At 37.2% G+C, this 144,179-nt stretch overlaps 7 protein-coding genes and 1 long non-coding RNA gene across 16 annotated transcripts; 5 read left to right on the top strand and 3 right to left on the bottom strand.

Annotated features, from left to right (window-relative positions):
* Positions 1-2,544: 2,544 nt before the first annotated feature.
* Positions 2,545-4,864, bottom strand: RMI1 (RecQ mediated genome instability 1). The gene is made up of 2 exons (XM_070935628.1): positions 4,842-4,864; positions 2,545-4,347 (listed from the first exon to the last, which is right to left on the bottom strand). Exon 2 carries the CDS (start codon positions 4,339-4,341, stop codon positions 2,656-2,658), a length of 1,686 nt encoding a protein of 561 aa, XP_070791729.1. The 5' UTR covers positions 4,342-4,347; positions 4,842-4,864; the 3' UTR covers positions 2,545-2,655.
* Positions 4,865-5,094: 230 nt separating this feature from the next.
* HNRNPK (heterogeneous nuclear ribonucleoprotein K) lies at positions 5,095-19,524 on the top strand. 4 transcript variants are annotated; one of them, XM_070938665.1, is made up of 16 exons: positions 5,095-5,210; positions 7,416-7,472; positions 7,578-7,636; positions 8,056-8,153; positions 8,264-8,320; positions 9,601-9,644; positions 10,504-10,576; positions 11,302-11,415; positions 14,067-14,195; positions 14,504-14,805; positions 15,128-15,182; positions 17,160-17,210; positions 17,710-17,731; positions 17,811-17,893; positions 18,135-18,304; positions 19,005-19,524. In XM_070938665.1, the coding sequence occupies exons 3-16, from the start codon at positions 7,588-7,590 to the stop codon at positions 19,036-19,038; spliced, it is 1,281 nt and encodes a 426-aa protein (XP_070794766.1). In that variant the 5' UTR covers positions 5,095-5,210; positions 7,416-7,472; positions 7,578-7,587; the 3' UTR covers positions 19,039-19,524. The 4 variants fall into 4 exon arrangements, with proteins under 4 accessions (XP_070794766.1, XP_070794768.1, XP_070794767.1 ...); XM_070938666.1 differs by lacking the exon at positions 5,095-5,210 and adding an exon at positions 5,521-5,666; XM_070938667.1 differs by lacking the exon at positions 7,416-7,472.
* A 1,347-nt stretch (positions 19,525-20,871) lies between these two features.
* On the top strand, positions 20,872-30,225 carry QNG1 (Q-nucleotide N-glycosylase 1). 3 transcript variants are annotated; one of them, XM_070938662.1, is made up of 5 exons: positions 20,872-21,010; positions 22,779-23,128; positions 26,039-26,298; positions 27,503-27,698; positions 29,493-30,225. In XM_070938662.1, the coding sequence occupies exons 2-5, from the start codon at positions 22,792-22,794 to the stop codon at positions 29,723-29,725; spliced, it is 1,026 nt and encodes a 341-aa protein (XP_070794763.1). In that variant the 5' UTR covers positions 20,872-21,010; positions 22,779-22,791; the 3' UTR covers positions 29,726-30,225. The 3 variants fall into 3 exon arrangements, with proteins under 3 accessions (XP_070794763.1, XP_070794765.1, XP_070794764.1); XM_070938664.1 differs by having other exon boundaries at positions 22,747-23,128; XM_070938663.1 differs by lacking the exon at positions 20,872-21,010 and adding an exon at positions 21,483-21,588.
* Positions 30,226-32,773: 2,548 nt separating this feature from the next.
* KIF27 (kinesin family member 27) lies at positions 32,774-61,912 on the top strand. 2 transcript variants are annotated; one of them, XM_070938657.1, is made up of 17 exons: positions 32,774-33,071; positions 34,439-34,639; positions 36,143-37,110; positions 41,044-41,187; positions 44,082-44,282; positions 46,194-46,369; positions 47,400-47,533; positions 48,762-48,917; positions 49,335-49,540; positions 51,300-51,497; positions 53,822-53,929; positions 55,690-55,866; positions 56,750-56,965; positions 57,907-58,113; positions 58,651-58,849; positions 60,626-60,781; positions 61,482-61,912. In XM_070938657.1, exons 1-17 carry the CDS (start codon positions 32,774-32,776, stop codon positions 61,910-61,912), a joined length of 4,176 nt encoding a protein of 1,391 aa, XP_070794758.1. The 2 variants fall into 2 exon arrangements, with proteins under 2 accessions (XP_070794758.1, XP_070794757.1); XM_070938656.1 differs by having other exon boundaries at positions 60,626-60,787.
* On the bottom strand, positions 40,909-68,877 carry LOC139313205 (uncharacterized). The gene is made up of 3 exons (XR_011600083.1): positions 68,713-68,877; positions 68,084-68,268; positions 40,909-41,085 (listed from the first exon to the last, which is right to left on the bottom strand). It is a non-coding gene; the product is annotated as an uncharacterized lncRNA (long non-coding RNA).
* On the top strand, positions 68,535-95,076 carry GKAP1 (G kinase anchoring protein 1). 2 transcript variants are annotated; one of them, XM_070938660.1, is made up of 12 exons: positions 68,535-68,743; positions 71,227-71,493; positions 71,636-71,779; positions 72,904-72,981; positions 80,880-81,012; positions 82,496-82,518; positions 85,417-85,566; positions 88,384-88,485; positions 90,723-90,786; positions 91,069-91,139; positions 92,678-92,755; positions 94,711-95,076. In XM_070938660.1, the coding sequence occupies exons 2-12, from the start codon at positions 71,275-71,277 to the stop codon at positions 94,756-94,758; spliced, it is 1,110 nt and encodes a 369-aa protein (XP_070794761.1). In that variant the 5' UTR covers positions 68,535-68,743; positions 71,227-71,274; the 3' UTR covers positions 94,759-95,076. The 2 variants fall into 2 exon arrangements, with proteins under 2 accessions (XP_070794761.1, XP_070794762.1); XM_070938661.1 differs by lacking the exon at positions 85,417-85,566 and having other exon boundaries at positions 68,537-68,743.
* Positions 95,077-97,599: 2,523 nt separating this feature from the next.
* On the top strand, positions 97,600-130,517 carry UBQLN1 (ubiquilin 1). Of its 2 annotated transcripts, XR_011600082.1 has the most exons (13): positions 97,600-97,948; positions 107,322-107,473; positions 111,104-111,219; positions 112,750-113,012; positions 115,547-115,705; positions 117,331-117,574; positions 118,342-118,484; positions 120,282-120,365; positions 121,703-121,818; positions 121,971-122,169; positions 122,896-123,075; positions 125,479-125,642; positions 130,381-130,517. XR_011600082.1 is itself a non-coding variant. In XM_070938659.1 (12 exons), the coding sequence occupies exons 1-11, from the start codon at positions 97,784-97,786 to the stop codon at positions 123,049-123,051; spliced, it is 1,797 nt and encodes a 598-aa protein (XP_070794760.1). In that variant the 5' UTR covers positions 97,600-97,783; the 3' UTR covers positions 123,052-123,075; positions 125,479-126,195. The 2 variants fall into 2 exon arrangements, 1 of the variants encoding a protein (XP_070794760.1); XM_070938659.1 differs by lacking the exon at positions 130,381-130,517 and having other exon boundaries at positions 125,479-126,195.
* A 262-nt stretch (positions 130,518-130,779) lies between these two features.
* IDNK (IDNK gluconokinase) lies at positions 130,780-139,462 on the bottom strand. The gene is made up of 5 exons (XM_070935627.1): positions 139,422-139,462; positions 135,112-135,142; positions 134,344-134,430; positions 131,842-131,885; positions 130,780-131,131 (listed from the first exon to the last, which is right to left on the bottom strand). Exons 1-5 carry the CDS (start codon positions 139,460-139,462, stop codon positions 130,780-130,782), a joined length of 555 nt encoding a protein of 184 aa, XP_070791728.1.
* Positions 139,463-144,179: the final 4,717 nt, after the last annotated feature.

Genomic DNA, 144,179 nt, shown 5'->3' with positions numbered 1-144,179 from the left:
ATCAAGTATTTACATTACTGAAGTCCATTCTTAATACTGTGTGTTTGTATTTGTATAGTGGCGATGATTCTGAATAGTGTATTTTCTTACATTGTTGTTTCTAAATATGTGTTTAAATTACTGCAAATCAAAGACATTCCTTTAGTATTTAATTTGAACTGGGAGGATAAAAGACCTTATTTCTGTTATAATCATTATTTGGTTATTCAAATTTATTGACCACCCAACTCCAGTGTTCCCTGGGTGGAATAAAAAAATATAAATAACATAAAAACTAAAAGCATTAAATCAAACAGACATCCCAGACTAAAACACTTTAATAAATAACAAAATGAACAAAAGAAACTACATCTAATGCTTAAGCATTTATTATGCATGAATGTGCAGCCTCTACAAACTGTGGCGCTTAGTAGGCTAAACAAAATTTAGTAATTATTTTTTTTTCCTTACAGATTAAGATGATGTAGCACCTGAAAAATGTTTAACCAACTACAGGTGTTTATGATAAACAGGTTAGTAAACAAATCTCAAACAGTTTAATGCAGACAGTTGCAAGTGATCAGCTCACTAGTTTCACCATGAATCATCTCAATTCTGCTATCCTGCCTTCTTTAAACTTCAGAGGAAGAATCCTTAAATCTGGACTGGTTTCTAGAATTTTCACCAATTAGTATCCCCTACTATGCAGTATACAATGGTTACTATCCTTTTAAAGTTTAACATAAATACTTGAACATAGTATGCGTGGTTTGACTAATACTGAATATTCTATTCCACTTCAAAATTAACCTGATGAGGGAATAATTTTGTTACTATTGCAGTAAGAAATACCTTATTTTGGACTCCTTAAGCAAGCCATTATTTTTCAGCCTCATTATATAACTTTGGGAAACTAAGATACATTTTAATCTTTTAACATACTTTAACAGATGTCCTTCAGGAGCAAATTATCTAGAATTCTAAGAATTTTTTCAAGAATTCCAGGGACTCTTTTCAAGTGTACCTTCCAATTCTACTTTAAAAAAAAAATCAATAGCCTATTCTCCAATCTCATTTGTTACTGAAGAGTTCTGTTTTGCTTTAGTAATAGCATTAATAGAGAATTTCACCAGCTGGTAACCCCCACTATGTAATTAGATGTCCTTCTAAAATTTGATGACTATACCTGGAATAAAAACATTAATGGAAAATTTCACAATTGGAAACCCAGTTATGCAACCTGTATAGTGCAGCTACTTGTCATTTTTCCTTTCCCATCAGTTTGCTAGATTTAAAACATTTTATCTGAAAAATAATTAAAAAGCATTGGGATTAATATTGAATGACTATAGGCAACAGAAAATTAATTATGCAGCGTTTCCCAATCAGGCATGTTCCGAATGGGTTAAGACTACAACTACCAGAAAGTTGTGGTGCCAATCCATTTCAATGGCATCGGATTATAAAAAATAGATACCATACATAACATAAAACAGTGTTTTCCCTATTCTTGACTAAATATAGATCCAACCCATAGAAAAGATAATATCCTAAACAGGACCTAGACAATGGATACCTGGTCTCTATTTAACCTCATCCCCATTTCTTTATCATAAAACTGCAGTTTTTTCCCATTTAAATTGAAGTCCTATTGTACTGCTACATGAGAACTACCTTGAATAAAAATGAAAAAGAATGCATGACACTGCTGAGGATAGCTTTTATTTTAACTCCCTATTAATGTTCTTAGTCAACATACAACTGCCAAAATACTGTATATTAACTTTAGGAGAAAATAATTTATATCATTAGAAAAAAAAAACTATTGCAAAGAGAAATCAAGTCTACACTTATTTTAAAGTGCAAATAATTTATTGCGGTAGATAGCAAATTGCTAGAAAAACAATTTCCTTTTCATAAAGCTTCCAAAAAGCATAATAGAAGTATTTTATACTAAAGTAGCAAATCAAATCTAAAAACATCCCTTCATTATCTCCGTTTTCTTCCTTAAAAATACTCAACCCGGCTCTCATCATGTCTAATTATTCTCACCCTCTCCACTGACCCTGCAGCTGGCTCATTTATCATATTCTTTGTTAGAGACATCCTGTCAGATAACAGGTTAAAATGGCTTCATAAATTTATTTATTCATAAATCACCTCCATGCTACTTTGAATAAATTTTATTTCGAAAGATTTGTATGAATACCTAAATACAATGTAAATACTATACCCAAGTGACTGAGCTATCAAATTTCCAAACTTGATAAATTGGGGCAATATTTTAATTAACAATTTCAATTACTTCCAAGTTTTTCAAAATGCACTGGATACAAATGTCATGTCAATATTGTAAAAAAATCACGAACAGAAGACTGACTTGTTCATTCCAAATATGTATACTTCATTTTACTCACTGTAAGAGTGCAAAGGATGAAAAACTCTTAGGAATAAGTTCTTAATGTTATTTTTCTCACATTTAAAAAATGTTATTTTGAGGAAATAGTTAAAACACATCAACCATTGCAAAAACAAATACATATTTTGAGTGAATATGTGCTATCATGAAAATATTTCTCCATTCTTCAACTGAACATGAATTCGAACAGTACTACCATAATCAACACCTAGTTTAAGATACAGGTTTTTCTTCAGATTATAACCTGCTGCTAAATGTTAAATATATAAGCGTCTTTTTAAGTGATTCAAATCATTTATATTAATATCTTGCAAAACTATTACTGTTCCTTTTGTCTGGCAAACATTAAATTCAATAGTCATCAAGCAACAGAGGTCTATTAGTTCTGTTTGGCAATTCTGTAATCCCTCCTTAAGCTTTGGGTACAGGACAGGATCTTTCCTCAGTTGCTTCATTTCAGGCACAGAAAAGCCAATTAAGCTTGTAAGAATCTCATCAGCAAATTCAACTTCTAGATAAGCTGTGCCATCAGATATTTTTGCTGTTACACTCCAGAAGCCATTACTGCTTGTGAGATTTCCTGTAAGAGTTACTATAAATGCTTTGATTTTCACAGTAGTATTATCTCTGCGCTTGCTACTTAACAGAACAGATAAATATGTAAAAGGAGCGGTATCCAAATCAACTTTGTGACATTTATTCTTTATTTTTATCATCTCTACCTGCTCAGAACACAATCTGAATTCTGCATTGATGTCTATTACTCCATCATTAGAAATTTTAGAGGATTTCTTATTGCAATCTAAATTCTGGGTGTATTGTCTTTTATGATTTGTAGTAAAAACTGCCATGCTTTCTTCAAATGTATTATACATTGCTCTTTCATTAGATTTTTTTTCTTGAACAGCTTCATTATTTATACTAGATTTAGTGTTCAAAACATGTATCTGTTCTTGCTGAATCTCTTCTACTAAAAGTAAGTCATCATCCATTGAAAATCCATCAAAATCGCCTTCCATATTTTCTAGAACTGAAAGAGTTTGTGGTTCTTCATTTCTTGAAATTAACTCTGCAGATCTCCGTTGTGAGCAGTTCCCATAGCTCTGAGGAAGAGAAGGCACAATAGAATTTAAACTGGTACTTCTTGTACAGTATCCATTTTCAGGAGGATCTTCATTTATCCTTATTTCATCATTTTCCTCAAGAGTTGCCAAAAGCTCTTCATCAGAAAGCCCTAATTCATCATCAGGCCTTGCAATTTCATTTTCGCCAGTATCAGACCTGACAATGTTAGGACTGCAGTCTTCTCCAATTAATCTGGCAAGCACTTTCTCCAAAGCAAATGTCTCTAAAAGGCTATCAACTTCACCGCCCAATAATTTCACATTTTCTGGGTTAAGCAAAAGAACACCTAAACGAAATGCAACTTTCCCTTGTATCATAACTTTGGTACCTGGAGGGAGACCACTATGGAGTTGAGGAATAGGTTGATATTCCATACCTTGAATATGATGTATACCATCAGTCATTTGTAGCAGAAGCATTCGAGTAGGATTTTCCTCCCATGATCTCAAGGTCCTCTGTGTATAAGAAGTTACTTCCTCGTTTACAGTGCTTTTTCCTCTTATTTTTTGCAACTGGGAATAAGCAGGCCGACTCACATCAACAACTGAATCAATTTGCACTGAATAAAAGCCATTCAATTCTCCTTTTGGATCATTTAAAATGAATTCAGGCAGAACAGGGTATTCAAGATCTCGGAGATCTGTAAGAAGCCACTGCTCAAAAACTTTCTTGTTAATAGCAGCCTGAGCCAAATTGCTTCCATGATGTTCTTTTTCAATCCAATCAATACAAGCTTCTAGCCATCGAGTTGGCACTTTCACATGCCAGGTAGATAAAAGCCAAGTTTCCACTCTTAGTGCAACACCTGATGTGGTCATTTTCTTCTAAGATAAAAAAGAAAAAAAGGGATTTTTTTTTAAAAAAAAATGGCATTACATAAATCTTTGGGGAGGGTTATTGGCAGATTTTTTTGCGCATTAGTTTCATAATGCCTTATTCTATTCTCTCATATCGTTGATTCTCTTATTTAAAACCATGAAGCAGATTATTTCTTATGAAGGAAAGCAATATAATGGTGTCCCACTAAGAAACTCATTTATCAGGTGGCTTGTTTTAAATAAAACACGCATAGAAACCCGCAGTAAACACTGCCATCCAAATATATTATCTGAACAGCAATAGGATATCGTCTAAAAACTATACTTGGGACTAAACTGCACAATTATGGTCCAATTAAAAGTATGCAAATCAATACAATTTTAGCTATAGGTAAACAAGATGCTGTTTTCGGGCTTCTTGCAGATTCCCCTCCCTCCCCTCAAGGATGTTCGATTTCAGCGTTGTTGGTGAGAAACCCGAAGACTTTCTCTTCTCTTACCACTTCTGCGAGAAGAACGCGCCCATGTAGCCCTAAGGCCCCAGCCCCACGAGGTGAGGAGCACCTGGCTCTTTTTTGGTCCCCACAGCACCGACGTCCGGCCCTTCCCCCCCCCCCCCCTTCTCCCGCTTCCTTTTGTTTTAAGCGCCAAAGCGGACCGAGAACCAAACTTCCTCAGCTCTCGCGAGAATTCCTCCCCCTGTCCATTATCGACTGTGAGGACGAGGCGGAGTTTTCGCCGACGCCATTTTGTTTTTCCCCTCGCGCGCATTGATTAGGGTCAATTTCGCTCTCCTTGAGGCAGCGGTAACGACTGTAAAGCGGTTGGGATCGATTTTTTTAAACGTTCTTTTTCTCCCCTCCCCCACAGTAAGTACCCACTCTCTAAACAGGGGCGAAAGGAAACAGAGAAGATAGGTAGAAGGAGCGATAGATCTAGATATATATACTGGTACGTTACAGCGTCAGCCGCGCTTTAACAGCCTGAAGCAGAATTAGCTGTAGCGGCGCGCCGACAGTTGCCACGGAGGGCGGGAGTGATAAATCAATAGTGTTCCCAGGTAAAGAACGACACCTGTGACAGCCAATAAGGATTCAGGAGTGCAGCAGGCGAGCGAATAGGAGCGACAGTAGCGCGGGTGAGTGCGCGCGCTCTTGCTTTTTGAGCTCTTATCGTACTTGGGAAGCAGCTTCGGCGGCGTTTAGTCCGCTGCCTGGTGAGGAAACCGGGCGAGCTTACCGGACTGACCGTTAACGCCCTTCCACCTTTTGTAGGTGGGAACTATATATGTAGTGTCCACATACTTAGGCCTACGAAATTAACCGGTACGTGTTTAAAATGGGCAAACGTCTTCTGTTGAGGGGTGGGCCGGTGTTTTTATACCACGGCGAGAGAGGCGGTTTTCGGCCTGCGGCTATCCTTTAACCTTCCACCGTCGATTGCGAGTGCCGCATGGCTGGCAAGGAGGTGACCGGGCTTCAAGCCTGGTAGTCCCCAGTGCCTCCTGGTGCAGGAATCATGGCGGCTGGTTGTAGTTGGGAGGGGCGAGGAGGAGAGAGCGCGAGGCGTTCCCTTTCCTTGGTGGCCCCGTCGATTGGGACGGACCTCGGTAGGCCCCAGCGCCCTCTTCGCCTTCCCTGGGAAAAGGGGAAAAAATGGGCAAGGAGGTTCCAGGCATCTTTTGTGTCTTCTTGAATCCCGTGTTTCTGGAGCTGCCGCGTGGCGGTGCTTCTTCCGCTCGGGACTCCTCCTCAGCAGCTCGTGATCGCCATTACTGCTCAAGCTGGCGTTAAAAGCCGCCATTTTTAGTTGGCATTTCATCCGAGGTAGTCTCGAGATTGCACAATTTCTGGTCGCGACGAGGCTTCACCTTTTGTATCATCGTGGTAGGGAGGAAGTCGTTTAGGATAAGATGGTTAAATCAGGCCTGCCTTGTCAGAGCCAGAAACGAGCCACTGGTTCCTGCTGTCCATCCTGCTCGCAATTCGCGTGATTGAGAGAGAGAACTGGAGATCGGTTTTGAACAGTATTGCTTTATAGCCCAGGCTCCTTTTCTTCGCCTTCAACCAGGGCTTACAGTTAATCATGCTTGACGCGACCTCTCCAATATAGCTGTTGCTCCTGTCGATTACTAAAAGGACTGTAAATAGTATTTTCCCCCCTCAAATATATAACCAAAATCCTTTGTACGCAATGGGCATATATTTTACCAGTTGTAATGAGGTTGTACTAAACGTGAAGAAATATTGTACTTTGTAGCAATACCAGACTCATTGCAATTTTAAAATTATCGGTTGATTTCTCTTATTTCAATGTTACAACATTTTGTGTCCTAATTGTACATTAATTGTAAGTTCATCTAAAATAGTTCAGGTCATCTTAGTTTACAATTCTGGGTTGAACTTGCATTCATTGTTCTTCCAAGATGAGCTAAAGGGCAATTTAATAATATTTAATAAAGAGATTATAACAAACGTATATAAAATTACATATCCTGAAATTTAGTTTGATGACCTATCCAATGTAATAGTTTGCTTGTTAAAAGAATTATACATATATAGAAATAAATTTTAGCTATCAAAGCAGGCAACCTGCACTTCGTAAGAAAAAGAAGTAGCAGGATGTGATTTTTTTTCTTAACAATAGTTGTGCTTTCAGATTGAAATTAAAATGGTTAAAATTAACTTGTGCCAACTAAAATACATGGTCTGTTAATAAAGTTAGTCAAAAGAATAAATGCTGCAGAACAGCAATATATTTGCTAAAATATATTTACTGATTCACTTTTTATGTTAATTCTTGCAGCCTAACTTGTAAATTGAGAGCCAGTTCAGTTTAGTGGTTAAGGTGCTGGACTAGAAGCCAGGAAACCTGAGTTTTGTCCTACTTTAGGGATGGAGGTCAGCAGAGTGAGTTTAGACTAGTCACTTTCCCTCAGCTCTAGGAAAAATGCAGTAACAAATCACTTATGAAAATCCTTGTCCATGTAGTTGCCAGGAGTCAAGACTGACTCGATACACGCACTCCCCTGTAAATTAACAAGATCATCCATTCATGTATGCTGCTTTTCATAGGCTACGTGATTGTTGATCCCGCCCAGAAGATTTACTTGGCAAAGATATATAATACTGGTAAGTGCTGGCAACCCGTTGCTAACCTCTGTCATGTTCTCTAAAAGCTGAGGATTCTGTGTGAGCACTTCGGTATATTTATATTTAATCGGTTTTGTCTTCAAGTTTGAAAACAATGGAGACTGAACAGCAAGAGGAGACCTTTACTAACACAGAGACAAATGGTAAGTTTATAAACGATAAAATAGTAAATTTACAATATTAATTATATAATAGGATTTATTATGAGCCCCATAACTGTTACTGGAACTTGAAACATGCTCCCTGTATTTCAGATGAGGGCTTAGGGATTAGTGTAAATTTGTTTGGCTATCCTGTTTGAGATTTCAGACTATTACATCTTCATTTTTATAATTTTGATTAAAATTGAATTTAAAAGACCCGAAAAAGTTCATTTATTCATTTGAAATATTTATCTTCCCCAATCCTAGAGGGCTTTGTCAATGCTCTTTTGGAAATGATGATAGGATGTATGATAGATAACTAAATTATTGGTGCATGAAATAAAGATACATGTGCTTCCATGCTTCAAGAAGCTATTAAAAAGCATTTTTTGTAAACAGTTTATTCTCTTAAATGTTAGGGAAACGACCAGCTGAGGATATAGAAGAGGAACAGGCCTTCAAAAGGTCAAGGAACACTGATGAGATGGTGGAACTGCGCATTCTGCTTCAGAGTAAAGTATGTTTATTTTCTAACTTACTTTGACCCCCTATCCCCCCCCCCCGGTGTTTATTCTTTATTGAAGCTATTTAGGAAATCTTAAACTACTTCATAATATTTCTTTTTAGAATGCTGGAGCAGTAATTGGCAAAGGTGGCAAAAATATTAAAGCACTTCGTACAGACGTGAGTATTTACAAACTAAACCCTTATTTTGCAAAACATAGCATTAATATATTTCTAGTAATGCATAATTTAAGTAATAGGCTAGTCTAAGCCTTTATAACCATCTTTAAACTCAAGTCTCACAATTCGTTTTTAGAATTAAGACATAAAGTAATATGATGAGATCCCTATCCTTTATTTTACAGTAACTTTACAAAGAGTGGTAGCATATTTAATTTTTTATATTTGAAAATTCGTTAAAAATAGTTTTTAGAAGACATTATAGATTACTATTCTTTACTTAGGTATACAATGCTTTTTGTGCACCAAGCTTATTTCTCTAATAGAGAAAGATTCATCAGAGTATTTTATGTATAGAATCAGCATGGTAGCTATATTCTCATCTGGAAGGAATTTTACGTGAATATAATTTTAAATATATTTACACATTTTTAGTGGGTTGACTCTTGTGAATAGACACGTTTAGCATTATCTAAGCTTTATAGTTTAGCACCAAACTTTGTAAAAAGCAATATCTTTATTGTGCATAATCAATTTTTTCAATATAGTAATACTCGTATTTAATGAATTATTTGGCACTACATTGTTTCACATTGTGTTTGATATTTTCATTATATTGTAAAATAAACTCTTGTAGAATGTTATAACTGTCAACCTTTAGTTACTAGATCTGAGGTATAAGCAAAGACTGGGTAGTAATCACTTGTACATTAACTGACCTTTCTGAAGCTAGTGTACTTAAAATTTCACATACCTAAATCCAGATTTCATACACATAATTCCTGGATTAGTAGTGGCTTTCCCTATTTCCCAGGATTTCAGTAAACTGAATCTCTACAGATCTTGTGTCTACCCTCATGAGCCAGCCTGCTACTGCAACTTTTAACGTTCAAAATAGTTTAGGCCAAGTAACTCATTATTACGGTCCATAACTGTTAAGCCACAGTCAATGTAGCTATCCGTTATTGTGTTAAGTCTTCAGAACAACTTAAGCTTGTAATGAGTATAGTTTGTATTAAATTAAAATTTATTGCTTTTCCCCCTCTTCCCTCTCCTTGTTTTTTTGGCCATATATCTCTCCGTTGCCCATGTACTGGATCGACTTGCCCCTGCGTTGCCCACCATGACGTTGGCCCATCCGCCCCTGAACGCCCATGTGAAAACCCTGGTTGGCTATGCCCAAAAATGTGCTCGTTGCCAAACGGGTGCCTTACTTGACAACTTCTGATTGAATGCCCATGCCCATTGCCAACATCCACGAACGCCAATGACCAATGCAGTACAATGCCAGTGTTTCAGTCCCAGACAGCAGTGGCCCCGAGCGGTATGTCCCAACAGTTTATGCCTCACTGCCTGATTAGAAAGAGAGAAATGTATATTATTACCTGCCTTTTATATAATTAAATAGTATCCCCGTAGACGGTGTATTGTTTTTAAGTTTTCTGTCTTATTTTCCCCATTAAGTCTTTTTGTCACTGAACTTTTACGTGAGTTGCCCACCCAACAAACCACTAATTTTATTTCAATGGAAGGAGCACAGCTTCAATTGTATATTTTCTGCATTGTAAATCAGATTGTTTCAAAATAGTCTCTCGCTCTGCTCTGTCTTTGTGGCCCACCTTGCTCCCTCAGCATTGCCTGTTCATAATTTTTCTGATGAAATGCTAACTCCTGGTTCACTCTCCTTCACTTCTCATTTGTGTTGTCTTTTTGTCTTGCGTTTGTATTTCTTTTCTTGCAGAGCCCATTAGTAATCTAATTTTTAACTGGTCTCATAACCCTATTCCAAATACAGTGTTCACCTCTTGCATATTCACGTTCCTTATGAGAAGGTGTGCCAGTTTAACAATGTAATAGCGAGGGTGTCCTAAATTAATGGTGGCGGGGAACATGAATATTCACTCCTGCTTTCAATTCTTCATCAGTATCTTGTCCACTTAATCTGACTCCTTCCAAGAAACTCATTCGCTATCTCCCAAACCTTATTTTAAACTTATACCATTTATAATATTGGGCATAAACAAAGGTGCATGTTCTGTATCTTCAGTAAACAGAATTAAGTGGGGAATATTAACTGTAGGTTCTGTTCTATGAATTGATTTATAATCTGCATACATATGAATATATAACTTACTTCATTTCCCCCTCCCCTCTTTTTGTAACACATTGATGTGATTTAACAGTATACTGAGTATAAGTGCAGATATTGAAACAATTGGAGAAATTCTGAAGAAAATTATCCCAACATTGGAGGAGGTAGGTATTCATCTATTTCACATTACATAACCGAATCTTTACATCTGGATGCATTTGTTTTGATAGTGAATTTCACCAATTAACACGAGAAAGCATGTCTAAAGGTGGTGGCATATATAGAAGAATTGTATATTGGAATTACAGGAACTAGGAAACTCTCTTCTGCCAACTAAGATCATAATCGTACCTAATTCAGTATTCTTGAACTGATTGACAGCCATTTTCCAAGACCTCATAGTAGGCATTTTCTATCCACCCCCATTAGCAAAAGCATATAATATTTTAACATTTCAGGCACTATAAAGGTCATTGTCTAATCACATACTAATAAGTAAGGGTTATTTGGTCTTCCAATATATATGACTATTTGATGTAAAAAAAATAAAAACAGCTCGGTGGAAAATCTATTAATGTAAAGCCCTTAGCAGGATTATTTGCTTTAAGCATCAAACTCCCAAAGTATCACAATAGTTTGAAATATAATTTTATTTGAATACGTTAACTGCAAATAACTAGAATGGGTTTCTTCAAATCACAACATATTTTAATTAAAAAAACTAAATCTAGACCTGGTAGATGGGGAGTTATAGAAATTAGAACAGAGGAAAACAGCATGTAGCAGCTCTGTTTTAATTCAACATACCTATATAACTCTATTTTTAAAAAATACTAATTTAATTAATGTTCATATCATTGTTTTGTTAATTTCTTACATTCTATAACAGTACCAGCATTACAAAGGAAGTGACTTTGACTGTGAATTGAGACTATTGATTCACCAGAGTTTGGCTGGAGGAATTATTGGTGTCAAGGGTGCTAAAATCAAAGAACTTCGAGAGGTAAACAAACTTGTCATTTGAAAGCCTTAAAAATACTATATTCTCAGCATAGATGTAGCCAGCTTTCTTTCTTGCGTATTTATTTCCAGTGTATCTATACCAGCCCAGTTACATATCTGCAGACTTTTTATAAATTGGATCATAAGAATTTTCCAAAAATACTGCAATAGTTAAATTGCAGAGGAGAGGGCTCGCAACTTGGGCGTCCTCCTGGACGCACGGCTGTCCTTGGAAGATCATTTGACGGCCGTGGCCAGGGGGGCTTTTTATCAGGTTCGCCTGATACGCCAGTTGCGTCCCTTTCTAGATCGGGACTCCCTACGCACAGTCACTCAGGCACTCGTCACCTCCCGCCTGGACTACTGCAACGCTCTCTACATGGGGCTCCCCCTGGGGTGCACCCGGAGGCTCCAGCTGGTCCAGAACGCGGCCGCGCGGGGGATCATGGGGGCGACGAGGCGCTCCCACGTGACACCTCTCCTGCGCGAGCTGCACTGGCTTCCGGTGGTCTTCCGGGTGCGCTTCAAGGTGTTGGTGACCACCTTTAAAGCGCTCCATGGCTTAGGGCCGGGGTACTTACGAGACCGCCTTCTGCCACCAATAGCCTCCCACCGGCCAGTACGCTCACACAGAGTGGGCCTCCTCAGGGTGCCGTCCGTCAGGCAATGTCGGCTGGCGACCCCCAGGGGGAGAGCCTTCTCTGTGGTGGCGCCTACCCTCTGGAACACCCTCCCCCCAGAATTACGCATAATAACAGACCTCCGGATTTTTCGTCGGGCCCTAAAAACCTATTTATTCCAACAAGCTGGGCTGGCTTGACCAAATTTTTTAATTTTTAAATTGATTTTAAATTGGAAATGGTTTTAATTCGGCCAAAACATTTAATTATTTTAAATAGTTTTTTAGATTCACCATGTTTGTATATATGTCTTGTTTTTACCTTGGCTGTGCACCGCCCTGAGTCCTATTTTGGAGAAGGGCGGTATAAAAATTTAATTAAATAAATAAATAAATAAATAAATAAATAAATAAATAAGAACTCAAATTAAGTCTCCAAAGACCTGGGGAAAAATTATTTTCTGAAAGGTAATATTGGTGGAGATAGTATTCCAGAGAGTAAGAACAGCAATAGAGAATCATTACTTTCAGAATCCCACTTTCTGAATTAAGTAAATTCCAAGCAGAATGAATAGGTCATTCAGCTTGGAGGAGGCTGTCCCGCAGTTATTTGATGTTTATCTTGTAAGGATATAAAGTTTAAAACTTAATTCTACTCCTAACACCTTTTGGAACAAATGCAGTATCCAAAAAGTAGCTATTCTGTTGCTGAACTGGCTTGTACCATCAATGTGTAGGCTGCTGCATCTTGCATCTTGCAGTTTTTGGATAATTGTCAGAAATGACTCCGTAAGTGCCAGAAATACAATAGTCCGCTGTGTGATGTGAAATTACGAGAATAAAGCCTCAAAGCTAACATTGTAAACACAGGTGATATTTAGTGTCAACTATGCTTGTAGAATCTCAACCTCAAAAAGCCTAAATATTTTATAATATATAGAAAGTCTTTTACCTTTCAGTGAAAAAAAAGGAGAAAATTCTTTATTTTAACCGAGTACTAAAATTACCATACTGTGTTTCCCCGAAAATAAGACCCTGTCTTGTATTTTTTTGAACCCTGAAATAAGCGCTTGGCCTTACTGCCATGCGCTCAAAAGCCCAATTGGGCTTATTATCAGGGGATGTCTTATTTTGGGAGAAACAGGGTAATCTTTCAGAGTGCTGAATAGCACTATACTTAAACCTATTTTTAATTTTGCAAATGAAATTTATATTGCTTAAAAGTTTTTAAATGTTTTCTAGTGTTGCTTATACACTAGCAAGTGGAAACAACTCATAGTAATGGTAGTAGTTTATGTACCCATTATTCTTGGTAATCTAAAGGATCACTGAATATTATGCCAATTATTCAGTGGAACACAAAGGTCATGTTTAAGTATTATGTCAAGTGGCCCAACTGAATAAATTTTGCAAAAGTATTAATGATACTGTATTGTACATAATGAACCTTTGGCACTAAAGAGACTAGGGTACAGATAATTCATTTCCATTACCTAAAATGGTGGCTGAGCAACACAATGAAAACTGCATTATAACATGTAGTTCTGGAGATATGACTTTGCTTTTTTTATTTTCATGAAGGGAATATGTTAACAATAGAATTTCTTGAACATTCATGTTCTGATTATCTTTCTGAATTGATCAATTCAGTAGGTGAATTGTTCTGCCAGCTCATTCTTTTCCATGCTAGCATATGAGATTCTATACATTGCATTACTTTCCATTCCATGCTGTTATAGCATCTGCAAAAGATGCTGTCTAGAATTATGACTAGTAGTAAAGATTTGATTGAAGGTGACTGAAATGAAATCCATTACAAGCAAAATTGATTTTTCAGTTCAGATGTAGTGAAAAAGTCAATTCTAGAGTGGGTTTAATGAAGGGCAGAGTTTTAACAGCAGTATTAAACATTACGGGAATACACTAGGAAAAAGTGGATATGTTTATTGCTTTGAGTTATTTGTAAAAACAGTAAAGGTGGAATATAAATAAATAAAATTACTGGCTTAAAAGTTTCTTCATTTTCTTGACAGAACACTCAAACCACTATTAAGCTTTTCCAAGAATGTTGCCCTCATTCTTCTGACAGAGTGGTACTAATTGGTGGAAAACCTGATAGAGTTGTGGAATGCATTAAAATAATATTGGATCTTATATCAGAGGTAACTTAATTTAGAACACATTTACATGCTTATCTCCCTCTATGTATAAAGTCTATTTAGAATCGAATAAGTAGGCATATAGTAATGTATAGAAAGGCAAAACACTTTATCTGATACAGGATTAGATTTTAATTAGACATTTCTAAAATAGATATTATCTGGTCAGTACTTTATTGCTGTTTTATTGTTTCTTTGTAATAGTACAATCAGAATAGCATATTAATAAGCAAATGCAATGGAAAGTTTACAAAGGTTTAAAATGAGATGACTGAATATATTGAATTATTTGTTTCTCTTTTTTATATTAGTCACCAATAAAAGGACGTGCGCAGCCTTATGACCCCAATTTTTATGATGAAACTTATGACTATGGTGGATTTACAATGATGTTTGATGACAGAAGAGGGCGTCCTGTGGGGTTTCCAATGCGGGGCAGAGGGGGCTTTGATCGAATGCCTCCTGGCCGTGGTCGCCCCATGCCTCCACGAAGAGATTATGATGATATGAGCCCTCGCAGAGGACCACCTCCACCTCCTCCAGGTCGTGGTGGTAGAGGTGGCAGCAGAGCTCGCAATCTTCCTCTTCCTCCCCCTCCTCCTCCTAGAGGCGGGTAAGTTTACTTTCTTAAAACTCATTAAGGATGATCTCTGTTGGGTATGTGTTCAGCAGAACTAGGGATGGAGATAAAGAGATTACAAGTCAGTCAAAATAGCAGTTTGTGCAAGTTTTAGTAAGAATGGAGCAGGAATAAGTGCAACTTTGATGGCCGGATATTCTTCTAAATTAAAAGCAGATGTGCCTCATTCTCATCACCAATTGAATTTGCTATTTATTTGGAGGCCCTGTATTTTGAAATGTGAGATAGTGGAGAAAAGTAGAATTGCAATATGATGCAGGTAAATATTACAAGTTATTTATTTTATATTCCTAAGGGACCTTATGTCTTATGATCGAAGAGGCAGACCTGGGGATCGTTATGATGGAATGGTAAGTTTGGTTTAATAGAATAAATCTGACCATGTGAACATACTGTATCATTTTTCTAAAGAAATATCAGAGATGATAGAATATTCTTTTTTATTTCAAACTAACTTTAAATTTAGCAAGATTTTCAAAATACAGATATTTGAATGTTACTTCAAATGCGATTCCCTGTTTACAGAATGGGGGTGTTCTCCCAAATTTTCTTAGCAAGAGAATGAAATGAGGAAGTTAAGATGTTGAAAAGACGTTGGATTGTTAGCAGTTGCCAATTTTTAGAGCAACTAATTCTGTACTTTGGAATGATTATTGCAGAAAAAAAGTGTGTTAAGCAACAATTTAAGTGGCTATTGGTACAACTGTTTTATGCAAAGAAAGGCTTAACTCCACAGTTTTTTTCTTTGTGTTGCAATATTACTTGACCAAAACTCAAGTGAGATTTGTTTCGTTTTTTTGGTGGAATGGTGAGGAAGAATTTAATTGTCCCTGTTCCAAATGCCACAAAGTTTCCACTACTCCTGAAAAGGGGGGAGGGGGGCATCCTGAGGAAGGAGAGGTAATGATAATAGCCTTTTTTCCTCTTCTGTCAGTGAGATTCCTTTTATTAAATCAGTGATTTTCAGAAGCCCTTCTATTAGGGACCAACTTTTACTTTATGAAATTGAAAAATAAATAAGAGAAATTTTGCGGGGGGGAGACTTGCTCTGTCTATATATAGAGAGAGAGTACACACATTTTTGATTTAATTTATAAGTTAATGCAATTTAAACCATTTGTATGTATTATATGACCATATGCATGCATAACATAATTGCCTTGATGTTCGATGTTCAGGATTTTTTCCCTTGAGTATGTAATAGTAATATACCTGAGACATCTGAATATTGTGAGAATGTTTCACCTTGTTAGTGCTGTTTACAGCAATACAATAGTATATGTGACTGAGCAGTTTGTTAAAAAAAGTTCTTGCTTTTCCTTGTTGCTTTTTATCATGATTCAGAGTGTTTTGCTATTGCTTTTTAAGTAAGACAAATTGTGATTAAGGATTCATCAGTTCTGTATTTGTTTATAATGGAATAAGTCCCACTGATTTAGTAAAACTTGCTTCCCAACTGTATGATTGTACCTTTAAATCTTAAATGTTTAATCTGTACAATGTACTAATTTACATAAAGCAGAATATGCATGTTTCTGGAACTATTCTGTCTGCATAAAATTACAGTAGAATTGTTCCACCAAGAAAATATGATGATGATTGAGGTGTTGAAATTAATACTTTGCTTTTTGAATGAACATGTTTTAAAATCATAAATTGGAAATTAAACAAATTTAACTCCAGAGAATGAAGTATATTGATCCCTTTATCTCTAGCTAGGAGATGTATATTTCTATTCATTGTACAACAAATTGTAACAGCATTTTGACCAGAAGTGCTTGATTCTGCATTATGGCAGTCAGTTAATACACATAGGAAGTAAATATTTTGGATCTAGAAATTCACCCAGTAGTTTTTCATTGGCATTAGAAGAAGGAATGAGGTGATTCCTCTTTGATTTCCTCTGCAGCCCTGAATTGCTATCGTCCTTCTAAGGCTGCAGATGACCCTCACTTGAGTGGGAAGCTCTATTGGATCCAAAATTCTTCACTGAAGATTCTTTGTATTTATTGTATAACTGGAGCAAGTCTGGATTAATGAACATTGTCATAGTGTATTTCAGTCTGTAACTCAGCAATAAATAACATTTTGTGTATGAGTATGCTTAAATTGCCAGTATTTCGAGAGTGTCTTTGTTTTTCTTACTCTCTTATACTCTCAAGTCCTATGATAACTCAATATTCATCTGACATAATTAATATTAAAACTATAGCTTTCATACACTTGTAAAGATACTATAATTTAGAACTTGGCTTACAATTTTGCTTGAAGTTCCTCACTGATTTCCTCCCCTCCCCCTTTCTTTGTGCTGTGTTCTGCTTGGCAAGATGATGCAGTGTCATGTCAGTGCTTGTGATGACATAGAAACACCAGAAATGGTAGGTACATTTTCTGTCTCCCTTGTAGAGTTAGGTGATTTGCTGCAGTTTGTGAAAAGGGAGGAAAAATGTCTTTTAAACATACTCTTGATACAAGAGCAGATTAATCAGGAGCTAATTTTACTAATAGCTTGCCCTAGGGAAAAGCTGCTAAATTTCATTACATTTTGGTAATGAAGTAAAATCCGAAATCCTCTTCCCTGAAAATAATTACCATTGAATTTGATGGGATGTATTTCTAAATAGGCAGATATAATGCTTTCTTTAATCACGGTTTGCAACATTTCTCCCTGCTATTTCATCTTGAGATTATATCTGAAATAAAGTCTAAATACTTCTTAAACCAAAGTTCTCATGCCAGCTTGGGTCTAAAGATACATAACATAAGATTCTTTCAGCAATTGTAGTTTTTATTTTGTGAAATATTTTTGTAACAATTATATAGCTTAAAATTTCTTATATGAAAACTTAGACTTTGTTTTTCTCCCTTTTTTGTTAGTTCGAGGGTGGATCGGGTTATGGTAAGCTTTCATGCATATGTATTGAACAAAATTTATTGTTTAGTCGTTTAAAGGGCAAGATGCATACGTTTTAAATTAGACTATTCTTATGCAGGGGGTCGTGGTTCTTACGGAGATCTTGGTGGACCCATCATTACAACACAAGTAACAATACCCAAAGACGTAAGTATAAAATTTACTTCCTTTTTACTTTTCCTAACAAAAAAAGCAATTTTCTAGGAGAGTTTGTTATATTTACTCAAGTTCCAGTACCAAATTTATACTCTGCTCAGAATATGAAGAGAATAAGTGAAAATACGTTTGATTTTTCATTTGCATGAACCAGTCATTATTTATCTTATTTTTTTCAAGCGAATTATGGATTAGAAGTTACTATTTCAGTAAAATATACTCTTATTTTCAGCTGGCTGGTTCTATTATTGGAAAAGGCGGTCAGAGGATTAAACAGATACGCCACGAGTCAGGAGCTTCAATCAAAATCGACGAACCCTTAGAGGGCTCAGAAGATCGAATAATAACTATTACGGGGACACAGGATCAGATTCAAAATGCACAGTATTTACTGCAAAACAGGCAAGTTGCCTTTTAAGTTGTTACTAATTTCATGTAGATATATTGCTTGTGTGTATGTTTTTATAAAGAGAGCATTTAGAGAAAAAAATTAGTCATACTATATACTAACTTCTCAATTTAGTAGTATGCCTTTCTCTTCTATTTTCCATTCTGATTCATTGAAGAAGCACTCAAAACTAATCTTTCAGGAAGTGTCCTTAACCAAAGCAGCTCTCATTTCTTTGGTGAAAACTGCTGCAAAAAACCTACTTTAATCTTATATAGAGCCTGTAGAAAATATAGAAGATTTCAGTTGGACGTTGGTCTAGTTCTGTGTGGAAGACTAGTGATTTTGTTGTTTTTAGATTACTAAAGTGACAACAAATCGCAGTCTACCATATGGCACAGTCCATGCCTCTACAGGACAAGTTGAAAGCTTTTGTTGCTGTTAATGCAGCATTTCACACCGCTTCCTTTTCTGCCATGTATAACAGCTTTAGATTTTACATGCTTTATTTTCTTTAACATCAACTATTTAGTGAGCATCTTGTAATGTATAACTTTAATTTTGCCTGTAGATTAGCTAATTATAAATTGATAAATGTTGCATATTATATAATTTTATATAATTTTATATTTGTAAATGTATTTGTAAATATTGATTCAAGTTGTTTGTTCAACCATTCTAATACATGCCTTTTTTTTTTCTTTTTCCTTATAGTGTGAAGCAGTATGCAGATGTTGAAGGATTCTAATGCAAGATATTTTTTCTTTTTTATAGTGTGAAGCAGTATTCTGGAAAGTTTTTCTAAGACTAGTGAAGAACTGAAGGAGTCCTGCATCTTTTTTTTTTCTTAAATCTGCTTCTGTTTAAAAAGCCAACATTCCTCTGCTTCATAGGTGTTCTGCATTTGAGGTGTAGTGAAATTTTTGCTGTCACCAGATGTAATGTTTTAGTTCTTTACATATAGGTGGGTGAGGCTGGGACGGCCTGCAAAACTAACCTTGGTATTTTGAAACAGCAGCAGAGATGGTAGATTTTATTTTTATTTTTTCTATGTTGGTTGTAAACTGTAATGTTTTCTGTCATTTGTGAACCCATCTGCTTTATACTTTTTTTTGTTTTTGAAATGGGGTAGTAGCTGATAGCTTACCCCAACATCCATTCAATGCAGTGTGCGAAATGTAAGCACTCTTTTGTAAAATGTTCTATGATTTTAAAAATAAATTTAGTGAAACAATTCTTGCAGTTCTTTCTTTGAGTATTTTCCATACTTAAAATACACACTCTACAGTCTACATTTATTGTGCTTGGCTTTTTTTCCCTTCTCTATACCGGAGAAACAGAGTACCAATTCAAATATGTTGGTAAATGGGAAGTATTGATTGCACTGATTTAAACTTTGCTATGTGTAAAGAAATTAACATACGTCAAATTGTTTTCTTTCTGTTGCTCAAGTTGTATTTCCCTAATTGTTGTATTGCGTTACATTGGTTTGAATAAAATCTTATAAAACCTGTTTTGTCAATTAATAGCAAGCAATTATAGAAAATACTAAAAGCTTGATAATAGCCTTGGCAAGTTTGCCCATTTTCAACTGTAATTTGTTTAATATGTTTCCATTGTACAAAGATTTTAATGAAATAATTGTATCTTTCATATTGACTGGCATAGGAAATGTGTGCTAAATCAATCTGAATGTTTTCATGTAAAATCCTGGCCATTTGTACTGATAGTTTCCAAGGTTATTTCTTTTATTGAATAAAATAAAAATTGTAATAATACTGAGGTGGATGTGGATGTGACAGAACCTGTTTTTTAATTGTTTTTTGTTGTGTTTTAACTTCATGCTAAACAAAACCATTCCTTTCCTGTTTGCAATTAGGTATGAGATTTCAAGACCATGCAAAAACTTTCAACCTTGTAAAACAGTTTACATATTTACATTACCTTGTCAAGAAGTAAGCCTTGTTGAATTCAATGGGATTTCCATGAATGAATATTTCCTTAAAAAAAGTTCTTAGTTTTTGAATGAACAGTATTTTCAAGTGTTTCCTGTGCAGGGAGAAAATCCTGATATAAAAGGGACCCTGTAGGATGGTGTGGGATGATTTTTAAAAAACTAATAGGAAACGTTAAAACCAGTAAGACCCAGATGGTGTAAGGAGGATTGAATTACCTACTGCAGATTGCTGAACTGAAGATTCTGAAGAGTTTCACATTTCAAGACTGCATGAACGAAGATTGATTCGCCCACATACACACTTCTAAGTCTGGTTAAGTGGAGGGCTATGTGCTCTAATTCTGCCTTAGCTACAAAAAGCCAGGAGTGAAAGTGGGCCAGGTAACCACCCCTACAACCCGTAAGGCGGCCGCATTTGAACAGCTTTTAAAGTGCGTGGACCGAAAAGTAGCTGCCAGGAGTCAAGCGTAATAATGCAAAAAAGAAAAACTTAACCAACCCGCTAAGGATTCATTCCACAAGATGCAGTAAAACATGGGTGTAGCTCCTCGCGAGATAAGAGCATGTTGCAGCTGGCGCCGATATCCGGTAACCTTTTTGAGTTCCGCACTAATTTATGCAAATATAGTCCATTCTGATTGGAGGGTGAAGCAAGGACGATTAGAAAAAGGTTGAAAAGAAGAAACGCAGTTTTGTATCCACGGAGATCACTCGTGGGTTTACTGAGCAAAGCATACCCAAATCGAGTACGGTATCTTTAAAGGTAAGATGGATTTGTTCTCTTGGCAAGACGTGACATTTTGCTAGAAGTCTGCACACTTCCGGGTGTTTTACGTAGGCCTAAGATCCGCAGGCAGTCCTTGTTTGGCCATGTGAGTAGAGAACGAGGAAAAGACACATTTTTGTTCTCTTCCTGCCTGTCATGAAAACCGTAGAATCAGCCAAGAATCAAATACCAATCTGAATGCGACTTGACGCCTGCCGGTCAGAAAATACTCCAGGAAATAGGATCGGATTGGCAGACGAGCGCTGCTCCTGTTAGTAATCCGCTTCTGGCCGCGTCGCCTTTGTGTTTCGATGACTGGCGCTGCACTAGATCAACATTTCAAAATTCTGATGTGGAGAAAAAGCGCAGACCTAAAGTGTTACTTTGTCGCTGTTATTTTGTAGCAAGATTTCCTAAAGCGATCGGCGAAAGTACGAATCGTGGCGGGTATGGGGGACGGAGGATGGGGTGGAACTTTTTTCACGTCTATTGTTCGAGTGAACCCTTGTTAGGTTGGCTGAGAATAGAAGCGCTTTCTATCACTTCATCTCTGCCGTTCGTGCATTCATTAAAAGGTGAATCTCCCTCTGATAAAAAGACATCGCTTTGACCATTTTGTTAGGCAATATTGGTTTTTAACTGAGGTGGTTGGGGGAAAAGTTTTCTAAAAAATCAAAATACTGTATTGGTCACCGACAGAATCTCTGCATTCAGTGGGCGGAGCTAAAGCCTTCAGGGCAATCGCAACTAGTTTTATTTCTATAGGAAATCGTGGCTTTCTACGAAAATAGGACTTATCCCTTAGAATGGTTACAGAAGGATATTAACTCTTAACTCTTTGCTACCATCTAATGGTCCTCCAATTTTTTTGCAGCCCAAAGAGGCGCAAAGAAAGAGGTGAGACTTAAGTGAAAGAAAAAGAAACAAAAGTTGGAGAAAGACAATGGCATAGACTTTGTCCATGAGGTCCTCAAGAATCGGATTCAACATTTTATTATCCCATTGCAATTTTTGCTTTCTGAGACACATCAGATAACCTTGCATGACCAATCTACTTATCTCTTGTACCTTTGAAGAAAGCTTAAATGGTGCTGTGGTTGAGGAAAGGGACTTTGAAAAGGAAAAAAAAATCAGAAATATGTCAGAAATATTGGAAGCACAAACTTCATTTTTCACCCATTTCTTGAATATCTAAGTGCTAATGTTCACATATGCCCTTCTAATAACGCCTAAAATCCTTGGCACTTTTGGAAAAAATTCTGTTTGCAATGCCACAAATTTGCTGTTTTCAATATATGGTCTGCAAGGATGGTTTGATCATTAAAAAAAGTTGCAAAGTGCTTCAGTTAAACAATAAATATGTATCCATCCGCATGGCTTTTGTGTAATTCTCCCATTCTCTTCAATTTTGGGTAGGCTCAATAAGATGTTTTGTTATTTTAATATATATGCAATTAGCTAGGTAAAGGCTTTGCTTCAGTAGAGAATAACAAACATTATTGCCAAAATTGGTGGTGCTGCTTTAAGAACAGAAAAGTTTTACATTTTTGAATTGTCAAGGCTACAGTGGTATACAAACTTGAGAATAAGCACTGTTAAACTGATAGAATTTACTGCTGCATAACCTGTACAGGGATTGCTTACAATTTGGAAAGACCTGGGAAGATAAATGGATTGTCAACAGAATAAATGTTATGTATCTTTCTTGAATTCTATCAACTCTGTATTTATAGGTCAAAGACTAACATTTATCACATTTATTCAGAAACAAGGAAAATATGGAAGCAATTTTAAATCCTAAAGAATCTGCCAAGTTTATAGCAGAAAACAGCAAAGATGTATACATTGAAGACGGTGGTGTGCAAAAGGTTGCAGAGATGTTGTTTGATAAAGTCACAGAGAAGGAATTCAGTGTGGCTGGCTGGAAATCATCTCATGAGTTAAACCCTCAAGAAGCAAGTGAAGATGCAGTGAACTGGGTATTTGTTGCTGATGTGCTCAATTTTTCCTTTTGGTCTGAACATGAAGACCATAAATGCTTGGTGAAATACAAAGGCAAGACTTACAGTGGCTATTGGTCTCTTTGTGCTGCCATCAACAGAGCACTTGATGAAGGTTAGTTTTCTGAATTACATTGATTAGACTGAAGGGTGTTTGGACTTTACACTACAGATATATGAATAGCAATAGAATAAACAAGACTCTTTCATGAAGTAGAATAAAGTCAAGTAGAAATTACAGGTCGTCCTTGAGCCCAACGTTTCCATTGCTAAGCAAGACAGTGGTTAACTGTGTTTTGCAACATTTTTCAATCTTTCTGCCACAGTTGTTAAATGAATCATTCTGTCATTCAGCAAATCTGACTTCCCCCATTGACTTTGTTTGCGGGAAGCTGGCTGGGAAAGTTACAAATAGTGATCACATGATCCCAGGACAGCGCAACTGTTCTAAATACATGCCAGTTACCAAGCCTCCAAATTTTGATCACATGACCGTTGGAGATGCTGCAATGTTCCTAAGTATGAAAACCGGTCATGTCACTTTTTTTTCAGTGCCATTGTAACTTTGGTCGCTATGGTTGTAAGTCAAGGACTACTTGCAGGTGATTATGAATGTAATTTCATATAGTGCCATCAAACTATCTTGTTGTAATATAGCATTGAATAGCTTCAGTGGTCAAGCAACCTGTTACACTGAATGAGCAGCATAAAAATGTTTACTCCCATTCCAAAGTATCAAGACACAGATTAGTCGTACTTTTTTTTTTCCTCTCCAGAATCTGCCCATCAGATCAGGAATTGGACAAAATAAAATAAAGGCAATCCCTCCCCCCCAAAAAAATCTGCCCATCAGACCAGGAATTAGACAAAATAAAATAAAGGCATTCCCATTGGAGGGATTTCCCCTCTTTTAATTTTCTCTGCCAGAAGGAAGAATGTGGAGAAACTTGGCTGCAATAACAGAAGGACGGATTAATTCTCAGATGCGTTCGCCCTACAAATCTGACTGGGACTAATCTGGATTAGGGTTTGGGACTTGCTTTCAATAATAATAAAATAAAGATTAGGAAACTTCACATGACATGCCTTATTATAAAGCATTAGGTGAAAAAGGATCAGAACATGATTATAAAGAATAATCTATATGTTTCTTACCTTGTCTCTGCTATGGAGACTTGGCCCACAAACAGATGCTGTCATGGTATTAGACAAGCCTTGAGGGCAGTGTAGTGGAAGGCAGCTGGCCCAGACTGGAAAGCTGCCTCTTCAAATTTCACTTTAATTTCTCTTGCAGTCTTCTCCCAATAAACAGGGAAGTATATCAACAGAATTAGGCTGTGGTGAGTAAGATGCATGCCTTTGTGAAATTTACAAGTGGAGCATTATCAGGAAAAGTCAACATCTTCCTCTTGTTTATCTTAAACATCTGGTATTCACATGCATTATTTAATTTTCACAACTGATAGTTTTTAATAGAAAAAGTAGGTAGACATTTTATTGATTCATATCGGTCAAGATATATGTCAGTTAGAAGAAGGTTAGAACAGTTATCTATATCTATAGAATAGATATAGGTCAGTTAGAACAGGGCTGTCAAACTCACGGCCCTCATGTGCTGGATGCGTCACGCGCTGGCCCTGCCCACGCCTGGTTTAGTGAAAGGGGAAAAAATCCTGATATATCACATGATGCCGCTGTGATGACGCGAGTTTGACACTCATGCATTAGAATGTTAAGTTTGGAAGAGAACACTAAGGAAAGAATTTAAAAATAATTTAATAAGACTGGAGAGATACAACCACCACTACCCCTTTTGGAGATTTCAATTGTTTATGTAAACAACCCTAAATAAAATATAAAACAATTCCTTGTTTGGCAGTTATGAAATGCTCACAAGGACTTACTCTGGCCATTTACTCCACTCTTTCCTGCTTATTGGCACCCATGTAATTGAGTCCAGTTCAAATAAAGATCTTTAAATTGCTTAAAATTGTAAGAACCACAGCTTGTTTTGCAAGATCTCTATCCATTGGAGCATTCAGCATAATCTTGGACAAAAAGAAGCTAAGCAGGATTAGGCTACTAGAGGTTGACCAATTGTGTAAATTGCTTCTATGCTGTTACGCAGAGAACTTGCATGAACAGGTCTTTGAAGTCACCAGCAGTCAAATTCAACTCAAAGAAAACATTAACATATTCTCCTCCCTTTCTCCTCAATGATCATCTTTAACTACTGAGTTGTCTTCACTAATGTCAATCTAAGGAAAAAAGTATTTTTAAAAATTATCAATATTTTCATTTTTTAAAAAATAATTTGAATAGAAAAGTATATTAAATTGTCATTCCAATAGCAGGTCCAGTAGAGCATATTTAGAGGTAAATTAACTGAGAAATAAATTGTTTAGTTGATCCAGGGGTGAAATGTAAAATTTGTTACTACCGGTTCTGTGGGCGTGACTGGGTGGGCATAGCCAACTTTTTTTTTTTTAACTTTTCAAAGCATTTTTTCTAATGCTTTGAAAAGCCTCTGCCGATCAGGCAACTCAGCTGAGATCGTCAGGCTTTTCAAAGCATTTTTTTTACCACCTCTTGGCCAAGAGGTTGCAGAAAAAAATGCTTTGAAAAGCCTCTGACGATCCCAGCTGAGCCGCGCGATTATCAGAGGCTTTTTTTTCTTTTACTTTTAAAAGCATTTTTTTGTTGGAAGAGGTTGTAGAAAAAATGCTTTTAAAAGTAAAAAAAAAAAAAAGCCTCTGATGATCATGCAGCCCAGTTGGGCATGGTGGGGAGAAGGCACAGGGATTTTTGCTATCGGTTCTCCGAGCCACCCGCCACCATCGCTTACAGGATCAGGCGATCCGGTCCGAACCGGGAGCGTTTCACCCCTGAGTTAATCCAATAATCAGCCTAAATAAATTCTGTATGTTTCCTAATTGGAACATTTTTAAAATATCTTCATCTTTTATTTTACTAATTATCTCAAATGTAATTAATGATTCTTTTTTATTTGTTGCCCTCTCTGAAGGAACACCCATTACTAGTGCTTCTTATTATGCCACTATGACCTTAGATCAGGTGAAGCATGCATTTCGTTCTGATACAGAGGTGCCTATGCCTTTAATTGAGAAGAGACATCGTGTACTAAATGAAGCTGGAACAATTCTGCTGGAGAAATTTGGAGGCTCCTATCTCACATGTGTTAAAGAAAGTGGGAAAAGTGCCCAAAAATTATTACAGATAATAGTGGAAAATTTCCCATCTTTCAGAGATGAAGCTACGTTTCAGGTAAATCTCTTACAGTCTGCATTTTCAGCTAACCTCTTGGTTTCTTTCTTTCTTTTTGATGAGAAAAATGGACAAGGAACTGCTGCCTACCATAGTGTCTCATTTTGTGCTGTGGCAGGGTGGAAAATACCACAACACACATCTCCTGTGATCTTATTATCTAATATAGATAGTGAGGCCAATAATGATATTACCAATATTCCCAAACTGCTACAGAATTGAAACCACAGATATTTGTATTAAGAATTATTCCAGTGTGTATAAATTAAATATATAGCAATTTACCAAGATATATGATGACAATGGCAAGAATCCAGAGGGCACAATTTTGGAAAAGACAACCTTTGCTGATAATATAAGATTGAGAGCAATGGAAAAATAGGCTATATCCAATATTCAGAACAAAAGTCTGACCAAATTAAGTCAGGAATGGTTCCCTTACATAAAAAATATTTGTTAGCAAGGCAAGATATATTATGGCTTTTAGAGAAAAGACAGATTGATTAAAACAACTGAAAAAAAAATGACTCAAGCACATAACCGTAGAAGTTTAAAGCAGGTTATAATTAAATACTGTAGCAGGTAATAGTTGGGAGAAAATGAAAGAGGGGAGGTGTTACTGGATACTTCTTTTTATAGTGTTTTGCTCTTACATCATATCTTATTGCATCTGTTTTTGATTTTTTGCAATGATTAGGCAATAATGAAACTAATGCAAAAATAGTGTAGAGTACATAGTGTTCTTTCCTCCAATAGAGCAAGAACCTTATGGAGTAGGTTTGTGTTGAGATATAGTGACTGGCTCAGAGTCCTCCGGGACAGGAGTCTCCAACCTTGGCAACTTTAAGACTTGTGGACTTCAACTCCCAGAATTCCTCAGCCAGCTTTGCTTTAGTGGCTGAGGAATTCTGGGAGTTGAAGTCCACAAGACTTAAAGTTGCCAAGGTTGGGGACCCCTGCTCCAGGAGATTTCTTCCATGTAGTGGGCTTAACCCTGTATCTTCCCACTCCTGGGAAGTCTGGCACTTTAACCTCCTCGTGTATGAGCTGTCATATTTCATATAATTCTCATCATATTTAGCTTCTTTTGAAATGAAAGGTGGTAAGAATAACATGTTGAAATTAACAATTGAAATTTGTAAATGTGACTACATTCCAATCATTCTAATTACTTTGTTGTTGTTTTTTCTCCTTTTCCTACCAGGGTAGAAAGGTAGTTTTTTACAAACGGGCGCAGATTCTTGTGGCTGACACCTGGAGTGTATTGGAGGGGAAAGGAGATGGCTGCTTCAGTGATATTTCCAAAATCTCTATATTTGCTGATTACAGGATACCACAAGTTCTTGTTCATTTAGGAGCAATGAGATATTCAGAAGAATTAATGAACAAACTTAAAAAAGGTATTAAATTCTTCATGATCATGAAGAATTTCTATTTCACCTGCCACTTTATATCAGTAGTCTTTGATGTTCAGCAGCAGAAATAAACATAAGAGAAATTGAGTTATCTATCCCCAGAAAACACAATCTACAATTGCCTTCATTCGTGACAATCTACAATCCTACATAGATACTTTGGAGTAAGCCCCAATTACTTACTTTTGAGTATAAATGTAAAAGACAGTGCTAACTAAGTACTTTACCTTTTTCACTTTTTATTATGCAGAAAGAAAAAAATAAAAGGGAAAAGTAAGATTATTTTCCAAATTTTTTGTTCTGGTATTTCAGATATAGAATGTCATTTCTTGTCTGGGAAAGAAGACATTTCATTTTAAAATTATTTGTCGGTGATGAACATGAGGAATTTGATTGCTAAAACATGTATACCCAGTTTTTTTTCCTGGTACTTCAATCCATGTGTACTTTTGTTTGCCAAATCTTATTTTCCTTCCATCCATCTATGTTCCTCTCTAACAGTATCGAGGAATCAAAAGTCAAGTTGGCAATTGTCACCACATAAACCCTTTGTACAAAAGTGTCAGTGTCACTTGCATATACAAAGCGGCAGATGTTGAATCAGAAGGTTGCAACTACCATCTTAACCAACTAGGCTAAACTAATATCTAGATTGCAATCCATTTTTATTATTTTTTATTGTACCTTGTCGGCTGTTGACATTGTGAGCCAACCAGGGTCGCTATTTCAAATAAATGTTTAAATGTAACTAAATAAAATTAAAAATCTAGAGGGGCTATTTCAAAATGCCAGAGCCATAACAGAATGCACTCTCCTGACCTCTCCTCATGTCACAAAAGCAGGGAAAAACTAACAACTTCTTCAAGAATATGTGTATTAAGGTTTTGTCAATCCATTTGAAAAAGGAACTTTTGTAAGGGTTGATGATTTGTATTCAAGAGTAATTAAATACTTGATTGCCCATGTTGCAAGTCCATGATTGGGATTTTTTTTTTACCAAGAAATTTAATAACTGCAGATAGTTGCATGTTTAGCTTTATCAGGGAGTCATGTTGGCTTGTTTACAATTCTGTTTAACTGTTGCTAAATATAGTTTATATTGACACTGATAATGTTGTACTTATTTGTCTATTCTAAAATAAGTTCTAATATAATTCAACAACCTTTACTTTCTATTAATGTATATCAGAAGCACTAGGAATCTCTCATTTATGGATTTAATCTTGAATGTGGAAATTAGCTATTAGATCACTTTTCTTGATTTCTACTACATTTCTTAAACTTCCTGCATCTTTGTTCCTCTTGCCATTCAAAAATCTATGGCTGTTATCCAATCAGTGTATGCTGAGCTGAGACGAACCATTTTCTTTCTGAGATTCCACTAATTTGTTTCATGTTTCCATTTGCAAGAAGATTGCCTTTTTCTGTGCAATACAATGCAGGAAACAATAATTCCTGGCCTACCTCTAATGTGAAGGCCTTCTGATAGGATACAGGCAGTCTCTTGAGTAACAGCCTACTCAAACAGAACTATCAAAGATCCTTCTGAAGGGCACATTTGTACCTAGTTAGGAAAAGTATTAGGAATGTTATGAAGGGCAAAGAAAATATGGGGAATGAGACATAAATAAGCAATTCAAAACTACTGCAACCCTTTCAATTTGAATGAACCCGGTTAATGTAAAAAAAAAAGTTAGTATACATTGATTAAAATATTTCCTCATATATTCCCATTTTCTTTATTCATGTTACTTTCTTTGATCCTTCCGTACCTTGCAGGGCATATGTTCCAGTTTGGAGACAATCAGGAAGTAGAGATTCGAGGTTGTAGTATTTGGTGTTGTGAGCTCATCTGCAGTGCTTTGCTTGAACTTTATAAAAAGAAAGGTGACAACATGAGTGAGACGATCAATGCGGTTCTCCTTGATTATTATCTATGGGACTATGCTCGGGATCATCGAGAAGATATGAAAGGAATACCTTTTCACTGTGTACGTTCCATATACTATTAATGCCATTTATAAATGATAATGACATAAAGCATCAAAGTCTTCAAAATTTCTGTATATAATTTGGATTTTTTTTAAAAAAAATTGTATGGCTGCCCATGTATTAAGATTTGGATCTTTAATCTCCATTTTATCAGAAGAAAGGCATTTTCTTGAATATTGACATTCCAATTCTGTAAGCAATATATTTTTAATGGGTTTGATTAAAATGTATGAAACTATAAAAAATCTGGATTACATATAAAATCAAAAAATATCTTACAAATTAATATTATTGTAATCAAATTACCTACTTGTGTGCATGTATCTGAACATGCATTTGAGTAAAGACAATTTCAGTTTACATTTGATGTACCTTCTGAAGTTGTGTGCTGCTCAGCAGGAATTATTTTGTTCAAAACATTGTAATGTCATTCAGCAACATTGATTCAAAGTTTATACACAAGACTTTTTAAAAAAATTCTGAAATTACAACTAAAGAATAAAACCAACAACAAAATCAATCAGTAATATTTCAATTATTTAATTGAAGTTAAAAATGTGAAGGTCAAGCTAACAAAGGGATTATTAACTGATTCTTTAGAAAAAAACCAACTTGATCCTTGTTTATTAAAATATAACATCTAGTTGACTTGGTTGATACAAAAGACTAAGCAGTAATTGGATGAGAGACTACCAGGAAATCTTTGGATTGTAAGATAAAATGGGAAATATATATGTTTAAATATTAGGTTTTTTTTAAAAAAACCACGGCTTTGTACAAACAATCACCTGGAGTTGATCTCAATGCAAAGAATTATTTTTTATCCTTTGATTCTTCTGCATACAGATAACAGGTATTGAAATAGGTCCTTTCTATACAGATAGTCCTCAACTTACAACCGGTTTAGTGACCGGTTACAACGGCACTGAAAAAGTGACTTATGACTGTTTTTCACACTTATGACTGTTGCAGCATCCACTAGTCATGTGATCAAAATTCAGATGCTTGGCAACTGGTTCATATTTATGACAGCTGCAGCGTCCTGGGTCATGTGATCACCTTTTGTGACCTTCTGATAAGCAAAGTCAATGGGGAAGCCAGATTCACATAACAACCGTGGTACTAATTTAACAGCTGCAGTGAATTATTTAATAACTGGCAAGAAAGGTCCTAAAATGGGGCAAAACTCACTTAACAGCTCTCTCACTTAGCAACAGAAGTTTTGGGCTCAATTGTGGTCGTAAGTCAAGGACCTGTAGTAAAATCATGGACTCTTGCAGCTTATACAGTATCATGTAGAGAAGATAAAGCATTCCTGAGCTTGATTGTAGGGGGTGATTTGTCCAATCAGCTTTCAATTAGGGAAGGAGGGTGAGATGCCTGCACCCCCTGCATCAACAAGGACAGTTGGGAATAACACCTGAGGATACCATGCAGTGATGAAATCCATATTTTTTTACTACCGGTTCTGTGGGTGTGACTTGGTGGGCATGGTGTGGCAGGGGAAGGATATTGCAAAATCTCCATTTCCATCCTACTCTGGGGCCAGCCAGAGGTGGTATTTGCCGGTTCTCCGAACTACTCAAAATTTCCACTACCGGTTCTCCAGAACCTGTCAGAACCTGCTGGATTTCACCCCGGATACCATGTCGAGGAGTTAGATGTTTCATTGCCATCTAGGATGTTTTTCCCCCCATACACATGCCACTAGGCTTGTAATCCAGTAGCAATGGAATCAAGCCAAGCACTTCAGTGTAAATGAAGTTCATTTTCATGGTCCCTTTGCTTAAGACAGGGGTGTCAATTATAAGACCTGTGGTCTTCCATGGGAATCGTAGGAGTTAAAGTCGACAGGTGATAAAAAGTTGCCAAGGCTGGACACCCCTGCCTGAAAGCATAAACAAACAGGCGCGTCACCCCCGCCCTCAGCTTTCGGGAACGCTTGCCAGACCGAGGGAATGGAAACGCCGGCACCAATGCGCCTGCGCCGAGAGCGCGCTACGCTCGGCGGCCTATCAGAGGAGGCGAGGGCGGCGACGGCGGTCTCGGGGAAGACGCTAGTTCTGTCAGCGGCGGGAGCGTTTCGTAGTTGCCTGGTGAACCAATGTAAACAAAAGGCGGAAACAGGTGGGGGTGTTCCGGCTTGTGCTACCGCTGTTGTTGAGGGGCAGCCTGGAAGTTTTAAGGTCCGCCGCAAGCTCGGCAAGGCAGGTGCTGCCTGACAAGCCGGTGCCGCCGCGAGCGAGTCCGTTTGGACCTTAACCCGAAGTCTAACGCGAACAGCGCAAGCTACGCGGACGCGGAGGCGCTCGGGAGGGAGGGAGGGAAGGAGCGCTAGGGTGAGTTTGAGCGTGTCGGGAGAGATCGGGGATGGGGGTGAGGTCGAATAAAAAACCGGTTTAAAACAATCCTCTCATGTAGCAGTCACGCCTATTATAATTTGTAGTTGCATACTTGAATATAGCGGTTTTTAATGGTAATTTTTAAAAAAGAAAAAAAAACACTCCTGCACACAGGGAAAATATATAGTACAGAATGGCATCACAGGAGTTTCCACTATTTTAGTGATTAGTTTTAAGTAACGAAATGCCTGGCTTTGGAAAGTACAAGTCGCAGTTAAAATCTGAATACGTGAAATAGCAACTGACAGCAGCACAATGTAAATCATAAAATGAGATTAAGAATTGTGGGCATCTATATCTGACCAACTATGTTAAGAGAAACCCTCATTTCAGATGAGGCACATTGAGTTTTAAGCTATTTTGGACATCCAGAGTACTTCCACAGTTTAATTAATCATTCTTCTTGAACAAGAATCTTGTATTATCCTTTCAGCAGTTACTATATGCACAAAGCTAATTCAATAGAAAGCTTTGGTTAGGAAAAAATGTTCCTAGATTTAGCATTCTTTATTTCAAGGAAAATAATCTCTAAAATGTTATTTCTTGCTTCCTATAGAATAAAAGAATATCTTTTATTGTCAAATGTAGAAGACTGAGAATAGTATGAAGAAAGAATTAAAGAAAAGTTGTGAATATTAAAATTAACAAATGCACATATAAGCTGCAATGGAAGAAATTCCTGTTAAAGTGGCAGTAAGAATAAGACCTTTACTCTCAAAAGAAATACTTCACAATCATCAAGTATGTGTGAGATTAATCTCAAATACTCAGCAAATTATCATCGGAAAGGACCGCGTCTTCACTTTTGACTTTGTTTTTGGCAAGCATTCAACCCAAGATGAAGTCTATACAACATGTATTAAGCCCTTGGTAGCATCTTTGATAGAAGGATATAATGCTACAGTTTTTGCCTATGGACAGACAGGCTCTGGAAAGACTTATACTATTGGAGGTGGTCACATTGGTATGTTCTGAAAAGTTTGTTATTATTTAAGTATATGGTCAAAAAAAGGAATAATTAAAGTAATAATAAAGGTAAAAGGAATAATAAGAGCAATCTTTTCACAAACTGAATATTTATAATTGCTGTCCCTGATGCTTCATTTCAGAACAAGTTGGAACTAAAGGTTAGGTAATTCTATTTAATTATTCTATTCTATATGCAGCATGAAGATTACAGTAGTCTACCTAACACTTCCATACTAATTATTGGTCTAAAATATTTTAGTTTAAATGGACAAAACCCACAGTATTGCAGATAATGTGGCATATTTTATTCTTATTTCTGTCACATGTTTTGTAGATACTATCAGAACATTATACTGGGTACTTTGAGAGTAATCGTTTATAAAAGGCATTTCTATCAAATGCCATTTTTTTTCTAAGATACTAATTTTGGAATAGCTATTACATTAAAAAAAAGTCTCCAGTGTTGTCTTTTGGCCAGTTTATAGGTTCCATACAAATTTGTGAGAAGGGGAGCAAATTTAGACTAGATGTCCATTATGTGGCCATATCAGGAAAATCGACTCCAAAGAAAGGATAAAACTATTTGAACTGGGATTGGTTATAATAAAAGAATCTTGAAATTTTTCTATACTTTCTCCTCCTCCTCATGAGCCAGTTCTAAATATTATTTTTTTGTTCTGGACTTAAAAAATGCTTCAGTCCCTTTTGCCCAGCTAACAGTTCCTGCATATCTTTGTCAATATCGTCTTCCTAACACTACATGTTCTTCTTACCTATTTTTACCTATTGCAGATAAAGTGGTAGATAAAGGAATTGCAGTGTTATTTTAAAATTATACTGGTAACATTTTCCTTGTGAATAAAACTTTACACACGACCAGAACATTAGGGTATTAATCAGCATCACACTGGAATTATGAAGTACTTTTCTACCCCTCATTGTCAGGGACTGAGGGAGAAGGGGAGAATTCTCCCAAATGAGAGATATCCTCTCCTTCAACCCACTATACCAAAAATAAGCCATAGTCCACAGCTCCTCATCACAACTTTCTGAAATGTTTGTGGTGTTCTGGGAATTATCAGGAGAAAGGAAAGTAGGTTTCTCTCAACTTTTCCCCCCAATCTGACACTGAGTATTTTCCTAGTTTTGTTTGGTTTTTGCTTAGTCGTTTTTCCTCTGTATTTTTAACTCTGATGGCATGACTGATTTATATGACCCTGACAACTGAATGTGATATACATACAGCATATTGAGTTGAAAGTCATTCAGATTCCTTTTACTTAATTTTCAGTATTGCTATGATATTTTGGAGTCTGTATATTTCAGCTCTCTGTTTGGATTAAGATCTTTTTCTCATTTTAGCATCGGTTGCAGAAGAAGAGAGAGGTATTATTCCACGGGCAATTCAAGAAATATTTCAGATTATTTCTGAAAACCATAATACTGATTTTGCAGTTAAAGTTTCGTACATAGAAGTCTATAAAGAAGAACTCAGAGATCTCCTGGAACTAGAGACATCTATGAAAGATTTGCATATTAGAGAAGATGAAAAGGGCAATACAGGTAGAAATATACATTTCAACTAAGTTTTTATTTGCTAATAATTTTGAAACGTTTTTAAAACGCATGTTCATATTTTCTATAGATGGACCTCTAAAATAATATTAAGTTCATTTTATTAAAGTTGAATTATTCAGAGGAAATGTAACTTTCATTTTTATGCAAAGTAATTTGTACTTTAAATGTAATGCTTTAATAGTCTATTAATGTGTAATAATCGCTGTGATTCATAACTAAAATAGTATCTTTCAGCAAAGTTAATCTTTCCCCATTCTGCTTTAAAAATATATCAAAAATCAGGAAAGCCTTTAGATAAGTGCTACTGTTTAGCTGAATATTTCTAGAATAACAATGCATACATGTCTATGGAGATTCTCAGTCATCCAGGTCATGGTTGTCCCAAAGGTGTTTTTTCAAGAGGCAACTGGACTTTCTGGTTTTTCTTTGAAGACGTTTTGCCTCTCATCCAAGAAGCTTCTTCAGCTCTAACTGGGTGGTGGGGATTGGAAGGATTTATACTCCTTGCAAATAGCTGGTCATTTGCATTCTTTTAGCGGGTCATTAAGGTCACCTGGAGGTTTATCTGTGTCATCAGGGTCACCTGAGCGGTGCAAATTGGTGTGGAGCCTTCTTGGAACCGTTGAATGCCTTCCAAGGTGGCTGCACACCAATTTGCAACACTCAGGTGACCCTGATGATACAGATAAACCCCAGGTGACCTTAACAACCCGCTAAAAGAATGCAAATAACCAGCTGTGCAAGGAGTATAAATCCTTCCATTCCCCACCATCCAGTCAGAGTTGAAGAAGCTTCTCGGATGAGAAGCAAAACATTTTCAAAGAAAAAACAAAAGTCCAGTTGCCTCTTGAAAAAAGCACCTTTGGGTCAACAATGCATACATTTTCTTCAAATGTCCATTGTAGTGCTATGAGTATTTTTTCTCCATTTAAAGCTTTTTTTCAATTAGTTATCTCACTTAGAGGCACAGTGGAGCATCATAAAATTTTCATACAGCTACATGCAGTACATGTACTGGCACATCCAAGAATTTCCCTACTTTACCTTCTATTGATTCTGCAACAATTTTTTATGCAGTTGAATATAGTTAAAAATATTGTAAGAATACTAGGTTAGATCATCAATTTGTCCAGCTTATTAGGGGTTACACTGACAGTGACAGGATTTCTGACATATTTCTTTCCAGTTCTACCTAAGCTAGCAGACATTGTACTACCATTCAACTATTGGTTTGTAATCTACAACTGTATGTATGTTATACTACAAATATACAAATATTAGTTCTTAAATACAAGTATGCAAGAGACAAAGCATCTTTGTGGTATCACACCATACATTTTGAGAAAGCTTCATTTGCTGCTTATTTTATAATATTATATCTTATATGAATTCTTTCATGCTTGAAAAATAACTGGATTGCCTATATTTGTTTAAAATGTAATCTGATTTTTTCTGAAAATGTTATATTTATAACCTTTATTGTTTTAGTAATCGTTGGTGCCAAAGACTGCCAAGTGGAAAGTACAGAAGAAGTGATGAGCCTGTTGGAAACAGGGACTGCTGCTAGACATACAGGGACAACCCAAATGAATGAGCATTCCAGCCGATCCCATGCTGTTTTTACCATCAGTGTCTGTCAACAACAGCAGCCTTTGCAGGACAAAGAGGGTGCACAAAATTCACCTAAAAATTCTGGACAGCAGATCGCTTCTAAGTTCCACTTCGTAGATCTTGCCGGATCAGAAAGAGTTACAAAAACTGGCAACACTGGTGAAAGATTCAAAGAATCCATTCAGATCAACAGTGGTTTACTAGCTTTGGGAAATGTGATAAGTGCACTTGGAGACCCAAAGAGAAAAAACGTACACATTCCATACAGGGATGCTAAAATCACACGTATCCTTAAAGACTCTTTAGGAGGCAATGCAAAGACTGTCATGATAACATGTATTAGTCCATCTTCTTCTGATTTTGATGAATCATTAAATTCCATCAAGTATGCAAACAGAGCAAAAAATATTAGGAACAAACCTATTGTCAACTATAACCCAGACTGGGATCGTATAGATGAAATGGAGCTTGCCATTAAATTGCTTCGGGAAGCCTTGCAAAACCAACAAACTAATGGACAGTCTTCTGGTAGCCAAGGGTCACAGGATTTATGCCAAGACAAAAACAGAATTCGTTGTCTTGAACAGCAGCTTGCTCAGTTTCAAATTGAAAGTTTTAATTTGCGAAATTGCATTGAAGAAGCTTATTTATTTCTTGTTGATTTAAAAAACATTGCTAACCTATCAAAAAATCAACTTGAAAAACTGCAAGAATGGATTCATGTAGCACAGGGAATTAGGAGAGAGGCATCTATTCCCCAGGTAAACGGTGGAACAGTAGCCGACCAAGAAGGACCGTATCATATCACAATTCTTCAGCTTAAAAGGGAGCTGAAGAAATATCAGGTACTTACTGTACATTTAATATAAGGGCTTAATAAAAGATTGTATACAGAAGTGTTGTCTGCACATTAAGGCAGAGTTTTGTTCAAATGAATTTACCTTCCCTCCCATTCCAGCATGTCAGCTTGATCAGTCCTACAAGATAATTTGAGAGGCATCTTAAAACAACAAGCAGGAGAACAATACCTCAATTTAGTACAACTTAATACTAAACACGGGTTCTTTATTTGTAAATGGTTCAATATGCAATCATTAATACAGCATAAGAGATCTTCTCTCAGGAAATTATGGATTTCTTTCAAAGGTCAGAGCTTTGGCAGGTCATCCCCAGCCAAGAAGTCTTTCAGCTTATCTTTTGGAACTTGTCTAGCTGCTTTTTCTACGGTAACATAGATCATTTGTAATTTTTTACTATTTTTTAAGCTCATAAACAGTGAAGCAATCTTTTAAAACTTGAGTGGTTCTATTATCTTTCTCTTGGCTAATATTTCATTTTCATTTCAGCATGAACTGTTTCTTCAAAGAGTTCCTTTGTTTGCATCTCTTCCTGTCTTTCTCCCTAGTCTAAAATGCTTACATTACAAGAATGTAGCTAGTAACAGAAATGATAACTGAATATTGTCATTATAAAAGATGAAAATCAATATGAATTATAAGTTATTCATCAGTCTATCCCAACTCACCTGGGGAACACCAGACTGGGGAGGCTTTTGTATATAAAATTAGTTCTGTTAGGGATCTTTTATAAATTATATGTATATTGGTTGAATCATAAAGATGATAAGTCCAACATCCAAAGGCATTATTTTTTTTCTCATACATCAACTATAAACAAACAATGTCCCTTGGGTATTAAAAATGGCTCTTATATTTCCATTACCTGCCCATCAGAGCTACTTTAAGTAATGTTCTGCACTTTAATTAAATTATTGGGTAGGCCTAGTGGGACATAAGCTTGAAATAATTATGGGTGAATCTTAAATTAGCAGAAGAAAATGTTATACAATAAGCCTTTTTTTCTTAGAATTCTGAAATGTCATTATGCATAATCAGAGGAACCTGCTGAACATTATGAACTTTGTTTTAAAAGTTTCTTGCAAAAGTAAGGAGTTAGTAAGTTAGTAAGTTAGTTAGTAAGGATTTTCCTAGTTCAGTACTTTTGCCTTCCATTTTTACCACACTGAATTTAATACACTCTTGTATGAAATTCTTACCTACAGACATGTAATACTACTTATAGATAACAGTAAATGTACTTCTTGATCACTAGAAATTGCTTCTAATAAGTAAAATTTGTTAAAGCTGCTTTGTCTTTTCCCTTTTTAGTACAAATTTGAGAGTGTATGAGAAAACTGCATATGTAGCTTTTATTTATTTAGAAAATTTATATTGCCATCTTGCCCATGGTGACTCATGGCGGCTTACAAGGACATAAAAACACCATATAAAAGAAATAAAAATAATAAAGAGAAAAATAGTAAAATAATAACTCTCCACTCTGGCAACACCATACATTCATACTAGCCATTTAATGGGCTCCTTCCCGCTCTGGGTTCCCCAGGCCCACTGACAGAACCATGTCTTCAGGGCCTTCCAAAAGAATGTTAAAGTGGGAGCCAGTCTAATGTCTGGTGGGATGATGTTCCAGAGAGAGGGAGCCACCACAGAGAAGGCCGTTTTTCTGGGTCCCGCCAATGTATCTCTTTAGGGGATGGGACTCGCAGGATTCCTTGCCTCCCTGCTCTAATGGGTCGAGTAAATGTAACTGGCAAGAGACGGTCCCTCAGATAACCTGGTCCCAAGCCATGGAGGGCTTTAAAGGTGACAACTAGCACCTTGAATTGCACCCAGAATCAAATTGGCAACCAGCGCAGTTCCCGCAGGAGGTGATACATGTGCACACCTAGGTCTGCACAAAACCATGCAGGCCGCTGCATTTTGCACCAATTGGATCTTCCAGATGCATTTCAGGGGCAGCCCCATGTAGAGCACATTGTAATCGTCAAGACAGGAGGTGTCTAGAGCATGAGTGACTCTGAATAGGGATTGTTGGTCCAGGAAAGATCATAACTGACACATAATCTGCAGTTGGGCTAAGGCTCTACTGGCCACCTGCTCTTTAAGCAGGAGTCATGAGCCAGGAGAACCCCCCCAGATTACGCATAGGGTCTGTTTGGAGCACTGCCACCCCATCCAAGATTAGCTTTAGAATGGGATGTGTTATAACCTGCCAGATAGTCTGTGAATCAGATTCTAGTTTGCACAGAACAACATGAGCGTACTTGAGTTTTACTGGTTGCACTTGTGGCTTGCTGGCCAAAATGTGCCAAGGCTGATTGGTACTGTCTTTATCATTAGCATATAATACTACATCTAGCAAGGATATGACTAAGGATGGTAATACTGGCATGGCAAACTCACAGACATATATTTCATCAGGAACTCATATGTTCAACCAAAACTCTAGTGATGTTAATAAACATAATGGATTCCCTGGAATGGTAGGGTTTAAATATTCATATGATACATTCTACGTTTTATCTGGCTCCTGGGAATTCTATAACAGTGTAATAATCTTACTTTAATGTGATACACACCCTGCCTGACTATTTGGCTTTTGCAGAGTAAAAACCAGCCTGAAAACCAACCCCCCATTTTCTGGTTCAAACATCTGTTTCCTACCTGACATGTACAGATAATTCTAGGCTTGTGTCCATTTGTTTAGTGATAATTCAAAGTTATGGTGACCCTGAAAAAATAGATGTTCTCCAGGTTTGTGTCCTCACAACATCCCCACAGTCATAGAAATCCCAGTTTGTAGGTACATGACTTGCAATTACTCACAAAGAAATGCAGTTATATGTTCACCATTTGTGACCTTCCCTGCTGGCTTCACAAGCCAAGTCAATGGGGAAGCTGGCAGAGAAGGTCACAAATTGATCCTTCTTTTGTCCCATCTGCAGCACTCATTCCTGCTTGCACGTGGCCTGCACCAGACCATGCTAATCTTCCCCCAGCTCACACACAGCCTACACCAGCCCTTCCCTTGTTTCTCCTGTGGCATCCCCAAACTCTTTATCTGAGACAGCCCCCCACCCCCTGCATCTTGGAGTTATGACAGCAAACAGGAATGAATACCAGTTCTATTTGTCATAATAACTCTATTGATATAAACTAGATTTAATAAATTAGATTTAGTTGCAGCACCTCTTAATAGCCAAGTGGACTGTAATTACGGAAAGTAATTAAATTAGTTAAAAGGTTAATTGTTCTTTAGGTTATTTATTTACTTTTATTCCATTTTTCCTTGTATTTGCCAGTTTCCAGATGGCAGATGTACTGTTCAGTACCAAGCACTGTAGTGACACAAGAAAATAGAGTTTAATTCTCCTCATTTCTGCTGCTACAAGGAAACATGTTTAGGAAGATTACTATGTAAGATGAAAGAGAACTTTTCCATTAGTAACTTTCTGAACAACTGTTATTAATACTACACCATTCACAATTAGAATTCAATTTCCTTTCCAGTCATGGTAATTCTCTTTTTAGCTATCCCATCTCAAATCGTACATGAAATATGAGGAATGTTTTTTAAAGTAATGTTATTATTTGCAGGAATGATCTTAAGGAAACAACAGGGTGCTATTAGTACACACCATTTTCCCTATAAGATCAAAATGTAAAAAGTGGCAAAGGTTTTTTTACTAACGTCTTTGTTGGTTTAAATTAAATACACTTAATTGTTTAAGACAATATGTGTTCATAATTTTTGCATACTATACTTGGGTTATATACAATAAAATATATACAGTTAATGCAAAACAGTACTTACAGCAGAATTACTGTATTTACAGCAAATATCACAATGCATTTCCATTTGTGGACTTTCCATTTCATATGTTCAGTCATTTATTTTATTCTCTATTTATTATCTAGCAGGCTCTTGCAACAGATGCAGAAGTCTTCAGTGAAAAAGAACTGGAAATAAAAATATTGCAAGATCAGATACAAAAGCTGATACAAGAAAATCGTGAATATTTGGAATCACTAAAGGAGGCACAAGATACAAATAGGTTACAGGTAATTTAAGTTTTCTGCAAGTTGTTTAGGAAATCATAGATAATAGCTTAATAATAATAAATATTACAATCATAAATAGTTAGAGAACATTATAATTAGGGTTATCATCAAGATTTATTCCCTTGTAAGTGCATATAATGTTGATTGTGTACCTGTCTCCCAGCTGCATATCAATAGCCCTGCCCGGGCTGCTCGACGCCTTCTCGGGGCTGGTGGTGGAATTTCCCAGACTTATTGTTCTGGGGGACTTCAATCTGCCGTCCCTGGGTGTGGCGTCGGGTGTGGCTCGGGAGTTCATGGCTTCCATGGCAGCTATGGACCTGACCCAGATTATCCAGGGCCCGACTCATGGGAGGGGGGCACACACCTGATCTGGTTTTTGTCTCGGAGCAGTGGCGAGATGAGTTCGGTGGGGGATCTCCTACTATTTATCCCCTGTCATGGACCGACCATTATCTCCTTCGGCTAGGCTTCCATTATGCCGCCCCTCCTCGCTGGGAGGCGGAACCGACCATCTGGTTCCGCCCCAGGTGCCTGATGGAACCTGAGAGGTTCCAGAAGGAGTTTGGGATGATCCCTCTCTCTCTCTCCCACGCCCCGGTCACGACCCTGGTAGAGGCCTGGGAAGAGGCTGCTACCGGGGCTCTGGACCGGGTTGTTCCTTTGCGGCCTCTGACTCGTCACAGATCCCGGCCGGCTCCCTGGTTTACCGAGGAGCTCCGGGAGATGAAGCAGCATAGACGAGGCCTAGAGAGCTGTTGGAGAGCAGGCCGTCCCAAATCCGACTGATTTCAATTAAGGTTGGCCACACGGGCCTACCTGGTGGAGTTGGCGGCAGCAAAGCGCCGCTACTTCACTGAAGTCATCGCGTCCGCAGAGAATCGCCCGGCTGCCCTGTTCAGGGTGTCCTGCTCCCTCTTAAATCAGAGGGTGAGGGAAGATCCTTTACAGGGACGAGCCAAGGAGTTTGGTCAGCACCTGTCGGACAAAATCGCTCGGATTCGGGACGGCTTGGACTCTGACTGGACAGAGTCAGTCGGGGGTGAGACAGCGGGTCCTGTGTTTTGGGAAGAGTTCGATTCTGTTACCCCAGAGGAAGTGGACAGGATCATGGGGAAGCTGAGTGTGACTACCTGTGTGTTGGACCCGTGTCCCTCCTGGCTGGTTTATTCGGCCCGGGAGGTGACACGAGGCTGGATCCAGGCGGTGATAGCGGCTTCTTTGAGGGAAGGAAACTTCCTGACCGCCTTGAAGGAGGCGGTGGTGAGGCCCCTCCTCAAGAAGCCAGCCTTGGACCCAGCTGTATTAAATCATTTTCATCCAGTCTCCAACCTTCGCTAAAAAAAGGTTGTTGAGAATGTGGTTGCACGTCAGCTCCTGCTGGTCCTGGATGAAGCGGATTACCTCGCCAATTGGGTTTCAGGCCCGGGTACAGCACGGAGATGGCATTGATCGCACTGGTGGATGATCTCTGGAGGCCCGGGACAGAGGTCTTTCCTCTGTTCTGGTCCTTCTGGATCTTTCGGCGGCATTTGATACCGTCGACCACGGTATCTTGCTGCGTCGCCTCGAGAGGTTGGGAGTGGGAGGCACTGTTTTACGGTGGTTCTCCTCCTACCTCTCGGGTCGAACGCAAGCGGTGTTGGCGGGGGGGCAGAGATCGACCTTGAGGCCCCTCACCTGTGGGGTGCCTCAGGGGTCGGTTCTCTCGCCTCTCCTGTTCAACATCTATATGAAACCGCTAGGAGACATCATCCGTGGTTTTGGGGTGAGGTATCATCAGTACGCTGATGATACTCAGCTTTATATTTCCACCCCGAACCAACCCAGTGATGCCCTCGATGTGATGGCCCGGTGCCTGGAAGCGGTGCAGGTCTGGATGGGCAGAAACAAACTGCAACTCAACCCGGCCAAGACCGAGTGGCTGTGGGTACCGGCATCTCGGTTCAGGGGAGAGGTTCCATCGCTGACTATAGGGGGTGAAGTTTTGCCCCCTGTAGACAGGGTGCGCAATTTGGGCGTCCTTCTGGATTCAGGATTGAGCTTAGAAGACCAGATAACGACCGTGACCAGGGGGGCATTCGCCCAGATACGTCTGGTGCGCCAGTTGCATCCCTACTTGGACCGAGATGCCCTACGCACAGTTACTCATGCGCTGGTCACCTCACGGATTGACTACTGCAACGCTCTCTACATGGGGCTGCCCTTGAGGACCACTCGGGAGGCTTCAGCTGGTGCAAAATGCAGCCACGTGGATTGTGATGGGAGAATCCCGATACTCCCATGTTACACCCCTCCTGCGCGGTTTGCATTGGCTACCGGTTGCCCTCCGGGTGAGATTCAAGGTGCTGGTGTTGACCTATAAAGCCCTACATGGCTTAGGACCAGGATATCTGGCGGACCACCTACAGCCAGCAACAACATCCCATCGCCCAGTTCGCGCCCATAGAGGGCTTACTCAGGGTGCCATCGGCTAGACAGTGGAGGCTGACGGCCCCCAGGAGTACAGCCTTCTCGGTTGGGGCGTCCACCCTCTGGAATCAACTCCCCTTGGAGCTCTGACTAGTGCCTGACCTTCACACCTTCCGCCGGGAATTAAAAACCTGGCTTTTCAAATCTCTTGACCTGGTCTGATGATGGGGTTTTAAGGGTTTTAATGGGTTAATTTTAAATTTTTTAGATTTTAGTCTTTATTTTTATTGTGGCTTGTGTTTTATTGTTGTGAGCCACCCTGAGTCCATTGTGAGATAAGGCGGCATATAAGCCGAATAAAATAAAAAATAAATAAATAAAATATAAGAATGCAATTTTAAATTTAAGTTGAATCCAAATTTCAGTGGTTTTAATTTCTGCAATTCTGTAGTTTAATAAATGCAATTTTGTTTCATTTCAAGAATGAAAAAATGGTAGAGCAGCGACTTATAATTAACCAGCTAAACGACAAATTGGAGAAAATGGCGAAAGTATCTGCCTCTAATGGTGCTTCTGGAGATGGACCAGCTGCAGTAATATCAGCTAAAAGGCCCTATAGTGTTCCATTAACTAAAAGTTTGATGCAGATGAATAACATACCATTAAGATTGGATTCTCGAAAGGTATATATGAAAAAAAATCTTTTTATTTAATTAACTTTATTATTTGCAACTTATTAATCAAAGTTGAAGGGAACTGGTAACATGAGCATCTGTAGGTTGATTAATTGATGAAAGAAACTAATGAATAATTTCTCCCATCCCATTTAAAGATGGCAAATATAGTGCATTTATTTCCTCCATTTCTTCCATTTCTATCTGGTGGTTTTGATATTCCCCATATTTGTTCCACCTTTGACACTAGATCTAGGTTCTTTGTTCTGTTCCAATATTTTAAAAGGTTGCCCATTCCTGATATGTCTGCATTGGACAGCTGTGGAACATAGCAGAGTTAGTGTTGGGAACTGGCCTGAATAGTCTCTGAATGTCACGAAAAAAGAATATCATGTAGTTTGGATATTGTAAAATAAAGACAGAGGCTGATAAGAGGTATAACTCAACCCGAGGCAGATCATGAATCTCCAACATGATTCTCCTTGATCTCTTGGCAGTTTTTGATACCATTAATTGGGTTACCCTTCTGAATTGGAGTGGAGGATGCTGTGCTATGTTTTTTTTTCTATGCAAATAATTCTAGATGTTGGCAGGAACAAAGGTGCTGTAGCCTATGGCTACTCACTTGGAGATGCTTCAGGGCTCAATATTTTCACCCCTTCTGTTTAACATCTGTAAGTTACTGAGCAAAGTCATTTGTCAGTGGTTGATGTTTTCCAATTGTACATTTCAATACTGGGTGCCCAAGTGAGGCTGTCAGAGACTGAAGGCCGAGAATATGGATGGAGAAAATACATTCAGTCTCAATCACAGCAAGACTGAGGGACTGTGGGTATTTAGAGTCCCAAATCCTGGAAATTTTCCATGTTTAGTCCTGGATGGAGGAACACTTACAGCTGGTCCAGAATGCAGTGAGGTGGGTAATAATCGACATTTTTGGCATTCTTACATAACACCAGAGGTGGGTTTCAGCAGGTTCTAACCAGTTCTGGAGAACCGGTAGCGGAAATTTTGAGTAGTTCGGAGAAGTAAAAATTCTGACTGGCCCTGCCCCCATCTATTCTCTGCCTCCCAAGTCCCAACTGATCGGGAGGAGATGGGGATTTTGCAGTAACCTTCCCCTGGATTGGGGAGGGAATGGAGATTTTACAGTATCCTTCCCCTGGAGTGGGGTGAGAATGGAGATTTTACAGTATCCTTCCCTTGCCATGCCCAAGCCACATCCACCAAGCCACACCCACAGAACCAGTAGTAAAAAAAAATGAAACCCACCACTGCATAACACTAATGCTCCGTGAGCTCAACATGTTGCCATTTCGCTTCTAGATGCAATTCAAGATGCTGGTTTCCACCCATAAAGCCCTCCTACAATAGTATCTGTCTGTCTTATACAATTGGACAATGCAGACCTCTTCCAGGTTCCAGTGTTCAAATAGTTTCATTAAACAGGCCTTGGACTTTTTACCTTCTCTGTTATGCCTGCTCTATGTAACAGCATATCCCTTGGAATTTCATATCCCGCCCCCACTTCATTTAAAAAATCCCTGGAAACATTGCTTTCCCCCAGAGCTGGATTAGATGGTTGGTAATTATCTTATGTATTTTTACTTAGTTAGTCTAAAAGTTTTCTCTTCTGGGTGTACATTGCTTTTTGTTTTATTGTTCTTACAAATTTTAATGTTGTACACATTCTTTATGGAGGTGGGCAAATACCTGATTTGACAAATAAATAAAAATAGCAACTAATATAGTTCTGATTATCAGAATAAGCAAAGATGTAAACACAATAACTCATCCTAACCTTCTCCCCCAAAATGGGGATTTGAATCATATAAAATTACTTGCACTACATTATCCACTGAGTACTTTTTAAACAGAACCTGAATAAAAATATTTAATTTTTTAAAACTTATTTAAAAGGTACACACAAGCCCTCCGATGTATTCCTTAAGTAAAGTTATAGCTGGATTTCAAACTCGTAATCAGATCATGATGGATCACATAGAAGAGCAAGATGAAGTCCTTCATTATTGCTTTTCTGATCACAGTGATGATGATGAAAACAATGCCAAGACTGGAAGGAGATTCAGATTTAGGTATGTTTTTGATCACATATGACCTATATGATAATTAGAGCTTGTGATATTTAATGTGCATATCTGTTAGTTCACTCTATGAAAATAAATTTAAATTTGAAACAATTTTATAGTAGACAGAAACTGAACCAACAGTCAACAATGTTTTCTGTAACTTCTGATGGGGGACCTTCAAAGGGCCCTCTTCTACTGATCTGAGTAAGAGGAGGTTAATGGAGATGGTCCCTCAGTTTGTCTAGTTCTAAGCTAGTTACAGTTTTAAAGATAAACCATAGCACTTTAAATTTTGCTTAGTAGCCAACTAGCAACCACTGCAGATCCTTCAGTACAACATATTTATGATTTATGTCCCCTGTATCATTTAGTAACCTAGATATGACATTATACCCCAATAATTGCAATTTTTGGATATTTACAAAGCTAACCCATCTAAACGACATTGCAGTTTAATTCCAAAATAGCTAATAGAAAGTTGTATTTCTGTAAGATGCGATAGTCCTTATAAAGCTGTCTTTGAATTCATCAATAAACAAGATAACAAATGCGCCAAAAGAAAATAGCAATCACATTTTTATTTAGCAGCAATACTCACAGCACTGTTTTGTTCATAAAACATTATTTCATTGTAAAAATGCTTACAATTACAGGAAGTTCTCGACTTATGATCGTAAGTAAGCCCAGAATTTCTGTTGTTAAGCAAGAGAGTTAAGTGAGTTTTGCCCCATTGTATTAACTTTCTCATCACAGTTGTTAAGTAAATAAATTAGTAACACGGTTGTTAAGTGAATCTGGCTTCCTCATTGACTTTGTCAGTTGCCAAGCATCTGAATTTTGATCTCACAATCATGGGATGTTACAATGGTTGTAAGTGTGAAAAATAGTCATAAGTAACTTTTTTTAATGCTCTTGTAACTTGGAAGGGTCACTAAACAAATGGTTGCAAGTCAAGGACTACCTGTAATAATTTGTCATCTCAAGCTGTATTTGTATGTTTTACTTAAAAAAAATGCCTGCTTTAATTTTTACTTAGACGTTCCTTAAACCGTACATGGACACAGAAGCAGGCTCCTCCTAGCTATATAACTGAAGGAAAAGACGTACATCAAAATGCCAGTTCAGAAATCGGAAATCTTTCATCAACAGAAGCTGTTACAGATAAAGAAGGTAAATTGATATACCATTATTATTGTGTTTTACGTAGTCCAAAGAATAAAATGGGAACGGGATTCTGAAAATATGGATTTGTATTCAAAGTAATGCATAATTAATAAATGAGGATGACATCTGTACTATAATATTAACTTATATTAAATTTCATAAAATATACATATTTGCTCTTTAATATTTTAAATATTTATTGAAATGCCTTTCAATAAAAATACTTTTAAGCAAACAAGCTCTTAAAAAACTAACAGTACATTCAAATATGTAATGAATAATATAACATGTCAGTAAAACTTTAAAAAATCTTAAAATATATTTTATTACACAAAGACTTAAACATGTAGCATTTTAAGTTGTAATCAATAAATATGAAAAATCATTATGAGTGCCATTAAATGAGAATTAATATATTACAGGTGACATTTTGATATTATACACATCTCCATATTACTGCATGCTATTTTTTAACACTGTATTAACAAGTTTAATTAAGCTTATCTGCATTGACCAATGTACACACAATTAATTTTCAAACTACACTTGGAAGCTTAAGTAACTCACTATGCTATATATGAAATCCTCATTTGTATATTAGATACATATACGGATAGTCCTCGACTTATGACCACAATTGAGTCTAAAATTTCTGTTAAGTGAATCAGTTGTTAAGTGAATTTTGCCCCATTTTAGGACCTTTCTTGTCACAATTGTTAAGTGAATCACTGCAGTAGTTAAGTTAGTAATACAGTTGTTAAGTGAATTCGGCTTCGTCATTGACTTGGCTTATGAGAAGGTTGCAAAAGGATATGACCCCTCGGACATTGCAACTGTCATAAATAGGAGTCAGTTGCCAACCATCTGAATTTTGATCATGTGATCATGGCGATGTTGAAACAGTCATTAAGTGTGAAAAATGTTTATAAGTCACTTTTTTCAGTTCCTTGTAATTTCAAATGGTCACTAAACAAACTGCTGTTAAGTTGAGAGCTACCTGTCGTTTCTTTCATATATAATCAGTTGTATTCATAAATTTTCTGTACTTAACAATATATACTAAAAATAGATTTCAACCTTTTTAAAAAAAGTCTCTTCTACAGAAATACAGTTCATTTTATAATATACTTAGCCTAGTTTTGTTCTGTTAGTCCCAAAACTGCTTACACCTAAGTTTTTAGGCGTCTCTAAGAATTATGTTATATGTTTTTAAAACAGTATACTTTCTTTAAAGGTGCAGATATTGAATTTATCAAGAAAAGTCAGATAATAAATGTGCAAAAGTTAAAGAATTCAGAGCTAAAACTTATTGCTGCCAAGCAAAAAATGAATGAACTTACCCTTAATATCAGAATGAAAGAAGAACTCATTAAAGAATTGGTGAAAACAGGTAAATGTATTTTGTGACTTATACTTTGAATATCAATACATTAAAAAAAAAGAACCAAGGTTTATATGAGATAATTATTGCTGCACAGTGCAAAAACAATTGTTTTTTAAAGGGAGCGTAAAGTCAACGTACAGCATTTGTTAAGATTGGAGCAATTTCCAGTTTGTGAATTTTTATCTAAAAAGTTACGTTAAATGATGTTGAACCATTTATTTTAATTTCGTTGCCTAATCCACCTCCTGGTTATTTTGAGAATAAAATATGTTTACGAGGAGCCATCTTTAGTATCAATTGGATCAGTTTTTGAATTTTTTTTTGTAATAAATATGTTAACGTTTTTTAAAATGATAACAATAGCTGCTACAATGCCAAAAGTCACAAATGAGATCTCCTTTTTTTTAATTTAATATTTTTAAGGTAATGATGCTCGATCTGTAAGCCAGCAATATTCTCTGAAAATAACACAGCTGGAGCATGAAGCAGAGCAGGCTAAAATTGATTTAGCAGACACACAAAAGCAACTGCAAGAACTAGAGAACAAGGAACTAAGGGACATTGCTGAAAAAGCCAGATTACAGAAAGAATTCAGAAAAAAGATGGACACAGCAAAACGGAAAGTTCAGGTATTTACCATCGGGAAATTCATAAAAATGTGTGCATAATCTGTAAAAAGTACAAAATAATATTTCATCTAGTCTCTCAACTAGAGAATAGATACTTGATATTATAATTCATGAATCTTGCTGGGTTGGTGTGATATAGTAGAATAGATTTAATAGCCATGGCAACAAAGGGATTTAGACCATAAACTGGAGATCAGAAAGCTACTCAATGGGTGTTACTACACTGCTTTGTTATCTGGCTACCTATATCTCTCTCCCAAATATAGTATGAATCTTTTCTCCAGAAATGTAGTTTTTTGCTCATTTGCCCTATGCTTCAATTCTTGCCCAAATAATTTTGTATATCATATGTAACCTAGATATTAGGTTAATTATTAATTATGGAGCATTTCCAATAATAGTTTTGTTTTCTGAAAGTAACGTTCTCCACCTGTAAAAATCCTTGATAATTTAATTGATGATGAACTCAATATTGTGCCAAGTACCAAGACATTAATATGATTTTCATTTTATTTATATTTTGTGTCATATATATATACGCGGGAGAAAACCCGAATAACCAAAGACCTACATATATATATATATATATATATATATATATATATATATATATATATATATATGTATAGATGTAGGTCTTTGGTTATTCGGGTTTTCTCCCACGTAAAATTAGAGGTTTCTTGGCAACGTTTCGACAAAGTCTCATTCGTCATCTTCAGGCTGGTGTCTTCGGCTTCGTGCTTCTAGGAGCAATGTGTGTGATCGCAGCTGTTTCTTCCTTTTAACTGCCAGTGGGGGAGGTGAACTGATTGGGTGGGAGTTTGGCTGTGTTCTGATTGGTTGGGGGTTTGGCTGTGCTCTGATTGGATGGGGGGTTGGCTGTGCTCTGATTGGATGGGTGTGTGTTCTGTTTAGGTGGGGGCTTGGTTGTGCTCGGGTTAGTCTGAGTAGCAGGAGGATTTGAGCTGGTGAGCTGTGTTGCTGTTGTTTGGCTTCGTGTTCGTGGCCGTGCTACCTCTTCATGGTGGGTGTCAGTCTGCTTCATGTATGGATTGGAGGGGTTTAAAGGGGCTAATGATGCAGCTGTGGTCTGGCTTCTGGTCTGCGGTCGTGCCTCATCATCAGTGTAGGTTTGAGTCTGCTTTCTGCGTGGATGTGTGGTGGTTACATCCTGTGTGGCTCTCGTGAGTGTGGGTCTGGTGTCATTCTTTGTGTTAGGGACTCGTTTGTCAATAAGGGCAGGTTTCCAAATGGCTGGTAGGCGGGAGGTATCATCTCGTTTATTCATGCTGTGTGGACGTTTTTCTATCTCGATGGCTTCTCTGATTATTCTGTTGTTAAAGTGTTCAGTTTTGGCCAATCAGAGCACAGCCAACCCCCCATCCAATCAGAGCACAGCCAACCCCCCAACCAATCAGAACACACCTCCACCCAATCAGAACACAGCCAAGCTCCCACCCAATCAGTTCACACCCCCACTGGCAGTTAAAAGGAAGAAACAGCTGCGATCACACACATTGCTCCTAGAAGCACGAAGCCGAAGACATCAGCCTGAAGATGACGAATGAGACTTCGTTGAAACGTTGCCAAGAAACCTCCAATTTTACGCAGGAGAAAACCCGAATAACCAAAGACCTACATACAAACACCCGCGAAAACCTCAGAAAACAAATATATATATATATGCAAGTCTTGGCGTATCTGGGTCTCACGTATGATAACAGTAACTGATGAAATAAAATGTACTATGTGACTTCAGGTCATACAGAAAAAACAACAGGAAACTAAGAATCTAGCATCATTATCTACCCAGAATGAGAAACGTATATCAGAACTAGAACAGAATATTAATCACATGAAAAATCAACAAGCCCAATTACAGAAAAAATTGCGGGAAGAGAATGAAAAAAAGAAAATACTGGAAACAGGAATTCAGCATGGTCAATCGAAAATCAAGGTAAAATATTTTATTTCATATGTAAATTATTATGTTTAATGACAGTAGTTTCATTTCACTTGATTGTAATGCACAACTTCTAAAATGCTTCTTCAGTGAATGTAACATGCAGTTAATGTGTAATTTTATGTGTAAACAGTTCCACAAAACTATACATTAACTGCATGTCATTATTTACCAAAGAAGGGTTTCAGAAATTGCATATTACAGTCAAGTCCCAAAAAGGTTCCTAATTCAAATCATTTCAATTCTGAATTTACTTGAGACACCATGTATTTTACTTCAATTCCAGGCTTTCAACATTATTGTAGTAAATCGATATCAACTGTTGAGACTTGTAAAGATTACTGGTGTGTGTGTGCGTGTGTATGCATGCATGTGTACCTTTGAGTCAGTCTTGACTCCTGGTGACTAGATGGCAAATCCTTTCAGTCTTCTTGGCAATATTTTTTGTAAGTGGTTTTCCATTAGACTGCCCCAGAGTCACCGAGCTAGGTTTGTGCCTACAGCTCATGATTTCCTGGTTTTTAGCATGGTGTCTTTAACCATTATACCAAACTGGATCTCAGATTATGTATTGAAAATCTTAATCAAAGTGATACATAAATATTAAATGTAAAGGAAGGCTATGACTGTATATGATAATTTATTGTCTTCTGACAAGGATTATAATACTTTGTGCCTCTAAAATTTATGTTTCAAAATGAGAACTGAAATACTCGATATTCTAGTAATATGTACACTGGGGCAAAAAAGTTTAGTCAGCCACCAATTGTGGAAGTTCTCCCACTTAAAAAGATGAGAGAGGCCTGTAATTGTCATCATAGGTAGACCTCAACTATGAGAGGCAAAATGAGAAAACAAATCCAGACAATCACATTGTCTGATCTGGAAAGAATTTATTTGCAAATTATGGTGGAAAATAAGTATTTGGTCACCTACAAACAAGCAAGATTTCTGGCTCTCACAGACCTGTAACTTCTTTAAGAGGCTCCTCTGTCCTCCACTCATTACCTGTATTAATGGTACCTGTTTGAACTTGTTATCAGTATAAAAGACACCTGTCCACAACCTCAAACAGTCACACTCCAAACTCCACTATGGTGAAGACCAAAGAGCTGTCGAAGGACACCAGAAACAAAATTGTAGACTTGCACCAGGTTGGGAAGACTGAATCTGCAATAGGCAAGCAGCTTGGTGTGAAGAAATCAATTGTGGGAGCAATAATTAGAAAATGGAAGTCATACAAGACCACTGATAATCTCCCTCGATCTGGGGCTCTACGCAAGATCTCACCCCATGGGGTCAAATGATCACAAGATCATTTGTGAACGGTGAGCAAAAATCCCAGAACCAAAAGGGGGGACCTAGTGAATGACCTGCAGAGAGCTGGGACCTATATAACAAAGGCTACCATCAGTAACACACTACGCCGCCAGGGACTCAGATCCTGCAGTGCCAGACGTTTCCCCCTGTTTAAGCCAGTACATGTCCGGGCCCGTCTGAAGTTTGCTAGAGAGCATTTGGATGATCCAGAAGAGGATTGGGAGAATGTCATATGGTCAGATGAAACCAAAGTAGAACTGTTTGGTAGAAACACAACTCATCGTGTTTGGAGGAGAGAGAATGCTGAGTTGCATCCAAAGAACACCATACCTACTATGAAGCATGGAGGTGGCAAGATCATGCTTTGGGGCTGTTTCTCTCAACTCGATTTAAATCAAATCCACCCTGGTGCAAACCTCCTTCCATCAGCAAGGACATTGAAGATGAAACGTGGCTGGGTCTTTCAGCATGACAATGATCCCAAACACACCGCCCGGGCAACGAAGGAGTGGCTTCGTAAGAAGCATTTCAAGGTCCTGGAGTGGCCTAGCCAGTTTCCAGATCTCAACCTCATAGAAAACCTTTGGAGGGGGTTGAAAGTCCGTGTTGCCCAGCGACAGCCCCAAAACATCACTGCTCTAAAGGAGATCTGCATGGAGGAATGGGCCAACATACCAGCAACAGTGTGTGCCAACTTTGTGACGACTTACAGAAAACGTTTGACCTCTGTCATAGCCAACAAAGGATATATAACAAAGTATTGAGATGAACTTTTGATATTGACCAAATACTTATTTTCCACCATAATTTGCAAATAAATTCTTTCCAAATTAGACAATGTGATTGTCTGGATTTGTTTTCTCATTTTGTCTCTCATAGTTGAGGTCTACCTATGATGACAATTACAGGCCTCTCTCATCTTTTTAAGTGGGAGAACTTCCACAATTGGTGGCTGACTACTTTTTTGCCCCACTGAATATATATATATTTACTTACAGGAACTTCAACAAAAGACAGAACAGCAGGAGAAGATTCTAAAGCTAAAGGATGAAGAGATTGCTGCATTTAAGAAAAGAAACTCAACTGGGGCTCCCCAACAACTGCAGGCAATTGAAGTTTTGTAATGCTGGTCTGCTGAAATGCTTTTGATAGCCTTGCTCTACTCTATCCATAACATGGGACTACTAAAAATGCTTCACTGATTAAGAAAATTATGAATTGGGGGTGGGGGTGGGGGCAAACAAGACCTTATTACCAGTCATAAGAGGTTGTGTGAATCATGAAATCAACCTTGCCTCATTTATAGGATTACAGATAATCTTGTTTTCTATTTTAGCCTCTGCCCTGTATGATTTCCTAGAACTCTGTTATCTTATGGGGAAATTTTTATTTTTAACTAAGAACATAGAGCAGTTCAAAAGTTTATTATGATTACTGATACTATGAATTGCCTTTTTAGAAGCATATGATGTATTCTTTTTGGGAGATGGCGCAGACCTCAAACAAAGAAGTAGTTTTGTCTTTATAGAGGAAGATTTCTAATACAAAAATAGCATTTATTTTCTGACACAACTTAAGAATCTATCTTGTGTAATATCAATTGTCAAATGCCTGAATTTTGATCGCGTGACCAGGAGGATGTTATAACAGTCGTAACTGAAAACCAGTCATAAGTCACTTTTTTCAGCATTGTTGTAAATTCTGAATGCTGGTTCTGGTCCCTCAACTGGAGAACAAGCTATGCAACCTCCGTTCCCTCTCTTCAGCACACACCAATGCAACATTGGCTCTTATTCCTTTTCTGCTCCCCCCTCCAATGTTAAAAATGGGCAGCCTATAAATTTTATAAATAAATAAATAAATTTTGCATCCCCCAAATTTTTGCCTGCTTGGTGAAATATCCTTATTGCGATTATACCATGGGTATATAAATTTGCTGAGGTAACTGTCAACCATCCGTCAATAACCCTAATGGCAGGCCTGAAGAGCCAATGAAAAAGATGGGAGTGTTACTTGGAACCCTGACACTTAATCTATTTGACAGCAAAACAAGTGCAAGTCAGCTGAAATAAGCAGACATAATCATTCGATGTACAGAACTCAGAGGTGGGCAAAACTACAGAGCCAAAGTACATTCTATTCTCCCAGTGCATCCTGATTCAGAAGACTTTTTGTTTTGTATTTGAGGCGTGAACCAGATAATTCAGCTGCCTAATAGTCCCAAAGGGAAAAGGAAGGGATTTTGCAGGTTGCAGAAGGCTCTTCCACAAACAATTTGTTTTTATTTTTCTTAAACAAAGAGTGATAAAGCATGGAAAATAAAAAACCAGCATCAAGGACGACCCCCACTTCCCCAGTAAAATCTACATCTATAGGAGTCATTATTTTAAAAAGCATAGAGCTTGGAAATGTATGTTGATACATTTGTAATCTTTAAAAATATATACATATAATTTTTTAAAAATCTCTGTTCATATTTCTATTTGTAAAAACACTGTGATGGGATTCTTAATGTGCACACTATTTTGCAAATTACAAGATGTATTGATTTATCTTGTATCTGTCAGATTTGATGTTATAACTTAAGACTGTGTTTTTTTAGTACACGGACAAATTATAGTTTTATGAGGTATGCCATTTGACCTGACTAAATTAAATAGTCCTCTACTATTAATCTTAGAGTATGTCCCATTGAGTTGAATGTGACTTACTTTTGGGTTGATGTGCATAAAATTACACTATACATGCCAGTTGGAACTTTAAACCCATTGAAAAATAAGCATTGATTAAATTATTTTTAATATTATAGTATTAAAGTTAGTATAATTGAAAAGCTAAATTTGTGCATCATTTCTGCTCAATGTAGAAATTGGAAGAGAAAAAGAAGTGCTTAGATGAAGAACTAGAAAAGATTTTGCACCAGCATCAAGAGTTAGCTGCTCTGGAGGAAGATTTAAAAAGAAGAGAAGCAATTATTCTAAAGAAGGAAACACTGATGCAGGAGAAAAGCCATTTGGAAATTAAAAAACTGAGATCCAGCCAGGTACTTTTTAATACTGTGGTATGCTAGGAATTGAAATTAGAAATTAGCACTCTGCACTTGAACTCAGCTTCCTATGTCCTCAGTATAAAAATGTTTTAGCAATTTCAAATTAACTGATTTTTTAATGAGAAATATTGGATACATCTACTACTGAATGTTTTGTAATCATTTTTTTTTGCTCTTTCTCCCTTAATAGCCAATACAGTACATGTTAAACCAATATAGAAAATGTATTTTGTTAGCAAAACACATGATATAGTTTTGGTACAAGTAGCACTTGTGCCATTCTTAGATTGGCTTTGCATTTGCATGCCTACAGTTTTTCTGTTGGGCAAAACAGCAAATTAACTTCTTGCTGTGCTGTGCTGTGATGCAAATGCAATTGCTATGAAAATGTTTTTGCAAGATGATTGCTGACATGGGGTCCCATTGACAGGAACGCTTAATTTGTTCCATCTCCTTAGTTCTGCGCGTTCCCCCATGTCTGTAATGTTAAACTGCTAAGACATATGCTTCCCTTTCACTTATCTTTTAATATGAGCAAAAGCTCAGGCACAACATGGTAGATGCTCTTACCAGATGACCAGTTAAATTTGAAATCACAAAAGAAGCTAAAGAAGTTGTGGTGAAACCATTAGTCATGATTTCAGAGAAACAAAATCTGGCCAAAGCCTATTTGCATCTAGCCTATATTATATTCATTGTAGATACTATTAGTTCAGCCATGGAGGGATGAAGATATCCTAAATTTCTAAAACGTTTCCAGTAGAATATATTTTATGAAGATTTATGCCATATTAAACTGGATAATCTTTAAAGTGCCATATCTCTCTTCAAAATTATTGTTCTTAAAGGGGTGATATTTTCATTTGTGATTTCATAGGCTCTCAATGAAGATAGTTTGAAATTATCTACCCGTCTAAGTATGTTAGATCAAGAACTTTGTGACAAAAATAAGCAGCTTCAAAGGAGTGCCACTGATGAACAAGGGAGGATTTTTGAAGAGGTTCAGGCTTTGCAAAAAGAAAAGGATCAACTGTTAAAAAGAAGAAACAGTGTGGATGAGAAATTAAAAAATGGCAGAGTGTTATCAGCAGAAGTAAGTCATTATCTATTTGATATCTATTAGCTGCTGTTAAATAGAAAAATCCAAATGCAATCAAATTAGGCAAATTGGTAATATATAGAGCTGGTAGTTTTTTTTAAAAAAAGAATCAAGGTATTTTGTTAAAACCTTTCAAAAGAAATTGAACAGTAAAAAGTACCTCCAAGGAAAGATGCCCTCTTCTCCCATTTTCTGTGTTTATGTATTTTCTTCTCTGCTTCTAAAAAGCAGCAGCCCCTATATGTTAAGGGATGTATTTTTGCTAAACTAAGGAATGCAGTTTCATTAAACAAAGAGATAAGGGAAAGTTGTGAAAGATCATATGATTATAGAACTATGGAGTGCCAAATAGGACTAAAGAATTAAGGATATTGAGAAAGAGGAAAAAACCTCATCTTTGTTTTTTATTTTCCTTTTCTGGATTATAATTTAAAAAAGAGAAATATCTACTACTAAAAAAGTAGCAACAATCACAAAAAGCCACAGATGGAGAATTGGGGAACAATATTTTAAAATAATGGAATAAATACAAGAAATATCTCTCCTTTTGAACTATTTGTTTGTATACTTACTTCCATTATAGACAGAAGAGACTTTATTCAAGCACAATAGACGAGAAATTTGAGAATTGGTCCCTTTTCTATAGATGTTTATATACTGTTTCTGCTTTCCCTAAGAAGCATATGATAGGCTTCTGAAGAACCTATGAGTTCTTCAAAATAGTTTGAAAATTACTATAATAACTCAATGCCATAATTAGTTTTTTAACATTTCCTGCAACACATAATTGTATATATATTTATAGTATATATAAATATAACCATAAAATTGTATTACAGTATGTTCATAATCACAGGAATTGTGAGATTAATTATTATTAATAACCTTCAGATTTATTGTAATACATTGGACATTTCTGCTTTCTTTCTTCCTAGGAAGAACATGTTTTATTCCAGCTCGAGGAAGGAATTGAAACCTTGGAAGCGGCCATTGCTTATAAAAATGAAAGCATACAAAACCATCAAAACTCAATCAGAGTCTCATCACAGATCCTTACACAAAGTGAAGCCAGTGTGATGGGAAAGTTGATATCATTGTCTGCTTCTGAGCTGCGTGCAATTCTTTTAAAGTATTTTAACAAGGTTTGACAAAATAGTATTCAGCAATGAAGAATTGGCCTGTTCTTTTTATTGGTACAAAATAGCTATCTGATGTACTTCTGATAATTTATGAACATAAGGAGTTGTATAAAAATAAAATTTGTATGAAAATACACATATACAATACAAATACAATACACACAATACAAATACTGATTACAGTATTTGTTTTTGGATTCTTACACTAGACACAGAGAGGATTTCCCCCCCGACATTTACATTCTATTATTCTCTGAATTTAAATTATAACACATACTTAAAAAGTAGCCATTCTATCTGAGTGCATGTTTCATAAATCATCTAAAAATATTTTGTTTCTGGTAAGTATGTGTTATAACTCTGAGAGCAGTGAAACCACTGATGTTTTATAAACATGTGTTTCATAGCACATTTGAATTAGATGATTTTATTAACAATCCCTGTTCAAACTTACAAATTGATTTTTTAAAAATTATCCTAACAATGCATTAAATTTATATTCAAACATACTTTTACAAAAAGACTACTACTTATTTTTAGGTTGTTCGACTCCGTGAAAGTGAACATAAATTGCAAGTGCAGTCTGAAGAACTGAGAATGAGGGCAATGGAACAAGAAAATATAATAAGAGAACTTGAATTGGCACTTGAACATCTCATGCTGCAATGTGACAGGCGCCTCACCCTTCAACAAAAAGAACACGAACAAAAGATTCAGTTGATACTACTTCACTGTAAAGGTATTGGATCTTGCCTCTGGTTAGACACAGTGGGAAATAGTTCTTATCCAACAAGACAAGACCTTTATTAGAACTACTCAAAGAGAATGAAAATTTGAGAGGTCCTAATTGGTCTTATGAATCTGATTTTTTCTGTATGTATCACAGAGCTATGTTTGCTCCTTATATTTGAAATAGCAAAATTAATTTTAAATATATACTTACCATTTTCATATTCCCATCTAATGCGGGATATTCATTAGAGTCAATATATAAAATTAAATATTTGAACATTAATGTAAAATATAAAATCTTAAAAATATTGTTACTGCCACAGTTTACCTACAAATTACAATTCATAGTACTAGAGACAAAGAGTTATGAGACACTTATTATATTAGCTCTTGCTTTAAAATGTCAGTTGTAATAAACTCAGATAAACATGCTTTGATTATTCATATTCTTTTAACATATTCCATACATAACTAGATACAAGAAGTCAAGATTTGACTTCTTTCTTTTTCTATGAACAGAAATTCATTCATTGAATGTTAGAACTGATGAAAAGGGGAGATAATTGTTTCAAAGCTCCATTTCTCCCAGTCTCATGTCAGTTATTCAGTAGCAGGGTTAGAATTAAGACCATAGCGGGAAAGGGAAAAATTTTAAAGACCTCCTTTACCAGGGGAATAGAATCTTGGTATCTACAATTTATAGAGGAAAATATCAGTAGTCTTTGACTTATAACCACAGTTGAGACTGGATGCGGTCATCATGTGATTGGACTAAATTTTATGACCATTTTTACCTCAGTCATTAAATGAATCACATGATTAAGTGAAGCATGCAGTTGTTAAGCAAATCTGGATTTTCCTATTGACTTTGCTTTTTGAAATGCAGACGAATCAGAATCAGAATAGAGCTGGAAGGGTTGGGAAGGAAACAAATTGTGACCATAAGGCATTGCATCTGTTGTAAATGTAAGCCAGTTTGTTATGTGCTTAAATTGTGATCAGTAACCATGGGGGAGATGCAATCGTCATAACTTTGAGAACGGGTTGTAAGTCACTTTTTTAGCACCATAGTAACTTTGAACCATCATTCAACTATCTGTACCTGGGTACAATATCCTCAGGTTCATCAAGATGTGCCTCTTCCAAGTTAATCTCATTATTGCTTAAAGAAGTAATTTTCAAACTTATTAATGGCTGTCTTTCTGTCAGTAAATTATTACTTTATGATAGGTGCAATCATAAATAGGGCCTGGTGGCTCAGCAGACTGATAGCACTGTGATTAATACCAGCTGTCTGCAATTACTGTAAATTCAAATCTCACCAGGCTCAAGGTTGACTCAGCCTTCCATCCTTTCTAAGGTAGGTAAATTGAGGACCCAGTTTGTGGGGGCAATAAGCTGACTTTGTATAAATATACAAAAGTATGAAGGCTATTGCTTAACGCATTGTATGCCGCCCTGAGTCTCCGGAAAAGGGCGGCATATAAATCAAATTTAAAAAAAAAAATCTGCTTTTTTAAAACATTAATGACCCCATGTTTTTCTAATCTCACAAATTCAATTAACTACTTTTTGTTAGGTGCTTTAATTTTGTTTTTTTATCCATGGTTATTCATTTTTCTATAACTTTAAAATCATAGGAGTTCTTTTAAATATTTAAATGTATTATTTTTCACAAAGTTGGAGACAAATGCTAGCAAGATGCAAAATAAACGTAGCTTTGTTCATCAAGTTGTAATATATGTAATGGAACATAGTAAAACAAATTTCTGTCTTTTTTTAGACCAAGAAGGTGAAAATATTGCAGAAACTATTAAAGTCTATGAAGCTAAAGTTCAGCAGTTGGAACGAGATTTGTTTTTTTATAAGAAAACCAGCCGAGAGTTAAAGAAGAAATTAAAGGATATTGTTGGAGAAGCAACATATCAGTCTAAACAAAGTAAAAGTACGAATATTAGAGCTAAAATCCTAATATAGCTAAAACTTAGTAACCCACATTAAGAGAAAAGTTCCCATAAAGATCTCTCTATCCCTCTATTATCTACCTGCTATCTACTGATCCATCTATCTATTAAATTTAAGTACCACCTATCTCATTCTGAGTGGGATTGGACTGCAATGTTATATTTGTAGATTACAGACAGTATGGATTTTTTAACATTTCTTTTATTTATAATAGTTTTTAAATATACTTTATATTTCCTTTCAAGGCAAAAGTTAAATTTTAATTTTCAGATAACAAACCAAGATTTCAGATAAGAGATTTTTAATTTTAGCAAATGCAGTCTCTGGTTTTGATTTTAAATTCCCACTAATAAATGTCCTTTGGAAAGATATTGAGGTATTGGCAGCATAACAAGGACAATATCTGAAAATTGAATGTCATCTGACTCCTTCTGACCCACACATACAAATGAACACATTTCCACTAATGAAAGCTTCAGGTTTAGAGTCATTTCCATAAATGAAAGGGTAATGTAAGATCCAAATGCCAATGTTCTTCTTTATTAACTTTTAATTGCACAATCAGGTCATTTTACAATAACAGTGTTGAATCAACTAAAATCTGTAACAGTAAAAACTGTAATATTTACCTTTAAGCATTTAAGTTAATTGTTGCTTTGAATATTCCATTTTAGGTTATGCTTCTAATGATGGGATGCTAAATCAAGAAGAAACAAGTATTTCTTTAGAAGAACACGGACAGAGACCCCAAACTGTAGGGAAATTGAAAGAAATAAACTGCACTGTAGGCGATATAGGAACACAGCAGACTTCACCAGAAACACTTGAAGAGGAAGTTGCAGAAGCAGTACTCTCTACCTCTAATAATCGTGAGGAGCCAACAGGGAAAGTACAACATTTCACGAAATCTCATTCACAAGCATTTACTCATTCACAGACAGGCAACCCAGTGACCCAATTTCAAGGAATAACTCCAGTAAAATTTTCCCGTAAAGAATTACGCCATATCCCAGTTTCTGAGCTTTTATCAAGACGAGCTATTATAAATTCTATTGCTGCAGATTCCATTGAAATGCCTAGAAAATCTCATGACCATACTATGTAATTCAGATGAAAATTCAGAAAGTAATTTTGCAGTTTCTTACTTTTCCACAATATTTCAGGAAGTTACAATATTTGTATAAATTATCGTTAGCAGTTATTCTTCACCTTGGTCTTTCATTTTGCTTTTAAGAAATCTAATTCCTTTTTGGCACTGTCATGGTAGTATACAAAGGGGAACAATTTTGTCTTTAAAGAATTTTTTACTTACATTTTTATTAATATGGGTTTTTATTCTTTCGGTGCTGTGCAGCATTATACTATGCAGCATAATATAGAAAACTAGTGCACATAATCCTGGTAGCATACTGGTGAGAACAAAGAAATGTAAATAATGAAGTACTCAATACCTTTCATGTTTGTGAAAAAACACCATAGTGAAGAAAGTGCTATCATTTTATTTGTAATTGATAATTTTTAGATAAATCAATTTCCCTGACAGCCATATAGATATGGACAGCATACAATGAAGTAGAAATGTCCTTCAAAAACTATTTTTCTAAGATACTTAACAAAAGAAAAAAATTGAAAATCCCTCATTTAAGATAAACACACATTTACATCTCAAATACAAACCTTATCCCTAACTTACTTGGCTATAAAAATCATATTTGAACTAGGCCTGGAACTGTTATTAGTATAATTTTGACAAATTTTAAAGTAAGTATTTTTTTAAAATTTTTATTTCTATAATCAACATTAAATCTATTTCAGTGATTGTTTATACAGATGGGGATGAACTCATTCAATTGAAGTGTGTAAAAAGTATTTTGCTATGCCAGAGAATATCTGTACATCCCAGTGTTTAACCCAAGATGAAGTTAAATCTACTAATTAAAATAAAGCCAGAGACTCTTTCGAATTCTTTTAAAATATTTGAATCCTGAGACACTGTTTTAGGAACAGAAGTTACTCCTAGCCAATAGTTACCCTACTCTGCTGGTGAAAGGGGCAGAGATAAATGTTGATTTCCTTTTACTTCTGGAGAGAGTACCAAATTTTCAGAAATCTTTCTACCAAGAAACATATTTGTTTGTGTATGGTACATTTGTAAGTAGTTTCACAACCAGAAATATGGATTATCTCTGAAATGCAATTTTAGAAGCATTAAATATTATTTTAAAGCTAAAATCATCTGAAAAATGTAGTTGCTTGACATACTGGTTCAATTCAGAGCATGTGAGAACGAAGTTTTGGTAATGCTTGGAGACTGCCTATCCCTATTTGGCTTCTCCTATCAGCAATAGTGCTTAAGTTTGGGAATTTTTATCTAGGCTATTATTTTATCCAAACTGATAGCCTTCAGAAGCCAGAATTGTAAGCCAGACTTATTAAGAGAGGAACACCCTAAGATATTTCTTTGGACAAAAAGTTAAGAAATGATGGATAGCAGTTCTGTGTTTTAGCTATTTCCATGAAAGAAGAAACAAAGTAAAAATGTTAAGAGTACAATTGATCAGCAAATTTCCTCAAACAAGATCACTGTATTTATTAGAACTGACTGAGCCTTGAAATAACTAAATAGTGGTGATATTTTTAGTTGTGTTTTTCCTATTTATTTTTGTTGATTGTTTTTGACTATGATCTGAAATCAAAATCTTTCAAAGTTAGTGATACATTTTATATTTAGAAACTTGTAAACCAGAATACTTCACTAAATGTGAGGTTATAATGTTTCCTTTCTTCAACAACACTGGAATAAGTAATGACTGAAATGAGAAATACCTTGTGTTCAGAATTTTATGAGAAAGGCTATGTCTAGCCACTATTTTCATTGTTTTTCTTGATATACACAAACACACACCATGCTTTGGTCATTACCAATGGGAAACTAGCCAATAAATCTTGGCCTGGATCAATATAATTGTTGAGGGTTTTAAGTAATATAAAGGTAATAATTTCCAGGCATCTGTTTTGTTTACTAAAAGTAGTATGTACATTGGGACTTAGAAACTGGCAGCAGTATTGTTTTAGTGATCTGTCTGCCAATGGATCTCATCCATGTTTATCGGACAAGCTCACTGAACTCAATGGTGATTCCCAAGTAAAAATAAACATGATTTCAAATTTAATTTTTTTTTTATTAAAAAGTGAAAAAAAATAGGTTTACCTTAGCAATAGGAATTATTTTGTGGACAGATAAACTCACTTTTCATTAGATTCATTTGATAATGATTGGAATTTTTATCATATTGTCATAGTGTCTGCTGTGTAAAAATATAAACATGAGAACACTCATATAAAAAAGTAATTCACATATACAATACCGTTCTTTTTTTTTTCCCCATTCATTCATTCAACTTACATGGCTGCCCAACTCATAATTGCAACTCTGGACAGTTAACGTGAGATTAAAACACTAATATAAAACAAGGCCAAATAAGGGGCCTGGTAGCTCAGCAGACTAAAAGCATTGTGATTAACACCAGCTGTCTGTAATTACTGTAAGTTCGAATCTCACCAGGCTCAAGGTTGACTCAGCCTTCCATCCTTTCTAAGGTAGGTTAAATGAGGACCCAGTTTGTGGGGGCAATAAGCTGACTTTGTATAAATATACAAAAGTATGAAGGCTATTGCTTAACGCATTGTAAGCCCTGAGTCTCCGGAAAAGGGCGGCATATAAATCGAACCAATAAAACAATAAATAAATAAATACTGTAACTACCGTGTTTCCCCGAAAATAAGGCAGGGTCTTGTTTTCTTTTGACCCCCAAAATATGGCCTTGGCTTTATTATCGGGGGTCTTATTATTTTTGAGGTGCATGTTTAGGAGGCCCCTAAACCTTGGCCCATGGCAGGGGGACTGGTGCCGGAGCACCAACCAGCTGTTTTGCCGGTGCCGCTCAGGCCACTGCCTACAGCAATCGTGGCAGCTTTTTCATTGCTTCCTGTGCAAATAGCATGAGGTGAGGCGGAGGGGCGAAGGGGGGAACCCCACATGCACCTGCCATCCATGCGCAACGGCCTCATGGAGGCTGCTCCCACAAACCCTAGCTCACGCGCCCCTTCTCTTAGTGGCGGCTGCAAAAAAACTCTTGCCAGCCTTAGCCCTGTTGACCTGGGACTAGGGGAGGACTGGCACCGGAGCTACGAGCAGTGGCCAGTGCGGGCTGTCTGCGCAGCCATGAAGCAGGATCAGCGTGGCCGGTTCTTGCCCACAGCATTGCAGGCGAGGATTGGGTCAGAGCCACTGCCGCCCGAGATCAGCAGGCCAGATTCGGTGAGCCGGATGCACCGCTGCCACTCGAGAGAAGAAGCGAAAGAGTCCATTTCTCACATTCTTTTCCCAAGCAGTGGCAGCACGTTCAGCTCCCTGAATCTGGCTTGCCGATCTCGGCCGGTGAGGAGGGGTGGGGCGGCGGAGAAGCAAGACGCATGGAGTGAGATGGGGCTCCCCTTGCCGTCTCTTCCCACCCCTCACCCCCCTTGCTGGGCATGGCAGGAGCTGGAAGTCAGGTAAGACCCGGTCGAGAAGCGAGACACGTGTCTTACCTGACTTCCAACTCCTGCCATGCCCAGCAGCATGTTGAATTAGACCTGCAGCTCATGAAAAAGTGGTGTTACATGCATTGGTTGTGTAAATATAGCTACCCACAGTGCTGCGTTCTGAATCAATTGTTGTTACTGGCAGCCCCACTAGTGCACTGCCAAGGGGACCCCCGAAGCATCACTTCAGTCTAGCTTTTTGTGTGTTGTAACAGAAATCCATAAAACGTAAGCTTGAGGAACACTACGACCAGCACCGCCATTGAGTTGATTGAGTAAGGACACTGCTACCCAGATTTCATAGTGGTAATTCCATCTATTCCCTAGTGCCCAATCCAATTGGTAGATCCTACATCTGAATACATGCAGGGTAGTGCCATTAAAGCCACAAGATACTCTGTGATGATAAAATATCTTAAAAGGAAATTCAAAAATTGCTAAAAGATAGACCAAAAGTTATAAAGTGTATTCCTATAATAAAGAGGAATAAAAGATAAAGATGAAAAATATATAAAGTGTATAAAACAGGGGTGTCCACTCTTGGCAATGTTAAAGACCTGTGGACTTCAACTCTCATAATTTTGGGAGCTGAGGTCTACAAATCTTAAAATTGCCAAGGTTGGACACTCCTGCCTTAAGGTATATCAGATTCATGCCCTGATCTCTTTTCATGTTCTGCCATCGCTGAGCTGGCAGGAGAGGTCATATGTCAGTTTGGAATCTGATATCATCAGTACGCCACTGATACTAATTCATATTTCAATTCTGGACTGTGCAGGTGAAGCTATCAATGTGCTTACTTAATGTGTAGAGGTTGTTCAGGTCCAGATGGGGCAGAACAGATTTCAGCTCAGGTACTGACCAGACTGAATGGATGTAGCTGTTTGCCTGATCTCCAAACCTGATTATATTTCTATAGTTGGCTTTGGATGGGGTAGCAGTTCTCTATTCTAGACTGGTGAACAACTTGGGGGTCCTTCTGTACTCATAGTTACTTCTCAAAAAACAAGTGGCAGTTGTGGTGAGCAGGGTCTGTCCACAGGTTCATCTTCTGCAGTTTTTTCTCTAACCGGGAGGCTGTTCAGATACTCATGCCCTGAACACCTATGACTTGATTATTGTAATGCATTCTAAATTAAAATGCCCTTGAATACCATGCAAAAATTACACCTGGTATAAAATTTATTTATTATCAAACAAATATATATAACTACTCAACTCTCAGAGTGACTCTAGGTGGTGTACAATATTTAAAGTTCATAGTTTAAACATTCATAATTTAACTCCCCAACCCCCACCCATTCTGCAATGCAGTTGCATGCACAGTATATTGAGTGCCTCATAGCACACCCATATGCAACCACTAATGCAGGAGCTGTATTGGTTGGCAATTGGCTTCCAGGTGCAATTCAAAGTGCTAGTCGTTACCTATAAAGAATTTTACGGTATAGATCCTGGTTATCTGACGGACCACCTGCCTCCAACTGTTGTTGCCCACCAGATACAGGTAGTCCTTGACTTACAATAGTTTGCTTAGTGACCGCTCAAAGTTACAACGGCATTGAAAAAAGTGACTTATTACCATTTTTCAGTTACATTTCCAGCATCCCATCATCATGTGATCAAAATTCAGATGCTTGGCAACTGGTTCATATTTATGACTGTTGCTGTGTCCCAGGATCACTTAACAACCAGGTTACTAACTTATCAACTACAGTGATTCACTTAACAAGTGAGGCAATGTTGTAAAACGGGGTAAAAATCACTTAACAAATGTCTCAAGAACAGAAATTTTGGGCTCAATTTGGCCGTAAATTGTACATTAGGGCACAGTGAGTGTCCACAAGACCCTCTCAACTAAATATTACTATTTGGCAGGATCGAGAAAGCCTGTCTTCTCTGTCTCGGCTCCTGCCCTCTGGCACAGCTTACCTCAGAGATATGGATGGTGCCCTCCTGGACTTCTGACCTGGTTTTGGTTTCAGATCTGGGGTTGATGTGTTTGTGGTTTGCTTTATTTGAATCTAGGTTGCTTGCGAGATGGTATGTTTTTAACTGCTTTCATTGTTTTGTATGCTGCCCAGAGTCTATGGGAGTGGGCAGCTCCAATAAATTCCCTAAACTGATGCTATGCTACAAACAAGAGGGATATTAAGTCAGCTTGCAGGAGGTTTCTATGGAAAAGTATTATTATTATTGTTGTCTTTTATTTATTAAACATGAAACTCAGTCAACTGAACATTTAAAAATGTATCACAAATATCCTTGACTGGCACTGATAGTTGATACAGGTTGCTGCCAGCATCCTAATTATCAACCAAGTATCTTCTTAAAACGTTTGATGTTCTGAGTAGCAGTTTTTTACAGTTCTGTTGGTGTTATTGCAGGAAACTGCAATTTCTTGATGCGTTTTGTAAAATTCTTGGACATGGTACCAAGTGCCCAGATGACAATGGGTATTATTATTATTATTATTAATTATTATTATTATTATTATTATTTTAAGTCAATGGTATTAGTGATGCGTTTTTGAATGTTCAGTTGACCGAGTTTCATGTTTAATGAATAAAGTAAATAATAATTTTCAGCGATGCATTTTATGTGAAGCTACGAAATAAAAAAGCGATACATTAGAACGGCGCTACACGTTTCCCAGCAGCAAACTTCTCAATAGCTTGAAGTCATTTACCTCCAGTGCTGCTGCCATCTCCTCCCACCAGTATACAGCGCCACTGGCATCGCAGGACAATTAGGCACATCGAGCAACCCGGCCGGCAAGGTGAGCAGCGCAAGACTTCAGCTGCCAGGCTTGACCATCCGATGAACTTGGAAGTATTTCGATCCTTTAGTTTTCTCAACTTCGTTTGTTATCTCCTAGATGTGGATTTGGGAACCAAGCAAGCCTTTCTTCGCCCTTCTTTCTTACTCGCCCCGCCAGCCACCCATCCATCGCCTCACCCCGAGCTCCCGCCAGCCGCCGCAAACCCAGCCGCGGGGGTCTCCTCGTGGTCTCGCTACGTCACAAACGCACTTGGTTTGCGCATGCGTCAGCTGCCCCTTTCTGGTGTACTGTATAACCAGCCGGCCCGACTCGAGACGTAAACAAACTCTGCGAGCGAGCGCCCGAGCGAGGCACGTCCGCGCGCTCCCGCCGGCAAAGCGCTGTCGCTTGTCCGCGCGCCCCCTTCGCCCGTTCCTGCCGCCGCCGCCCGCCATCTCCGCGAGCTCTCTGGCGCCCACAACGTCCGAGCCGTTTTCTAGACGCCGGCAACTGCCCGCTTAGCCTGCAGGGAAGCCACCGTTGCCCCGTCTGCTTACCCGAGAGCGGCTTTTGGGCTCAGAAAGGCGGGTGAGGGCTCTTACTAATCTCCTTTACCGCTTCTGTGTGGAGTCCCCCTCGGAAAGAGCCGAAAGAGCAAGAAATGCCTGCGCCGCCCCCCCCCCATCCTTTCGGGGAAAGGGGAACGCAAGAGGTTGGGCTGGGGGGAGGGGTGGCGAAGAGAGGGGAGGCGAGGACGCCCGAGGCTCGCTGGTATGGCTGTAGGTCGGCCTGGCCGTGTTTATTGGAAGTGACCCGGTCCTGGAGCAAAAGAACCCCGTTAATTTTTATTTTCAGAAGGAAAAGCGGCGCCTTTTACTTTCACGACCAAGACTGAAACTGAGCCGAAAGCTCTCGCGGAAGGCAAGCAATACAAGGAGCCACAATTGATTCGTAGCAAAACTCCCGGGGTTAAAGCTTGGTGATAGCCAGGCCATCATCTTTCCTGAGGAGAAAAAGGGCCTAATTTGTTGATTTGAACAAACAGAGCTTTCGGAAACTATTACTTGGGAGTGAAATGCTGAGGACATTCTCTCTAACGGTCAAGTTTGGAGCTCTTCACCTTAATTTTTTCATGGAAGGGAAAAAAGGATGTTCTGGTCCCCACTTTGCATCAAAGTGTTGCCTTTAGCTTTTATTTATCTCATTCGCAGCCTAGGGGTGAAATGGGTTTAAATCAGCTATGATATCAGTGGTTAGAGCACCCATATTAGGAAACCGTCTACTTGCAGGACAGTAGCTAGGATTATAAAATTCGTTTTTGTTACCTATTGCCTGGAAGGAAGAAAGACTCGAGGAGAGGCGTCACCAATGGGGCATCCAATTTCATGGTGGTATAATTTTCTGCTGACCAAGAATGGGCTGATAGCTCTTGGCACTTATTCTCCTACAGCACAACTTCAAGTGTTATTTTGGACTAGATTGTCTATGTCCTCCTGTCTATAAACAGTAAATATCTCCTCCAAGGCTTTTGGTGAAGACAGTGTTTTCTTTCAAATGAAGTAACAAAAGGATTATTTTAATTGGATACTTCCTACTAATTAAATAACATACACTGTTTTAACAGATTTTTAAAAAGGATTTCAGCTTTCATGAGCTTTTTGAATAATAAAATAAATTCCCATTACTTCATTTTGCGAAATTTTTGGAAGAATTTTTCCAATTCAGTCCATGCAGGGTGTTAAAATATGCAGATATGTATGTTTCATGTTCATTTTATGTTATGTAAATTGTTTGACTTAGTATTTCTTGACAAGAAATATAAATACCATAGATGAAGTTTTTTCTTTTAAGAATAGTATTAAACGAATAATTTTTACAAAAGAAATTGGAAGCAAAAATAGTAAAATTTTTGTGGAGACAAAAAATTAACACCCGCTTTGAGGCATAAATATAAACTTATTAAATGGCAGCATCTGAAATACAGTATCTGAAATAATAGGGGAATATCATCCTGGCTATAGCATTTATTCTCAGTTGAAGATCAAGGATACAGAAATAATCTGTTACTTGTTTTCACCAGAAAGTAGAGAAAGCATCTATGTCTTATTTATATTTTTATAAAACAATATGGAGCTCCTCTCAGATTCAGATACTGCAAAATTTAGTATAAGGCATATTTTTATTACAGATATTTCTGTGTTTGCTATATAAAGATAATTATATATCTTTCTAATTGAATAATTAAAGCATCCACATATTTCAGATAACTCTCAAATTAAAATCATTCTATATTTTTATGCAAGTCACTGGAAATAATCCATGAAGACTCTTATAGTTCTCACTAAGAATAAAGTGACAACAGCTACAGTAATTGTTCATCATCTAAATGAGTGGCAGGTTTGGAGAAGCAGCGTTGCTATGTTTGCATTAGGGCTTAGTATTTTAAGAGAGTGTTGTATATGCTGTCTTGAGTTCCCAAGGCAGGGTAAAAAAAAATCTAACAAATAAATGTCAGGAAATAAGCATCACTTCATGAGTCTTTGCTTTATATTTACCAATAATTATTTTGAGGTTTCATTTTCCTTTGTAAGTATTTTTATTTCAATTTTATGTATTTTTTTCTGTGAAAAATTCCTATCATTTTGCAAGCTTCCTAGAATTGTTTTTGGGGAAAAATACTTCTGGTCATATTAATTATAAAATATTTGCACTTGTCTTAGCAAAAGAAGTTTTTTTCAAACTTAACTGTAAAATATGTGGACTTCAACTCCCAGAATTCCTCAGTCAGCTTTCTGAAAATTTTAGGAGTTGAAGTTTCCATATCTTACATTTGCCAAGTTTGAAAAACACTGATTTAGAACCTTCCAGGATACAATTGTACTAGGTAATACAATTTACTGAAAAATTATTAATTGTTTTCCTGTACCTTACACAAGTTAAGTTTGAAATGTACTTTTAGGGTTTTGATCATGCTAAATTTCTATGCCTGGTCAAAATAGCTATGATTGTCATTTTATTTATGCTGAACCATAAGGAGTCTATAATTTACTATTACATTCTTCTTGTTCCAGGAAATATCGTGATTTGGAGATCTGTTTTCAGACATTTGCAGCACTAAAATGGCTTCTGCTGTAATTAGTTCAGTCCCTACAACTGCATCTAGATTTGCTCTTTTGCAAGTTGATAGTGGCAGTGGCTCTGATTCAGAATCTGGAAAGGGAAGAAGTAATCAAAGTGATGGAAAGACTCAAACTGCAGGCAACAAGTCAACTATAAATGAAAAGAAAAAGGAAAAGAGGAGGAAAAAGAAGGAGCAGCAGCAGAGTGAAGCAAATGAGGTTAAGTGTGGGTCAAATTGGAAAAAAAACCTAAATTATTAATAAGAGAAATAAATCACCATACAACTAAACTGTGAAAATACTTTCAATGAGTCATTCTTTCATATGTGAAAAAAGTTCATTCTTCTCCTTTTGTTTTTAGCTCAGAAATCTTGCTTTTAAAAAAATTCCTCCCAAAGCCTCCCATGGAGCCGGCTTCTCTTTGCAAGAACAAGCTTTCAACCACACAGGGAGGAAAGACTCCCAGGAAGAGGATTGGCAACAGTGGAGGCAAAGAGATGAGCAGGTACTTCAGTATTTTACTTTTCAATTACTGCAAAATTTTAGCACTCCTTCCTTATTTTGCCATAGCTACAACTTTAAGCAGGTTGGCATCAAAAGAGAGAGTGACTGTCCCAAAGTCACCTTGTGTGGTTCTGTGACTGAACATAGACTTGAACTCATGGCTCTCTAATGCCAACCTAGCATCATAACCACTATATCACATTGGCTCTTACTTGTGCTATGCTTGGATTTTCTGGCAAAAAAGTAGATATAAAACTGCAGCCTAAGGTTTGCATATACCTGAAAGTAAGTCCTATGAATATAATTCTGGGTAGGCATGCATAGAATTTGTATGCAATTGACTGCAGTCTTGAGCAAATTTATTTAGAGTAGGGATCCCCAAACCTTTCAGCTCATCAACCTCTTTATTAATTTTAAGGTGGTTTATCAATCCCCAAACATAAATTATATGAAAAAATTACTTTATGAATAACAATAGCAATTACAGTATAATAAATAATAATCTTTTTTAAAAATAAGTAATATTTGAAATACAGAATTTAACATATCTTTTTAAACTTGTAACTTGATATCATTAATGGGAAGGATACATCTGTTGACCGTCAAAATGGACACTGATATTTGGTTGGAGATTGGTGAATTTTAGTCATAAATCACCACACTCATCCAAGTTCAATCTGTTCCTATTGTTCCCCATTTATTGACCTCTTTTTGACATTTAGCTAGACTACTTTAGAGAACCCTGAGTTACAGCAAAATCTTCCTTAATTCAGAATTTATGTTACTATATTTTTGAATTTGGAACGGTTCAACATAAGTAGCTGTAACACAGTTGCTTTTACTATTCTGTACAAAATCTTACTAAAGACTTCAATGATGAGAAAAATGTTTTGTAGATCCAGCATACATGGTATTTATACCCATGCTGCTACGTACATTTAATTCACAGGAGTAAGATTTTACTATTTTTATCCTGGTCTTCTTAATTTCACTTAAGGAATACAGTAAAGGACAGTGAAAAATAGTCCGAGTCCACTTCATCAAAGAATAGTTTTAAATTAAAGGGTATGTATATTTAAATAAATGTTTTGTCACAACATCTGCTTTCCTGCCTTGTTTTTTCAGCTGACTTCTGAAATGTTTGAAGCAGACCTTGAAAAAGCTTTACTTTTAAGCAAACTGGAATATGAAGAACACAGAAAGGTATTTCTTACTTTCATTAAGATTAAAGCATAATAAATATCAATTCCAGATCCTGGATCTACCGTAATATCAATTATTTTCTTAATGTAGAAAAGTCTTGAGAAGCTTAACAATATTTAAATATTGTCAGGAAAGAAAGCCTCAGTTCATTGTATCATCATATTTAAAATGTGTTTTCAAATCTTGTCTGAACAACAAAAAAATAAGAAAAAAGACTTTGTTTTTCTTGCACTAAAAAGGAAACATTTTTAAATTTCTTTCTATATATAGGTAGTCCTTGAGTTACGACCACTCATTCACTGACCATTTAGAGTTATAAGGGTGTTGAACATGGGTGGACTTTCAATTTTTCTTGAAGTTGCAGCCTTCACAGGGTCCCTGCAGTCATGTGGCTGCAATACAGACAACTGTCTTGTATTTAAAAACAGTTTCAGGTTTCTGTGGTCATATCATTGCCATGTATGACCTTCTGTGCTGGCTTCCCTCAAAATCAATGGGGAAACTGGCAGGAGGGTCACAAGTCACTCCCATTCTTTCTTGCCTCTTGTTCGCTGCCTACTTGTATTCTGTAGGTTCTACCCGCTCACATTTCATAGTGCCTGCCCACAACTCCTGGCTGCCTGTGGCACTCACACACCCATAGCTCTCACCTGCCAGCTTCCTTGCCGACACCCATCTCTTCTCATGTCATGGTCAAGTGAGTTCCTTGTTTAACAAGTCATACAGTCCTGGGGTTACGACAGCAATCAGCACTGCCTGGATTGCCACCACTAAGCAATGTGATGTGATGTTCAGAACCACATCGTGTAACAGTGGAATTTCCAGTCCCAATTGCCAGCAAGTCCAGTCCTAAAGACTACCTGTATATACATGTACACGTTTTATATGATTCAACATGAGTTGATTAAAAACACTGGCTTACCAATCTAACCTCAATGTTGTTTTGAAGCATCCTTGACAAAAATTATGTGTGAGAATATAAAAACATCAGAAGAGAAGGAATCATTAATCTTTTGTCATAGCTTATATTAAAATATAGTGTTATCAAATTGAAAACTAATTATAAAATGCCTGAATCAATTGATAAAATATTAATCTAAATTATATAATTTCAATTTAAACAAAGTGTATACTAAGCAGATTTATCAGTAAACTATAGGCATTTATCATTTCATCTGAAAAATACTAATCAAATCATAGAACCATAAATTAGAACTAACATATTAGTCAGCTGTGCATTTGTACACCTACATTCTTCTCATTTTGGTTTTGTTCTAATTATTAGAATTAAGAAATGAAGAAATTATAGCTTTCTGTTACATCTGGGATTCTGCTTGGTTGTCCAAAAAAATCAGGATCTATAAACAACAACAAACACTGCCTTCTGGTTTAATTTGTCTGGGAACAACAAACTACAATTTTTGTTTAGGGCAGGGGAAAGATGAATAAAATATATACAACAGTGTGAAACTTGTTCCTGAAAACTGGTGATACTGCCTTTCTATTACAAATGTATTGAGCCCTTTCTGATTTATTCCATATAGCAGTGGATTCTTCAGGTGCTTGAAGAAAATACAATTATCTATCAGTTTCTAATGTCCCATGTAGAAGAAAGTAATCTATAAAAGAATTGTTTTCCAGTATGGTATTGGAATTAGAGTAACAAAATGTAATTAGATCTTCTCTAATTTTAGATCACAGTTCAAAATAAGGGTGGCAGGGGTTCCATTGCTAATTATATAACTGATTGTAAAAATAAATTATAAGAGTCTGTAATAATATTGTAATAAGGTTGACTTCTGTTTTAGTAGGAAAAGTATTCCCAGCATAATAGAAATACTCAAATATCTATCTATCTATCTATCTATCTATCTATCTATCTATCTATCTATCTATCTATCTACCTACCTACCTACCTACCTACCTACCTACCTACCTACCTACCTTTAAAAAGAATCTTAATTTTTAAAAAATGTACCTATAAACATTTCCTAAGTATATCATTTTCTCTCTTTAAAATACCTTTTTGCTAAGAAGAATTCAGTGTAAGCTATGAGGGATGAATTGGGGCTTGAATTTACAATAGTATAATAGACCTTCCAAGGAGGAAATCAAAACATGTACTTCTCCTGCATGTATTTTAGGAATGCAAACAGGAATTTCCAATCACAGGGTAGGGTTGGAGATAAGTCCAAAGTCAGGACAAGGAAAAAGGAAGCAAAACCTATGTGCTTTGATTGTTCATTCAATAAAGTGTCACTGCTGTTGGCTGTGATGAAGAAGAAGGTCCGGATGGCAAAGTGACCAGTTACTGTGGCTCTGCTGAGTTAGTGATAAATGTACTTAGTCGGGATACTGATAAACATATTCAGAATACTAATACTAACTGGATTGTATTTGGAAATAGATAGAAAGAGAGGATTTGTTTGGGAAACATTTTTGAGCAGCGGCTCTGCCCTTTTTCATTTGAGATAAGGGATTCTTCCACTCAGGGCCATAAGACTGGATAAACCACCTACCATGAAGGAACTGATAAGGTTAGAAGATTAAAAACCCTAGCTGATCACAATTCAACTTGCAGATACAAAGAGGCTCTAACAGCAAAATTGCTGCATAACTGATCCAGTAGTTTAGTTAGCCCAACAATGTCTCTCTTTTTTTTTTTTTTGTCTCTTGTTTGGGGTTCCTTTTGATTTGCTCCCCAAATTCTCTTATATTTCCAATAGATAAGAGAGTGAAAATTCTAAATGCTTTCTGATGAGGCGATTCCAGACATGATGGTTTTTCTTTCGGAAGATGTAGAGTCATCTGAGATGCAATTTCAGCTTCCAATAAAATTTTGTTTCCCAGAAAAGAATTCTCTACAAGAATTTCCAGCATTCAATAACTATTTATACATTATCTGAATGATGAAAAGACACTATAAGGGGCAGTTGGAGAAGCACAGTTCTTCAGAAATCAATTCCTTAGGTCCTTATCTTCCTTATAGACAGTAGAGTAAGCCTCTCTTGATCAAATTATCCTCTACCAATCTAAGAAACCCCATAGGTATCCACCTAATAACTGTAGATTGTGATCAATTTTCTAGTAGCTGTGATGGGTTCGGGTACCATGGGTTTCAAGGATAAAAATGAGGCCATAAGGAATTCTGATGACAGGAAGCTTTTGTCCTCAAATCCTGTAAACTTCAGACTTAGTCATTAAGTCAACAATTGTAATACATTTTTCTTTTCAGAGAAGGAACTGCTTTCTTGCAGCCGAGGAGACATTCATGACTGGGTTTTCTTCCTAGAAGGCAGTGCCAGACTTTTAGATTGAGTTTCCTATGTGGTGATATCATATAAGCTGCTGCAAAAGCTATGAGAACTAATGATGTGGCAGAATTTCTTACTAAAGAACTACCAAATTATTCTCCCTGATGGGGCATAGTGTCTTTGGAGCTTCTTCATGACATGCATGTTGAAATATAAGATAAAGAGAGTATAAGAAGACCCAAGAAATGACTAGAATTATTTTTGCTCCATTTCACCTCAGCCAAGAAGGAGAAATAGTGAACATGGTAGAGAATTTTACCCTTTCACTTAAGGTTAGATAATTTTTATGCTCATAATCACCCAATAATTATTTTCCTTTCTTATGAACATGTAATGAAAAATATAAAAACTACTGGGTTAAACAATATAATAAAATTAAGATAAAATGAGCAGCAAGAATAAAACCCAACCCCAAACCCTGCTTCCTCAAGATACTACAATAAATGATAGAACGTAGCATGACACCCTACACTTAGTAGTAGGAAAGATTCTAGTAGTTTGTAGTCTCCTGTGAAGTGTTTATGTTGGATCACTGAGCCTATGCACTGTCAAGGAGGATTGTGCTTTTGAACTGTTTTCAAAAATTCAAAATGTTTTTCCTGTCTTTAAAATTTTAAAAGGAATAAAAGTGCCATTCATCTGATAAGCAGCACTTCCTTCAAACAACAGGATCTCAGGCATATATTCAATTTTTGTTTTAGTCCCAAGAAAATGGACTGGAAGAGTCATATTAGATTCTAAAGGCCTCAAGAAGCATGTAAAGTCACATCAGTTTGTATGGAGATGTTCAGATCATTCAAATGTGCTGTATTGAAAGGAGACTTTATCACTTTGGTGATCTCATAGAGGCCTAACTACATAGTTCCACCCTTTGAAGACATTGCAAGTTTCTCTGGTTTATATATCAAATACATTTCAGTGCACATCCTCACCCTTTTGAGTTCTCCTCAGCTTCCAAGATAGTTACAAAACTCCTGTCCATCTTAAATTCACACCTTGGACATTGGGAATCTCATGGTGTTTCAATAAAATATAGCAGATTCCACAGTTTCCTTGAAGAAGATAGCTCTGCAATTAGAGCAGTTCTCACATCCTGTATTTTATACCTCGTTTTCCTGCCCTCATTGGCAGGGAATCAAGACCAAAGCATCATCACCTAAATGGAGCATTGCCTTTCAGTGCTACAAGTGCTACTCATCAGAGCCTTGTCTAAGTGAAAACATCTCTGACATGATGGACATCAACAGTTTTTGAGAAGAACAATTCCCTTAAGGGGAAGAAATAACAGAGTAAAAGAAATATTAGTATCAAAAGCTGAGGAATATATATTGGGAGGGCTTACTGGCACAAAACAGGGCACCTACCTCAGATTCCCATAGTGTAAAGTGATAAGAACTACTGGCTTTCCTGTTTGGGCTGAGGGGCAAGCATATGCTGATATTGGTGACAATGTAACTGCAAAGACTCATATCAACAGGAATGAAGCAGCTGCCAGTTGCAAGATATTTGGCCAAGGTCCTTTCTTCCATCTGGATTCAGAATGGCTGAACCTTCATGACTGAAGATTGAACAGCACATATTTAAGGCACAAGTAGGTGAGACGAGTTTTACAGACGTCTAAAGCACCTAGATGGAAACACATTAAACAGCTATGAAATCACTAGACCTTTTTGTTTTTTTGTCATAAGAGAAAAGGTAAAAATTATCAGATGTCATATTTCTTCTGTTTTCTGAATGATGCTATTAGGGAAGGGTTACAGCTTACTATTGCAAAGAGGTGATTACAGCTAAGATTTTGGAGTTTGTCCATCATGTTGAACCAGGAGAGAAGGCATACTCTGGATGTATGTAAAGCTCTCAAAGTCTCTCAGAAACATTCAGGACATTCAGATGTGTAGATAACATTTTTCTTTATAATCCTCTTTTCTTGTAAGAACCAAAATAAATCTGGGCATGTATAATTGACATGTTTTTGTTCTTTCCCCAAGAAAAACCTCAATGCTTCTACTCTGGCAACATTGATATTCTCACTGGATATATCTGTGAGCAGCCATTTGGCTGTTAGTGTCCGTGTTTATTAAGATGCTACCTACTGGACACCTTTGCTTCTTTTCTAACTTTTTTAAGTGATGTGTATTAAAGCATAGAATTGAAAGAGTTAAAAGAGCTGTTTGAGCTGTGTAAGGCAAACAATTATTATATGCAAAAATTAAAGTATCCTTAATTGGTAGCTATCCATACCCTGCTTGAATTAGATAAAGACACAAAGCTCTCTACCTCACTGAACATTCATTACTGAATTGTCCTTAAACGAGTTCTTTTCCTGATGTTCAGTTAAAATCTGGAGTTACAGAAAATAGATTGACTTTTTGAGTGACAGGTTTCAGGTACTTGATGCTTTCATATTTTTGTTCAGCCTTTCTCTTGTCAAAGACAACTGATTCTTTTTTTATTTAAAGAGATTTTTATTTATAGATTTTTAAAATTTCCTAGCCATTTTTGTTGAACTTCCCTGTACATATTGCAAGTTATCTGGATTCTTCTTTAAAAAAAATCAGAAAATACAAAATCAAAAATGATCATAAAAAATATGAGAAATTGAAGTTCTAAATTTGCAGATTGTAGCTCCCAGTTGAATTTTCCTAGATTTGCAAGCTAAGCACAATTGTAACTGGTTACTACTTCATTGGCACATCACCAAGCAATCCCAGATTTGTAAACTAGATTCTTGTGGAGAAATACAGACTTCCATGCTCAGTTCTTTGTTGTTATCAGTTTTTCACCCATAGCAATTTCTCATGCTTCTAAATGCCACTGCTCTAATGAAAGATGTTGAATAGCTTTCAGTGTCTTGCTGTAACAAATTTTTCAACAATAAAAACAATCAGTTTCTTATGTTGCCTCAATTTATATGCCAGAAGAAATATGGACAATAAGCCAACAGCAGGATTCATTGTAAGAGACACTTGGGTGTTTTTCATATTTTCTTCAAATATTTTGACCAGAAGTAAAACTAATTGTGCATTATAAGAGAAGACAACATGTACCTTTTCTGTTTATATCTTCCCCAATGTAGTCCAGAAAGGTTGTGTTTTATATAGAATAATTCTATTTGACAGCATTTATAAATTGCTCCAATAAAAAGAATAAATAAAAAATTAGAAGAATGATTCTTAAACATTGTGGTATTGTGACCCCTATGATGAGTGATGTGTAAGCCCCCTTCATATGGCCCATTAATATGACTAATGATTATACAGGTTTTATGTTTCTACAATCAATATTTAAACAGACCACTTTTTATAAGTAAATTATTAAATTTTTAGTAATACATTATAGTATATCAGTTGCGAATAACAAGACTCAATTAGAGTTTTAAAAGGAGTTCAATTGTTTTATTGCTCAAGCCTATTAGAATTACACAGACTTCTCAGGAATCTTCTCATAGTTTGCATCTGGGTGAGACTAGATAAAGTTCAATGGCATTCAAAGGGTGGGGTCAGACTTCGGTCTCTTGGGCCATGTAGGGAATCTAGGTTAATTCTCAATTTGACTCCTTCCCCTGGCTTGGACAGTCTCTCTCCGACACAACGTTTCTCAAACTTTGAAGCACACTGTGTATTTGTCCAGGAAAAATGAAGCACAAAGTCTGGTAGAAGTTTTGACCGTGGTTTCATTTTGCCTATAGCTGCCTGATCATTTTTATTATTATTATGAACCCTCATAGTTCCTTAGAACCCAATAATATACAATGAAGCTAAACTATTGGATCCACAAATAATTTAATTTCACATTTCTTCTTTATAGTCTACAAATTTTGGTTAATCTATGGAATTCAACAATACAAAAAATACAATTTAGGCAATTTATTAGAGAAACTAATGGATGTTAAAACTATTATTGGCTACTCATGTTGACGCTTACATCCTGCTTTTATTTCTTGAGTGGGATCTAGCTGGATACTATGGCAACAGAATGCTAGACTAATTGATATATAGTATTTAAGATATATAAGATAAATTTGAATTGTTCAGCCCTGTGAGTAAGATCATTTCTATTCACTGAAGAAATACATTCATGACAGTAAAACTGTAGAATCATATTTTAAGTTATTCATTTATTAGATTCTTATCCCACTTTTATTACTTTGTAAGTAATTCAAGGCAGCGAACATTCCTAATACTCCTTCCTCCTCCTATTTTCCCCACAACAACAATCCTGTGAGGTGGGTTGGGCTGAGAGAGAGAATGACTGGTCCAAAGTCACCCAATTGGCTTTCATGCCTAAGGCAGGACTAGAGCTACTTCATATGAAGGATAAAAGCATTTGGGACAATTAAGTGAATAGCAAATTAAGAAAATAATGTTTATACTAATGTTATATAATGTTATACAGTTCATTGTATAATGCTAAATAGAGTTCACCTATTTGGAGAAATATCCAAAAATAATAAATTGTATCAATCAAAATGTTAGATGTTTTATTCCCTTTTTATGCTTAATTTTGTTTTGATACAAGTGTACTATATACATTTTGAAATAATTAGAAATATATATATATATGTATATATTTATTCTGTTATAGGAATATGAACATGTTGAAAATACATCTCTTCCATCAAAGGCTATACATAAAAAAGAAAAACGAAAATTTCATCAAGGAAAAGACAAACCTCTCACAGTGTCTTTAAAAGATTTTCAGTCTGATTCTAACATAGGTATGTTTTTATTTTAAATTGTGAACCAGAATAGATGCTCAGAACAGTCCTTAAAATTAGAACTTTTGCCAGGTTGGGGAAACTGATTTATAAGGCAATTAAAAAGAATTGCATTCAGGAAGTTAATGGGAAATACTAAAATTACTGAAAATGCTGTTAGTTGTAAAATATTACATGTTTCACATATTGTATTCATGTAATCAATCATGGCATGTACGTCCCACTTTTTTCCCACTAAGAAACTTTTAACAACTAATAGATTAAGTATAAAAAATGCTGAAACAGTGATAATTGGTGATCATAACACATATGAATTACACACACTGTCTTCTAATTAAGGCCACTTAATTGAATGTAATAAAGAGAGGAAAATGCACTTTGACCCATCCTCCTTGAATGCCCTTCTCCACCTTCTACTGAAAAGCATATAAGAGCATTCCCAAGCTAATTCTGCTGGCATCCCTTTAAAATTCAAGGCAGTAACTCAGTCCTAATCTGAAAGCACCCAGAGAAGCTTGTGGAAAGTACTGTAATATGATATGAACACAGATTCCATGTCGGGGATTATGAACAGGGATTCCATGCCTTGCAGCTTCTAGTTATTCTTCAAAGGCAGCCATATACTACATTGCATATATTACTTGGAGTTGGGAAGATTATGGACAACTGAGGAGACAGTTATTATCATTATTACTTTATGGATCATCATTTAAAGTTTAGAGCAATTGAACCTGAGTGAACCTTCTGTCATCCAGGAGTTCAGAAGTCAGTGCAGAATGTAATCCTTGACCTAGAAAAATGGTTTAGGAAGATATAACAGTTTATGCTTTTGAAAGGTGCCGAGAATTCCTGGCAAATCATCAGGTTGATGATTTCTTTCCATCTAAGGTCATTCCTCAAGATAAAGGCAGTTTATGTTTTAAAAAATTCAGAAACAAAACCTTTTTTTAGCAAATGTCTTTTGGTTTGTGTTGATTGGTAGGGGTAGATGTTGAAGGACATTTAACTTTTAAGAGCTAAGAAAATTAACAGAGATCTTGATGGGAGGGAAGAATCAAATTGATTAATGGATTAGAATTTAAATAAAAACACAAGGATGCTGGAAATTTAGTTGAATTGGAAACATCTTCAGTAGAGGAGGCCAAAATTCTATTTTCTTGAATTCTGGAGTTTTTAACCTCTTGCCCGATGCCCACTCATATTTTCAGTGAAAGTAAGAAAAAGAGATTGGAGACCAAGGTTCAAAACGTCTTTATTTCCTCTACAGTTAGTGTGCAAAAATACTACTCCGGGTACTCTCTAGTATTCCTATTTGTATGGTTAATGTTTAGACTCAAGAAACTGCTAAATCAAGAAACAAGAAATTTAAATTCAGGGTATCTTGTTTTATAATTTTTGTAAATATATGGTATTGATATCTGATTTTGAGGGGGACCTTCAGATTTATTTAAAAATTTTACCTGTGATATTTCTCATGTTTCAGATCATTTACCCAAAAGGCAAGAGGTAAGTTCTTGAGTTTAACATGACATTAATTATTCTAAATGTCTAAGTGACATGCTTTTAATTTTTTGATTGCTATTTTGTATAACTTTTTCAATTATGTATGGCAAGTTACTGCTGAATACTTTCTTTTATATAACAGTCCTGTTCTCAATAGCCCAGAGAAATACTTTATTTCAGCCCAACAAGATGGACTAAACCAGTGGCCCCACAAACTTTTTGGACACCAGGGACCAGTTCCATGGAGAAAGGTTTTTCCGTGGACCAGAGTGGGCATGGTTTCGTGTGCTGCCTGCATCCCGTGTATGGAGCTTTTCTTGTTGGCGCAGCCCTGTTTCTGGCATGCTGCAGCCTGTGCCAGTCCATTGATCAGGAGTTGGGGACCCCTGGACTAGACTAATAAATGAACACTTTATAGGTCCAGATTAATTTTATTGTAACAGCTATGGTAACAGAATCTTGCAAATTTGAATATTCTTCCCCTCTTTCACTTTATCCTCATGTGAACTAGGGAAGGGCTTGTCTGAGATGTTTTCTCACATTATTTTCTTGGCCCAGTCTCAAGCCTTTCTTACCTGACCACTGCCTTGATAGCAGTTCTTCCTCCTGTTGTTCAGGGCCATTCCCTGTACCTCTACAGTTTGATATACAGATAGTCCTCAATTTATGACTACAATTGGGACTGGAATCTCAGTCATTAAGAAGACATCCATTTGATTGCTATGCTCAATGACTGCAATCCAGGTTGTCCCTGCTATCATGTGGGTTGTTGAGCCTTGGGAATAAAGCCTCCCCCCCCCAATCTTGGTCCACTTACGGTATTTTTGCCTTTTTTCCGCAGCTTTAGGCATGCCCAGTCGATGTGGAGCATGGTCTTCCATCAAGGCCACCTCGTACAATCCCACAAGTGGGTTCCATTCTTGTGATCTTTGGAAGGTTGCTTCATCAACTAATGTAATTTGGAGAAGGGACCTTCTGAGCGATCATGAGAAATAATAATTGCCATGTAGTTTCCTAGGGGAGGAAGGCTAGAAAGCTAGTGAATGCTACCATTCTAAAGGCCTGAAATCAGTACGCTGCAGGAATGCACCTCTGAGGCCTAAAACCAAGAATATGTAGTTATTCTTCCTAGTTAAGTTTTTTATGTTTCCACCATAGACAGAGTCTTGCCAGACTAAGTATTTGAATATCTGCATCTATCATATACTCTGTGAACTCTTCACCACTTGTGAACTCTGAACTTTTAGGGAGCAGCTTTCTCTAACACAAAATAACAGGACTGAGCTGTCTCTTATTTATCTGGAATACACCTCCTCTTTCCTGGGAATCCAGCAAACTACATTCCATTATGACCTCAAATATTCCAAACCACATTTTTGTTCAGAGAATGTAGATAACTGAGAATCCAGAAAGATAGGAATTATTTTTTTAAAATGTTCACGGTAAATTAAATGAATAGCAATACAAATTGTTTAGTTCTGTTTCTTATACATTCTTTAGTTTGACTAATGACTGATTAAATATTTTTCTGAATAAATTTGTAATAAAAAATAGGGTTTCTTAAGGTCCAAAATAATAATCCCAAACTCCAGTTAGTTGTTTATCCATTATGCTTGCTCATGCCTTACCTTTCTATTGATTCACCACTACTTTTTTCTTCCTTATTTGAGGGCTGTTTCTTAATAATTATATATGTCTTGTTTACTGGAGGCCACATGCCAAATATTACATAAGCAAACCTTGCTCCATTTGGATTAGGAGTTTTACATCAATATAGCTTGTGAGCAATTCAAGACCTATTTTCAATTCAGTTTTAGAAGACAAACTATGATTGAATTTAATGAGACCTTAAACAAGTCATAGAGGCTTAAAATCATTGGTTAGTTCACTGGTTCATTTCAACAAATTAGAGTTAATGTTAGCTACAGGTAATCCTTGACTAACAACCATTCATTTAATGACATTTCCAAGTTACAGTGGCACTGAAAAAATTACTTATGACCGGTCCTCACACTTACAACCATTGCAGTATCCCCTTGGTCAGACAGTCAAAATTTGAATGCTTGGCAACTAGCATGTATTTATAACAGTTGCAGCATCCCAGGGTCATGTGATCACCATTTGCAGTCTCAACCAGCTTCTGATAAGCAAAGTAATGGGGAACTCTGGATTCACTTAATAGCTGAAGTTATTTGCTTAACAACTGTGGCAAACACGGTCATAAAATTGGGCATGATTCACTTAACCACCACCTTTCCTAGCAATTTAAATTCTGGTCCCAATTGTGGTCATAAGTCAAGGACCACCTGTACTTTTTAGGATATTGGTTCTCAAACAAATCATTACTCCCCCAAAGGAGATCATGAGCAGCTTGGGAGCAGGTGCAAAATTTCTGTTTTGGTTTGAAAGCTGATCAGGCTTAGTATCGTAGCAGCAAAGCAGAAGTGCTGTCAAAATTCACTCTTGTTTTGCCCTGATAAGCCTATAACAAAGCGCAGGGTGAATTTTAAGAGCGGTTCTACCTTGCTTCCACAAATTCATTTTTTCTTTTAGGGGGTCACAGTATAATTTGAGAACTCTTGTTTTAGGTAGCTTATCTAAAATAGATGGAAAGCTATAAAACAACAGAGGACACATACGTGGCTTTAAGGCTTATTACATAGTTCAGCATTACATTCAAATGCAGTTGGACACATTTATCGTATCCTATTATCTAATAGCGTGGGGAATTATTACAACTTGATCAACAGTGACAGTTTATATTTAAATCTATCCATGAGCATAGGATTTCTTGATAAGAATTTATAACTTCTGTTTTGAAATTGATCCATGAGCCTTAAAACAATTATTGTCTAGCTGCTGGGTGGTTTTTGTTAGAAGTTAATTATAGTTTCTTTACAGGAATTGAACTCGCCACATACTCTCTTGAATGATGGCGAATTCTTCAATAGACTGGAAGATGATATGCATAAAATTCTAAATAAAGAAAAAAGAAGGGAGCCTATCACAGATTATGGAATAGATAACAGTACATTTTGTGACCGCACACAGGTATATTTAAGAGGAATTAAATACATATAATATCAGCAGTTTAAGGAGTATAGATGAATTAGAGGAGTCAAAATTGATTATACTAAACAACTCAAAGGAGAAACAGAAGCAGCATAAGACTTGCCAAAAAAATCAGTAAATTTCTTGATATTGGAAAGTATCTGACAAGCAATTACGTCACCTTAAGAATGGGCCATGGTTTTGCTTGTTCTCCTTCTCTTTTCTTCATCTTTGTTTTTATTGTGTCAAATATATAGACAGAATACTGTATCTATTAATCTTACTTAAATTACTCTGGAGCTTTTATATTTCAAGAGCATGATAAAAATATTTTAAATAAATACAAAACAAATTAATAGCTTGTTTGTCATGTTACAGAAAAGTCCACAAATAAAATAGAATTGTTATTTTCATATATCTGGCAATGACAACAAAAGATATTTTAGATGCTCAGGAAAGCTAATGTTAATATTGGTTAGGATATTCTTACTGCCTGGCCAAGTCTGACAGAAGATCAATTTTGAACCTGTCTTAAATTGAACCTGCATATTTGTTCCTTCAAAAACACCTGTCAATAATCTTTCTATATACTAGAAATTTTTGTTCTGTAATCTCTAAGTGAACGAAACAGTATATGATACTGTTTTTTGTTGCAGAAATTTTTCAATCAAGGTACCTCAAATTGGGTAACTTACAGAATGCACCCAAAATCCAGGACCCCTGACTCTAGTGGAATTGATATTTGACAAATTTATTTTGTGAAACATTTGATGACATAAAATTATCATAAAACAAGTTTATGATATAATGCAAAATGTAGTTAAACATTTCTGTGCTGATGTTTGACTGTGCTATATAGTTCAACATGGGCTATTTTCAAGGCAGCTACATCTCTGAATGTGATCCCAACTTTAGTAGTGAGGATAATGCATTAGAAGTTCAGCAATTATTGAAAGCATTGAGGAATATGGTAAGGAAATAATCTCTGAAAAGACGACCCAACAGGTCTCAGGTGGTCCAGTGTGTTACTAAAATTCTGCTGTCTATTGTAACATTCTATGGACAGAAGGCTGCATCTTAGGGCAACAATTTGTGACTCAAGGTACAGGTAGTCCTCAACTTACATATGGTCACTTAGCAACTGCTTGATGTTCCAATGGATCCTGAAAATGGGACTTGACAACCCAGATTCTGTTCTGGAAATTTTTTTTCTGGTTTTGGGCACTTGACAGCTGGACTGCATTTATGGCTATTTGCAACATCCCACAATCACATTATCTAATTTTTTTCTGGTTTTTGCTGATTTCCAGTATTTACTTCTAGTTTCCAGCAAAGACCATCCAATAGCAAACAATGTGTTTGCTTAGTGATCATGATATTTGCTTAAGAACTACCACATTCACTTTACAGTTGCATTTGCTTTACAGCCACTATGTTTGCTTAAGGACCTAGCAAAAAAAGGTAAGCTCGGCTCTGACCCACTTTATGATCGTCATGAATTATGATCAAGATTGTGGGCTCATGTTGAGAACTATCTGTACCTCAAATGAGATAACTTAAAAAGAATGCATCCAAAGTCCAGAATCCATTACTGCATTACATTCAATCCCATTGGATTAAAATTTGGAGGATCTTCAGACCAGTTCTGTTGGCAAAATTGTGGCCATTGCAGCACCTCTGCAGTCATTTCGGTCATATTTTTCGATGCTCCCTACCAACTTTCCCCAAGCGAAGTCAATGGAGAAGCCAGCAGGAAATTGGAAGTTGTTCTCATTGCAACTGCTGTTTTTGTCCACCCTTGGTGATTCTGATTTATCTGGTTAGGTAAGGAAATATCTCTGAAATGATGACCCAGTGAGTTATGGGTTGTCAAGTATACTATTAAAAGTCTCCTGTTTGTCAATTTATAATCTTTAACTAGAGAAAGCAGAGCATCGTAGGGTAACAATTTTTGAATCAATTTACCTCAAATGGCTGAACTTAAAGAATGCATCCAAAATCTGGGATCCATGATTCCTGTGGAATTGAAGTTTGACAAATGTTATAAAACATTTGATGAAATAATAGAAACTTGTCATAAAATATTTCTCTGTCAACTCCTGATGTTTAACTATGCTATACATTTCAACATGGGTTATTTTCAAGATAGATATTTTCCTGAATATTTTCCAGAATTTTTAATAACTTTTCCAGTAAAGCTAGTACATTAGAAGCTCTGTCATTGTCATTGAGGAATCTGGTGAATATCTCTGAAACAATGATTTAAACATTCACAGATTGTCTAGTTACCTCTAAAATTTCCATATAATGGTTAAATTAATACAGAATAATTATCTAGGATTCTGCAAAGTCACAATTTATGGATAACATGTACTAACACAAGCAATCTATTCTTTCCTGTTCTATATCTGTCTGCTAGCATTTCTTGCAAACAAACAAAAATATATTGATTTATTTTTCAACCCTGGATTATTTGATTCTTTGTAAACTAGATTCACAAACTAAGCTTCCTCTTAATTTCAGAATCTCTGTTTAAACAGAGTGAGAAAAGGTATCCTTTCCATGAGCAAAAAGTCAATGCGAGGGCAGGCTACAATCACATAAGTACTGTAAACATGTTACAATAAGACAGAATTTTGCTAATCTGATCAATTCTATTGATATAAGATGTTCTGTTATGATTCTGACATAATAAATGAGGATGTATAGCATCGCTGAGCATATTTCAGCATTTGAAAATGCATTAATTACTAATATTTTATATTTCTCTAACTGATATAAGCCTTAAGTTTATATTCTTTAATTCTTGATTTATAGGGTATTTTTCTAAAAGATGGAAGACTAGAGAGATCAAAATTGGAACTTGAAAAGAAAGATGCAGAAATCCAGCAATTAAAGAGTGTAATCAGTCAATGGGAGGTATGTATTTTCCTGAGAAGCATAATTTATTAACTGTAATTAAAACTTCAGTTGAAAACATGGTGGTTTTTAGTGCTTTTAACATATGTGTCTAAAACTATTGATTAAGTAGGTTACGGTTATTCTAAACATTTTTACTTCTTTAGCAATGAATATATTGTTTTCTCGGGAGTAAATATAACTGGAATATACTGGAATATACTGCTTTGTAAGTGTAAAATTGAATACAGGTAGTCTTTGACTTATGACCAGTATTTTAATGACCATTCACAGTAGGCTTTGGAATGGGTGTTTTACACCCCATAAAACACCTCTGGCCATCATAAAATGTCATGCCAGGCCCCTCCCAGTCACATGGCCACATTTTAGGCACTTGGCAACCAGTTTGCATTTATGACTGGTTGTCAAGTGTCCTGCGATCATATGATAATCATTGCAATCTTCTCTACTGGTTTCCCCCAGAAAGGTAACTTTGAGCCAGTCACTCTCTTTCCGTGCAACTCACAATCACAGTATCATTGTGGGGAAAATAGGAAGAAGGAATATTAGATGTGTTCACTGCCTTAAGTTGTTTATAAAAATAATAAAGGTGGGCAATAAATAAGTAAATCTTGCAGGGAAGGTTGCAAACAGGGGGACATTGGATTTGACATTCGTTTCCTCAGCACTTTGAGGGATTTCCCTCTTCTCCATGCAGTGAGATAAATCCTCTTTCATACTGGAGGAACAAACCTCAAATCCTGTAGGAACACTAGCAGACATCAGCATTCTGAGTCTTTTGGATCATTGGAGTTCAGTATTGTTTTCTCTTCTGTTCCAGATCCTTTCTGAGCCTTCCAGAGAGGAGAGTAAAATGAAAATGCCAGTGGTCTGAAAGGCTCAGAATGCTGGTGTTCAGTAGAGCGCTTTCGCCTAATTTGAGATCCGTTCCTCCTGGATGGAAGAATTTATCTAGAGGGAAAGTCCCTTGGTGGTCTGGAGAAACAGACCTCAAATCTATATCTGAGAGGACCCAGGCCTCTCAGATATAGTGGGAGACCTAGCTGCTTTCCTGCCCTACCACATTCAGGACATCTGGGTCCTCTCCCTGCCTCACTACTCCCTGGAGGTTCGGGACCTCGCCCAGATGACTTGCCAGTGATTGCAACTGCAAGAGCCAGTATGTGGTTGTTAAGCATAGTGATTATGTGGCATCTCACAAACAAGATTCTGGACCCAATTATGGTCATAACTGGAGGACTACCTGTATAGCCCAAATATTCCTTTTTAATACTTGTTTCGAGATTTGTGAATCTACCCAGTCATTTCTCAATCTGTTTTTTTGTTTTCTCAAATATTTTAGTTAAATATTTTAGCATTGCAATGGTAGGAATGTTAATCATTTAAAGAAAAGCAGATAGAAATAATTTATTAAAGGTTTCAATTATATAAGTGTACTATTGGATACAGATAGTCCTCAATTTACAACCTTAATTTGAACCCAGAAGTACGGTCATATTGTTGGGGTCAACTTGACCACGCCCAATTTTACCAGTTTTGCAGTGGTTATTAAGTGAATCTGTGTTTCTTGCCAGAAACCAGAAGTACATGCTGAAAACCAGCAAAAGCCAAAAATTGTCACATAACTGCGGAATGCTACAAATGGCCATATAGGTGAACCAGTTGCTAAGTGCCCAAATGTGAAAAATGTGATTGTATGACTGTGGGTGGATGTGCTGCTCTGAACTTTGAAATCGTAGTGCAAGTATCTTATGGGGAGTCCATCGTATGATTGCTAAGCAACCAGTCGTTAAGCAAGAACTACCTGTATCTTGCAGTGAAAGCTACCTTGAAAATATTCCAGCTCTTCCCTGGATAACCTACAGCCTAATGTGAAGAAGAGGAAACATGCTGAATTTCTAGATTATTCTTATGATTAACAGATTTTCTGTGTCATACATGTTACATTGCAATCAAGGGTCAGCATTTCAAGGCAATAATAGATATATGTCTTTCTCCTTGTCCTTTGTTTCATTACTAGATCCTATCTTTGGACTTTTTTCCTAAATTGAACTTTTTAAATGTGCAATTATATTTATTTTCTGAAACTCATAGATTGCAGAATGAATTTACAATTTCAAAGTTATAATCCTCAATGCATTTAACAGAAGTGAACTAACAGCTAATACTCTTATGTTGAAACAAACTTGGTGAAATATATCACTTGTATTAACTATTTTTTTAAAAAAAATATTCAGGCAAAATACAAGGAAGTAAAAGCACGAAATGCACAGCTACTGAAAATGCTTCAAGAAGGTGAAAGTAAGTACTGCTATATGTTTTCAAATTTTTCATTTTTTTAAAAGAACTGGTACAATCACTCAACTATCTGGAAACAGTTTAGGAAAATACTGAGAAAAATAGTTCTATTCTACCGATATGTATTCTATTATCTTAGAGCAGATCTATGCAATCTTATGATCTCTTAAACTTAGTGCAGGCCACCATCTTTCTTTTTTAGCTTGCCAGGGATGGCATACCATTCTACTCCATTTTTGAAGATGTGGAAAATAGATTTAACATTTTCTCTGTTTGACTTTATAGTGAAAGATAAAGCTGAAATCCTCCTTCAGGTTGATGAATCTCAGAGTATTAAGAATGAGTTAACTTTACAGGTAAATATTTCAGTGGCTTTCTTGATATATTGTTGTAAATTATCAAGTCAGAATAATTGTTGGAAGAATTCTGAGGAAGTTCTATTCATAGAATAGGACCTTCCCACTTAAACTGCAATCAAGCAAACACTATTCTTGAGGGCCAGGAAGTGTAAGATCCTTAAAAACAACATGTTCTTTTGTGAAGACAGCATCTGTTCAGTTCACGAGGCCTGCCCTGGGCCTCTCCTACCCCTTGAGGTACCTCATGTCCACTTTCCACCCCACTGGGTACCACTCCCTTGGGCCTTCTGTCCCCTGTCATAGAATCAGCATATTCTATTACAGAAACTGAACCAATGCATCATATTCTAGAAATCAGGAAAGTATATGTCCTGCCTTAGGCATGAAAAGGTGACTTTAGGCCAGTCACACACACTCAGGACAACCCACTTTGCAAAGTTGTTGTTGTGGGAAAAATAGGAGACCGGAGATTAGATATGTTCACTACCTTAAATTATCTATATGAGATTTCGTTTCTCTGACTTTTTCTGAAGATAGCCTTTGGGAAGAAGAACCGGCTGATCTGCCACATGGTCTTTCTATACAGAGGTCGCATGGTGCTGTCCCAAGAACAGGTGCCATTTTGAGAGTGGCAGAGACTGCTTTGTGTCATTGTGACTGCTCCTAAATAGCGCCCACTTCTAGGATAGTACCACACGGCCTCTGTTTATGAAGACCATGGGGAAGATCAGCTAGTCAGTGAAGCGAAGCCTCATATAGGTAATATAAGGTAATGAAAATATGTAATATCCAGCAATATTTTCCCCACAGCAACAATTGCAAGGTACCGTAGGTTGGCCTGGGAGAGAGTGAGTCACCTAATCAACTTTCATGCTTAAGAGAGGACTTACATTTTCCGAGTATGAGGTGGTAGAAACTGCTTCAGTTCCTGTAATAGAATATGTCTATTGAATCCTTGTAGAAAAATACTGACATAAAAATAATTTGCAATTATAATTCCAGGGAATTTTCAAAATTCTGTTTCAATTGCTATCATAGATGGTTTAAATTGTGAAATCATTTTCTTGAACAGTTACCAACAAGGAATTAGATCTAATGTTTAACAACACAAAATATTATTTTCCCCTAGTGTTTGTCCCATTTGATTACAAAATTTTGCACTGTTTTGCACTGTTCTTATTTACTCCACACTGCAAAACAATCAATGCTAATTGTCACAAGAGGTTTTACATTTCAGCCAGTTTGTTGCACAGCCTAACTCTGGTATAGGATTAAGAAGGAGTGACTGGCCCAAGGTCACCAAGCTGGTTTCTGTGCCTAAGAAAAGACTAAAACCTGTCTTCCCATTCCTAATGCACTGCCTGAACCACCAAAGCATACCACTCTCTAAGCTCAATTTGTAAAATAATAAAAGCAAATTATATTTTTCACTCTAATAGAATATATGTCATCCTGTTTAAAATATAACTTTAATTAAAAATGTAAAATTTGTTTTAATAAATCTGTTTTAGAGTAACTATTTGACTTTCTTTAAGGTTGCCAGTCTTCATGCTGCATTGGAACAAGAAAGATCTAAAGTGAAAATACTGCAAGCCGAATTAACAAGATACCAGGTAATATTTAACTACATAATAAAACTAAATAATAGTACAAGCTGTTAAAAACCAATTTTTTTATTCCTTTTTTCAGTTGCAATTTCTTACTCTACTGAAATGCTTCTCTGATGGATTGGAAATTGCTGAACTACAGGGAATAGAAAGAATATAAGAATTATTATAGAATAGATTATTCTAAACATGGATAAGCATCCCAGTCCAAGCTATTTCTGGCTTTCGACTTCTGAGGCTCAATAAGATAAAGGGCGTCTTCTCTTCAATTACCCCATACATGCCTATTTCCCCCTGCCATCTCTGCCCTTTTGTCCACCTTGCAGCCTCTGCTGGCCTAGCCGCCCTCCACTCCACTCCACTCCACTCCACTCCACTCCACTAGCCCTATCATTCTGCTGATCTTGCCATCCTGTGCACCGCTCACTGTGCTACCTTCCTGGGTTTGCCACAGTGGTGAAATCCGAACCGGTTTGCTACTGGTTCGCTGGCCGCGCATGCGCACCAAATGTGTGCTGTGCGCACACATGTGCATGCGCAGTATGTGCCAAAAGGAGGCTTGGGAAAGTAAGTAGAAGCAGGGGGGATCAGCTGTGGCGCGCAATTTAGCTTCTCTAGAAAGCAGGATTTCCTGCTTTCTGGCAAAGCTAAACCCCGCTACACAGCTGATCATCGGAAATACCGGTTCAGAAGAACTGGTAACTCTTTTTAACTACCAGTTCAACCAAACCAGTAGATTATTTTTTACTACCGGTTTGCCCGAACCGGTAGTTTTTATCACTACCGGTTTGCGCGAACCAGTAGCATTTCACCTCTGGTTTGCCACCATGTACTCTGCTGGTCATTCCAGGCTGCCAGTCTTGTCTGCCCTGTGCTCACCAGCCTTGCCATCCTGTGCTCAGCCCACGCACTTTAGAGAATGGCAGCCATACCTTTCTCTTGAGGATTTAGAAGGCCTCAGAAGTCTGTCAAAACTTTGGGAATACAGTGCACAATATTTTAAAAATAGGAAAAGAGACCTCAGGAAGAAGGCCCGGCTGCTGTTTTTCATAGGACTAGGCCAGGTGCCCCTCATCAATAGTAGGTGGAACAGTAGGTGGAAGGAAACAGAGCTAGGAAGTATTGGCCAATGAGTACAGCGTGAATGCAGGAGCAGCGGAGCACAAAGCAGCACACAGAGCCATTGGAACACAGAGCAGCATGACCAGCAGGATATGGGAGTATCTGGGGCTGTGAAGCTAGATAGTTAACTGTAGCACAGGACTTGAGATGGCAATCCTTGGCAATGGTGGGGTTGAAGTAGAGAGGTCAGTAGCTGCCACCTGAAACTGCTAAACTAGGGCAGGGCTGTCAAAACACGTGGCTTGAGGGCCAAATGTGTGACATGCTGGCCACGCCCATGCCCGGTTTAGCGAAGGGGGAAAAAAGTTGCAATACATCACTCGTGATGACACGAGTTTGATATCCCTGGCCTAGGGCTTCTACTTCAACCCCATGCTACTGCCATCAAGGAATGCTATTGTGCACAGTGGTCCAAAGAGCAGAGATAGATGGGTGACAATAGTTGAATAGATCCTGCAGTTGTCAATGCAGGTGAGCTGTTAAGTGCTTGAATTTTGATCAAATGTTTACAGCGGGCACTGCAACAGCTATAACTTTGGGAGACGGCTGTAAGCACCATTCGTTCAATGCTACCATAACTTTGAACAGTCACTGAACAAATTGTCTTAATTTGAGGACTATCTGTATCTTGAACTTCACTTGATTGAATTTTTATTACAAAGGTCAGCAGCTGAGAAGAGGGTTTTTTAAGAGAGAATTTCCTTTTTTAGTATGCTTTTGTGAGAATAGCAGTACCTGTTGGTGCTGTACAGACGTTTTAAAAAACACATTGTATTTTCTTCTCCTTCTCCTCTCCCTCCCATTATTAATTCAATATCCCTTCATTTCTGTTTTTTCAGGGTGGAAGAAAAGGGAAGAGAAACTCAGAATCTGACCAGGGCAGATGATTTCCTTTATACTAAATTCAGAGCCAAAAAGAGGAATATTGATCTTCAGGGTTTTGCAGAAATGTATATTTATACTACTGCTTAACTATGCAGGTTTTGGGGGGCGGGGAGGGGGAGATGAGGGGTAGTGATTAAAGTTTAATTAACTAACAGTTAATTCAATATACTGCTATTCTGGTTTAAAGTTGGAAATGAATTACATTAATGCTCTGTGTTCTAATGCTGCAGATCTAGTTTTTCATCAATCAAAAAATTGTCATTTTTATTATTCTAGTATGTATAATTTCATTGAAAAATAAATAATAGTTAATAGCTCTTCTTTCAAGGTTGTTTTTACCTTTTAATATTTTCATTATTTTTATCGTGCGTGTGTGTGTTTTACTGATGGGCAGTTACAAATAATATTTGGGTTGTCTTAGAGGGAAGAAGTAAGACAGAAAAGAATGGTAATACTGTGAAACAGCTCAAAACATGGGGTTTGTAAAAAGAATTCAATCAGCTATAAAAGCAAAATGCTAAACACTTTTAATACAACACATATATTTTGGGGGTATAAACAAGATTCTATATAATATAATTTTATTTATCTTTTCACCATCAGCTGTCACCCAATAGTTGAGCTTTGATTGGTGCAGACAAACATCTCTATTAAAAATTCTTCAACATTTTTTTAAAATGCTATTTTAGATAACGTACACATTTAACTTTCTATTTTTTTAGCTTTAACATGTTCTTTATAAACACATTCAAATACATTTGTTTATATAGTTGTTCCTAAAATAAGGAAACAAGTTTTCATCCTACACTAGATGTCTATTGTTTACCATTATATCAGGTAATAAAGAGTACATTTTGCTAAATAGGCTGTCTGCTCTTTAGGCATAGTTCATGAAAGAATTAGATAGACAATGATAATTCGGTTTTAGTTCTCATAATCTCATACGAAGCAAAGTGGAATTCTTCCGTTACCAGAGAAATGTCAATGGGGAGTCTGTCATCCAGGTCATCGTTGTCTAAGGTGTTCTTGGATTATAAACAAAACACTTTTAAGGCAAAATACCAAGAAAGTCCAGTTGCCTTTTAGAAAAGCACTTTTAGGTTTACCAGTGGAAAAAACAGTTTTTACAATGTAAAGGTGATTTTGATCTTGGCTATGTTATGCTACCTTTAAGACTGATTCTCAAGTGTATTAAATGAGTACTAGCTAAATGCATGGTAATAGGTAATAGGTATTTTAATCATGCGTTATTCTGTCCAGTTTTTTGGATTCTAAACTGAACTACACAGGCTGGGTTCATACAATAGCTTGATCTGTCTTAATGTGGTTCTTTGCTTTAAGTGCCTCTTAGAGTTGAAGGTGTTCCATCTTCATGCAGTTTCAATAGGTCTGATCTGTCAGTCAGCTTCAACAGATGTGGTTTTATATCCACATCTGTTGTATCCAGAACCCACTTTGACAAGTGAAACATCATAATTGCTCTATCAGTTAGAAGAGGCTATCACAGCATTTCATAGAAATGTTGTGACATAAAATTGGCCATCAATCTTTGTTCAAATGAAGTGCTGCTTTGAAGATTTGCACAACTTACTCAGTATGTGTAATTGTGGTTTTCTATCTTGCTAACAGCTGAGAAGTATGTAGTCCATGAGATTTCTGTGGCCCCAACTTGCCTTTTTTTTAAACTACCCCTCAGTACTTTCAAGTTGAATTGCCAAAATTCAATAGTACTAGATGTTTTCTGCCACTGTGGGATGTAAACTGCAAGCATTATACGCTTTGAAATGAATCAACACTTCAGGTAGAATAAACATGCCAGTCACAATAATAATAAATAATCATATTTATTGATATCGCTGTACCAGGAGACGCCAGAGTCGAAGAAAAAGTAGAAAAAATAACAAAATATTGCGACCTGGCCATCGAAACTACGTGATTATGGATGAAACATGACAGTGATACCCATTGTCATTGGGGCACTTGGCACCATGTCCAATAATTTTACAAAATACATCAAGAAATTACAGCTTCCTGCAATAACACCAGCGGAACTGCAAAAAACTGCTACTCAGAACATGATACATTTTAGGAAGATACTTGGTTGATACAGCAGCCTGGATCAACCATCAGTGCCAGTCAATAATATTTGTGATACATCTTTAAATGTTCAGTTGACTGAGTTTCATGTTTAATGAAGTATATTATTATTATTATTCTCCCCAGACCCTTCTGCATTCTATTTGATCCTAGCTAGATTTGGCCACCGTACAAGCGAGTAGAAAAGTAGAATCCCTGTATTTGGAGCGTCAATTTCTCGTTGGTTTTATAATTCATTGTGGATTCCGATTTCAGCAAATTGCGCCTTCAGACGTCTTCCTGAGCCGATATATATTCAATCAAATAAAAGTTTCAAGGGCGCTCTTAAATAATTATGAATAATGATTTTAGAAACTTTAATAGTTCCTCCCCCAGAACCACTTGGGGAGAGTATTAAAGAAACACTCCCTTAGTTTTTAAAATGCAAAGCTTTCCACGAAGCAAACAGCAGCCTAAAAACTGCGCCACAACCATCCATGAGTCGTCAAAAAATACGTCAGCAAGCGGCGCAAGTACTTCCCGACAACGTCAAAGTAGCTGCTCACCTAACAATACCAACTTAGGCCTTTCGGTTCAACTGCGTTTGCGCAGTAAAAAATAAAGGCCCAATGCGCACGCGCTCTCACCACCTTAGTCTCATTCTACGCATGCGCGTAGCCCTCTATTAGATTTCTCATGCGCCGGCCAAGTCAGTTCCTCTTTTCTAGTAACTTCCCCGATCTATGACGTCATCAGTAGGCGCCGCAATTGAGCCGGGCTGTTTCCGTTGAACTCTCCGAGAGTGGGAGAGCTTTATAGTGGTGGGGTGCGCGCGCGCGCGAGGCGGTGAGGAGAGAGGAGAGGGTCGACCTTACCCAGCATTCGCTGCGCGGCTTGGCTAACGAGCACAGGAGGCCGCCCCGCCGTTCGTCCACCCGCCCCGCGCGCGCCATGTCTGAGAGCGGCGAGAACCCTCCTGGGCCCCAGAGCCCCACCGATTCCCCCGTCCCGGCCGCGTCTGCCTCAGCATCTGAGCCGCGGATCATTAAAGTCACCGTGAAAACCCCGAAAGAGAAGGAGGAGTTCGCGGTGCCAGAAACAAGCAGCATCCGGCAGGTGAGGCGGGGAGCCAGACCTAGGCAGGGGGAGGGGCGTGGCCGGTACCACCGCTCGGCGGCGAGGGAAGCACCGACCACCCGGCTCCTACCGGCGGCGCCTAGGCCGCCCAAAGGCCGGGAGAGCGCGCGGCGCTTCTGCACAGTCACTGGCCCAGCTGTTGGCGCGGGCCTGGAACAGGGATTGGACGCGGACTAGGCTCCAGAGTGGAAGTTGGAGCGGTTTTTTTTCCCAGGTGGGTTTGCGGAGAGAAGTGTGGCTCAAGCGGCTTTCACTTCCCAGTCAGCGTGTCCTGGATAGATCCCAGCCCTTGAGAGAAGGGGAGGCTGACCCATTGGATCTAGTTCTTGGAGGCCGGAGATGCTGAGGAAGGACCTCGGTTTTGCCTAGAAAGGACCAAAAAAACAAAGGGGTGCGTGCGTGCGTGTGTGAAATCTGCACTTCTGTTTTGAGCACAGTCCTCACCTGCTAGCAGGCCTTGGGGTTTAGCATGGGAAACCAATGGAAGGCATCGAGTCGTTTCAAACACAGGCTGGTTTTCTACTTCTTCACATGAGCCCCGTGTCTTCTATTGAAATGGCTGCTGGTGATGGTTTAGGCCTCTGTGGACATATGAGTGGGAGAGTGCTTGTAGCTGTAGGAAGGAAATGGTGGACTTAAAAGGCCTTTGATCTGATTCAGCCCCTATGCTCTACAATACATTAACAAGTAGATGGTTATACAGTCTGTTGGTTTGGAACATGGGTTTTGTTTTCTTTACATATTTACACGTTGAAGGATTGCAGTAATTGATATGTAGTTTCTTTTGTAGAAGAATGTTTTCTGGAAGAGATGCGTGATATAGAAGTAACTCACAATACATATTGTAGATACAGAATGATACGTGGTGCATTATCTGTACTGGTCTTCTTGATGTATGGTCTACCACTTGTATACAAGTAGTCCTTGACTTACAACATTTCATTTAGTGACCGTTCAAACTTACGGCGGCACTGAAAAAAATCACAATCATTTTTCACACAAGTGTTGCAGCATCCCTGTGGTCGCGTAATTAAAATTCAGACGCTTGTCAGCTGACTCATATTTAGGATGATTGCAGTGTCCCGGGGTTCACGTGATTAACTTTTGTGACCTGATAAGTCATCAGGGAAGCCAGATTCACTTAACAACCATGTTACTAACTTAACAACTGCAGTGATCCACTTAACTATATCAAGAAATGTCATAAAATGAGGCAAAACTCACTTAACAAATGTTTCACTTAGCAACATAAACTTTCGCCTCAATTGTGGTTGTAAATCGAGGACTACCTGTATTTCAAAATCCATGTATTGCAGATATTTAAACTTCTATACGTGTGACATTATGTCTTAAGCATACTATCTGCCAACCTGTTAACACAACTATCTTTATGCTCTGGCCTGTAGAAAAAATCAATACGGTATTGTAATTTGAATTAGGCCTAATTTCAATTTTGAGATGGAAACCAGTGAGCTAAACATCACTGTAATATAAAGACAAATTTAGAAATTATTGGCAAAATCTAAAATTTCTGTAAACACAAAATTTAACAAGTATTCAACAGAGTAAAAATTTACCAAACAAGGGAAATTTATTCATGCTAAATAAACTGAATACCATTTACTGATACTGGTACTGGTACCATTTACTGGTACTGGTACCATTGTACCAGTAAATTTGAGGTGTTTTTTTTATTTTATCATTCTAGTTTTATTATTTCTAAGAATAGATTGGTTAGCATTCTGGTGTCTTAACCTTTTGGCTTGCCTGGGCCACATTGAGTGAAGAGAAATTGTCTTGGGACACATGTAAAATATATAATGTATATAAATCACATAATATTAAAAGTTTACTATCTTGTGGGGCTGCATTACTAGCTATGGGCTATGGGTTGGAGTTAAAGTTTTGGTTCATACTGTGCTTTGAAAGAGAAGTTAAGACTTTCACTTTTATCTCAACATTAAACTCTTTATAACAGACCCAAAATTGCCTTATTATTTGACTTTTAGAGGAATCATTATTTTTAAAGGAAATTTACAATCTGCTCACAAATATTAGTTTTTAAAAGTATTTTTAATTTGAAATATTTGGGATGTATGAGTTTGTAAACAGCATATTTAATTAAAGTGAAACTAAGTTTAGTCTGAAAACTGAAGACTTTGGCCATAAGCATATTACATCCAATGTAATAATTTTACTATTTTTTTTAATGATAAATTTTACAGATGTTAGAAACCAATTTGTATAGATTATTTTTCTCTGGCATACTGGCATTGAAGCATCCAATTTCATGATTTATTTAAATGACTTGCTTCCTTGTATATATTTTGCTGTATGGCTACAATATACAGTTACTGTCATATCTGTGGGACAAAAACTCATCTGCAGAATACAATAAGAAGTTACAGCAAGAAAAGAATCAAATGTGGGATCAGAATGCCTGTGAGAAATCTTTAATAAATTATCTTGTTAGATAAGTTTGGAGAAATGTTTCAAAAGCAGAATTTGTTCTTTTACATTCTTGTATACTTAGGTGCCAATACCTTTTAAATTATAACTTCTGCATAATATTTCAATCATATCATTTACATATGGCTGAAAAATATTTTAAGACATTTAAGATATTAATAAATGATGCTTCAGAAAACTGCATGTCAATGTCTAAGGGTGTTTTAAAATTATTTTTAAGATTTTATGCCGTTTATGAAGAGATAAGCACATTTTTAATCTGTTCTACAGATGAGTTTTTATTACATTCTGTCAACTGGAATAAGAAGTATTCATAGTGTTTGACTACTTTATCAAAAAGACCTTAAGCTGTCATAGGAATGGAAAATTCTCTTTTACCAATATTAAATAGACAGTAGATTATGGCTCTGAATAAAATAGGACTTTCTATAATATCTTACTGTTTGGTTCAGGGAGGAATAAGCTTCTGGATGTTGTCAACCATACCTATTATCAGAATTCTGAATCATGTTTTTTGTACAATCTTTCTGATTCTAGGAAGATTAAATTTAGTTATTAAACTAAGAAATATATTTATCGTATCTAATTATGCTTCCACATTTGAGAACTAATGTAACTTTTCAAACCTAGTTAGGCAAAGTTTTAAAAAGGAACAACTAATGTGCCACCTCACTGAATCATCCCATATTAGCAGAATGCTTGGGTTACAAGCTGACATACTGAACATCTAAACATTGGATGATTAATTTATTATAAATTTATAAATTTGATTTAACCTAAAAAAGCTAAAATATTTTTTCTTTCCTAGTGTCTGAAACTTTCGTGTTAGATTGCATTGAAGATTATGGATAGTCAAGTGTTATAATACTTCATGGAATTTGAATATAATTATTGTTTGTGTACAGAATGTATTTTAAAATTTGAATAATAGAAATGGAAATTTGTGCATCTGAATATTGTTAAGTAAATAGTTACTAGATTAAATACTATATTCATAAAAAAGAATCAAAATTCTGCTAACCCTATAATAATTTGCAGTGAAGGATTTCATCTTGCGTTCCCCAAATAGAGGGAGACACTATCAAAAGGGAAGCTGCTTGCAGCAGGTGGAGGCAAATATCTGAACTTTAAGCATGCATAAGTTTATTTTGTGTGTTCAATACAGGTACAACTTAAATCTTTCTACAGTTAATCTCCTTTTGCCTCAATTTTGCCTTGTTTTTCTTTCTTCTCTTCCCATTGTTTTCCCCTCTTTCTTTTGTTTTCTTTGTATCTTTCAATTTCTCTCAGTTCTGCTGAAGAGGAGGATTTTTATAAAGGTATACTTGTGTTTAAGAGAATATGTTTGTAAAAATACATTTAGTTTTACAAAATGAGTTTCTTCATTTAGAGTATTAATCAGTTATTAACTTAATGAATAGTTTTTTTTGACCTGACACGGGTTTGTTTGGGTTTTTTTTGACATATACCCAATGCACATATACACACATTGCATAGATGTGCTCTTTAGAAATACATCATTTACTGTGAGGAAAAAATCCAAGATTGATTTCAGCTGGAGTTGCCAATTAGCTGGTAGCAAACAACTTCGTCAATGTCTTAAATATTGATACAAATTTCTGTATTTTGGATTCAGTCTTTGAACAAGATCTTAAATATTCACTTTTTTATTATATACTATGTTAACCTGAAGCTTCTCTACTTCCGATTTTCTTAGGTCACATGCTGTAGATCATTATTGGGATAAGCATGGGTTGGAGTATCTGCACTTGCTTTGATGTTTTCCACACGGTACAGGATTGGTGTATGTGGTTAAAGCTGAGTCATGGTATAGTTCTTTGGTACAAAATCTACTCACTCACTGTGTGCATGGCATTGATTCCCAGCCAATGTGGGGTGTAGGAGTTCACATCCTTTGTCAACTCATCTTCTAGTTTCTTTTCATGGAATAAATTTTGCAAGTGTTTAATCTTTTATCTGTTGATTTCCAAGCCAACTGCTCTATTTACCAAGCAGCAGCTAAATTCAATTAGCTGCTGCTTGCCTCTTGGACATTGTGGCTAATGATTATAGTATCATCAGCTAAAACTGCAGGTAGGTGAGCTTCTTGCCTTTATCTGCCCAGTTGAGCCATCTGAAAATTCCAGCAAGAGCCATTGTGAAAAGATTCAGAGAGATTGTGTCACTTGTTGGATAACTTGATGTAATAGGATGTTGATGGACAGTAAAAGAAAGTGATGTCAGTTGAGCCACCTTCTGTTAGCTGGGTGTAGTTCTTATTGATATCTTGATTTCACAAGTACATTTCTGATTGCATACATTTATATACTGTCAAATGCTTTTTGACAGTCAGCAAATACAAAGTATAAGGACACAGATTTTTCCTGTTTGTTCCATTAACTGGTTAATTGTGAGGGGGGTCGTTCATGGTTGAGTATCCTTTGTGAAAATTGGTTTCTTTTCATAACTAGGGTTAACTTTTTCATATTTTGATCATTATAACTTGAATAAACTTAAGAGTTTATGAGAAGCTATGTTGGATGATAATTAGCAAACTTTGGAGTTTATATATAAGAACTGTCTTTGAAGATTTCCATTGGTCAGAGATGCCACCTGTGTCTAGGTAGTCATTAAAGAATGTGGTCAGTTGCTTTATTAGCTTTATAAACTTCAAAGGTAATGTGTGGCCCTCGGGCCTTACCTGATTTTGTCTGTCAAATTGTATGAAAAGCCTCATCTAGCTTGATTTTTGATACTTTGAATTTTTACATAAATGTTAGTGTTTGGACGTGGCTATTTTTGAGGTAAAGATCATAATATGAAAATGCTTGCATTTTTCAAATATTCATTGATCAGTTGTGCTGGTATCATCCTTCTTGAAGGCCCCTCTTTCTGTTACATTTCCTTCTGGCATTTTTAAATGGTGCTTCTCACCTCTTCCTTGTTTTCACAAGTTGTAATTCAGTCATTTTCATAGTCTTCTTTTAGCTTCACTTTGCATTTCTGCTTATAGAATTTAATCCTGTTGAGTGTATTTTCTCCTTTGACCTTCTTCCTCTTCTCTAAGAGCTCTCTAGCTCTGTTGCTAATGCAAGAGTTTCTTTCAACTATTGTCTGAATTTTTGCTGCCACTAGGCAGTTTTTGTGTTTCCTGATGAGATAGTCATATTGTTGGGATAGCACTAAAGTTATGATTCCCATTTTTTTCCAAATCTTTTTGTATCTATTGTCATACTATCAATGTTGAGTCAGTGTACTATTTTAACATTTGTGATAATTTCATATAATTGCCCAATAGCAATAGCACTTAGACTTACAGACCGCTTCACAGTGCTTTACAGCCGTCTCTAAGTGGTTTACAGAGTCAGCATATTGCCCCCAACAATCTGGGTCCTCATTTTACTGACCTCGGAAGGATGGAAGGCTGCGTCAACCGTGAGCTGCTCAGAATTGAACTGCCGAACTGCTGGCAGCCAGCAGAAGTAGCCTACAGTATGCATTCTAACCACTGCACCACCATGGCTCTTAATACGTAGTAGTTCTGTTTTATTTTAAAACATAGCCACCTGTCTTTCAGCCAACTCTGGGTGGCTCCCAGCTTTGGTTTCTTTGTTAGGAAAATGCCAAGTCCAGCATTTCTTTGCTGATTTTTCAAATTAGGTATTCATCACCTACATTATTTGTAGCTTAGAGAAGGTTGCTAGTTGTTCATCATTTTCATTTGGTTCACACAAGAATTTCCCTATGAAGCTTTTACTCACTTGGCTTGCGTTACTCAAGCATTTATATTTCCTATGATTTTCTTTTTATGGACTGGTTGGGTTAACTGCTTTGGAGAAGCATTTGGTTTCATCTTTGTCATTGCTATTGTGGGGAAATTGGCATTGACTAATGAATGGTAGATGTCATGCCCCCATTGGAGCCTGAATCTGCAGAGGAGGACAGATCGAGGGGGTGGCTTCATTGGCTTCGGAAGAATATGGGGAGGAGCAGGCCGAGGCAGCCCAAGGCCCCTCAGGATTGGGACAGCTTGTTAGAGAGGAACGGGGGCAGGATGACCTAGAGAGGGCAAACAGTAGACATGAGGAGCGACGGAGCTCAGGCGATGAGCAAGGACCGCTCCTCCTGATCCCCAAGCACAGAGAGTGGAGAGAAGGCGGGAACAGTGCAGGCCGACCCAATGACTCGGAAGAAGAGCTCCCCGCCCCTCTTCACAAGGCGCACCTGGGGACTGAGGACATGCTGTGGGAGGGGCATTTGTCAGGAACAAATGTTGAATTGGTAGGGTTTGGTGTGCTGGTACAGACATTTGGAGTTTGCAGGACTGCTTGCTTTTTCCTTACTTCATGGACTCAGTACCTTGTGGACTCATTGGTTGTTTCTTGGTTCATGGATTCATTGTTTGTTCCTTGGTTCGTGGACTCATTTCTCTGTTCCTTTGTTTTGCTGGACTAGGCGCAGCCAGAGGCTGTGTGTGTGCGTGCGTGCGCGCGTATGTGGGAGTTTGAGCTCTCGGCTGGCTGTATTTATTTTATTTATTTTATTTCCAATTTATATACCGCCCTTCTCCCTGAGGACTCAGGATGGTATATAGCCAGAATTAAGAACATGAAATACAAATATTAAAAACAATTAAAATATATATAAATTTGGCCCAAAAATTAAAAATCACAAACCAATTAAAACATTTACAAATTTCTTCTTAAGCCAGCCCGGCCTTCATGCCTTGTCCCAGGTCATCACAGTAGGTCTTTTGGGATTTTTATCTTTATTTTGAGGGATGCAAGATACGGAAAATAAGATAATGATCCTTTTGTGTATGTTGGTTGGCAGCAGTTTAGATCAACCAATGCGTTGTGAGCATGCACTTATATATGTTTCATTACCATTATTGTGCCAGTTTTGTTTTTTAATTGATAGTCTTGTTTTGTTCAGGCCAATCTTTAATGAATAATTTAATGAATAGACTTTAATGAATAAGATTTTAGTAATATTTCTATAGGGAATATGCATGAACTCTTGAATATTATAATTGCTGCAGTTATTCAAAGCATATCCTCTCCAATCTTCTGCTTAGCGTGTCAGAGGACTATATTTTCAGTATTTGACATAGCCGTTTCAATGACCACCAAATATTATCAGAGCACGCATACTTGGAAAACACTTAAGCATGATTGCTGCTGATTATAATCTTGGCTGCACATGCATATTCACATGCAATGGCAAGTATCTGAATTTTCAATGGTAATTTTTATTTTAGATTTTAAATCCTGGTTTTATACTTGTTATAAATAACTCAAGCCAATGAACATACTTAATACTCCTTCTTCCTCCTATTTCCCCCACAACAATACCCCTGTAAGATGAGTCTGGTAGTAAGAGAATGACTGGCCCAAAATCACCCAGCTGGCTTACATGCCTAAGGCAGGACTAGCACTACGTTTCCTGGTTTCTAGTCTGGGATCTTAACTCATTATACCAAACTGGCTCTAAATTCCTAACTTTTGAAGAGGACACATACTTTCAACATTTTGGTTAATCATGTTTAAAGTTGAAGAACAATTTGGCATTTTGAAGGGCTGCTTAAATTGAGACAACACATTTATATGGTATGTTTTCTCATTTAGATTGGCAACTTTTGTATGGGCAGAACATTTGGCAATTTCTGAATTTTTTGTATAATTGGAAGGACTTTGCAAGATGTTGGGAAAGAAGAGATGTCCATGCTTTTGTATTCTCAGTTGACTTGTGACTTTCCTTGTACCCTAACTCATTTTCCTAGTAAACTAATGGCTGATAAATTATATGTTAGCTTTTTTTGAATAATAAGGTGAACTATAATTAAATGAAGGTGAAATTTCAAACCAATAAATAGTTACATTTAAAATTTTCTGTCTTGACCACAGTGTTATCCATAGCTCAATTTATGTACCACATGAATCAAACCAAATCACACTTCAGTGTGATATGTAGACCTGACTATTTTTAAGTCTGCAGAATGAAGCTCTAACACATGAGTATCCAGCCTTTTGGCTTGCCTGCGCCACATCGAATGAAGAATTGTCTTAGGCTGCAAATAAAATATACAGTATAGTTAATTTTTTTTTAATTTATTAAATGTATTGGTCACCCATCTTACCATAGGGCAACTTTTGGCAGTTTAAAATAGTAAAAGGATAAAACTATAAAACCTATACACAAAATTCTATAATAATACACATATTTAACCCTAACTAAAAGATGAAGTCGGATGAGCAGCGGGGGGAGGTGGGATTTGTTATTAATCTGAAATTTCCCCATTGGATCCCCAAGCCAGCTGGCAGAGCCAAGTCTTTAAGCTCTTGTGGAAGGTCAAAAGAGTTGGAACCAACCTCACTCTGGGGGCAAAATGTTCAAAAAGGCAGGAGTAAAGGCAGAGAAGGCTTCTCTTCTGGATCCCTCCAGCCTGAATACCCTGGCCAATGGGTCTTGCAGCATGCTTCCTTTGCTGGCATGGATGGGATGGGCCAATCCCATTGGGATGAGATAAATCACATAATGTTAAAAGTTTATTAGAGGCCACATTACTAGCTGTCCAGGGCCACATGTGGCCCATGGGCCATGGGTTGGACATGCCTTCTCTAAGTACTCAGATATCCTTCCATATCTCCAGTGTATCTTTTCTACAAATATGGTTTATGTGGTTTTCATAATGTTGTATTAATTGTAGGTACCGGTATACGGTTTCTATATATATATCTTATAAAATATTTGGCATCTGAATGGGCCAAATTTCTGCAATTGATATAATTGTATGGTAATGTTTTACTAAAAATGGCACCAATTCACAAGTTAATTGAGCAAATTAATGCATAATCTAAACTATATTTCCCCTTTTCTTTAGTTTAAGGAAGAAATCTCCAAGCGCTTCAAGGCTCACTCTGACCAACTTGTGTTGATATTTGCTGGAAAAATCTTAAAAGATCAAGATACATTGACCCAACATGGAATTCATGATGGACTTACTGTTCACCTTGTTATTAAGACACAAAACAGGTAGGCTTGTTTGTGTAAACCTCTGATTAATAGTTTTATTTCAGCTTAATGACTCTTATATTATTTCAGATGCTTTTTAAAAATAATTAATAAAAACCAAATAGAAAGAAGTGTGCTGAATTCTGTCAGTTCTGAAGTACACTTGCTTTCTATAATAAGCCCCAGGAGCAAAAATCCTTCTGGAATATGTTTCTGAACAAGCTGAACAATTATAGCAATTTGTTCATTATCTTGCATCATGTTGTGGCAGTTCTAGTATTTCATATCCTTTTTCATCAAACAATAGCTACTAATTAGGTTTGTATCCTTTCTGTTTGATTATTTGAATAGATATTGTAACAGCATTAATGTTTTAAGTATGAGGGGTCCTTGGTGCTCTCTGAGTGTGGTTGTTTTCTTGCAGACATTTAATTACCCAAAGTAGGTAACATCATCAGTGCTAGTGATTTAAGGATATTTTAAGTAAGTTACAGATAACTAATTAATTTAGAATGAGAAGAGAGAAAAATTAACAAAGAGAATACTAATGTTACACTGATTTGTGATCAGTAATATGTTTGTTGGAAAAGTATGCAAACCCATCAAATTGATCTGAATTCCTTATAACAACATAGATGTGATATATATCCATTTTAAACATCCTTTGAACAAAAAATAGGTTATGATGTCATGTCTTTTGTTGTATTTTAATTGATATGCTAAATACTTTGGCAACATAGTATTGAAGGAAGTGAAATTTTCTGTATAATTTTGAGCAGAACATTTTTTTTTGCAGGCAATTTATGAAACCGATTATATATCTCTGATAAATATTAATCATCTTCTCATCAGCTTCTTTAACTTTAATAGCAGTTGACCCAGTCTTAGTGCTCTTGCTTTCATTTCCCCCCTTTTTTGTCAGTGTATTATGCTGAAGGTATGGCACTCTAAATACTGCACAACTACAATTCAAAACATTATTCTCACAATTTGCAGTGCTTTCTAGGAATGCTAAAAAGTGCTGCTCAGCATTATATGGATCATCTTAAGTTGACTATCCTGCTGTAGGCATACAGTGCATTCAGAAAGTATTCAGGCCCCCTTCACTTTTGTCAATTTTGTTATGCTGCAGCCTGATTCTACAGTTGTTGAAATTCATTTTTTTTCTCATTAATCTACACTTTGTAACCCATAATGACACAGTGAAAATAGAATTGTAGAAAAGTCTGTAAATTTATTTTTTAAAAAATGAAATACCATATTGGCATAAGTATTCAGACCCTTCCCTCAGTACTAGGTTGAAGCACTTTTGGTAGCAATTACAGCCTCGAGTCTTTTTGGATATGACGCGACAAGCTTTGCATACTTGGATTGGGTTTCTGCCATTCTTCCTTACAAATCGTCTCAAGCTTAGCCAGGTTGGATGATGACCGTTGGTGGACAGCCATTTTCAGGTCCATCCAGAGATGTTCAATAGGGTTCAAGTCAGGGTTCTGGCTGGGCTACTCTAGGAAATTCACAGAGTTGTCCCTAAGCCACTCCTCTGTTGTCTTGGCTGTGTGCTTAGGATCGTTGTCATGTTGGGACGTGAGTCTTCAGCCCAGTCTGAGGTCCTGAGTGCTGTGGAACAGGTTTTCATTGACAGCTTTCCCTCAAGCCTGACCAATCTCTCAGTCCTGGCTGCTGAAAAACACCCCCACAGCATGATGCTGCCACCACCATGCTTCACTGTTGGGATAGTGTTGGGTAGGTGATGAGCTGTGCTTGGTTTCCTCCAGATATAACATTTAGAATTGAGACCAAACAGTTCAATCTTAGTTTCATCAGACCAGAGAATCTTGCTCATCACCGTCTGAGAGTCCTTCAGATGCTTTTTTGCAAACTCCAAGTGGGCTTTCATGTGTTTTGCACTGAGGAGAGGCTTCTATCCAGTCACTCTGCCAGAAAGCCCAGATCATGGATGGCTGCAGTGATGGTTGTCCTTTTGGAACTCTGTCCCATCTTCACACAGAATCTCTGGAGCTCAGTCAGAGTGACCATCAGACTCTTGGTCACTTCTCTTACTAAGGCCTTCTCCCCCAGTTGCTCAGTTTGACTGGGCAACCAGCTCTTGGAAGAGTCCTGGTTGTGCCAAACTTCTTCCATTTGAGAATTATGGAGGCCACTGTGCTCTTAGGAACCTTTAGTGCAGCAGAAATTTTATTGTAGCCTTCCCCAGATGTGTGCCTTACAATAATCCTGTCTCTGAGCTCTGCAGGTGGTTCCTTTGACCTCATGGCTTTTGCTCTGCTACGGTATGCATTGTCAACTGTGAGGCCTTCAATTGAGAGTTGTACGTCTTTCTAAATTATGTCCAGTCAATTTAATTTATTACAGATAGACTTCAATCAAGGGGTAGAAACATGTCAGCAATGATCAAGATAAATGGGAGACATAGAGCTAAATTTCACATTGTTGCAAAGGATCTGAAAACTTATGCCAATGTGATATTTCAGGTTTTTAAAATAAATTTATAGACATTTCTAAAATTCTGTTTTCACTTTGCCATTATGGGGTATTAAGTGTAAATAAATGAGAAAAAAAATCAATTTCAACAACTTAGAATCAGGCTGTAGCATAACAAAATTGACAAAAGTGAAGGGAGTCTGAATACTTTCTGAATGCATTGTAATCGTTTCAGATCATAGTTATGGTCATTTGTCCTGCATGCACAATGGTACTGATCAAATAAGACTAATTTGATGAATATGTCTTTTATAGTTTTTTCATATTTCCTTGCACAAAATTATCCCATTCAAAACTATAAAAATATAGTAGTGTACGGGTAGTCCTTGACTTATGATCACATATGAGATCTAAATTTCCATTAAGCAAGATGGTTAGGTCACACAAAATTTTACAACCTTTATGCCATGGTTGTTAAACAAATCTCTGCAGTTAAATGAATTACATGATCATTAAAAGAATCTAGGTTCCCCCATAGACTTTGCTTATCAGAATTCAGCTGGGAAGGTCACAAATGATGATCACCTGACCCCGGGATGGTGCAACATTCATAAATACATGCCGGTTGCCAAGAGTTTGTATTTTCATATATCCTGAGACCGTGGAACTGCTGCCACAGTTGTAAGTGTGCAGATCAATTATAAGTCACTTTTTTTCAACTTTTTGTGACAGTTCATAAACGTAATTTTGAATGGTCCCAAACAAATAGTTGCAAGTTAAGGACTACCTGAACACTATTACAAAATAGTTACGTGATGTTCATCAATTTACTCAATTTACAATAGATTTAAACTTGATTGAAAATAGCAAAGTCCATTCTCAGTGCATATGGTGCACTCAGTGCAAATTTCCCTTTTTCTCTCTTCACTTTCCTCCTTTTCTTAGAAAAAAAAAGTAAATTGTAATGCACCCTATTTGCATTGGAATGTCTGGATTCTACTGACTCATCAGTTGAGAACTGGCATGATGTTACAAGAGTCTTTAAATCCAACCATTATTACTTTGAATAAGAGAAAGTTAATCAGATATTTTTACCATGTTTAGCATGATAAATAAAAACTGAACTGCTGCTTTCAAACACCTTTCTGTTCCTCATTTTTGACTAAATTTGTTCATTGCAGAAATGTTTTTTTTTATGTTTTATAGATCACATGATAATTCAGCAGCTCAGCAAACAAGTACTTCAGGGAGTACTGCTACCACAACAGCATCAACCAATAGTACCTCTACAAATCCAACAAATACCAGCCCATTTGGTTTGGGTAAGGCACTTACTAAGAAGGGATAATCTCTAAATAAGACCTAATTTGGTATGATTTGTATTGTCCATTGCCAGATATATCTTGTTGACTTTACATATTTATAATAAATGAACACTCATGAGTATAGGAGTGTGTGTGTGTGTATTCCTATATTTATGAGTGTTCATTTATATATACCATATTTTTCGGAGTATAAGATGCACCTACCTTTTTTGGTGAGGAAAAGAACAAAAGGAAATCTCCCTCTGCCTCTGAGCAATTTTGCCTAGTTACAGCAAACAGCCTGCTTTACTTTCATTAGCATAAGGAAAAAAAAATGCTCCAGCAATTTACCTCTTTTCAGCGAGTAGCAGAGCCCTGCGCAAATCAGCTGAGAGTCGGGAAGCCGATCCAATCAACTTGTGCTAATTAGGCTGTGCTGAAGCTGAAAGAAGCTGTTTTTTTCTTGCTGTTTGCTTGCAAGGAGATAACTGCTGGGAGGCAGATGCCAGAGGGTGGGGGCCAGTAGGTGGGCGGGGCTACATTCAGTATATAAGACTCACCTAAATTTTCACCCCCTTTTAGGCGGGAAAAAGGTGCATCTTATACTCCGATACGATGTGTGTGTGTGTATTAATATAATATAATATAAATGGTAACTGATCTTACAAGTGTATGTGCACTGGGAATTCTTGTGAAATTTGGAAATACTGGTCCAAAGTGTCTCATTACACAGGTTGTACACACAGGGGTACTGTATGGATGTAAAACTGAATTTAAATAAATTAGGGCCAAGAATTATTCACTGACCATTCAAAGTAACAATAGCGCTGAACAAGGGGAACTTACAAGAGGTCCTCATTGTGGCAGTTGCAGCATCAATGCAGTCACATGATTGTCATTCAGGCACTTGGTAACCAGATTGCAATTACGATGTTGCAATGTCACACGGTCATGTGATCACCATTTGGAACCTTCACTGTTGGTTTCCAACAAGCACAGTTATTGGGAATCTGGCATTTTTATGAGATGGCTCATTATATAAATCATTAAATAAAAAAACGTAAATGTTCTCCATTCTACCAGGTTTCTCTTACTTGTGCAAACAAGAATATAATTTGGCTTTTCTAACTTTTAAAGTAAATCATTATTTTTTGTTAAGAGAAGAAGAAACAATTCCTTAAGGAATATGTTACCTTTTTGTTATGAGCAAAAGAGGGAGAACCATATAGGCACAAACTGGTTTTCAGCCTAAAAGACAACTACTTTTAACAATGTCAGCAATCTTGCTGAACCACATACTATCATCAGACTTTTCCTTTACATGCTTCAGTACAAATGACAGTGACAGTATTCCTAAAGTATTGGACACAATTATCTCAAAAAATGGCACAAAAGAAAATTGGACAGCTAACAAAGCATACTAACCAAAGTATGAGAAGAAATTTTATAACATGAAACTTCCTTTAATTAAACAAACACCTTATTAATAAAAAGTGATACAGAAATAAATCCTGAAACAATAATTAATATTTTCGTTGTTTCTTGAAGGTGGTCTTGGAGGACTTGCAAGTCTGAGTAGCCTAGGTCTAAGTACCTCAAACTTTTCAGAATTACAAAGTCAAATGCAGCGACAGCTCATGTCCAATCCAGAAATGATGGTTCAGATTATGGAGAATCCCTTCGTTCAAAGCATGCTTTCAAATCCAGACCTAATGCGACAATTAATTATGGCCAATCCTCAAATGCAGCAACTGATACAGAGAAATCCAGAAATCAGTCATATGCTCAATAACCCTGATATTATGCGACAGGTAAGTTAACAGTTTGATCATATAATAGGTATTAGATCATGACTTTGTCACCATATACAGTAAATTAATATCTTATAATTAACACATAAAATATAAGTGAGAGTATGGTTCATTTATTAATCATGAATTAGATAGTTATATATAGTCATTTTGTTGTTGCTTTATATTTATACAGATGAACTCAAAGTTGGTTTATAATGATTCATACCTTTGGTCAATCTAATTTAATATTGCCAATCATCTGCATTTACACCAAACATTCAAAGTTGTTTCAAGTTCTTCCATTGGAGAAGATTTGATGGGAGGTTATGTGGATAACCTGGAATCTCAAAATACAGTCTTAATTACAGAATGTTTATATTTTAAGCATGTTCAGATTGAGCACATTTTAGTCACTTATCATACCTAATCAAAGACTATTTGGTTAACCCTTGATATTGTGAATAGCCATTGCATTTTTACTATACATCTTTTACATATTTAAAGATATAGTCTATTTATCAAATTCATACAGCACTCATCTCAATTAAGTGACCCTAGGCCAGTGATGGTTAACCTTTTTGATGCCGAGTGCCCAAAGCATGCGCACAAGCGTCCAAATACACACATGCGTGCCCAAACCCCCAAAATGCAATGCGAGCATCCCTGTGCATGCACACACGTCCCCCACATATTCACATGTGTCCCCGTGCATGCCCAGCAGAGACCTGGCGGGAGGTGCGCACGCATGTGTGGTGGAGCTGGGCTGGAGCGATGGCTGGCGTGCCTGTAGAAAGGGCTCTGCGTGCCACCTGTGGCAAACGTGCCATAGATTCACCATCACGGTCCTAGGCAATTTACAAATACAAGCCATGAAGGCATAGAAAAGAGACATAGGTAAAAATAAAGTTAAATTTTTAAAAACGCAGAAGGAGCGCCCTCAAATCACCCACAATCCCTCAAATTTGCATGCCATTCTTAGATCCCAGTGCCGGTTGGCAGAGCCAGAACTTGATGATTTCCAGAAGGTCAGAAGAGTGGGGGCTTGCCTCATTTCTAGAGGCAAAATATTCCATAGGGCAGGGGCAATGGCAGAGATGGTTGTCTTCCTAGACCCCACCAATCAAAATTCCTTAATCAACAGGATTCCTTCTCTGCCTGAGTGGGTCAGATGAGTTGATGTAATTTGAACGAGACGTTTCTCAGGTAGCCTGGTCATGCCACGGTGGGCTTTAAAGGTAATAACCAACCCCTTTAATTGGACCTGGAAGCAAACTGGTACCTGGTTCAGCTTACATAGCAGAGTTCTGCACCAGCTGCAGTTCTCAGATATTTTCAAGTGTAGGCCCATGTAGAGGACAGTCCATGTTTGTGCTGCAACTCCAGAGGATCCTGGATGAGATAGATTGTCTAGATTTTCCTTCCCCAAAAAGGGAAGTTGGGAGAGTGGGCAAAAATTATTCATAATGGTTATTAACAATGGCTTCTTGAGAAGAGGGTTCAGTAGCACCTTTTTAAATGGTGCCAAGAACATCCCTGCTTTCAAGGCTAAATTACCCATGCTGTTATTACCTGCATCCAGAGATAAGAACACAAGAAGAGCTGCTCTGTATTAGCATCTTTTGTAACATTAAAGCTAACCAGGTAGTTCAGGAAACGCACAAATGTGGATAGGACAGCAATAGCAATTTTGAGTGTTGTTTGTAGAAGTAGGCATTTACAGTGTGTTGTGATTGGGAAAGTAATTTACAGCTATTTATAACCCTAATTCCATAGGCCTTATTTATCAGCTACAGTTGTAATTGGCAACTTGGTCATTAAGTGAAGTGATTGCTAAGTGAAAATCACATGACCACAACTGTGCTTTACTTCAGCTTTCCTTTGCTTTACAGCAGGGCTGTCAAACTCGCAGGCTGCGGGCCGGCTGCGTCATGCACTGGCCATGCCCATACCTGGTTTAGCGAAGGGAAAAAGTTGCGAGACGTCACATGATGCCTCAGTGACAACTAGAGTTGACACCCCTGCTTTACAGCATTAGAAAGATATGACCTGAAACAAATGGGTGAGCCCAAATGGCAGGAAAAGTTTTCCAAAATGCAACTTATAAGGAAGCTGAATAAAAGAGCAAATCTTATAGTCCTTTTCCCTATTCCTTTGCTCTTTGGAATGCTCACCCTGTGATTGGGATAATTAGCAAGAAGAGAATTAATGTTTGTATTTACATCTATTGGAGAGGAAAGAATTATTGAGAATAAGCAGACACACAATATATATGAAAAGGAATGTTTTCCATTTTCCTTATTTTTTGCAATTCAGATTGAGATGCCATTTATGAGATCAACTGTCAAAAATTTCCTTCCCTGTCAGATGTTTCTTTCTAGACTTCTCCTTATTCTTTCTTAACCTCTCCAGCAGTCTCTCACAATTAATCTTAATTACAAAGCTATTCTATTTTTGTAGGGTTTAAGTAAGCATGATAATGGTCTTTGGCTCCTGATATATGTGTCTGTTGGTAGAATTGTTCTTTTCTAATAGAGCTTACTTAACTTTTTTAGACTTTGGAACTTGCTAGAAATCCTGCAATGATGCAAGAAATGATGAGAAATCAGGATCGTGCCTTGAGTAATCTTGAAAGTATACCTGGTGGCTACAATGCTTTGAGAAGAATGTACACAGATATACAGGAGCCAATGCTTAATGCAGCACAGGAGCAGGTGAGTAATCCTAGAACTTTAATTAAGCTGAAATTAACTGTCTAACTTAATCCTTCATTTTCATTTTATTTGATGGGTTGAAAACTGAGCTCTTTTGTCTTGCCTTCTAGAATTTTAGTATGCATATCCTGCTAAGCTATAGAATAAGGAAATAGAAAGGCTATTTCAAAGGCTATGGTGTCATTAGATACATAATTACCATATTTTTCAGACTATAAAATGCTCCGAACTATAATATGCACATAGCTTTTGGTGAGGAAAACAAGAAACAAAAAAAATCTGCCTCTGCCTCCTAGCAATTTGCCTCTTTGCAGCGTCAGCACAGCCTGATTTAGCACAAACAGCTGATTGGCAGTTGGATCAGCCTCCCAGAATACCGCCTATCAGCTGTTCCAGGCTGCGGGGATTGCTGCCGGTGCCACCTATCCCCACCGCCTGGAACGGGCCGAAAATGGGGCGTGTGAAGACTGAAAATGGAGCACGCGGAAGTGGCGATAGGTGGCATGGGCAGTGGCGATCCCTGCAGCCTGGAACAGTTGATAGGTAGTATTCCGGTAGGCAGATCTAACTGCCAATCAGGCTAAATTAGGCTGTGCTGAAGCTGACTAGGCTGTTTGCTGCAAGGAGGCAAATTGCTGGGCGGTAAAGGCCGAAGGGTGGGCGGGGCTTCAGCAACACTCACTCTAAGATGCACCGACATTTCCACCCACTTTTGGGGGAGGGGGTGTCTTATACACTGAAAAATGCGGTACCTAGCATGTGATGCTTTAGTTGTTGAGAAACTTTTTTTGCAGAAACCCCTGTAATGGTACTTAAGATAAGAAATGTTTAGCGATGAATATCTAGCTTGTATTTTACTTTTTTCCCTTGATGCTATGATGAATTGGTGAACGTAATATGCTGCTTAATTAAAAAATCAAAACCCTTATCTTAAATTCTTTCAAACAATTTATAAGGTTATTTCATACTATTGCTCTAAAACATTTTGTTCAGATATTCTACTTAACGTAGAAACTTTTGGAGACAGTATTGTGCAATTGTGCAAAATAGTGGCAACAATCGAAAAGTAAGATTGAAAGTAAATATTTAAAAATTGCAGCTATATTGTGAGTTTTCAAGAAACTCAGGATTTCATGTAATGATAAAAACATCAAAAGTATATGTAATGCAATGTTATTGTCTTGATTGAGATGAGAACAATGACATCCCATGAGATTTGATCTTGTAATATAGTGACCATTTTTAATTAAACAATAAAGTTGATTTAAACTTCAGGGTCCTGTGGACATCACCTTGGGTGGGGAATCATAGACATGTTGGCACCTCATGGGCATAACTTTGCTACCTCTCTGGCTTGGAGGCTTTCTGTAGACTCCTGTTTGCTTTCATATATAAGCCAAACATTCCCAGAAGATCTCTAACAAGCAGAAAACCTTCAACTCTCATCTGATGAGTCTTAATTGAAAATCGTAGATGACAGTTTTGAATAGGTTGTTTTGGGTGAAGCCATCCGTGGAACAATTGGGTTACTGTGGTTCTGCAAGTTTAGTGGACCATTCTGTTTCCAGAGGAATTGGGTATTTTCCCTGCTGGGTAAATCTGTTTCTTTCTTAATTTTTTTATAGTTTGGGGGCAATCCGTTTGCTTCATTAGTAAGCAATTCATCAGGTGGGGACAGCCAGCCATCTCGCACAGAAAACCGAGACCCTTTACCAAATCCTTGGGCTCCTCAAACTACCACACAGAGCTCCCCAAACAGCAGCAGTAGCAACAGTGGAGATACTGGAGGAGGCAGTAGTGTTGGAAGCAGCAGCACTGGAAGCACAGGACAAAGTTCAGCAGTGCCAAATTTGGGGCCTGGGCTAGGAGGTATGTTCGTCATATAGCAACTTACTTGATTTTCTTGATAGCACTTAGCACTTAGACTTATATACCCCTTCACAGTGCTTTACAGCCGTTTCCAAGTGGTTTACAGAGTCAGCATATTGTCCCCAACAATCTGGGTCCTCATTCTACCGACCTCGGAAAGATGGAAGACTGAGTCAACTTTAACCCAGTGAGAATCGTACTGCCAAACTGCAAGCAGTCGGCAGAATTAGCCCTCAATATTGCATTCTAACCACTGTGGCACTAGGTCATTGCTCAAATAACAAATTACCTATCCAGAAAGGCATGCATGTTAGTCCTGTTCTAAATTCAGTTGAGCGTTAAATGAATTTGGATTGCAAATTAAATACTGGTTATTGATTATTATTAAAGAACATGATATGTCTTATCCAAAGGTGCTTTTTCAAGAGGCAACGGGACTTTCTGGTTTTTCTTTGAAGACGTTTCACTTCTCATCCAAGAAGCTCCTTCAAAGCTGAAGAAGCTTCTTGGATGAGAAGCAAAATGTTTTCAATGAAAAACCAGAAAGTCCAGTTGCCTCTTGAAAAAGCACCTTTGGGACAACCATGACCTGGATGACTGAAAATCTGTATATACATGATATTTCTTAGTTTATTTTGACTGTTGGATTACATGTTTGTTTGGTCCTGAGTGATGAAAATAATTGCATTGAATAGATGCAGAGAGTCAGAGAGAGAGAGATGATGCCATGGCACTGTGTTGTTGAAACTTTGTTTTCCCCTTTCAAGCTGGTATGTTCAACACACCTGGCATGCAGAGCTTGTTGCAGCAAATTACAGAAAATCCGCAGTTGATGCAGAACATGTTGTCTGCGCCTTACATGAGAAGCATGATGCAGTCACTGAGCCAGAATCCCGATCTTGCAGCCCAGGTAAATCCTTGACAAAAATCCATGCTGAATTAGAATTCACCTGTGGTCTTTCCCACAACTAGTAAAATGTAGACATCTATTAATCTATTATATTACATTTCATTTAGATATAAATGGCAAAAAAAATTAGCACTGTTGCAAAGTTGCCACTTTGTTCCTTATCCTCTGCTCCAGGTCATAGTAATTAAAATACCCAATATTTTCTTCTGACTTCTACAAAAGTTGTAATGACCATTTTGACTTCATTGTTTCCAGCCACAATCACTTCTGACGTGCTTTTAAATTGTTTTTATTTTTGTTTGATCTTTCAAAGACCTTTCAAGACATCCAGTGAAATTCAAATGTACCTTTGCTTCTATCACCTCCAGTGCCAAGTGCTTCCTTTTAGCTGTACTTGTAGTTCTGTAAATACTGCTTTACTAAATATTATAACATGCTAATACAATTTTGAACTGCCTGAATTAAATCTCTGAGAAGTCAGAGGAGGCCTAATGATTGGTGCTGGTTCTTCTGTGACTTTTGTAGGCCCTTTATAGGATGTGTTTTCAAGAACTAAGGAATAAGACACATGGGGGTGGGGGCTATGCTAGGAATCCCCTTTTTCTTAGGCAGGGTATATTTTATCAATTTGCCTTGTACACACTTACTAGTAATGGACTATACAGACTTTTACCATTGGGGTAAAAACAAGCTTTTCCTAGCACATTTATCAATAGGATAAAAACTTAAAATTTGAAGGGATGATATCAAAGTAGGCTTAAACAAAATGACTGGCAAAAGGATGTTCAAGTGGAAAAATCAGATGGAGATGTATAAACATTTGTGCTCAGTGAAGAGGATAAAAAGAAATTGAACTAATTAATAGGTTAAGGGACACAATGGTGAATGATGAAAGGAGGTGTGGTAGTTTGAAAGATGAGACAGTAAGTAGGCATAATAACCTGTGGAATGGAGTGGATAGGGATGAATTAAGTAAGAGTATAGAAGCTTTATTCCTGCCAGTTGTTTGAATCTTTCATTCTGTTGAGTTGTGATTTATTTTAATTATTGTTTGAAAAACAGGTTCATATAAAATACTGACCAATTAACCATAGTTTACAAGCTACAAACTGGATTTATACATTGCAAATCATATTACCATGATAAACTCAGCTATTGTCTTTAATATGTATAAATATTGCTTTGCTTAACAATAGTCCTTAATTTATAAATATAATTAAGCCTGAAATTACAGTTGTAAGTTGTGCTGGTCATGCCGGTCATACATGACTGCGCCTGATTTTACATCCCATTTTGTAGTGGTCATTAAGTGGATCACTGCAGTTATTAAGCAAACGCCATGGTCATCAAGCAAATCCATTGTCTACAATGGGCCTTTTCATAGGAAATCAGACGTTAATGCTGGTTTCAGTAAAAATTGTAACTTGCAATCACATGACCTTGGGATACTGCAAATAGCTATAAAGCCAGTTGCCAAGTTCCCAAAATATAATAATGTGACTATGGGGGGCACAGTAACTTCAAATCTGGGCCATAAGTAGCCATGGGAAGGTGGGTCATAATTTCAAATGGTCACTAAATAATTGATCATAAACCAAGGACTACCTGTATGTGTCTGTGCCTCTGGCTTTGCCAGGTAAGGAACATGAAAGATATGGCTTCAGTATACTGTATATTTGCTAAGTGGAAGCTTACCTGAGGGCTGGGTTGAGTTTTGTTTTGTTTTATATTATATTAATTATTTTATTTTATTTTTATTTTAGTGTTTTATGATAAAATGTCTGTTTATCCCTACAGATGATGCTGAACAACCCTTTGTTTGCTGGGAATCCACAGCTTCAAGAACAAATGAGACAACAAATTCCAACTTTCCTTCAACAAGTAAGTCAAAAAGTTAACAGTGCACATGATAATCATATTAAAAATGTTACTCTATTTAGATGAAACTTTTCACAGATCATTGATCTACAATCTGATCACCTCTGGTATTTAAGAAAAGGGGTAATTCATCCTTTTGAACTTTCCTGTTGTGCAGGAATAGGTGTCTTGTGTATTCTTACAAGTTGCTTTTTTGTGAGTCCTTTAGAAAGTCTTCTGATCTGCACTGCTGAAAATTCTTGTAAATAGTTTTCACCAGTTTCAGCCACAAAATGCATGAAAACTGTAATGTAAGTCCAATGATAGGCTTACCTATAGCTTTAAAAAGTCTTTTCCTAAAGCTAAGAAAGTAATTACCTCTCCTTAAATCATTGCTACATCCAATGTTGTCCTCAAGCTGTCAGAAGGTTGCCCATTTTTGAAGACTTTTATTGCACTTTAGTGGTACAATTTGCATAATGAAATATTTCTTTCTCCTTTGTATGCATATTGCCAAACGTGTAAGTTCTTAAAATTGTATTTAAAACTTATTTAGAAAGTATTGAAGGAAATGCACCTTTGATAAGCACAATTGATAAGCAATTTCCAAAAGTGATTAGAAAAGGAAGTACAGGCAATCTCCAGGTTAAGAATGGGCAATTTATGGACAACCTGTACTTATGAACAGGCTGCCTATTATTAAAAGTGGCAAATGCCAATGTCTGTCTTTGAGCTGACAAGCCGCTGAAGCCACATATTTTTAATACACAGCTCATTTTCAGAGGTTAATAAAAACATTGTGCAGTTTCAGCAGTTTGTCTGCTCAAGGAAGGAAAATGCCATCTGCCATTTTTAGTAATAGGCAGTACGTAACTACCAGTTCCAACTTACGTACAAATTCAAGTTAAAGACAGAGTTAGGAATGGAACTTGTTCTTAATCGGGGGATTGTCTGTATGCAAACCCAGTGTCCTTTTGAAGGCACTGATCATGGTTTGAGCAAGATGGCTATTCCCTTACCTACCAGAGATTTAAACAAATCGGAGATGAGCTGCCTCACTGGGAGCAGCTGTCTGGAGCGCTTGTGGGTGACCTTGGATCATTGGTCTGCTCTTTGGCCCTTCGTTCTGCTGCAGTTATTGGCTCTGCTTTTTGCAGAGCTATCTTCGCTCTGCCATTTCTTCCCTGGAAGTCTACACCATGTACTTCTCTTTCTTCATGGCATGAGATAAATAACATTTGCCTGCATTATTGAAAGCTCAATTCTTCATTAAGATTTTGAGCTTGGAGAACTGGAGCAATACAGTTTTGAAGGGAGACATTCTCAATCATTCTCAAATGAACATTTTTTCATTCTCATAGATGCAGAACCCTGATACTTTATCTGCAATGTCAAACCCTAGAGCAATGCAGGCTTTGCTACAGATTCAGCAAGGTTTACAAACTCTAGCAACAGAAGCTCCAGGCCTTATACCTGGGTAAGTTTGGGCAAGAATTTTATTTGTACAATTTGTGGTTTTCCCTATACATTTTCGTGTCCATCTTGAATATATTGGCTACTTGCATTTCTATGTATGATTCTTAGCATTCACTGTATAAATAATTTGTTTCCATGTTTCTTTTCATGCAGATTTAATACTGGTATAGCTGGACTAGGAAATTCTGGTTTAGGAAGTGCTGGATTAGGGAATACTGCTATTCCTACCGCAACAGCAGTGCCCACTTCAGTTGCAAATGAAAATACAAACCCAGCTTCAGGAACAGGTGAAACTGGACACCAGCAGTTTGTTCAGCAGATGTTACAGGCCCTTGCTGGAGCAAATGCTCAGGTAAAAGAGTTGACCAGCCTCTGATTTAGGGAGGAATTAGAGAAGCAGAGAGCAAAGCAATGGTGGTACAGCTTTGATTCCCAAGTCATTGAGGTGCATACAGGCCCATTGCTCCAGATTTGGTTTAAATGTTTAACCGAGCCATTATATATGTATTCAGAGACTTTTTCCAAATTAATATTTATCCTTGGACGAGGTGGCTGGCTTTACCTCCTAGTCACTGAAACAAAGTAATTGTTGTGTCTTTAGATTCAAGCTGTAATTTATCCTTTCTTGGTTTTAGCATGATGTTCATGCTAGCCAATATAACCTGTAAATTGTGTTACCTAACTTGGACTAGGCTCCCTTATGATATATTTTTAAAGCCCCACATAATTAGGGCATGTGCATCAGGCCTGAGGGATAATTGGAATCTGGCAGATTTTTTAAAAAACCAGCTCTAAGACACAGTGCAAGTTCTTTATGAACTTTTTGTGGGAATTCTTATTATCCATTTCTTATTATGTTATTATTACCCATGTTCTCAGGATAGAAATCATTTGAATCTATAAGATTTTACTTCTGTATTACTGTATTCTGCTTCACATCATTACATGTTTTGGGAAATAATAGGATATTTGATTACAAAAGAGAGATTGAAATTAATTTTCTGATTCATTTTTTCCCCAAAGTGCATTGAATGGAAAAGAATAATAATATTAAAAGTTTTTATTTATTTCTGTTTAGCAACTACAAAATCCTGAAGTCAGATTTCAGCAGCAACTGGAGCAGCTCAGCGCAATGGGCTTTTTGAACCGTGAAGCCAATTTACAAGCTCTAATAGCAACAGGAGGTGACATCAATGCAGCCATTGAAAGGCTACTGGGTTCCCAGCCATCATAGCAACGTTTCTGAAACTTGACAAATGTAATTTATTTTTGATAACAGCTCTTAAATCTTTAAAATTACCAGCTTTATTTCATTCTGACTCTTGGGAATTGTCTTGTTCTAACTAAGCCCAGTCTGATGCATTTAAGGTGGAGTGCAGTAGTTTTCTTCGAACAGTGGGAATCAATGCTTTTCACTTGGTTGTTGCATGCATCAAACACTTCTTCATTCTGCATTTATTGTGATTTTTTTTAAAAAAGGAAATCCGTTTCCACAGTTGAGTGACCAGGTTTTATCTGACCTTCAACTGTCCAATTTAGTTGCTTCTTTAAACATTAGCCTTTGATAGTAATTTATGTAGAATACAAATTAAAGAGGAAACTAATTGAAGCTATGATTTATGGGTACATATTGCTTATTGTGACTTGGCATGTCTCTCTTACTAGCAAAATGCTGCAAGATTTATACCACTTGATTTAGCTATTATTCTTGCTCTTTTATCTCTACAAAGTATATACATTTGGAAAAAGGGTTTTTTTTCCAAGCAGATTTTTTTCATTGCAATAATAATATAAAATATCTCAGAGCCCAGAATAAATGAAATGTGCAAGACATCTCCAATGTAATAGAATCTTACAGCATCTTTAGCGAGCTTTTCTTGATAAAAGTGCTTTGGCAGAGTCTTTTAAAATACTGAGATTGCTGATCTGATCTTGATAAATGTACAGAATTATATTGTAACATTGTCTCAATATTCACAAGGATTGATTGTAATTACCCTCATCTTTGTGCTGATTGGAGGAGCACATTTGATCTGAGACTGCTTTTGGCTAAAGCTTCTCAACTTTATCCCCTTGAGATTCTAACTTGCATTATGATTTGTAATTGACGCATATTTTCACTGACCCTGTCATGTGATACTCTAATTACTTTTAACCACCATGTAAAAATACTGTATATCTTTTGGGTTTTTATTGGTAGTTATTTCTCTTGTGCACAGGTAATAAATAAATTAAACTTCTTTGTGAGCAACAATTTAAAGTCATTTTATCCTGATAAAGAAATTCAGACTACAGTATTAAAGCTGAGATCATCTTATTCAGCTTCCCTCTCTCCTAGTCCAAGTAATTTGCATTTAGGATGCTCTTTCTGGAAATGAAGTATTATCTGAAACAATATTGCAATAGAAGCTTCCTTCACAGATTTGAACATTTTACAATTTCTCAAATCATCTTATCTGGATTTTTGCTGGATTTCTAATGTTAACTAAGTTATATTTTAATAGATTTATCGTTATATTGAGTTTTAACTATTACTGTGATAAACACCAATCATTTGTTTTTCTTTCATGCCACATTAAAGATTACTCTATGGTAGTACATTTTGGGAGATCATATTTAGTCCTGAGGTCTCAAGCTGCATTCTTTGCTCTAAACAAATATTACTGGGTCAGTAATAGATTTCCTAGCCGACCTTTCATATGAATTGAGCTGGAAGATGCTGGAACTGTGAAAATCAAAACTACTTGCTTTAGATCAAATTATTTGTCCATCTAGCCCTCTCTGGCTCTATCTCTGTTTTTTCAGATCAATTATTAATCTTTTCTTTAAAACAAGGTATGAGAATTAAAGTATGGAGCCATATCCTGGAAATAAATTTCTATACTTATTGTTGTGCTCAGGACTTGAGGGAAAGAACCATTCTACTTCACTGTCTTAGAGACACCCTTGACTGCAAGGGGGAGTCCCCAGTTATACAGAGACTGTTAGATGTGACGTCAACTACATGGTTTTTGCTGTTGTAATTTGGTTTAGAGAGAAAAAGGAGACTTTTGTCTTTACATCATTTTTGTAGATCTTGAACTCTTAATATAAAGATAGATGAAAAGTTAAAAAAGGTTAAAACAATTACTGACCTTTAACGTATCTTCTTCAGTTGTATATTCTTTCATTGATGTCTCCACTCCAATTTTTAATAACATAATTGTAATTTATTTAATGAAACACTAATATTTCATAGTACAGATACTACCACAACACTTTCCATATATTCTGTCAATCATCAGCGTAAATGATATCCAATAGTATATACATGTACAAGATTGGATTCATATATCAATAAACATTTATCCATGTTTACTAAGTAAACCAAGTTTCCCCCACATGGAAACCAAATCATATTGCAGTAGAATGCAATATGTTAAATGAATCATCATTAGCAGGTTTGTCTCATACAGAGAATTCCCCCCCTCCCCCCAAATTTTTGGACTAATGGTTTGGAATTTGTAGGTTTCATTAATTTACAGTTCATTTGCGGAGTCAGTGTTGAGGAACATTACCTCTAGATGTTACTCAAATGGAAAGTTGTTGGGGGGGTCACAGGTCTCCCATTCTGAACTTTTCTCAAAACATTAAACTTGTTTAATGCTTGCTATACTTTCAGATATGAAGAACTTGTCGGATGGCATAATAAAATATATCATGGAAATGCGTGATAATTTTAAGCATATTCAGAATGTTTCTAATCTTCAAACAACATGCCCGCATTGAGATACATCAAGTAACAATGTTTTGCTAATAATTCCACCACAAGAGGGCACACTTTATGTAAGTCTCTAAGTCTGCAATGCTTTGAACATAACTTTGGTAGCTATCTTTGAAAGAGTTGAACAATCTCAGCATTCTACAGTAACAGAAAAGCAACATTTCATCTTCAAAGCTGTAGCTTTATGACTACAAGTTGTAACATTTGTGATTCTCCATCTACCCTGTGATATAATAATCTTTGTAACAATTATTACAGCTGTTAATACTGGAACAAAAGGTTAGAAAAAAAAGTCATTTCTTTCCAATAGCAGGCCACCCGTGGAATTAAGACCAAAACTTTCTGGTTCTGGATTACTGGATTTATGTGAACAACAAACCATAATTGTCGACTTGGTTCAGTTAACATAGTGCTGCCTTTTCCCTTTTAGCTCTACCCACATAACCTGTTTCCTTTTTTTTCCAAAACAACGTATCGTAACTGGTATTTCCAGTCTCTTTATCTCCTGTCACTCTAATTAAAAGTCACAGCCATGACATTCTTGCTGTAGGCCATTATTTTGAGCAACCCACTTTCTGTTGGAGGTAATAAAGCACAAATTCACCATGTATTAAATTGTGAAGTTTTGACTTGCAGTATATTTTTCTGGGTGGGATAACATATTATTGTAGTAAGCAAGCAAAGAATAAGACAAAAGTGTCTCAGGTTACTTTGTTTTGGCAGATATGCAGAAATTTTCAATCATCACGAAGTGGGTTCCGGTGTGTGGATCATATATCATGATATAAGGTGGTGAAATGCCAGTAGTTTTAGAAAACCCAGGGTTGAAGATTCATCTGCAAGGTTGCTGTGCCGTTGGATACCTGTTGGATAAAGTCATTTACCTTTATTCCAAGTTGGACTCTGGCTATGAAGCAGATTCTATGTGGATGGCTTGGTTATTAGGCATGATAAGTGGACAAAGTCGCTTAGTAACTGATCATTGTTACAATGACTTCCTGGAGGTATTTACGACCCAATTCCAATGATCGCGGTCTCACACACACACACACACACACACACTGCATTCACGTGACCGCATTTTGGGCATTCGGCAACTGACTCGCATTTATGGCCGTTTGCAGCCTCCCACGGTTACACAATAATTTTATGGCATTTCTGCCAAAACCTGGCATTTACTTCTGGTTTTTGGGAAAAATTGGCTCATAGCAAACAATGAGCTTGCTTAATGACCGACATAAAATAGGTCAGTTACATAGATAACCCATTTTACAACTGTCATGACTTAGGACTGCAATAGGCAAGCTTTATTACAGTCATAAATCGGGGAATACCTGTAGAGGTTTTGGACCACAGCGCTGGGTTAAGAAATCAAATCAAACCTTTATTAAGGTCAGAGGCCAGCACGAGAATGGAATACACTGAAATATTAAATGCAATAAAATTATCTATAAAAAGCTAAAATATGAAAATAAGTCCTAAATGGAGAGGTAGGAGCAATAAATGGACGTAGGGGAACACAGGAAACAAAATAATATAAAGCACTATAACAAAAAGCTAGATAATAAAACTGGTTTGTGGCACGGGTTATTTGATTAATTTTAAGTGCGGCTGTGCAGAACGTGGCAACATTATATTGGGACAGGATTGGTATCCGAGAGCTGCAGGGAGGTGTAAAATTGTTCTGTCTCCTGGTTTTTTATGCAGTAATGGTGAATAGGCAGTGGAAAGGTGCATGTTCTTTAGTTTCTGCATATCCAGAGTCAAGGGCCTTGTCTCTGGTAGGGATCTTGTACCTTCAGGAACAAATGAGGTGAGTGTGCCAGAGTAAAGGCCCTCTGATGGTTAGGTACTTAAAGATGAGTTAAGTATGCCTTAGGAAAGTAAATACTAACAATAGTAATTGGGACCAGGAATTCCATCACTAAGCAATGGAGTCATAAAGTACAACGTCATATGACTACGTTGATGGTTACATCCATTACATTTGTAGTTAAGCAGTTCCAGTTGTTAGGCACAATGTCATGTAATCAACATTTGCAGCCTGCCCGCTTCCCCATTCACTGTCCAGTCAGCAGTGAAGGTTGCAAATAGCAATCATAACAGCAGGACTCTGATGGCCACAACTTTGAGGACTGGCTGCAAGTCTCATTCAGTGCCTTCATAACTTCAAATGCTAACTGAATGAATGGATAGTAACTGATGACTACCTACACTAGCTCAACCACCTGTATATTTAGATCCATATTTTGCGAAGGGATATGATTGGATTTTAACTATGGTGAATTCTTTGAGAGAAGGGGTGATGTCATTGTTTCTTTAAAAGGGGAGGTTTATGAAGAAGATTAACATGAAAGCAAATTATCTGACTGCTTTCAATTGAGATTCATATCTGGGCATGAGACCGAGCATCCTGTTTCAGGTTTTAAACTCCCCTACAGTTGCTAGGTGAAAATATAAATTTACTCAAGACTGAGTAGATAAACAGCAGACAAGGAAAGGACTATAAATCAAAACAGTCTCTGGGAAAGAAAGCTTGTCTGTGTACTTTTGCTTTCAACAGTAATATACAGAGTTCAAAATCCAGTCCAGAGTTCAGATAACTGTCAGATTTGTCATCTAGTTCCAAGAGTTTCAGGATTTTACGTGACCAGAATTCACAGGAATGACTCAACAGAACAGGAGATCAGATAACTGTTTCCCACAGGAGGATATGGTTCACAACTGCAAACTAGCTATGTTTAATTAGGATAGTAACACCTTTTTTTGGCAAGGAACCTTATTGAGTGATTTTACTCTACTCGCCAGGTAAAATCTTTGGACTTGCAAAGTCCGAGAACTTAGAGGAAGAATTTAGTCTAGCTGTTCTGATAGTGCCTGGGTTTGATTCCTGACTTGGTGTCTCCTGAGGCTGATATTCCTCTGATTCAGTTGAAGCAGCTTTTTCAGAGTAGAGTTTGAGTCCTGCCGTATGACAGTAAAACTGCATTGTGCTTGTTGATGGCCTGTTCTGGGAAACCCCCAGCCAGAGAGGGGGGAAGCCTAGAGCCCAGAATTAACCTCAAGTCCTTGAGCAAGAGGTTCAGAACTGACTTCCCCTTAAGCGCCATAGAATCTTACCTGTTACTTAATTAAGACTGCAGTCTGGAGAGATTCCTGTATAATAGGCAGGATATAATAAAGCAGTGAACTTGAACCTTACACACAGAGGTCTAATTCTGCAGGGGCAGAATTAGAATGGTGTACTGTACACATCCTCCTTTTTAATTTCTCAGTCGCTTTCCATACAATTAATCCCGGTAGCCTTATGAATCAACTTGGTTGGAAGTAAGCAGCACAGTATTACGCTGGTTCTCTCCTTCCTCTGGGGCAGATTCTAGATAGTACCTAAGCACTCTCTCTACTAACCTTTACATGAAACTCGGGTGGGTTCTACTTACCTTTACTACTGGTTCACATCGTGCCCGTGCTCTTCTGCGCATGCACAGATAGCTTCTGATGTCCGGGTCAATGGGCGGAGCCTCCCATCGGTTTTACTACCGGTTCTATAGAACCGGTCTGAACCGGGGGCAACCTACCACTGATGAAACTGCTGCCGAGGTTATCTGAAAGCATGGGATGAAATATCAATATACTGATACCTGGCTTTATCTCTTTACTCCTGACCAACCAAGGGATCCTACGGATGTTTTCTTGGCATTGGAGATGGGGGGAGGGGTTGGAGTGGGTGAGCTTACCCCTATCTATCAGACTTTCAAGGTAGATCAGACTAGGAATCTAATGTCATGCAGGTACTACTATTGTAAAACTCTAGTAATAGTTTCTAGGTTCAAGCGAAGGTGCTACTTGCAGGCTACAAGACCCTCAAATAATGAATGCCAACTGGCAGGACCAAGAAAGACGATCTTTTGGTTGTTGTGTCTGCTGCTTGGAACATCATAAATTATCCTTAATCCTGTTGGTGTTTGGTAAAGCTTTGAAGAGGTAGCTATGAATCTGGGCTTGGGATCAAAATGTGTGGCAGAATCCATGAGGTGGTGATGTTTGTGGTTTTATCTCGGCTGCCAATTATGTATGTATTGTGGTGTTTATTATGTTGGATTTTAACCATTGTTAGCCTCCCAGATTCATCATGCTGAGGTGGGTGACTATATAATTTAAAATAAAATAAGGTGACAAAAGTTGTGAGTTTTGATGTTATGATTTTTGCCTTTTAATACAAATTAAAATGTAGAGCCCCCAGTAAAAGTAATATGCCTATGAATAGAATAGAATAGAATAGAATAGAATAGAATAGAATAGAATAGAATAGAATAGAATAGAATAGAATAGAATAGAATAGAATAGAATAGAATAGAATAGAACAGAACAGAACAGAACAGAACAGAACAGAACAGAACAGAACAGAATTCTTTATTGGCCAAGTGTGATTGGACACATAAGGAATTTGTCTTTGGTGCATATGCTCTCAGTGTACATAAGGAGAATAAAATACATTCATCAAGAATAAAAAGATAAAAAACTTAATGATAGTCATAGGGTACAAATAAGCAATCATATCATACTAGGAAACAATATAAATTGTAAGGATACGAGTAACAAAGTTACAGTTATGCAGTCATAAGTGGGAGGAAATGGGTGATAGGAACATGAGAAAATTAATAGTAATAGTAACTATGTAACTAATAGTAACTAGTAACTATGCTGGATAGATAGATACAGAGTATGGATTTGCATTAGCCACCTTAGAATAAAGAGTCCTGCTGTTTTCAATATTCAAATTCTCCTTTTTTTGGACAGCATTTTGCTACTATTAAATTACAATGGTAGTCCTTTCCAGCTGATTCAAGGATACTGCTATATGTTTTCTGATAGTCTACTTTACCAAATGCAGCTGCAGTCTTCTCTCTCACTCAGCAAGTATGTGAAGTATATGATTGCTCACCAAGGGTTTGTTTTATCTTAAATTTTCAACTGCAATTTTTAAAATAAATGTCAATATTATGATAATATGATATATATTTTTTAAAATTAGATATATGATAATGAATAAAAAACTAGGCAGGCTTAATTTTCTATTCATGCTACAAGTATAGTAAATAAAACATAAATATGTTGCTTAAACAGGAGAATAAATTATACAAGAGTAACATTTATTTGGGGTTATCAGGCTTCAAAACAAGAAAACCTGGAGAAACATCAGTACAAACTTTTAAGATGTCTTTCAATTTCAGATACTATTTCTGAAACAGGCTTTTCCAAGCTAACATTAATAAAGTTTTCTGGCGCACATGGAGGTTCAAGAGTATCAAACTGAGATTGGAGTAGACTTGGTGGCATGAAATGTCCCCTTCTTTTTTCTAGACGGCTGGCAATGAGCTCTATTGGCCCTGCCAGGTGAACAAACAGGATCTTTCTTGGAGCGGACTCTTTTTCTTCTTGTTGATTGTTCAAACTCTGACAACCAGCCTCTCCATTCTCCAAAATGCACCGATACACTCTTTTGAGAGCTGAGCAAGCTAAAATGACACTTTGTCCAGATGCATGTTCTCTGTAAAAATCAGAATTTGACAATATCTATGCATTAGGGAAAAAAAAGTGTGCGTGTGTATGTTTTTTTAAAACTTTATTAGAACTGGGATAAGGCATTCAGACAATTAACATATACTCATATAATTAAGTATTTGAAATTCTCCCATGCAAAAATTCTGTGTGTAGAAAACTGCCAGAACAAAGGCATTCTGACTGATGTCTCAATTCACCAGTTTATGTAATTATTTAGTTTACAACTAAATAATTTGCAACAAACCACATAATTCCCCCACTTTTTCAACTGCTACCTTTTTGGAACCCTCTGTTATAGTCCATCCCTTACTAACCATGTTCAGCAAATCCTAATCCAACACTGTAATGTCCCAAAGCTAATAGTACACTTATTATTAATAGGTTAAATCTACTAAAAATCAATATACAGCAAACCTTAATATTGTAGAAGTTTGCTTCTGACAGTCATGGAGAAACAGTGCTACTCAAGGGATTTAGGATATCTCTTTCTCTATGGAATACCTTACTCTACTCCAAGCCATGTCCCAAAAATTGTTCATATTTAATACTTAGCATTTATGCTTATTGGTGCATTAGAGGGCTGGGAGTTTTGAAGTTGTTCACCAAACTCGGGACACTAAAGCTAGATGAACTGCATGCTCAGCAACAGAATCCATTCAAGACCAGTTTCATGTTACAATGGGAACATTCTTTTACCTCATTAATATATCATGTAGGTGGCAAAGCCATGGTATCCTATCCTAAAAAAAAAAAAAAAAACAAGACAGACCAGTTTAAGCAAATGATGCATATTCACCTGAAATAATCTGTATCATTTGCAAAAGCAATTAGCATTAGCAATTCATAATATTTCTTGTCAGAAATCTTTAAAAAGTGTATCAGAGCCTCATTATACTAGTGAAGATTACATATCGGCTTCAACATACACCTCTTTCTTTATGGAAGCAATTTCTGCCTCCTATCTCAAATGTGACTCATATGAACGAGGCAAGTCAGTCAAAACGATTAATACATTTCTTGATATAATCCAATTAAGCTCTATCCTATTCAGATTTCATAGTTGCTTCTGAAAGCATCACATTCTCACTTAAATGGCACTAGACAATTTTTTATAACTGACAACTCTGAAGTTTGTGTTGTGGCCCGCCAGCGGCCAGCAGAGCTGGCAGCAGATTCAGACAGTGAGGAGGTTGGGAGGAATGTGAGCCAGTCCTGGAGTCTGGGGAAGGCTCAGATGATGGCTCTGAGTCAGAGGCAGAGAGGGGGCCAAGGCCATCTGGTAGTTCTTTGCTGTCTCCAGAATCTCCGGAATCTGACATCAGCGAGGCAGAAAAACCTGTTCCCAGTGTGTGCATGCGCAGAGCTGCCAGGAGACAGGAATTAAGGAAACAGGGTCGACTTGGGAGTAAGGCTTGGAGATGATTGGCCCCTCCCAGAAGACATAAAAGAAAAACGAACGGGATGTGAGCTTTTGCAGGAAGCAATTAGTTCATCTGGCCGATTCAAGATTTGAAAATTCTGTTTGTGACTCTGTGCCAAGTTTGGCCTTGCTCTGCGTCTGGAAATTAGCTCTTTGGCAGCGTTCCACGTGAGATAGGTGGATGTTGATAACCTTCCTCTGAAAGACTGTTTATCAAGCCTTGCAGATTGTAAATGAAAGTAATTTACAGCCATATGAATTAAAGAGGTTTGCCGGGACTAAGTTTGTGCTATTTAATTTCTAAGGAAGCCTAGGTCAGAACAGTTTACCAGTGTTGAAAGGTGGACGGAATATGCGTTCATTCACTAAAAAAAGAAAGCAGTCACCTTTTCAAGAAATCATATACTGTCAGCACTGGAACAGAAAACCCCCAACCACATATAGAAATAATTCATAGCTCTTGATCTTTTGGGGGAGGAAGGAGCATCAGTTCAGCAGTATAAATGGCATATAATACCAAGCCTTCAAAATGCTATCATTGGGGTGGGTTCTACTTACCTTTACTACTGGTTTGCAACGGGAGTGCGCGCATGCACAGAAGCTTCCTGATGACATCCGGTTCGGCGGAGCCTCCCACTGGTTTTATTACTGGTTCTTGCGAACCGGTCCGAATCGGGGGCAACCCACCACTGGCTATCACCAACATTCTGTCATAGTTTGATTTCCCCCAACAATTTCAATTCCAATTTCTATTCATTAGTTCAGCATGTATCAGGATAAATATTGTAATTGTTAAATAAAACAAGAATATAAATCTTGGTGCACTTCTATCCCAATCTGAACCATTTATATAATTACTCCATATTCCATCTAACGCTTCTTTCTTAGTCATCATACAATTTATTTAATAAGCAGATGATGTGGCCTGATACATCCATGTTTTCAAGGGCTATTGACAATTTGTTCTAGTCTATCACATGAAAAACCTTAGAATAAGAAATAAAGTAAAAATAGATGTATTTTTGGAACTCCTTCATTATCCACTCAGTGTTAGTAATGTGACCTCAGGTGCCCCTGCCTCTTCTGAAATCAAATTCTGTACCTTGCAGTTCTCATTCCATGTATTGTTGAACTCTAGTTACGAAGTCTTGATTGCTGATTTACTTGCATGCGAGACAGGTACAAATGTTTAGTAATTGCAACATTCTCCAATAATGCCTCTTTTGATATTGAAACACAAATAATTCCCACTCGCTGCCCCATTGCTATATCTTCCATATTTTCTTGTAACTCCAAACAGCATACTAACTGCATAGCATTAAGAATTCAAACTGCTGGTATTTTGTTAATTCTTGCAACTTTTAAAAATATTTTCTGAGTCCATTTAAGGTCATACTCCTGAATGTGTTGTTGAATAATTAAATCTATGTACTTAATGTATGATTGGGTTTTTTTAAAAAATTCAGTTTACTGAGGAAGCAAAGGAATGACTAGCCAGTTATCAGTTTGGGAGAATCTTGATGAAAAAACTCCTCACAAGGTCAGCTGAATTACAATCAGATCATCTAGGACTATTTTATACAATGGTCTGCAAGAAAAGAAGGACTGACCCCCATGAAAACAAAGACATCAAATGACATAGCTTTGAAGGACAGTATTTAATTCACTGATCTGGTATCTTCAGATCATTCAGTTTTTATGCTAATGAAGTTTCTCCAACTCCATCACTAACAATTTTGTTTATTAGATGAAAGTGACATCAAGACTATGTACAATACCTGGTCAGTTAGAGGTATTCCTTCAGCCATTTTCTTTCTGTTCTCCTCTGGATGATAGTCATCACCCTCATAGAATGTCCAACCTAGCTACATAATGATAAGATTATTCAGTTTTAGTAAAAAAAATACCTTTAGAGCAAAGGCAATTGTTATAGAAATTGTCTCAGGTACTTCTTGGCTTCCTTAACCTTGTGCCTTCCAGATACACTGGGAACAACTTCTTAATTCCCCAACCAACATGATTATCTGGTATTTGGGAATTATAAGAATTAAGACCAACTTGATTATGGGCATCTATCGGAGTGGGGCAAAAGATGGTATGTGTGATGACATAATCACGTAAATGTTGTAACTTGTGTCAGATATCCTGATGCACATACAAAATACAGTATTTACATGATTATACAATTACATTCATAATGTCAGTTTGTTACTGAGATGATTTGTTGTGGCTGCTGGGACCTTGAAGCCATGGAAAATCAACCTAGGCCACAACTCTATTATCCGCAACACCAAGAGAAATATTCGTGGGTCATGTCACTATTTTTGCCTGTGCATGTCAAGGCAAACCAATAGCATGGATGCAAAATCAAGGCTACTTTTGAATGTATAAACAGTGTGAATGATCAAGGAGCTAGCATTCCAATACACTTAACAATTTCATATTTATATGTCATGATTGCACTGAGCTATTACAGTTGTTATATATCTTCAAAGATACTTGTAAGAAATGGTGAATAAACAATCTACAATTATACAAATAACTACCTTATCTGCCAGAAGTGTGCCCACTGTGGATCTGTAAAATAAAACAAGTATGTATAAAAACTACATATAAAGAAGAAACATTAAGCCCAGATAAACACATCATGATAAGGTTGTTTGGTTTGATTTAGCATCTTGCATGAATCCGATCATCTAAAACTCATTTCTTAATCAGAGGTTTGCTTTCCATCTGTTGCCCCCAAACATCCCCAAGTGGACAGGGATGAAGTTTTAGATTCATTTATTGGTTGAACAGCCCACTCATAAAGAATTTCTAGTTTCTAATATAGTACTTATTAGTTTCTTCAAATTATATGGACAGGAAATGAGAAGGCAATTGTTCACTATTTCAATTAATTCCAAGAACAAAAAAACAGATGTGCAGTCCTATTGAACATTTTGCTGATTCTCTCTTCCCTGCAACTATTTATGCTTCCTGAAAGATCCTCTAGAAAAACAGGGGAATTAGTATTAAAAATTATGGAATTAAGACTTTCCTATCCCCAGAAATAAAGTTCTAATGTACTTTAGAACTTAGCATGAAGTCTGAGTCAATTCTCAGTCTTATTTATTTTACAGGCCTGCTGTGGAGTTAACGCCACAGAGGATAGCATATATGATGATGGGATATAAATATAACAATTTAAAATGCAATTACAGACATAATTCTCTTAAAAGTTGATAATCACCAACACATGTACCTACACAGCTGACACTTTAACTCTAATTTACTTAGGGATTATTTCTGATGGTGGATTTGGCAAACAACATTTCATGTATGAAAAACTAGCACAGATATTATCTTTATTGTGTATTGTATATTGTTAAATTTGTAATCACTTTTGAAATACTGGCTGCTGCCCAAAAATCAGATGGAAAAAGCCATGATTGCATCTTTGGATCATCTGACCCAGCCACCATGAAAGAGCGTGCTTGATACATAAATTTCACACTTTCATGGGTATGATGGAAAATGAATAATTTTAATAAATAAATAACCAAGAACACAAAGTGTAATAGCTGCAGATGACTACAACAATCTTTAACAACTTCATCAAAGAAGAAACTCACAACTCCTTGCAAGTTTATTCTTTCAATGCTCTGCTCTATTCTTTGGTAACTGTTTGGCCGTGTCTACTCTGAAAAATTCAAAAGCAATTAGTCATATTTAAACAGTAATCCTATATAATATAGTTATTTTGATTAAACAGTACTTTAAGAGGGAATTTGAGTAAGAACGTTCGCCCATTTTTTCAATGTAATATTTTGTAATATGGTGCCAGATTAATTTTGACATGTTTGTGTGGGTGGTTAACACACCCATAGTAATTCCTTCATGCAATACAAGATTATATTTTCACATCAGAAGATTCTCCAACAATGCTATTAGGGAAAAAGAACGCTAAACAATGTTGACAAGATTTATATAAATGTGAAGTATCTCCAATCAACATAGTGTAAAATAAATTATTTCATATATTTAATATGTTTTGTCAGCCTATTTGTAAATATTTCTTGCATTTGTAACCTCAATCGGCTAAATGCTAAAATAAATAACATGCCATGTGTTTTCCTATTTTAGTAAATTATAGGAATTCTCAGTAAGAACATGTCTCAATTAAAAGTAGCTAATGACTGACTGATCAAGGACCTGAATATAAGTGCTATTTCTGTAATAACTGAGACTACATGATTTCATCTGACTCAATATTGCTGTTATTCAGATAGTCTGCTGCTTCTTCTCTTCAGGAAAACACTGTTTGTGCCACACAAGTATCAGTAGACCTTATTCAGTGAAATATTTTAGAGCCAGATATGAAGACCCAGGCCAAACATACTCTGCATCTGCTAGTGCTGCTGTGAATGTCTTGGTCACAATACTGTATGCTTGTTCTTCATAAGGTTAACTGCATAATTATGGCAAGGCTTTAAACAAAGAAATGAATGTCACTCTTTTTCCCACTCTTTTTTACGCTTGGGCGTAAGTACTAAAGAAAACACAAGTACAGAATGGTGCTATATATATTTCTAGAATCTGGATTCCAATAATATATTTGCAAATAAATATGCAAATATATTTTTGGTACTCATATATCTGTAGCATTTCTATCTCACTTTTTATTGATCATTTTATTGATAAATAATTCAGTGGCAAATTAACCTGTTCAGTACTTCAGATTCAAAGGCAAAAAACTGCTTCATAATGTGCAAGGATGTAAACCAAATGGACCTTTTTCTAGGTTTGTGTAGGAAAGACACTTTTGCTTTAAGGAGATGCTAATGTTCATTCTATAACCTTGTATCTTATGGCGTCTGAATCTTCACAGTCCTATTAATTCAATGCCTGTCACATACAGGCTCATCTCCTGGCCTTGGGGGAATATGATTGGGGTGGGTGGGTGTCAAGGGTGGGTTCTACTTACCTTTACTACTGGTTCACAACAGGGCATGCGCAGAAGCATTTTGATGACGTCGGGTCGGTGGGCGGAGCCTCCCGCCAGTTTTACTACCGGTTCTATAGAACTGGTGTGAACCGGGGGCAACCCACCACTGGTGGGTGTCCAATGGTTAATTTAAGGTTAAGCATGCCACATACGCAATGAAACGTTTGAACATTAGACAAGTCCCCAAGCACCTAGATCTATCTCCCAGACATGGGAACACATCCTGAAGTGGGCCCAGGCAAGCAGTAAGGCGCTATTTTCCAGATCCCTACATGAAGGGGTGAAATCCAGCAGGTTCTGACAGGTTCTGGAGAACTAGTAGCGGAAATTTTGAGTAGTTTGGAGAACCAGCAAATACTACCTCTGGCTCGCCCCAAAGTGGGGTGGGAATGGAGATTTTGCAGTATCCTTCCCCTGCCACGCCCACCAAGCCAAGCCCACAGAACCGGTAGTAAAAAAAATTGGATTTCACCACTGCCTACATGTAATCTTTATAGGGGATTATGGTGCATTTTGTTTTCCTGTACAATACAGGTAGTCCTCTTCTTACAACTACAACTGAGCCCAAAATTTATGTTGCTAAGTGAATTTTGCCCCATTTTACGACTTTTCTTGCCGTATTGTATTGGTTAAGTGAATCAATTGCAGTTGTTAAATGTGCAACACGGTTGTTAAGTGAATCTGGTTTCCCCATTGACTTTGCTTGTCAGAAAGTTGCAAAAGGGGATCGCATCACTCCAGGACACTGCAACCGTCATAAATGTGAGTCGGTCATCAAGCATCCAAATGTAAATCGTGTGACCAGAGGGATGCTGCAACAGTTATAAGTGTGAAAAATGGTCACAAGTCACTTTTCTCAGTGCCCTTGTAACTTTGGTCACTAAGCGAACTGTTGTAAATCAAGGCGAGGGCTACTTGTAACCCATCTTTTAGTACATTCAGTTATTCATCCTGAATGAGCATCAGGAGTACAAAGATGTACCGGTTTCCAGAGAACCAGGTCTTTGCATTAAGATGGAAGCTTCGCAGAAATGAAACTTGACATGAGAAGGAATTTCCTGACTATTAATAAAATTAATAGAATTGAAAGAGCTGGAAGGGGACCCTTAGAGGTCTTCTAGTCCAGCCCCCTGCTCAAGCAGGAAACCCTATACCATTTCAGATAAGTGACTGTCTCTAGAGTAGATCCTTCTTAACAACATCCAGTGATGGAGCGGCCATGATTTCTGGAGGCAAGCCCTTCCACTGTTCAATTGTCCTCACTGTTGGGAAGTTTCCAGGTTGCTTGTTCCAAGCCTCATTTAAATCAAGACCAGACACATAAGGGTAATCTGACCCACTTTTTGAATTTTACTAGCACTAAAACAGGGGTCCCCAAACTTGGCAGCTTTAAGGCTTGTGGACTTCAACTCCCAGAATTCTCCAGCCAGCAGAGCTTGTTTTTTTTTCTTCATTTGTTCGTCTGTGCATATGTGTGGGTGTGCTGCTCCTTTTTACCAAAGACTCAGTAGCGCCCTCTTCTGCCCTCCCACCTTTGCCGCCCGAATATATATGGAGAAGTTCGATTCCCCGCCCAACAAAAGCCTCCCGCGCTGCTTTTCTCACGCAGGTCAGCGACGACCACCCTCCCTCCCTGCCTCTCCTCACCGCCCCCAGCTCCTTCACCAGGGAGAAGGGGGCAAGCCAGAGAAGCTTCTGCCCCGGCTCCCCTCAACAGGCGCCGGCAAGGCTCCCCGCAGCCGCAGCGACAGAAAACAAACTTCCCTCCCTTGCAGGCGACAAGGCAGCGCGGCCTTTTCTGTACTTCCGGCCGCGCATTACTCTTCACACCCCCCCCCACCCCACCCCAATCCCAGAAGTTGCGCTTACTTCCCGGAGCCGCTCACTCCCATGACCACCACTAAGACCATCGCGGGACGCCCGGGCAGCAAGCAGGTGGTTAGTATCTTCGGCTCACCTTCCTCGACGCCCTCCTTTCGCCCTGCCTCTTCCCTTCCCTTCTCCGCCTCTTGCTCGGAGGTGCCACTCCTGAGTGTTTAAACCCGGATCTGCCTTTTTTTCCCACGCCTGTCCGGGTTTCTAGATTTATTTATTTTTAAAAAATTTTAAAATTTTTAAATGTGTGTGTATATATAGATAGATAGATAGATAGAGAGAGAGAGAGAGAGAGAGAGAGAGAGAGAGAGAGAGAGAGAGAGAGAGAGAGAGAGATGTAGCCTTGGTAGTACAGAGGTTTAAGGCACCCTGTTATTAAGCTGGTTATTAAAGACCAGCTGCCTGCAATTACTGCAGGGTTCGAATCTCTCCAAGGCTCAAGGTTGACTCAGCCTTCCATCCTTTCTAAGGTAGGTAAATTGAGGAGCCAGTTGTGGGGGCAATAAGCTGACTTTGTATAAATATACAAAAGGATGAAGGCTATTGCTGAGCACATTGTAAGCCGCCCTGAGTCTTCGGAGAAGGGCGGCATATAAATCAAATTAAAATATATATATATATATATATATATATATGTGTGTGTGTGTGTGTGTGTGTGTGTGTGTGTGTGGTATGTGTGTGTGTACAGTTAATATTTCAATTAATTATTAATTGATTAATATTTTATTTATTAATATTTGATTAATAATAAATTGATTGAATAATTAATTAATTATTCAATTAATATTACAGTTAATAATAATAGAGCCATCCCAGACTACCAGCACCAGATTTGAAATAGTAACAGCAGTTACAGCAAAAGACCCTTCACATAAACCTGATGATGGCAAATGAGATTCTGTCGAAACGTCGCTTCTACCCTTTTAGGGATATGTTCACAATTACATGGGAATAAACCCGAAATATTAACTGTACCCACATATATACCCGTAAAAACTTACGTACTATATATATACGTACGTATTACGTACTGTGTATTAAATTGATACAAGTGTGTTGTTGAGTCGCTAAGTTGGCTCCAACTCTTTGCAACCCCGTGGCCCATATAATCATAATCATAATAATCATGTTTATTTGTCAAGCATATATAATTATATATTTAATACATTCATTTTTGCTTCCATGGAAGAGGTAAGAGGCACAAAACGAACATATAAAGTGAAGACTCAAAAACAATTTGTCCTAACTTGATACCCTCCAGATGTATGAACTAAAAATCTTTTTCAACCTAAACAGCACAACTATAATAGTTAGGGTTTATGGGAATCATAATTCATGGAGGGGGTTTTGCTAAACTGTTTGGTCTTGAGGGCAGATTCAATACATGAAAGGGAGAACTTTATGGAAAGATACTTAATCATAATCATAAGTTTATTTGTCAAGCATGTATAAGATAACTAGTAAAAGTATAAACATAATTTGAATACATGAAAAAAGTAAGTAAAAAGGAATATTAGGACAGGGACGGTAGGCACGCTGGTGTGCTTATGCACGCCCCTTACATATCTCTTAGGAATGGAGTGAGGTAGACAGTTTAAGGTTAAAGTTTTGGGGGTTTGGGGAAGAAACTACAGAGTCAGTAGTGCATTCCAGGCACTGACCACTCTTACTGAAGTCATATTTTCTGCAATCGAGTTTATATATATAGCACGCAGGACCCCCTTGTCCTCTGCTTGTCTCCCAAAATTTGTCAAAATCCACAATCCCTGCCTCGATGACACGAACTACAGGTAGTCCTCAACTTACAATCGCAATTGAGCCCCCAAATTTATGTTGCTAAGTGAGAAATTAGTTAAGTGAGTTTTTACCCCATTGTGTGCCTTTTCTTGACAACAGTTGCTGAAGTAAATTGCTGCAGTTGTTAAATTAGTTACAGGGTTGTTAAGTGAATCTGGCTTGCCCATTGACTTTCCTTGTCAGGTCACAAAAGGGGATCATGTGACACCTGGACACTGTTCTCTTTATATTACCTCACATATATCAGATTCACTTTTAACAGAAAGTAAATATCAGTGCAAATTTCAGGACAAGTGAATTCAGTTAATAATCTGAAGGAATTAAATACTCTGTTTTTAAATATGCTTATAAGTGTACATGGATTTAACACAAATCTTTGAATGAAATCATTTGGGTCCCGTCCCCACCCCACCCAATTTTTAAGGCCACCCAAATCGCAAATCAACTCAAGGCAGTATATAAGGAGATTAAAACAGTAAAAATCCTAAAAGATAAAATCATCACACTTGGAAAACCAGAAACTTCAAATGCATCATAAATTAATTGATTCACAAATCACTCAGTCCTTGCCAGAAGTGTTTTAAGGCATTCTGGAATGATAGCAGGGGTGAGGTCCTACAGCCTCAAGGGGAATGTGATCCAGGAACGATGTTGAATCCAAGTTAACTTTATATAATTTTAGTGTGTAAATGGTGCATCCCAACACATTTCTGTTTTAAAGACAACTGTGTTAATTGGTTTATTGTCAGACTTACTGGATATAGAATAGAATAACAGAGTGGAAGGGACCTTGGAGGTCTTCTAGTCCAATTCCCTGCTTAGATAGGAAACCATACCCCTTCAGACAAATGGTTATCCAACATCTTTTTAAAAACTTCCAGTGCTGGAGCATTCACAACTTCTGGAGGCAAGTTGTTCCACTGATTAATTGTTTTAACTGTCAGGAAATTTCTCCTTAGTTCTAAGTTGCTTCTCTCCTTGATTAGTTTCCATCCATTGCTTCTTCTATAACATGTATATAGTGTATAAGATGTGTGTTTTTGGGTCAGTGGTGACTCCTGGTAATTGCCTGAACTTGGCAAGATTTCAGAAATACTTTGCCATTACCTCCTTCCTAGGGCTGAGAGTGACTGACCCAAAGTCACCCAGCTAGCTTTGTGCCTAAGACAGGACTATTAAAAAAAAAATAAAGGAACATTCCTTTCTAGCACTGATGATGTGATGTAGGTTGGGTAATGAAATGTCTTCAAGAAAACAATCAAGCTCAGAGAGCATCAAGGATCCCACAATTCAACCCTGGGGTACAAATATTCTCTTCTACCAATACGGACCCAGTTTCTACTCAGTACTTAACTACTATACCAAACTGGCTCTTTGTAATGAGAGTACGGCCCCTGAATTATGTTAACCTTTTAAAAATTTATCCAGGACATCATGTCGAATGATCTGCCAAGCTTTTCATTACTAAGTGGTATATACTGGGCTGGAGCACTGTTGCTTTTTTTTTTTTTTTTTTTTGTTTAAGGCCACAGCCAGCTCTTATAGCTCGCAAATAAGTATCCAAGATAATTAAAATATGAACGCAAAGCCTTGTCCAGAGAGGTAAAAAAGCCTCATTTTTTTTTTAAAGGAAGGGGATTAACAGCTGAGAATTAAAGGCGTATGGGGTTTAGAGCATGTATATACTCTAAAGGAGTGTTCACTGACTATCATTTGATTCTCCCCTCCCATGCAATGCAACTCTGAACAAATAAAAAATTATTTTAAAATGAGCTTGACTCATTTTGAGTTGTGTTCCAATGGACATGTCCGACTGTTTAGATTACTGCAATGCATTCTAATCTTGAAGACAAGACAGAAGCTACTTCTCATCCAGATTCTGGCAGCAGAAGTAGTTATGGGCACACAATGGTACACTGTGACACTATCGTGTGAAGACTGCACTGGTTGCCAGTTTCTGGGGGCAATTCAAGTTGTTAAGTTTAAAGCCATTGATGTTATTTGCAGAACTGAGAGATTCAACCAAGAAATAAGGATAAATTTTCTGATAGAACAATGAACCAATGGAACAGCTTCCCTTCAGATATTGTAGATGCTTCATCACTGGAACCTTTCAAGAAGAGACTGGACAGCCACTTGTCATATAGGGTTTCCTGCTTGAGCAGAGGGTTGGGCTAGATGACCTACAAGGTCCCTTCCAACTCTGTTATTCTGTTACTATTCTGTTACTGACCCAAATGACCCAACAGAATAAGCATACTCCCGTTTCCTTACTGAAGAAATGTTTCTTTGCGAGAGTCCCATAATATGACACATCACTAACTCCTGCCCTCTGAGACTCCATTTCCTCAGAAGTTTGCATAGTTCTTTAGGAATGCTATCAGAACCTGGCTTTTTCAACAAGTCCTGCACTTAGTGGTTTTGAATGCTATATGTGTTTAATCTTTTCCCTGGGTAGTTGTCTGCCACGTGGTTCTTCTTTTAAAGTTATATCATTTTTTAAAAAACTTGCTCTGAATGCCGAATTTCTCACTGATTAAATAGCCATACATGGCATTTTAAAGAAACATAAATACTATGTCATTTGGAACAGTGGTGGAATGCAATTTTTTTACTACCGGTTCTGTGGGCGTGGCTTGGGCATGGTGTGGTTTGGTGGGTGTGGCTTGGGCGTGGCAGGGGAAGGATACTGCAAAATCTCCATTCCCACCCCACTCCAGGGGAAGGATACTGCAAAATCTCCATTCCCACCCCACTCTGGGGCCAGCCAGAGGTGGTATTTGCCAGTTCTCCAAACTACTCAAAATTTCCGCTAACGGTTCTCCAGAACCTGTCGGAACCTGCTGAATTTCACCCAATTTGGAAGATTTCTCTCTTTGAGGGACATGTGATTTAGAAATGGGACATCTGCTTGACAAATGGCAATCAAATCCAAACAAACAAACAAACAAACAA

The sequence above is a fragment of the Pituophis catenifer genome, unplaced genomic scaffold, assembly GCF_029215685.1.
Source record: "Pituophis catenifer annectens isolate HBS135680 unplaced genomic scaffold, rPitCat1.0.hap2 SCAF_2, whole genome shotgun sequence".
NCBI classification, from domain to species: Eukaryota; Metazoa; Chordata; class Lepidosauria; order Squamata; family Colubridae; genus Pituophis; species Pituophis catenifer.
The sequence above is the reverse complement of the archived record's forward strand: the minus strand, read 5'-3'. Positions and strand labels throughout refer to the sequence as shown.

What these genes read in the sequence shown, in the direction of transcription:
- RMI1 (XM_070935628.1), bottom strand. Translation starts at nt 4,341, where the DNA reads ATGACCACATCAGGTGTTGCACTAAGAGTGGAAACTTGGCTTTTATCT.
- HNRNPK (XM_070938667.1), top strand. Translation starts at nt 7,588, where the DNA reads ATGGAGACTGAACAGCAAGAGGAGACCTTTACTAACACAGAGACAAAT. An exon ending in TATTGGATCTTATATCAGAG is followed by an intron (nt 14,196 to 14,503) that starts GTAACTTAATTT and finishes TTTTTATATTAG; the next exon opens with TCACCAATAAAAGGACGTGC. An exon ending in CAGTATTTACTGCAAAACAG is followed by an intron (nt 18,305 to 19,004) that starts GCAAGTTGCCTT and finishes TTTTCCTTATAG; the next exon opens with TGTGAAGCAGTATGCAGATG.
- QNG1 (XM_070938662.1), top strand. Translation starts at nt 22,792, where the DNA reads ATGGAAGCAATTTTAAATCCTAAAGAATCTGCCAAGTTTATAGCAGAA. An exon ending in CAACAGAGCACTTGATGAAG is followed by an intron (nt 23,129 to 26,038) that starts GTTAGTTTTCTG and finishes CCCTCTCTGAAG; the next exon opens with GAACACCCATTACTAGTGCT. An exon ending in AATGAACAAACTTAAAAAAG is followed by an intron (nt 27,699 to 29,492) that starts GTATTAAATTCT and finishes CGTACCTTGCAG; the next exon opens with GGCATATGTTCCAGTTTGGA.
- KIF27 (XM_070938656.1), top strand. Translation starts at nt 32,774, where the DNA reads ATGGAAGAAATTCCTGTTAAAGTGGCAGTAAGAATAAGACCTTTACTC. An exon ending in TAAAGAATTGGTGAAAACAG is followed by an intron (nt 48,918 to 49,334) that starts GTAAATGTATTT and finishes AATATTTTTAAG; the next exon opens with GTAATGATGCTCGATCTGTA. An exon ending in GCAGAGTGTTATCAGCAGAA is followed by an intron (nt 56,966 to 57,906) that starts GTAAGTCATTAT and finishes CTTTCTTCCTAG; the next exon opens with GAAGAACATGTTTTATTCCA.
- GKAP1 (XM_070938660.1), top strand. Translation starts at nt 71,275, where the DNA reads ATGGCTTCTGCTGTAATTAGTTCAGTCCCTACAACTGCATCTAGATTT. An exon ending in GTGTAATCAGTCAATGGGAG is followed by an intron (nt 88,486 to 90,722) that starts GTATGTATTTTC and finishes AAAAATATTCAG; the next exon opens with GCAAAATACAAGGAAGTAAA. An exon ending in CCGAATTAACAAGATACCAG is followed by an intron (nt 92,756 to 94,710) that starts GTAATATTTAAC and finishes CTGTTTTTTCAG; the next exon opens with GGTGGAAGAAAAGGGAAGAG.
- UBQLN1 (XM_070938659.1), top strand. Translation starts at nt 97,784, where the DNA reads ATGTCTGAGAGCGGCGAGAACCCTCCTGGGCCCCAGAGCCCCACCGAT. An exon ending in TACCAGCCCATTTGGTTTGG is followed by an intron (nt 111,220 to 112,749) that starts GTAAGGCACTTA and finishes TGTTTCTTGAAG; the next exon opens with GTGGTCTTGGAGGACTTGCA. An exon ending in TTTGGGGCCTGGGCTAGGAG is followed by an intron (nt 117,575 to 118,341) that starts GTATGTTCGTCA and finishes TCCCCTTTCAAG; the next exon opens with CTGGTATGTTCAACACACCT.
- IDNK (XM_070935627.1), bottom strand. Translation starts at nt 139,462, where the DNA reads ATGGTCTTAGTGGTGGTCATGGGAGTGAGCGGCTCCGGGAA. An exon ending in GGAGTGAGCGGCTCCGGGAA is followed by an intron (nt 135,143 to 139,421) that starts GTAAGCGCAACT and finishes TTTATTTTACAG; the next exon opens with ATCCACAGTGGGCACACTTC. An exon ending in CTACATGATATATTAATGAG is followed by an intron (nt 131,132 to 131,841) that starts GTAAAAGAATGT and finishes TGATTTTTACAG; the next exon opens with AGAACATGCATCTGGACAAA.